The sequence below is a fragment of the Sorex araneus genome, chromosome 3, assembly GCF_027595985.1.
Source record: "Sorex araneus isolate mSorAra2 chromosome 3, mSorAra2.pri, whole genome shotgun sequence".
Taxonomy (NCBI): domain Eukaryota; kingdom Metazoa; phylum Chordata; class Mammalia; order Eulipotyphla; family Soricidae; genus Sorex; species Sorex araneus.
The window spans coordinates 73,729,276-73,867,540 of NC_073304.1; the positions used below are offsets into that span (position 1 = coordinate 73,729,276).

At 55.0% G+C, this 138,265-nt stretch overlaps 5 protein-coding genes and 1 long non-coding RNA gene across 18 annotated transcripts; 3 read left to right on the plus strand and 3 right to left on the minus strand.

The window, feature by feature from the left end:
* Positions 1 to 1,464: 1,464 nt before the first annotated feature.
* Positions 1,465 to 48,289, minus strand: LOC101557798 (dehydrogenase/reductase SDR family member 2, mitochondrial-like). Of its 6 annotated transcripts, XM_055133983.1 has the most exons (14): positions 48,212 to 48,289; positions 47,274 to 47,487; positions 45,045 to 45,187; positions 40,249 to 40,669; positions 22,165 to 22,339; positions 15,133 to 15,228; positions 10,111 to 10,292; positions 9,797 to 9,974; positions 9,085 to 9,186; positions 5,183 to 5,250; positions 4,397 to 4,448; positions 3,992 to 4,126; positions 3,662 to 3,720; positions 1,465 to 3,394 (listed from the first exon to the last, which is right to left on the minus strand). In XM_055133983.1, exons 7-14 carry the CDS (start codon positions 10,254 to 10,256, stop codon positions 3,283 to 3,285), a joined length of 852 nt encoding a protein of 283 aa, XP_054989958.1. In that variant the 5' UTR covers positions 10,257 to 10,292; positions 15,133 to 15,228; positions 22,165 to 22,339; positions 40,249 to 40,669; positions 45,045 to 45,187; positions 47,274 to 47,487; positions 48,212 to 48,289; the 3' UTR covers positions 1,465 to 3,282. The 6 variants fall into 6 exon arrangements, with proteins under 6 accessions (XP_054989958.1, XP_054989961.1, XP_054989959.1 ...); XM_055133986.1 differs by lacking the exons at positions 45,045 to 45,187; positions 47,274 to 47,487 and having other exon boundaries at positions 48,212 to 48,257; XM_055133984.1 differs by lacking the exons at positions 47,274 to 47,487; positions 48,212 to 48,289 and having other exon boundaries at positions 45,045 to 47,029.
* A 535-nt stretch (positions 48,290 to 48,824) lies between these two features.
* On the plus strand, positions 48,825 to 58,493 carry JPH4 (junctophilin 4). Its single transcript, XM_055133982.1, has 6 exons — positions 48,825 to 49,025; positions 49,547 to 50,097; positions 50,531 to 51,302; positions 54,889 to 55,007; positions 55,260 to 55,789; positions 56,883 to 58,493. Exons 2-6 carry the CDS (start codon positions 49,719 to 49,721, stop codon positions 56,964 to 56,966), a joined length of 1,884 nt encoding a protein of 627 aa, XP_054989957.1. The 5' UTR covers positions 48,825 to 49,025; positions 49,547 to 49,718; the 3' UTR covers positions 56,967 to 58,493.
* Positions 58,494 to 58,633: 140 nt separating this feature from the next.
* On the plus strand, positions 58,634 to 67,992 carry AP1G2 (adaptor related protein complex 1 subunit gamma 2). Of its 7 annotated transcripts, XM_004609461.2 has the most exons (21): positions 58,634 to 59,596; positions 59,932 to 60,056; positions 60,206 to 60,347; positions 60,851 to 60,947; positions 61,039 to 61,115; positions 61,211 to 61,306; positions 61,816 to 61,896; positions 62,003 to 62,101; positions 62,336 to 62,391; positions 62,486 to 62,599; positions 62,685 to 62,825; positions 62,910 to 62,964; positions 63,063 to 63,185; positions 64,443 to 64,532; positions 64,617 to 64,744; positions 65,288 to 65,392; positions 65,653 to 65,779; positions 65,870 to 66,005; positions 66,692 to 66,855; positions 66,962 to 67,060; positions 67,150 to 67,992. In XM_004609461.2, exons 1-21 carry the CDS (start codon positions 59,393 to 59,395, stop codon positions 67,249 to 67,251), a joined length of 2,361 nt encoding a protein of 786 aa, XP_004609518.2. In that variant the 5' UTR covers positions 58,634 to 59,392; the 3' UTR covers positions 67,252 to 67,992. The 7 variants fall into 7 exon arrangements, with proteins under 7 accessions (XP_004609518.2, XP_054989953.1, XP_054989952.1 ...); XM_055133978.1 differs by lacking the exon at positions 59,932 to 60,056 and having other exon boundaries at positions 58,634 to 58,987; positions 59,392 to 59,596; positions 64,443 to 64,744; positions 65,653 to 66,005; positions 66,692 to 67,060; XM_055133981.1 differs by having other exon boundaries at positions 59,459 to 60,347; positions 66,692 to 67,060.
* Positions 63,318 to 70,173, minus strand: THTPA (thiamine triphosphatase). Its single transcript, XM_004609679.2, has 3 exons — positions 69,147 to 70,173; positions 67,990 to 68,124; positions 63,318 to 63,706 (listed from the first exon to the last, which is right to left on the minus strand). Exons 1-2 carry the CDS (start codon positions 69,697 to 69,699, stop codon positions 67,997 to 67,999), a joined length of 681 nt encoding a protein of 226 aa, XP_004609736.1. The 5' UTR covers positions 69,700 to 70,173; the 3' UTR covers positions 63,318 to 63,706; positions 67,990 to 67,996.
* Positions 70,174 to 74,467: 4,294 nt separating this feature from the next.
* Positions 74,468 to 105,608, plus strand: ZFHX2 (zinc finger homeobox 2). Its single transcript, XM_055133975.1, has 10 exons — positions 74,468 to 74,913; positions 91,650 to 93,769; positions 94,091 to 94,608; positions 95,219 to 95,456; positions 96,820 to 96,894; positions 97,425 to 97,483; positions 98,979 to 99,179; positions 99,421 to 99,547; positions 99,680 to 103,165; positions 103,344 to 105,608. The coding sequence occupies exons 2-10, from the start codon at positions 91,699 to 91,701 to the stop codon at positions 104,318 to 104,320; spliced, it is 7,752 nt and encodes a 2,583-aa protein (XP_054989950.1). The 5' UTR covers positions 74,468 to 74,913; positions 91,650 to 91,698; the 3' UTR covers positions 104,321 to 105,608.
* Positions 105,609 to 105,954: 346 nt separating this feature from the next.
* LOC129403696 (uncharacterized) lies at positions 105,955 to 115,400 on the minus strand. Of its 2 annotated transcripts, none has more exons than XR_008629391.1 (4): positions 115,138 to 115,400; positions 113,581 to 113,728; positions 110,734 to 111,743; positions 105,955 to 110,058 (listed from the first exon to the last, which is right to left on the minus strand). It is a non-coding gene; the product is annotated as an uncharacterized LOC129403696 (long non-coding RNA). The 2 variants fall into 2 exon arrangements; XR_008629392.1 differs by lacking the exon at positions 115,138 to 115,400 and adding an exon at positions 113,926 to 114,269.
* Between the last annotated feature and the right edge of the window lie 22,865 nt (positions 115,401 to 138,265).

Here is a 138,265-nt window from a genome sequence, read left to right on the forward strand (position 1 = left end):
TTTTTTTTTCTTTTTGGGTCACACCCAGCAATGCAGAGGGGTTACTCCTGGCTCTGCACTCAGGAATTACTCCTGGCGGTGCTCAGGGGACCATACGGGATGCTGGGAATTGAACCCAGGTCAGCCGTATGCAAGGCAAACGCCCTACCCACTGTGCTATCGCTCCAGTCCCCTAGCAGCCCCTCTTCTTAATCTAAGTTTATTCCCGACATGGGAAGCATGGCTGCCAGAGGCCTGTGAAAGATAGCTGAACCAGGAAATCCTGAGTCATCAGGAAGTCTGTTTACCCACCTATACCTGGAGAGCAGTGCATGCAGATGGTCTAAGGATTCCTGCCATGCCTTCCATTAACCCTTTGGCTGCTGATCAGAGGGAAGACAATGTAGGGTAGCCAAGCCTGCTAACAGGGGGCTGCTAAACACCGTGGCATCCGTGGGTAGGCAAAACCCCTTGCCAACCACGGCTCTTTTGGAAGGAAAACACAGGCCCTGCCTCAGAGCTGCATCCTCTGGAAGCTGGAGGACAAAGGCAACTCTGAATGCTGCTTTTATGCACTTAGGTCGGCCTCCTTGAGGGGTCCAAGAAAGTAGCAAATAAGGGGGGCACAAATACATCTACACTGGTCTTGTTCATTGCTGTTTCCGCTCAAGAATAGAGGAGCTCAGACGTGTGCATACCATGTTCATCCTTGTACCTCTTTGGATCTTGGCTGTTCCACAGACAACCTTTTTAGCAACCCAGTTTTTAATTAGGTTTAATCTATCAGGTCTGAGTTCAAATGAAACCTCTACCAGCCGACACTGAATGAATGGTGCCCTGAATTCCCGTGATTCTTTGCCTGTGCATTCCCATGATGCTTTGCTTAGACATTCCCATGATGCCTTGCTCATGCATGTGCTTAACTCGATTCCTCACCTTTCCATTGAGGTCCACGTGCCACCTCACTCCCATGCCCCACCGTATTTTCCCCCCTTCTGAACCAATGAACAGAATTATATACTACAGGGGGCTGGAGCGATAGCACAGTGGGTAGGGCATTTGCCTTGCACGCGGCTGACCCAGGTTCGATTCCCAGCATCCCATATGGTCCTCTGAGCACCACCAGAGGTAATTCCTGAGTGCAGAGCCAGGAGTGACCCCTGTTCATCACTGGGTGTGACCCAAAGAGCAAAGAAATAAATAAAAAAAATTAAAAAAGAATTATATACTATAGAATGTAATTTTTAATGCTTGTTTTTTTTAATGTCTCTTTTATTATCTGTGAGCGCAGTAGAGCAGGATTTGTGCCTTCTGCTCACTTTTGTACCTTCTAGTTCCTAGAACAGTGCCTCGGAGAGGATGGCAGTCAGCAAATTTACTGAATGAATGAGTTCATTCTGTCTCCTTTATTGAAGAGTATTTTCCCACGACAATGAAGGAATTGAGGGAGGCAGCACCTTACTTATGTTCCCCAGAGTGCTTGAACCAATGCATGGCTTGTCGTAGCAGCAATACATGTGTTGAAACTGACTTAAAACTTAAAACAGATCATGATGAGGACCCAGATCTGGAAAGTCCAGAGAGGGGACACAGGTAAGAGGCTTCTATGGGACCAGAACCAGTGGTCAGGTTGGAAGCTTTATCTCAAGTTCTCTCACAAAAAATTTAGATAAGACATATGGAAGACAAGAGATAGAGTGAAGGATCCACAGCCACTGTTGCTCTGAGGGGTACTGAGCCTGAGACATGGACATGAAGAAGGTGGGTACCCCAACTATGGATCAGGACAACAGAAAGGACCTTTGTCTAGTTCTTGGCCTGCCCAAAAACTTTAGCACTGACTACTCTGTTCTGTCTAAATGAGAAGTATTCAACCCAGAGTTGGCTGCAAAATTTGGTGTGACTTTTTTTTTTCAGGTTCTCAAAGCTCACCCAGACCCCACCCCAAAATGTTAAGAACCACTCACCTTAGGCCAGAGTAGATAGTACAGACAGCTGAGTGCTTGTCTTGCACATGTCTGACCCAAGTTTGATCTCTGACATCCCATATGGTCCCCCAAGCACTGCCAGGAGTGATTCTCTGAGTGCATATCTGGGAATAAGCCCTGAGCACTGTCAGATGTGACCCAAAAATACCAACTAACATAAAACGCCAGCCTAGAGAAGCCCAGACTTCAGAATCTTCTTCCTCCTACCACTAATCCCTCAGGTCTTGTTTAGCCCCATCTCAGAGAATATAGCAGAACCTACATAAACATGGACTGCCCCTGACCTCCATGAGACAGCAGACTCGGGCAGCCACGAAGCCAGGAGGCAAGACAGACTATCCAGCTTCAGTGCTCTTGGACCCTCCCTTATGAAGAGTCTCCAGACTTAAGAATATTGAATTTATTTTAGAAAAAAGAATTTTAAGCAAGGCCAAAGCAATAGCACAGGTACAGTGAGTAGGGCATTTGCCTTATACACAGCAAAACCAGGTTCGATCCATGGCACCCCATATGCTCCCCCAAGCCTTGCAGGAGTAATCCCTGGGCACAGAGTCAAGAGTAATCCCTAAGCACCTCTTAGGTGTGACCCCAAAACAAAGAAAATGGTTAAAGCATAAGACTCTTCCTCAAGCCTACCATGGACGAGCCCTCAAGTAATCTAACAGAGGTTCAGACTCTGTCCTGACTTGGGGGGACGGGGGAGAGGAGGGGCGAACTCCCAGCAATGCTCAGAGGATCATGTGGTGTTAGGGATCCAATCTGTTTCTCTATATGCAAATGATGTGCTCCAACATTTTGGGGGAGTTACTCCTGGCTTTGTGTTCAGGGTCACTTCTGATGGTGTTTGGGAGACCATACGTGCCAGAGATTGAACTGAGGCCAGCCACATACAAGGCAGGTACCTTAGCCTCTGTGCACTCTCTCTCCTCCTGTTACTTCTTTGGTTTTAATGCAAACTCTGAACCTCACACATTCAAAACAAGTGCTCTAGCACTGAGCTACATCCCCAGTCACCCCAGACTTTTGAGCTATTTCCCTGACCCTCTAGCCCTAGGTTCTTTGGGAGACAAGGAATTAAGGAGGTCAAATCCTATGGTGCTCAGGGGCTACCTCCAGCTCTGTGTTTGCAGATGATGCTAGAGGATGTTTGGGGGAACGGTTGGCCATATGGCGTCAGGGATCAAACCCTGGCCTCCCCTATACACATCATGAGTTCAACCCCCTGAGCCACCTGTCGCCTCTGTGCCCTGAGCTGAGACTGCTAACCTAATACCCACAGCTCTGCACTTCTGCCCCCACCCCAAACCCTGCCACTTCAGAGTCGAGGGCTGCAGCCGGCCACCACGATGCTTTCGCCAGTGATGTAGCTGGCTTCTGGAGAGCACAGAAAGGACACGATCCCTGCACAGTCCTCGGGCTGCCCCATCCTGCAGGGAAGAGAACAATGCAGCGGTGTGAGCACAGGCTCGGGTTCTCTCATGGGGCTCTCAGGCCACCAGTCAGAGAGGGCTCTGTGCCATAGCATGGGAGAGGGGACAGGGTGGATTCGGTCCTGGAGGATTGTCCCCCTCCAGGGCTCTGTGGACCCGAGACTTGAGCAGAAGGAATGGCCAGTAAACAGTCTGCTCTTGAGAATGACCCAGCCATCCCTCCCTTTCATAAGCACAGACCAAGATGTATAAATTCCCTCTTGCCTCTGAATATTGTAGCATTTCTTTATCAAGTTCCATATAACAGCATCATTCTCGTATACCTGAATGAAAAGAAGCAGTGAGGGTCAGAGAGCTTATACAAAGGGTAGGGCATTTGCATTGCTCACGGCCGATCATCCCATATGATCCCATGTGACTCTCACGGCAGGGCCCCCTTTCCAGGTCTGATCAGATAGAACATGGTAGGGTCCGGAGGACAGGGTAGCATCTTCCCTGTCAGGGCACTTCTATGAAGTGCTCCCAGACCCCCACCTCACTGAGGAACATTTCCATGGAGCCCAGCAGCGAGCCTGAGACACCCCCTGTGCTCACCACTTTGCTGAAGTCAGTGTAGATCACGCCCGGAACCAGGCAATTCACTCGTATGTCCTTGTGGGCCAGCTCCAGGGCCAGGGTTTTCGTGAGACCTAGCAGAGCCGTTTTGCTGACATTGTAGACGCCCAGCTCCTGAGAGAGGGTTAGGAGATGCGAGAGTGAGGGAGTGAGGGACCCAATACCCACCTATAGAGCATCACACCTGTGCCAAGCTGCGAGCTCAGACATGTTCCCCCAACCCAGGCTGGGAGCAAATGCTAGGTCAAGGGGACCCAGCCACTGGGCTCAGCCAATGGCAGCAGGAACAGTTGTGGGGCCTCTGTCCCAGGCACTGAGCCTGGGGCTTCCCAGAACCCTTCTCCTCACGGGTTCCAACCAGGAACGCATGGAGTCCCCACTCACCATCATCGGTGTGTACGCTGAAATGGAAGAGACCAGGATGACTACGCCGCTCCTGACAAGACAGGCAGAACCCAGAGGACAGAGGGAACCAGTCACTGAGCCTGAGCAGCCATTGAGCCATGCAGTCCCCACCTCAGGAGGACAGCATCCCCACTTCCACAGCTGGGGAAACTGAGGCCTCCCCATAACGCCATCACTAAGTGGCTGAGCTGGGATCTCTAACCACCCTCTCTCACTCAGTTCCCATGCTCGGAAGCTCTGTCTGTCCTCTGCTGCCTCCCGAGGGACCCTAGGCAGGACAATGAGAAACTTTCCCTTCTCTCCAATTCCTGCAGGAGATGTCTGGCCCAAGTCCCTGACGGGAGACCCCAGGACATGTTGTCTGAGCCACCATACATGCAGGATCTAGAGCAGAGGCCGAGAAGCCGGGCACCAGGAAGGGCCTGGGCGGGGCCTCCCTTTGGGGACAGAACTGGGGCAAACCTGACTGCAGGTTATGCATCAGGGACCGTGCCCGTTCTTGGCCATGGGCTGCTGGCACAGCACGTCCTGGGCCTTCTGCTCTCGGGGCAAGGAGCTTATGCCTGGGACCAGGAACATTGCCTCTTCCTGAAGCCACTGGACTGGACATGGGTAGGTGCGCAAAGGCGACGAGAGAGGAAGGGGTGTGCAAAGACCCCAAGGAGACTTCTTGTGTCTTCCACCCTGCCCAGAAGTGCCTCCCTTCTCTTCAGACTCTCCTCCTGTGCCTCAGTCTCCCCAAGTACCACCAGTGCCCAGTCCCACCTCTTCTCCATGTGGGGCAGCAGCCGGCGCAGCAGCAGAGCTGGGGACTTCAAGTTCACATCCAGGACCTGAGATCAGAGCAAAGGAGGGTGAAGACACACCCTGCCCTAGGCCCAGTCTCATGAGACGCCGGGACTTCTACCATTTGTCCGGGAAGAGCAGGTGAGCACAGGTGGCAGAGCCCAGGAGTACCAACTCGCTAATGGGGAGCAGGCAGAGCAGTGAGGGAGGGGTGGGGGACAGGTCTGAGAGCGATGCCCAATGCCGTGAGCAGCTCAGGGGTGGGTAAGGGGAAAGCTCAGGCCTTTAAGAGAATCCAGAGTCTGGAGCAATAGCACAGCGGGTAGGGTGCTTGCCTTGAACTCAGTCGACCTGGGTTCGATTCCCAGCATTCCATATGGTCCCCCGAGCACCGCCAAGAATAATTCCTCAGTGCAGAGCCAAGAGTAAACCCTGAGCATCACTGGGTGTGACCCAAAGAGAGACAGAGAGAGAGAGAGAGAGAGAGAGAGAGAGAGAGAGAAGCCAGACTGCACTCTGATTGTGAGAGAGGAGCTAGAAGCAGAGGTCACCAGAGAAAGATCAAGGGAGAACAGGTGGGGGGAAGGCAGGTGCCTGGAGCGTGGCAGCCCCTGGAAGAATCCCTCTGTCTCTCTGAGTCTGTATCTCTTTGCTCTCTGGCCTTGAACTGACAACATTCAAGGCAAGCTCATGATGCAGCTGGATCCAACAAATCGAATTGGTGAGATGTGTGAAGACACGGAGACTCAGAGAAGTAAGTACAGAAAAGCAAGAAGAAACCAGAGTGAGATTTTGCCAACCCCCCTGCCCCCACCTGCATCTCCCACCCCAGCCCCACCCCCGTCCACAGCACTCTGTAGGGATGGAGCATGATTCTATTATTGGATCACAAAAAGTGCCCGCTGTGAGCGCTTCTGCACACTCCCGTTTCTTGCAGATGTGGCTCTGAGCTTTCCTACGGCCAACACAAAGAGGGAGACGCGACAGAGAAAGGCTGCCCTGGGAGTCAGGGCCCATGCCGACGCTGCCTGCAGCCGACACCAAGCTTTAGGCTGAGACTGGGCACTGTCTCGTAGGTCTCAAGACAGGGCATGGAGGGATTAGTGTTGGAATATTGAATGCCTGTAGCAAATCATCGTGAACTTTGTAAACCACAGTAGAGGGGAAATTTACATAGGTGGACCTTCCCTATTCCAGGTAAACTCCAAACTATGTTAACACAGACACAGGGGAGAAGGAAGAGAGGAACTGTCTTTCATTTCTGTTTAGGTGCCTCACCCCGCAGTACTCAGGGGCTAGTCCTGGCTCTGTGCTTAGGAGAGACTTCCAACAGCGCTCTGGGGACCGTTTGCGCTGCTAGGGACTCGAACCCAGCTCTCAGCTGGTGTGTCAGACAAGTGCCTTATCTCCTGGACTCTCTCCAGCCCCAGGAGAGAGGAACAGTCAAGGAACGGTGCCACTGAGCAGAGAAAGGAGCAAGGATGGGAGTCAGTCAGGACCAACACGGCACAGGGGACCCTTCACCCTGTGCCTCCACCCCACACCCACTCATTCTCTTGGATGTGGGCATGGGAGCTGCTTTCCCCAGTACAGCAGAGGCCCCTTTGGTGTCTCTGGGGGTGGGAATGACCCCCATGAAGAAGGCGTAAGGAGTAGACTCAGGCCTTCTGGTCATTTGCTGTTCAGAACACAAAGCAGCACTGGAGAGTTAGTACAGGGGTTAAGGCACTTGCCCTGCGAGGAGCCGATCTTTGGTTTGATTCCTGGCACCCCATGGGGCCTCTCAAGCCAGAAATGGCCTGTGTGCAAAGAATCGGGAGTAAGCCCTGAGCATAACCAGGCGTGTGGCAGAACCCACCCAAGTAGCAGAACAGAATCCTGAGTTCTAGGAGGTCAGTCCAGGCACTGGGTGTGTTAGGCCAGACCAAGGACCGAGAGGAAAATGAAGCCCTTCCGAGACTCAGGAGAGGGAGACCCTCCATGCTGGCAGGGCCCGTGGGCACTGGAGGAAGAGTACTCTTGGGCTGGAGTCCTGCTGGAACTCAGAGCCTGAGCAAGGCGCTGCAGAAAGAACCTGGGAAGAAACTGGGGTGGAAGAACTTGGGATGGGAGTTGGAGGACAGGTTGGGTGGATATTCTGGGGAAAGTGGAGGAAAGATTCCCCCAAGAGGTTGGAGATAATGGGGGTCTCTTGGGGAAGTGTACAAACTAGAACTCGATGAGCCAGAAGGACTACCTTAATGGCCATGATCCAGAGACACACAAAAGAATCTCTGAACCTAGCAGCTCGCTGCAGAGATTTCTCCAGACCCTAATTATCTAAATTTTTAGAATTCCAGGAGCACGTGGCTGCTCTTGAAGCCACGCTAACATAACAAGCATTCATAACAAGCAATACAAAAGAGAGTATGGGGGAGATTGTCTGCCACAGAGGCAGGGGAAGGGGTGGGATGGGGGGTATACTGGGGTCACTGGTGGTGGAAAATGTGCACTGGTGGAGAGTTGGGTGATCAATCATTGTATGACTGAAACTCAAACAGGAAAGCTTTGTAACTGTATCCCATGGTGATTAAATAAAAATAATAATAATAATAACAATTTAAAAATTAAATTAACATTCTGAATTTAAAAATTTAATGTGGAGTTCATGCCCAATTCAATCAGCTTAATCGATGGATGAATAAATAGCAGCACTCCTACATTTAAAAAAAGAGAGAGAGGATTCTCAACTGTCCTGAGAAAAAGTCGGGAGCCTCTGAACTGAAACCAGCAGGAGTGAATGAGCCAGACCTGCAGGAGACCCTGTGAGCAATGAGGTCCCTGGACTTGACAACACGTGTCCTGCAGGGCCACTGGGCTGCAACGCAGAGCCCAGGGAGGCTGCTGGGGTGTTGAGGGAGCTCAGTTTCCATCACCCCTAAGAAGAGAGGGTAGGTCAGACATGCCTTCATGGAGCCCTGGAGAGGGCAGGGAGGAGATTCCCTCTCAGTCCTTCTCCCCGTCAGAGGGACAAGGGGACAGAAGAACATGGATGTGAACAGGACAGGAGTGGAAGTGGTGGCAGGCAAGTGCTCTTCTCGGGGCAGCTGACAAGATCTTTCCTGAACCTTGTGCTCCAGGTCTCAGGCTGGCAAAGTGACCTGGCATTGGGGGAGAGTGTCTGAACCCACCGAAAACTGACTGTGGGTGCAGGCGTGGCGGGCTCGGGGGATTCGTCTTGCTGAACAGGGAAGAGCTCTGACCTGGGAAAGGGGGGGAAGAGGAGGGCGGATCGCAGCAGTAGGGATGAGACCCTCAGCCGTGAGTGTGTGTTCAAACCAGAGAATAAGCAAATACAGCTACAGACGGTCCACAAAGCCCGGGACAGGCCAGAGAGAACGGCCCGGGGGGATGGCACTGGCCCGCATGTAGCCAACCCCAGTTAAAATCCCAGCACCGCAGGTGGTTCCTAGAGCATCGCCAGGAATATCTTCCGAGCACAGAGCCAGGAAGAGGCAGAAAGATCTCCTCAGGGTGAGGCCCAAACCCCTTCTCATTCCCTTCCCCCAAACAAAGAAACCAGAGCCGTGTTTGTGCTTGACTCTCACCAAGAACAAATACTCTCTCCCGAAGCCTGACCAGTACCGGGCCCAGAACCAGCCTTCCATCAGTATTCGTAGAACCAATCACCGCACACACCCGGAAGAGAGGGGAAGGCAGGAGAGTGTTGATGCGCTGAAAAGGTCACACTAGAAGCAGGATCGGGGCAGGGAGGAGGATGGTGGCTGGCCCATGTCCTGGCCGGGTGGACAGGTCTCCAGGGGGAACGGGGCAGAGGGCTCCAGAGAATGAGACTCGTCTTAAAAACACGTCCACACCCTCAGCCGCTCCCCAGGACTCACCTTGTTCCACACCTCTTCACTGGCACCCAGAGTACTCCCGATTAGGGGGTTGACCGCTGCGTTGCACACCAGGATGTCCACAGCCCCACAGTGCTCCACGGCCTGGGAAGGGAGGGACAGGAAGAACAGTGCCTTGGGGGGGCTCAGTCCTTCCAGAATACCCCAGGAGCAAGGGTCATGGGAGCCAAGGTTGCAGGTTCCACCCGGGCCTGGGAGCAGTGGGTGACAAAGTGCCCGAGAAGCTCTGGGTGGAGGTCACAGTACTGGGGCAGGGCATCTTCACCAGCGCCCCCGTGGGTACAACTCTTTATTATTTATTTCTTTGTTTGTTTGTGTTGCCTTTTGGGTCACACTTGGCGATGCTCAGGGCTTACTACACTCAGGAATTACTCCTGGCCGTGCTCAGGGGATTCTATAGGATGCCCAGGATCGAACCCGGATCAACCCGTGCAAGGCAAACACCCTACCCACTGTACTATTGCTCCGGCCCTCAGGTACATCTCTTGAACCCCTCCCCAGTCACAGTTTTCCCAGCATGGGGTGGGGTGAAGGTCTTTTCCGAGCAGGTCATTTGTGAGGGCAGCGATTCTGCTCAGGTAGACTAGGAGCTACCATGGCCTCAGGAGGTGGCCAGCAGCCAGCCCCTGCCCCTCCGAGGACTGAACCGTGAGGGACGTTGGCAGCCTGGCCCTGTCCTGTGCCTCTCTCTCACCTTGGCCACCAGCCGCTCGCGGTCCTCGGCCTTCCCCACGTGGCACACGATGCCCGTCACACTCAGCCCTTCCCCCTGAAGTGTGGCCACCGCACGGTCCACATTTTGCTGCTTCCGACTGCTGACCACCACGTGGGCTCCATCCCGGGCTAGACGCCGAGCCATAGCCAGCCCGATCCTGCGGGGGAGAATAAGTCAGCCTCCGCCTCGAGAGGCAGCCGCTGATGTGTGTTCTGTTTCTCAGGAGGGGGCTTCCGCAGGAGCTTGGGGCCTCTGTTGTGGCAGAGCGCCCCCCCCCAAATCAGGGCACTCACCCATTGGTGGAGCCTGTGACCACAGCCACTCGATCAGCCAGAGGGCCCTTCTGGTTTCCGCAGCTGCTGTGCCTCCGTGCAGCCAGCCTTGCGCAGGTGGCAGACAGGTACCTATGGGCCCGGACCCAGGTCACTGCTCGGAGCATGGCCAGCACCTACTCTGCTTGCTGCCGAAGTCTACCCTGGAGAAAGAATCGACGTCATTGATCACTGACCAGAGGCTAATCCTCCATCTGACACAGTGGCAGCAGCAGACAAGCAGGGACTGAGGAGGTGGTCAGGGTGAATTTCAAACACCTCTCCATGAAAATTCAGTTCATAAAACAGGCAAATTAGAGTGTGAGACTTGTGGTTAGTACACAAGGGGTTTTTCCCCCCTTTCATGTCAGAAGTGTGTCGAGTCCCTACAACAGCCATTATGGATGTGGGGGTGCCATGGTACACTATGACCCCAACCCCCATCCATCCATTAACTTCCTGAGTGGGGGAGGGGGATGAGGAAGTCAAACCTCCAACCAAAAGGCACCCCAATCGTGCAATATTGTGTCTCTCTGGCCCCAATGTATACTTTTTAAATTTTTTTATTACATCACAGTGAGATACTCAGTTAGAAGGTTGTTCATGATGGAGTTCCAGTTATATAATGTTCCAACGCCCATCCGATGTATACTTTTGACATATATGATGTGTCACAAATTAAGAAGCCCAAAAAAGAAAAGCTTTTCCATTTTAAGCACTTCAGAGTTGCAAACCTGTCTCCCACTTCTCTTCTCAGAGGCCAGCTTCCCAGCATCTTCGTTACTTCCCCAGAGTCAGTCTAGAGACTCCTGTGAGGGGGCTTCCTGGGCAGAAACCCCCTTCACAGAAGGCTCCTGGGGATCAGCGGAATGGAGTGAGGAGGCAGAACTCGTGGCCCAGAGCAGAGCTGCTCTTCTTTGGGGCCTGGAGCCCTGGGGGCTCCTTCAGAGGTGTGTGACCCCTCTGGTGTGCCGGGTGTTCTTTGGGGCAGGGACAGGAAAGACAGGGCCTGGCACATGGAAGGAGAGGATTCCTCTAGGAAATTGCAGGCTACATTCTCTTATCTAACGGGGAGCAGGAGCAGAGGGTCATGGAGAGGTAGGATCACCCAGAATGTTTGAGAGAACCGGACCTGCAGTGCCTGGAGGCAGGACCTGGCAGTGACTGAGATGCACATAGCAGGCAGCATGTGTGCCCCAGAACTGGGATGGGGCTTCCCCCTTTCCTGCAGTGGCCCCAAACCAGCTCTGCTCCCAGCATGCCCCGGGAAGGGAAGGAGGCAGTGCTCTAGAGCTATGCAGGGGAGACTCAGCTATGAGAACTGGAAACCCCCCAAAAGATGCTTGTATCGTGGACCCAAATTCCCCAAATCCACTCTAAGACAAGCCCAGGGGCGCTGCCTGACCACCCACACACATACACACACACCCCACACACACTTCCTGCCATGAGATTCCCACTTGCTTGCTGGGGAGTCTTGGCCACTGCTGCTTGGAGGGTGTGGCTCGTGGTGGCTGGAGCAAGTGGTCATTGAGGGCACTCAAGAACTTAAGGGTACCTTTCCGGGGGAGGGCAGAGCCCGACTGACTGCAGAGAAGCTGTGGGCTCAGGCTGTGGGGGCCACAGACATGCCCCTGTGGGAGGCTTCAGAGTGGGATGACTATCCACAGACCCCCATCCCTTCCAGACCTTCTCTGGCCACTTCATCGCCCAGGGACTCCTGGTTACTAAGCAACCCCTGCCTTTCCTCCTGCATCTGCCCTCGTTCCTTAGCAACCCCTGCAGAACCCAGGTCTCTGGAGTTGGGGGTGTTTCCATACATGCTAAGTGAGTGGATGCTGCTTAGGGGTTGTGGAGATTCTCAAGTTAAACAGCGGCCTCGGTCAGTGGTATAATGGAGGTGATAAAGAAATGTTCTGCTTCGGGGGAATCAGCTTTGGCTTCCAGTTTAAGTCTTCTAACATGATTTTCAAAACACAGAGCATAGATTGCCTTGTATTTTTTCTTCTCCCTCCTGCCTTTTCCCTCTCTCTCTCTCTCTATCTCTCTCTCTATATATATATCCCTCCATCTCTATCTCCATTTCTCTCTCCCTCTTTCTCTCCATCTCCCTCATTTCTCCCTTCCTCTCTCCACTTCTCCCTTCTCATCCCCTCTCTCTTCCTCTCTGTCCCTATCTCTCCACCTTTCCCCTCTCCTGCCTCTTCTCTTTCTCTCCCTCTCCCTCCCTCTCTCTCTCTCTTTCTCTCTCTCTCGTCCATCTCTCCCTTCCTCTCTCTCATTCTTTCTTTCTGTCTCCATCTCTCCTTCCTGCCCCCATCCTCCCCACCCCCTTTCTCTCTACCTCTCCTTCCTCCAAGGTCATCCTTATAGTCTATTCAAGGGGATAAATGGTATCAAAGTCTGATAGTCCTTTCTTCTCTGAAGAGGATACCAGATTCCAGCATTGTTATGACCCCTGAGGAAGGTGGGGCGGGGAGGAGCATGCCAGTCTCTAGGCGCCTGCAGACACGGATCAACCCCACAGAGAACTGAGGAATCCTGTCTCCTTGGCCAGGAGGGCAGCAGGGAAAGAGGACTGTGGTTTGTCGGGACAGGACACCCCCTACTGGACGGCCCTAGTCATCGCTCCAAGAAGCTTTGAGCACAGGATGGCAGCCATCAGCCAACTCTGGCTAACTTGAGGTGTTTACCCAACAGGAGAACAGAGTTGGTTGTTGTTGTTGGGAGGGAGTAGAGGGGTTGAAACTTAGGGGTAGGTGTATTGTGAATCATAACACCCAAGAGGAGAGAGAGGGTAAAAGGGAACATGCTTGCCACAGGGGGAGTGGGGGGGAAGGGAGGGATACTGGGAACATTGGTGGTGGAGAAGGGGCACTGGTGGAGGGATGGGTACTTGATCATTGTATGGCTGAAACGTAATCACAAAAGTTTGTAAATAAGAAAGAAAGAAAGAAAGAAAGAAAGAAAGAAAGAAAGAAAGAAAGAAAGAAAGAAAGAAAGAAAGAAAGAAAGAAAGAAAGAAAGAGAGAGAGAAAGAAAGAGAGAGAGAGAGAGAAAGAAAGAAAGAAAGAAAGAAAGAAAGAAAGAAAGAAAGAAAGAAAGAAAGAAAGAAAGAGAGAGAGAGAGAGAGAGAGAAAAAGAAAGAAAGAAAGAAAGAAAGAAAGAAAGAAAGAGAAAGAAAGAAAGAAAGAAAGAAAGAAAGAAAGAAAGAAAGAAAGAAAGAAAGAAAGAAAGAAAGAAAGAAAGAAAGAAAGAAAGAAAGAAAGAGAGAGAGAAAGAAAGAAAGTTAGGGGTTTGGGATCTTCAGGGAGGGAGGTGGGTACACTGGTGGGAGGTGTGATATTGGAATTATGTTGCATGGGAAACCACTAGTAACAGTATTGCAAATCACAGAATGTCAATCAATAAAATATATAGAGGGGTAGCGGGGGAGAGCTGTGCTTAGAGCTTCTTCCTGTCTCCATACTCAAGGATCACTCCTGGGGGTTTCAGGGGACCATACGGGATACTGGGGATCAAAACAGGGTTGGCCATCTGCAAGGCAATGCCCTACCCACTGTACTAGCACTCTGGCCCTCAAAGGTCTGAAAAAGAAAGAGAAGCTTTTTCAGGAAAGTTTCCCTGCTTGAAGGAAAAGCAGCTCCGGTCTGTCCCTGGGAAAGAGTAAGGAGACTGGACAACACATCTCTCCCCTGGGCCCCTTCCCACTCCAGTCCAGTCCAGAGACTACAGCTGCCAGCCCAGGCACCTCCATGCCGGACAGAGGAAGCCAGAGTCACTCCCAGTCATGCTGGGCCTGAGATTCAGAAGCCAGACCTGACCAGTTGGTGGTCAGCCTGGTGATTCGGTGTCCCAGGGCCGAGCTAGGTGGTACATAGAGCCTTGAGGTGCCAGGGTCAAGCCCCTACCACTCCAGCTGTGCCTTCTCATTCTTTTTTTTAATATTTTTAATTTTTATTGTAATTTGTATTGTAATAGCTACAGAGGTGTTAACATTTATAGTTTTGTTATATAAAAATCACAAACCCAGGCCAGAGCGATAGCACAGCAGGTAGGGCATTTGCCTTGCATGCAGTCAACCCAGATTCTATCCCCGGCATCCCTTACGGTCCCCAAAGCATGTCCAGGAGTGATTCCTGAGTGCAGAGCCAGGAGTAACCCCTGAGCATCGCTGGGTGTGACCCCAAAGACCAATAAATAAATAAATATTTTTAAAAATCATAAACCCTTCACCACTGCCAAAATGCCCAAGTCCTTCCACTCCATCCTTACGGACTTACCCATCATTCTTCTATTCACTCTTCTCTATCCCAGAGCAAGTGTAGATCCTGTGAGCTCTGTGCGGTCTCTGAGCCTAGCACCACTCCCACAATTCCCCATTCAAGGTCCAAACATGCAGAGGGGAGACCAGCAGCATGCATCCTCCACCAACCCCCTCGGAGGCAGACAGCCTCCACTGAGGGTCAGCGAGAGAAGAGAGGAGAAAAGAAGGGGAAATCAAAACGGATTTAGGGGAATGACAGCAATGATGAAGACCAGCACGGAGAGGTCAGAGTGACTGTACAAGGAGGTAGAGAATTTGCCTTGCACATGGCCAATTGGGTTCGGTCCCCAGCACCCCCACTAGGGTCCCCTGACCCTGCCAGGACTGATCCCTGAGCACAGGGCCAAGAGTAAGCCTTGAGCACTGACAGGTGTGACCCCAAAACAATAACAACAACAACAAAAGACCAGCAGAGCAATGAGGGAAGGTGTGAACAGAAGTGACTGAGTCCCTCCAAATCCGGCTCCTGTATGGAGTTCCGAGTGAACCAGCCAAGGGTACGTGGATCCCCCAGGCTCTGGCTGCCCAAGATCTTTGTTACGAGAACTGGCGAAGAAAGAAATCTGGGGCTGCAGACAGCCGGAGCTAAGGAAGCCTCAAGAGTCACAGGCCCAAGCTGGGGGAGTTGCTGTGGGTCTCACCTGCCCTGCCAGGGCTGAGGAGCTGGACCACCTTACCTGGCTGCACTCCCGATGCTGGGCACAGGTGAGCCACCCTTCTTCGCCCTGTCTGAGGTGAGCCGGCAACAGGCTGGATTTCAGGCCCTGCTAATTCTGAAACACAAACGGCTGATTCATGGAATTTATAGTCCTTGAGCTCAGAGGAGGGGCGAATGACCTCACCTACAGTGGGGCCGAGCCTCGAGGGTAGGACAGATCTGAGCAGTGTCTCAGAATACTGTGTGTGCCCCTGGTCCAGGACCCCGTCCTGGGTGTCCTGCTGGCCCCAGACTCTCACTGCACACAGACAAACCCATCGCTCCAGAGGCCCCCAGCCACGTGCTGTGGAGGGAGAGCAGGCGGGCAGGCAAGCTACCCGTGAGTTCAGCCCGCAGGAAAGAGTCCAAAGCCACAGACCTATTCCCAGGGGTGCTAGAAAGGGGGTTCAGACCCCAGAGCAGGGGGAGAGCCCATCCCTGCTGGATCCGAGCCCTCTTGGCTCTTCACAGTACTAGACTAGAGAGCTTCCCGTTCCCCACTGCACCACGCACCCACCCACTGCTTGGCACTGCCCAGGCCCAAATCTTTGCCTAGCACCTGCCCCCCACTAGGCCAGTACTACAAACACCCAAGGAAGAGGTCCCTGTCCCAGGCAAAACTGCAGTCTAATGGGAGAATGAAACCGGTGCAGTGCTGAGCCAGTTGTCAAAACCCAAGTGGGGCGTGGGGGTGGGTGGTGATAGCTTAGGGATAAAACATTTGACTGAAAAATGCAAGTAGGCACAGAGAGATAGCATGGAAGTTAAGGTGCAGGCGTGCAGTTGACCCCAGATTGATTCCTCGCCCTCCATGTGGTCCTCACGCATCACAGGTATAGCACTGGAAGCCCCCTGGCACCAGCAAGTGTAGCCCTGAGCTTTGTCTGGGCAATCCCCTGCACAACTGCTTGATGAAGCCTCACATTCAACCACTAGCCCAGCTGGCAGAAAAATCAAAAGGTGGGTCCTGGGTCTGCTGACCACTTGGGAAACGCACCCCCAAAAATTTCAAGTAGGTTTAAAATCAGGGATAGGGATGCATTCATGAAAGGAGTGGTAAAAGCCATGTCGGGAGGCTGGAACCTCTGATTTATTCTGGAGAAATCATTCTGTCATTCTGGAGAGCAAGATGGCACTCCAGAGATCAGAATGATGTGAGAATTTGTTTTGGTTTGGTTTTAGATAGAATGATCCAGGAATTTGCTTTTAGTTAAAGGCCAGACCTGGCTGTGCTCGGGACAGAGTCCTGGTTCTGTGCTCAGGGATCACTCCAGGAAGTGTTCAGTGGATCATATGGGGTACCAGAGATAGAAAGCAAAGAAAATGCTTTCATCCCTATGCAACCTCTCCAGCCAAATCAGGATAGGGACACAGGTTGGAGCAGTCTCCGAACTTGAACAAGCTGTACCAAGTAAAAAAAAAGGAAGAGAGGGGGCCGGAGTGATAGCACAGCGGGTAGGGTGTTTGCCTTGCACGCAGCCAACCTGGGTTCGATCCCCGGCATCCCATATGGTCCCCCAAGCACTGCCAGGAGCAATTCCTGAGTTCAAAGCCAGGAGTAACCCCTGAGCATCACTAGGTGTGACCCAAAAAGCAAAAAAAAAAAAAAAAAAAAAAAGGAAGAGAAATACAGCAAAATTACCAATATGTTAGCCAACTGCCCATGGTCAGTGGGCCCAGAGGCTGGAGTGTACCCTGAATAGGTCATCCTACATCCCACCAGTGTCTGTAGCAAGAACAACACGACCCTTTTGCAACTGGAATACAGAATATGTATCCAGATCAGAGATGCACAAACTATCTCTGGTCCCAGTGGCCCCTGCCTTTCCAAGGTCACTCCCAGCTGCCACACAGTGACCACTCTTAAGGAAAGACCCCCAAGACAAGGAACCAAGACTTGAGAAAGCTTGGAAGAAAACTCTCAGCCCCTGGCCAGAGGAATAGAGTAGCAGGTAGGACACTAGCCTAGCATGCGCCTGATCTGGGTTCAGTGCCTAGCATACGGTATGGTCCCCCCACTACCGTCAGGAGTAAGCCCTGAGATGCCACCAGATGTGGCCCCAAAATCAAGAACAAAAAAGAAAAGAAAACCTCTCAGTCTCTTGAGATATCTACAGACTTCTTGCCCTGCAACAGCTAAACCTCAGTGAGCCACAACCAACAGGTATCTGCTCTCCTTCCTGATGCACAGAAACTGTGAGAGAGTGCTGGCTTCAGCAGCACATATAGTAAAATTGGAATGATACAGAGAGAAACTGTGAGATAAAGATGGTTTTAGCAGGGCTGGAGAGAGAGTAGAATGCCTGCCTTGCATGCAGAGGACTCAGTTTCAGTCTCGTGTTGGACTCACCACTTGCTTATGTGTCTTCGGTGGGGTTGGGGGGGGGGGAGGAATCAAACCTGTTGTTTCAGGAAGAAACCATGATGTTCAAATTTGAGTCCCTACTGAAAGATTTATTGCTCCTTGGGTTGATAACTGATAACGTGAGCAAGGATCTTTACTAAGGAGTTGGTGCTGCAATAGCACGAGTATGAGGAAATAACAATTTCCCCATGTCTGTGGATTAGTTCATATTGGAGGTAGAGGTAAATTCTTCTCTAGAGGAGTACAGTCTTTGGATTTACAGCAAAATCTTTCAATCTCCACATCCCAGGTGGGCCCCCCAAGCTCACCAGGAGTGATCCCTGAGTACTGAGTACAGAGCCAGGAGTAACCCTTAAGTAAGGGTGTGGCCCAAAAAAAATTTAATGGTTTTAATTTCTTATGCAGAAATAGATCACTTGTACAGGAATCTTGAAGAAAATTAGTTTAATAAAGAGACAGAGCAGGAAGTCCAAAAACATAAAAGTTTTGTTTTGTTTTGATTTTTAAATAATGGGACCAAAATCAAAATGGTGGGGCCGGAGCGATAGCACAGCGGGTAGGGCGTTTGCCTTGCACGCGGCCAACCCGGGTTCGATCCCCGGCATCCCATATCGTCCCCCAAGCACCGCCAGGAGTAATTCCTGAGTGCAAAGCCAGGATTAACCCCTGAGCATCGCTGGGTGTGACCCAAAAAGCAAAAAAAATCAAAATGGTATCACATTGATACATGGATAAAGAAACGAAAGAACCTGAGGTCCAGCCATATATTCAAACACTCTGGAGAACTGAATCTGTGCAAACAATGTCAACTCAATGAAGAGAAAAGAGAGGAACACTCATAAATGATGCTGAGACAACTCAGTAGCTCTGGGGGGGTAATGAAATTAAATTAGATCCTTGCCTTTCATACAACACACCAACCAAAATTTAAATGTATAAAAATGAAACCATAAAAATGATAATAATGACAACTTTATTCTTTTCATTTTGACAGGGGGAAAAAAACTAGATAAGCAAAGTCAGAAGAAAGTACGATGTATATAAACTTCAAGACCAGACAAAAGCAATATGTAGAGATAGAAATCAGATCGATGATTGTCTGAAAACAGTTGGTACAAAGCAATTTTCTAAGATAATAGGAATATTTTGCATCTTGATTTGCATTGGTGAATACACAGATATATGTATTTGTTAGAATTCAAGAAATATATATTTAAATTGCCCTCATTTCATTGTTTCAGTATGCCTCAATAGAAGTGTTATGGGGTTTTTTTGGGGGAGAGGGTGTGTACCATATAAATAGTACAGTGGATGGGGTGCTTTCCTTGCACTTGGCTGACCCAGGCTCAATCCCCAGCAGAACGTATGGTCCCCCAAGCACCACCAAGTATTCTGAGTACAGAGACAGGAATAACCCTTGAGCATCACCAGGTGTGGTCCAAAAAAATAAATAAATAAGAAATAGGGGCTGGAGCGATAGCACAGCGGGTAGGGCATTTGCCTTGCAAGCGGCCGACCCAGGTTCCATTCCCAGCATCCCATATGGTTCCCTGAGCACCACCAGGGGTAATTCCTGAGTGCAGAACCAGGAGTAACCCCTGAGCATCGCCGGGTGTGACCTAAAAAGAAAAAAAAAAGAAATAATAATTATACCAGGTGGAGCCTTTAGGCTCAGGTAGCTAGAAGTTAATGCAATGCATATGCTCCATCCTGTTACACTCTCTCTGGCCCCGTCCAGTCATTTCACATAGCACATCATCCCTCTCACAGAGATCAACTCCCCCCTCCCAGCCCCCACGAAAAACTTAATTGCTCTGTTGAAGCTTTGCTTATGGTAATGAACTTTTGTTTCTAGGTAACACTGTCTGTGGAAGACAATTCTTAGAAGAAAGTATTACTGGAAGCCAATCGTTGCTTTTTCTATGCTCTTTAAACAATAAATGAATGTGTGCCCTTAACATTCTAGAACATTTTCTCTTAACACATAAGCCCTGGGGCCAGAGCGATAGTGCCGTTGGTAGGGTATCTGCCCTGCATGCACCAACCCCAATTCAATCCCCAGCTCTCCATATGGCTCCCTGAGCCCCGCAAAGAGTGATCCCTGAGCACAGAACCAGGAGTCAGCCCTGAGCACAGAGCCAGGAGTCAGCCCTGAGCACGGCCAGAGATGGCCCAAATAAGAAACAACAAAGCCAAAAAAAATCTAATACATAAGACCATTTTTTTGCCATGTATCTTTCTTATATTCAAGTCTCCTTTTTGAGCTGGAAGGAATATCACAGGGGCTTGAGTGCCTGCCTTAACAGACCACTGTCAAGGTGCCCTTTGTCCTACACATGCCAAGGTCACAGGTTTGGGTGCCCTTTGTCCCGCACATACCAAGAGTTGCCCAGGCAAGAGTTCTGGCAGCACGTGTGAGTGCCGTGGCCAGGAAGCGCGTCCTCTGCACAGCCTGGAGGAGCCCTGCGGGGGCTGTAGACAGGTGCTGCAGCTACAGCTGTGTGAGCACCACAGCCTGCCGCGTGTGCAACCCTAGCTACTGCAACCATCACAAAGAAAAGCGGGGAAACCAAGTTTGTTCATTCGGGGGTGACACCCAGCAGGTCTCAGGGCTTACTCCTGGCTCTGTACCCAGGGATCACTCTTGGCAGTGCTTAGAAACATATGGAGTGCCGGGGATCAAACCGGGGTTGATGACATGCAAGGCGAGAATCCTGCCTGCTGTATTATCTTTCCAGCCCCTGATAAATATATAAATATGGACATAGATATATTCAAGCTTCTAAAGGACTCATCATTGGTCTAAGACAGGATAAAGGAGACAACAGCTGACCTACTCCGGTCGGCCCCGCCGCCACCCAGTCCAGATGTCTGAAATCTTGGCAGGATGTAGACAAAGTTCCCTCCCTGCCAAAGGCCCAGCGCTCCACTGACCTTCATCTGGCTCCTGCCACCACCACCTGCTCCACGGCTGGTCTGGGAGAGACACTGGCAGCTGATCATCCCAGCGCCAAAGCTCCTGAAGCTCACAGCAGCGTATGCGGCCATGCAATACCTCCGAACTTCACAGCTCACAGACCAGTAGTGGCACAAAAAATGAGATGTCAAAATTGCGTAGAAGCCCACCAAGCTCAACGAGTGAAAGGGATAACATAGGAGGCTCAGTAACTCCTCAGACAATGATTTTAGTCACACCATTCCAAGATATATGCTGTAATAAGCAATATGTACTGTAGCACTGTCGTAGCACTGTCGTCCTGTTGCTCATCGATTTGCTCGAGCGGGCACCAGTAGCGTCTCCATTGTAAGACTTGTTGTTACTGTTTTTGACATATTGAGTACGCCACAGGTAGCTTGCCAGGCTCTGCTGTGTGGGCAGGATACTCTCAGTAGCTTGCCAGGCTCTCCGAGAGGGATGGAGAAATCAAACCTGGGTCAGCCACGTGCAAGGCAAACGACCTTCCCACTGTACTATCACTCCAGTCCAATAAGTAATATAAAGTAAATAATTTTGGGGCTGGAGTAATAGCACAGCGGGTAGGGCATTTGCCTTGCACGTGGCCAACCTGGGTTCAATTCCCAGCATCCCATATGGTCCCCTGAGCACCGCCAGGAGTAATTCCTGAGTGCAGAGCCAGGAGTAACCCCTGTGCAACGCCAGGTATGACCCAAAAGATCGGGGGAAAAAAAGTAAATAATTTTGTGTCTGCTAAGGGAGCAAACTTGGGGGAGTGGGAAACTTGGACACTAGTGGAAGGAAGGACACACTGGCGGTGGGACTGCTGTTAGAACATTGAATACCTAATACAACTGTATTGTAAACAACTTTGTAAATCAGTGTTTAAATAAAGTTTCATACCAAAAAATAAGAGAGGGTAAAGTCGAAGACTTGCTTGGAGGGCGGGGGACGGCGTTCAGATTCGGGCCACACTCTCTAATACTCAGGGGCTATTCCTGAATCTATTCCTGACTCTGGGAGAGCTCCGAGAACCAGGGAACAGCCCAGGATCAAACTGTGGTTCAGCAACGTGCAAGGCAAATACTTTAACGCCTGTATTATCTCTCTGGTCCCCAATGACTTGCTTCTTCCTGCAACAGCTGCACCAGCCTTGGCTAACACTAATGACAAAGATGAAACTGACACATGAGTTCCCTGAGTAGCAGAGATGAGAGATAGACTGAAAAAGAAAAAGATGTAACACTGAATAAGAAACAGAAATATGATGAAACCTATACTTCCCCCAGCTATGTAGATATTAATAGTTTTTCTTATTATGTCTTATGCAACAGAACATTTTGAAGAGAATTACAGCACCAGATAAACTGCAACATCATTCCGAGACCCATCACTCAAAGTTCGGAGAAAAGGGAATGGCCTATTTGAAATGTTGCTGTGATGAGCTCCTGAGAACCTAAGAATTGTTTCTTGCAGCTTTTCGAAGGAGACACAGAAAAGTCACAGCTGCTCCCTGCAGCACACTATCATGGGCTGAGCTGAAGACATACCCACAGTGGCTGTTTTCCCCGAGTGCCTGCCCCAAAACAGGCATTCAAGAACCCTGGGCACCACCACCCTACCACAGTGACTGTCGGAGGAAGGATTTCACCATAAACCCAAAGACTGCAGTCTTCTATAGAAGTATTTACCTCTGCCTCCATTATGAACAAATCAGCAGACATGGGGAAATTCGCTGTTTCCTCATACTGGACTGTTGCAGCACCAACTCCTTATTAAAGATCTTCACTCACATCAGTACTGGGCAACAGCCCAGGAGCAGTAAAATCTCAGTGTGGACTCAGACTTGAATATCATGTTTTCTTCCTGAAAGAACAGGTTTGATTTTTTTTTTCTACCAAGGACACATAAGCAAATAGTATCACTTGGCACAAAAAAAGGCAGCAGAGTCAAGAGAGACTATTTCTTTTCGTGGGGGGGGGGTTACATCCGGCGATGCACAGGGGTTACTCCTGGCTCTGCACTCAGGAATTACCCCTGGCGGTGCTCAGGAGACCATATGGGATGCTGGGAATCAAACCCGGGCCAGCCACATGAAAGGCAAATGCCCTACCTGCTGTGCTATCACTGCAGCCCCCAGGAGAGACTATTTAGGAGAGAAGGCACTTGTCTTGCCTGCAGCTGCAAAGTCTATGACCCTGGTTTAAATCTCCAGCATCACATAGGGTACCCTCTCTGAGCACTTCCAGTTGATTCTTCTGATCACAGAGCCAGGAATAACTTTTGAGCACTGTCAGGTTTGGCCCAAACTCCCCACCCACCCCACCCCCCAAAAAATGAAAATAAGACAGCAATATCAAATTATCCAAGACCCATTATAGATTTCACTATGCACACTCAAAATTTGGGAAATAAGTCAGTATCACTTTAAGATAATTTTATGAAAGGGACCTGGGGAATGCAAGTTTGAAACTGCTTGAGACCATGAGCCCAATCCCCACTGGTCATAATATCAGAAACAACAAAAGGAAGAGGAGGGAAAACATTTTTTAATATTTTCAAAAGCTATTTTGTCATAGTTTTAGCATTATTTGTAAAGAAATGGAAGTCTACATAAAACAGCATGGCTCTATCCTAAGAAAGAATGATTATCAAATAAAAGCAAGTGTCATTTGAAATGTGAGCTGAGCTAGCTGTCTTTCTCATGTGACAGTATTTTTATTAAATAAAAGAGTAATGAATTATGATTATTCAAATTAAGATATCACTTGTATCACTTGTCATCCCGTTGATCTTCGATTTGCTTGAGCGGGCACCAGTAACGTCTCCATTTGTCCCTGTCGAGTGCTAGTGTAGCCCAATGGTATCTGCTCGCTCCAGGAACAGGATGAGCCTCAAACCGTTCATTCAGGGTTTTGACAAAGAAGTTTGACCATCTTATTGGTGGGCGGCCATGCGGTTTTTTGATGTCCCATGGAATCCAGTCATAACAGCTCTAGTCCAGCAGTCGTCTCTGAATCAAATTATGTGTCCAGCCCATCTGATTTTTGATGCTTTGGCAAATGAGACAGAGTCCCTGATTCTTGACGGTCGACGGAGGTCGGAACTCTGGATTCCTTCTCTCATTTGAGTGAAACATGATACTCCAAGCATAGCTCTTTCAATTCCTCTTTGGGAGACCCAAACAGCGTTCTCATCCTGTTACCGTAGGGCCCAGGTCTCTGAGGTGTATGTTAGTGCAGGAAGAACGGTGGAGTCGCTGTTTGTTTGTTTTTTAACCTCCACCTTCAAATTAAGATATGGTCAAGGAAAATAATTGACAATATTTGCTTTCATGTAGAAAACTTGAACTTTTCAAATAAAAGCATAAAGGTGAGGGATTCATATCTACCACCATAAATTTAACAACTTATGATAAGATTTTCCCAGTGATGGGCCTAGAACAATAGTACAGTGGGTAGGTAGGGTACTTGCCTTGCACGTGGTTGACCCAAGTGTTCAATCCCTGGCATCCTATATGGTCCCCGAACCCCACCAGGAGTGATCCCTGAGCACAGAGCTAGGATTAAATCCTGAGCACTTACTAGGCGTGAGCAAAAAAAAAATTTTTTTTCAATGATAGCACTGTTGATATTATGAAACATAATTTTGATATACACAAAAGAATGGTCAATACTAAAGGATCTGAGTGAACCAAAGGTTTCCAAATGGCCAAAGATGATGTCATATAATCATAATTGAATTTTTTAAAAATCCATTCAAAATGCAAGATGAACCAAACAAATATTAATGTAAAAGCACAAGAAATGTATTGATGTGATTTCTGATTCCCACTGTAACTACCGTTGAAGAAACTACCATTTGTCGAGTTTCACTGTGGTATCAAAGAACTTTCATAATTTTCAGTAAAAGCTAAAATACTTCTTTTTTGCAACTGCATATACATGCAAGACCAGATTTTTTTTCATGTAATTCCATCAAAATTAGTGAGTGTCTGGGGCGAGAGCGATAGTACAACAGGTAAGGCATTTGCCTTCATGTAGCTGATGTAGGTTCCCAAGCACTACCAGGAGTAATTCCTGAGTGAGGAGCCAGGGGTTACCATTAAGCACCACTGGATGTGGCCCCCAAAAGCCAAAAACAATCAGTAATTAACTTTATGCATCAAAACTATAAATGCTAACCCTATTGCAACCATGTTACCTAAACTATTATTTTTAAGATTTTAATTTAAATCTTTTCAATAAGGTGTAATAGATGATCAATTGTAAACTAAAACAAAATAAGACAAAATGGGGGAGGGGGTGAAAAAAACAGAGTCTCTAGCAGGGGGCCTGAAGATGTAAGCTTAGCAGCACAGGCTCCCCCCTGGAAACCACGAGGCCCAGAGTCTGATCCCCCCAGAACCTCTGCAATCCTGCCAGCTCCACTGTCTCTGATTCCCAGTGCTTGAAGCAATTTTCAGATTTCTAATGCATCACAAATGAAGAGTTCGAGCCTCAGCAAGCCTCTGGTCATCTGGTCATCACGAAAACAACATCAACGGAGGGAAGGGAAGAAGGTGGTAATCCAAATTTTAGAAAGCATCATGGAAATTATAGTTGGAAGGGATCGCTCTGAAAGTGGGTAAAGGATCAAACATGATCTGTATTGTAAACCATAGTGCCTGAAAGGAGAGAGAGAGAGAGAGAGAGAGAGAGAGAGAGAGAGAGAGAGAGAGAGAGAGAGAGAGAGAAGTGTCTGCCACAGAGGCAGGCTGAAGGGGTTGGTGGCAGGAGGGATACAGGGGATATTGATGGTGGGAAATGTACACTAGTGGAGTGGTGGAGGGATGGGTGTTGTAACATTGCATGACTGAAACCTGATCACAAAAGTTTTATAACTATATATCATGGTGATTTGATAAAAAATAAATAAGTTAAAATAAAAATTAAAAGCATCATGGGGCCAGAGAGGTAGTAAAGGAGTCAGAGTGCTTGCTTGCATTCAACAGAGCATGATTTGATCCCAGCACCAAATGTGGTCCTCCAAGCACTATCAGGAGTGATCAAGGAGCACAGAGCCAGGAATAAGCCCCCCACAGCCAGGTGTGGCCCCAAAACCAAAAACTAACAACAATTAATTAATGTCTGCCATAGCCATGCATGGTGAAGAGAACAACAGCAGGTTTGCTATTACCTAAGGTTTAAGACATCCACATGGGTGGGGGTTATCTTAGAACAGATCCCCTTTGAACAAGGTTATACATTTTATTTTATAGCTGCATTTTTTAATTTACCTTCATAAAGCAAGAAAATGTTAATCACATCAAAAAACAATGAGTTACTCACTAAATCCTCAGATAATGACTTAAGTAATGCCAGACTGAGATATAAAAATTATCACAAATTGGGGCTGGAGTGATAGCACAGCAGGTAGGGCGTTTGCCTTGCACGCGGCCGACCCAGGTTCGAATCCCAGCATCCCATATGGTCCCCTGAGCACGGCCAGGGGTAATTCCTGAGTGAAGAGCCAGGAGTAACCCCTGTGCATCGCCGGGTGTGACCCAAAAACCAAAAAAAAAAATCACAAATTGACTTTTATTGATCATTTTTTTGTAATTCCATTTGCATTTTTGTAGTCACAAATAATAACAAGTAAATTTGTCTGTGCCTGCTAAGGGGGCAGGCTTGGGTGTTTGGTGGAAAACTGGAAACAATGGTGGAGAGAAGGTCACACCAGTAGTGGGATTGGTGTTGGAACATTGAATGCCTGAAACAACTGTACTGTGAACAACTTTGCAGATTACAGTGTAATGATTTTCTTAAAGAGAGAGAAAATGGGAGCTGGAGCGATAGCACAGTGGGTAGGGCGTTTGCCTTGTACTGGCCGACCCAGGTTCAAATCCCAGCATCCCATATGGTCCCCTGAGCACTGCCAGGAGTAATTCCTGAGTGCAGAGCCAGGAATAACCCCTGGGCATTGCCAGGTGTGACCCAAAAAGTGAAAGAGAGAGAGAGAGAGAAAATGGGTATGTTTAATGAGAAAAAATCTTTTGAAATTTCTATTATAGTAAATTATGATGGGTACAACTAAAAAAAGCTCTTTGGAGACTCAAGATCCAACAGGAACCTGATACTGAAAAATTTGAGAACCCTGCCCTAGTTTACTACCGTCCCACTGATAGAAATTCAGATATTTGCCCAGTTTTGCCATAAGCACCACAACCAAAGGGTTCAAGACTGTAAATTATGTAATGCTATGTTCTTTACATAGTCCTTCGTGCACAGTAGAAGACAAATCTCTGCAATCAGGAAAACACTCTAGGGCTGTGGTATCCGAGTGGCTCTGAATTGTGGTAAGGGGGAAGGGCAAGTGTCAGCCCCAGGTCACACAGGAAAATTTCTGGGTTGGCCACTGTTGGGAGAAAGCGTGTGGGAAAGGAAGTAGGCTGGAGCCACTGGGACAAGACCTGCACACAGTGACACTGGCACAAACAAAAGACACTGGGGACAGGGTCTCACCCCTCTGCTTCCTCACTGACACCCCAGCTGGGTCCCAGGCCATATGTCTGCAAGTAGCCTGTGTTGGCCAAACAGAAGCTCCCTTCACTGACATGAGCCTCCCCATATGTATGTTCACCCCAGGCCCCGGCCAGAAGAAGCCCAGTTCTGGACTCCCCACACTTTCCCTCCCAACATTCCCCCTGAAAAATACAAAAATTGAAATTTGCTTTTCTGAACAATTTACTCCCCTTCCCTTCCAGTGCTGTCATGATGAGTGCTCACACACTCAGTTGTGTCCCCAGGAATCACAGGTGGCAGTGCCACCAGGATCATACTCAACGTGTGCTAGGGGGTGCTGGGAATCGAACTTGCAGCCTTGTGCCCGTAAGGCTTTGCCCCGACGCTATGCCCGGCCCAGGATCTTGCACCCTCTTCACCAACAAAGATCAGGGATGGGAATCTGCTGATGACATTGGTGCCTAAATCTCTGGGATAAGGCAAAGAAATAGTACAGGGTTTAAGGCACCTGTTTTACATTTGACTGAGCCTTATTCAGTCCTCAGCACCACATCCTGGTCTTCCAAGCACTTCCAGGGCTCAGTGGTCTCTGAACACCATTGGATTCCAAGAAGACTAAATAAATGTTTTCAAAAATTATTTAAATGTTTGGGGCTGGAGCAATAGCACAGCAGGTAGGGCATTTGCCTTGCACGTGGCCAACTCGGGTTCAATCCCCAGCATCCCATATGGTCCCCTGAGCACCGCCAGGAGTAATTCCTGAATGCAGAGCCAGTAGTAACCCCTGTGCATGGCCGGGTGTAACCCAAAAAGCAAAAAAAAAAAAAATTATTTAAATGTTTGAGGTCAAAGCATTCATAAAGTGGGTAGGACTTTTGCCTTGCACACGGCCAATCCTGGTTCAATCCCTGGCATCTCATACGGTCTCTCGAGCACTGCCAGGAGTAATTTCTGAGTATAGAGCCAGAAGTCACCCCTGAGCATCACTGGGTGTGACCCAAGAAGCCACAAATAAATAAATAATCTCTGGGCTGGAGAGACATACAGCATGTAAGGCCTTGCATGTGTTGTGCCCGAGTTTCAGATCCCCAGTAGTGGAAAGACCAAGTCCACACACAATAATGCAAAAGTAAAGGAACTTTATTACTAGTCGGAGCCAGCACTAGCCCAAGTTATGGTCCAAGTCTTATTCAACACAGTGGAGTCGTGACAAGGACCCCGACTCCAAATCACAAGAGGTTTATACAGGATTCAGCGTTAAGAAGCAATTTATATTGGGGCTGGAGCAATAGCACAGCGGGTAGGGCGTTTGTCTTGCACGCAGTCGACCCGGGTTCAATTCCCAGCATCCCATATGGTCCCCTGAGCACCGCCAGGGGTGATTCCTGAGTGCAGAGCCAGGAGTAACCTCTGTGCATTGCTGGGTGTGACCCAAAAATTAAAAAAAAAAAGAAGCAATTTATATACTGATTTATTTTTATCATTGGCCCTATTACAATGGTGATCAGCAGTTAGGCAATGGTTAGCAGTGGTTAGTTTCTAAGGAGAGTGCAGTGACCATGATTGGGCAGACCCAACTGCCCAATTCCTTATCTAGGCACATTACTCAACTGGGAGTCTGCCAGACACTGCAAGTTCTGCTCCGAGGAAACAGAAACTGAGGCCTGGTTGAGACTTAAGGTTAGCTGCAGCTTGTCACAGCTGCTCAGGAGCCTGCTTTTGGGCCTCACACACGCAGTCAACTGGGTTCAATCCCTGGCATCCCTATGGTCCCCCGAGCACCACTAGGAGTGATCCCTAAGTGCAGAGCCAGGAGTGTACCAAGATGACAGCTGGGTGTGGCCCAAAAACAAAGGAACAAAATTTTCTCTAGGACCCATGGTAGGGTCAGTGCTTCCATTTTCAGTAAAGTAATGTTGTTGTTGTTGTTGTTGTTGTTGTTGTTGTTGTTGTTGTTGCTGTCGTTGTGTTGTTCCCACCTGGTGGGACTCAGGTCTCCTGTGTTCTACGCTCAGGACTCACTCCTGGTAGTGCTTGGGGGACAATATGTAGTATTAAATATCAAACTGGGATTAGTCACATGCAAGGCAAGTACCTTACCTCTGTACTAATCTCTCTGTCCCAATTTTCACTAAGGTCTGACCTTCTTCGAGGCCTGGGTCTGCTGAAGACTTCCTTGCAGTCATTGCTGCCATCCCCAGCTGTCCCTCTTTCACCTCCCAAAAGCCCACCCAAGCAGGCTTGGTGACTAAGGAGGAGAGCCAGGGTCCCGGACAGAGTTGCCCTCAAACTCCTGCCACTCAGCTGCTCCCCGAGGGTAGTTGCTCAGAGAGCAGACCCTCACCCGCTCCCCGTTCCCGCCAACCTCCCACACACAGGAAGCTCACCTCTGGGACCTGTGCTAACTCAAGATCCATCAACCTGATGCCCCAAGGCTAAGCCCAGGCCAGGCTCCCGGAAAGGACAGATCAGCAATGGAAAGACTGCGGCCCAATGTTCCAAGGCTACATGCCCAGAAGGTTCCTGAGACTCCACCCCAAACTCTTTTTTTCCTGGATATAGTCTATCTGTCAATCTTAGATATTGACCCAACAAACAGTTGCCAAGCCATAAATGATTTTTCAAAGAACCAGTGAAGTACTCGTTTCACAAGAAGTAGAATGTGCAGAATTTCCCTGACGCTCCCTCCCCCGCTGGGTTCCCTAGCAGCCTCCCTTTCCTAGCTGAGTGGGCCCCCCCGCACTCCCCTCCCCAACCACATCACTGTATCACTGTCATCCCATTGCTCATCGATTTGCTCGGGTGGGCACCAGTAACATCTCTATTGTGAGACTTGTTGTTACTGTTGTTGGCATATCAAATACGCCACGGGTAGCTTGTCAGGTTCTGCCATGCGGGCGGGATACTCTCGGTAGCTTGCAGGCTCTCTGAGAGGGACAGAGGAATTGAACCCAGGTCGGCCGCGTGCAAGGCAAATGCCCTACCTGCTGTGCTATCGGTCCAGCCCTCCCCAGCCCCATACAAAGCACAAAACTTAACTCAGGGCGTGGGGACATGTTTGGCCTGCTGAAGTCTGGGCTTCTATCCCCAGCACCACAAGGTCCCCTGGGCATGGCCAGGAGGGACCCTTGAGAACCACACAGGGAATAGTCCCTGAGCACTGCCAACCATGACCCAAAACAAAAACTAACTCGAAATGGAGCACAGACCTAAAAGTGGAGCATAAAACTTCCAGAAGAAAGCATAAGACACCTCCCTTAGCCTGTTACTATGGTAGATGATATGAGTTGTTTTTGATAATTGAATGAGCCTTGCAGCCTTGGTTGGCCAGGATGTATTGCATATAATGTTTTCTATACATTGCTGAATTTTATTTGCTATTATTTTGTTAATGATTTTTGTGTCTATGGGGCTGAAGAGATAGTACAGTGAATAGGGCACTTGCCTTGAACACGGTCAACCCAAGTTCTATACCCAATACCCCATATGGTCCTCTGAACACGGCCAGGAGTGATTTCTGAGCACAGAGCCAGGAGTAACCCTGAGCTTTGCCAGGTGTGGCCCCAAAGTAAAAACAAACAAACAATAACAAAAAGGATTATTGTGTCTATATTCATGAGGGATATTGAACTGCTAACATTTTTTCCTTTTTTCTCTCTTGTTTGTTTGAAAGTCACACCCATTGGGTGCTCAGAGCTTACTCCGGCTATTCAAGGATCTCTCCTCTTGGGATTTAGGGGATTATATGGGGCACCAGGGATCAAACATGAGTCAACTGTGTGCAAGGCAAGTCCCTTGCCCACTGTACTATCAATCCAGCCCTAGGATTTTTCTTTTATTTTTTTCCTCTTCCGTGTTTTTGGTCTTTGGTTTTAGTATCAAGATAAAAATAGATTCATAAAACTGATTGAGAAGTGTTCTCAAAAAAAGAAATAAAAAGAGTTCAATTTAGAAAAGAAGCTAAACTATAAATATTTGCAGGTGACATGATAATATATATTAAAAACCCTAAGGCTCCACTAAAAAACAATTGGAAACAATAAATTTATATAGCACCGTGGCAGCCTGCAAATTCATATGCAAAAATTTGCTGTGTTTCTGTGAGAAAAAAATTCAGAAAAGCAAACCCTGCCACACAGGCAGCTCAAAGGACTGGAGCACACGCTTTGTAGGAAGTAGCCCTGGGCTTGGTTCCTGGCACTGCCTGGTCCCCGAAGCACTTCCAGGCATACCCCCAAAAATAAATAAAAGTAAGAAAGCCATTCCATGTATGCTCACATCAAAGAAAATTAAATACCTACGAATCAATTTAACAAAGGAAATGAAAGACTTATACAACAAAAACTTGCCTTGCACATGGCCAGCCTGAGCCTGGGGATCCCATACTGTCCCTTGAGCCCAGCCAGGAGTGTTCCCTGAGCACAGAGACAGGAGTAATCCCTGAATACCGCTGGTTGTGCCCCAGTCTCTCCCCACCCCCAAAGAATGCTAGTTTCTCTGATCAGGGTCTTTAGTGAGGAATTGGGGCATTAAACCCAACACCCTGCCTCTCAGTCCCACACCTGAGATGCTCAGGATCCCAGGGCCCCAACTTACCTCCAGATGTGGGCCAAAATCAAGAACAAAAATCAAACATAGACAGGGACGGGGGCTGGAGCAATAGCACAGTGAATAGGGCATTTGCCTTGCACGCAGCCGACCCGGGTTTGATTCCCAGCATCCCATATGGTCCCCTGAGCACAGCCAAGGGTAGTTCCTGAGTGCAGAGCCAGGAGTAACCCCTGAGCATCGCCGGATGTGACCCAAAAAGAAAAAAAATTTAATTTAATTTAATTTAAAAAGAGAGAGAGATAGACAGGGACAGAAAAGGATGGTAAAAGGAAAGGAGGGGGGCAGGAGGAGAGGGGAGGGGAGAGGAAGGAGAGGGAGAGGAGAGGAAGGGAAGGAAGAAGAGGAGGGGGATGACCCCAGCAAGCACCACAACTAATAGTGTGAGATTGCAACAAGCACCTCAACCCAGAGTGTGGACACCACAACCAGGTGTGTGTGGCCTCCACTGATCCCACAACAGCAAAGGGAAGGAGGGAAATGGTCAGAAGAACTGAATAAACACATTTCCAAAGACAGAGAGAACAGCAAAATGGGGGAGGAGGGGTGAGCTCACTGTCATTTATCAGAGAAATGCAAATCAAAAATGACAATGAGACATCACTTCACTCCTATGTGAATGGCCTGTAGCAAACAGTCAGACACAGTAAGCACTGGTGAGGGGGTGGAGAAAAGGAAGCTCTATCCACGGATGGGGTCCCTGATACTAGCACAGCCTCTGTGGAAAACGGCTTTGGTGGAGTTAGTAGGACTTTAGTTGTGGGTATGGGAACTTTCACCTAAAGAGGAGTGAAACCTCATACTTGCAGTGTTCTGAACTGATGCTATTTGTCACGTTGATTAAAGTGAGAAAGGGGCGAGAAAGATACGATAGGGTTAAGGCGCTAAGTTTGCGTGTGACCCTGGTTCTATCCTCAGCACCACATGTGATCTCCTGAGCACCGCCCAGAGTGGTCCCTGAGCATAGAGCCAAAAGTAGCCCCTGAGTTCCACAGGATACGGCCCAAAGTCCCATAATGAGAAACCCAATAATAGAGAGGTCATGTCTCCTTCCATATTTTAAGAGATTGTGCAGAATTAGCCAAATACATCCCACATGTTCCAAAGAGATGTCTCTCTCGCTCGCTCGCTCGCTCTTCTTTCTTCCTTCCTTTTTTTTTCTTATCTTTACTCCTTCCTTCTCTTCTTTCTTCCTTATCTCTTTCATTCTGAGTTTTCTCTTCACCTCACTTCCAAAGCCAGGCTTTTTATCCCACCCCCAAAACACATCAAATCCTCTCCTTCACTCCACCACTGCTATATGACTGCAGTGACTTTCTTCATTCCACTCCTGACCCATTCCTGGACCCCTTTGCTCTGCAGCTAGAATTCACCCTCACCCTTCTTTGGGAAGCCACCAACCACTCATTCCTCAGAGGTCATTCCTGGTGCTAATTGCAGTGCCAGACATCAGTCCTGGCACTCCCACTTGTGACAGGCACACTCCCTCCCACAGAGCCATCTCCCTGGCCCCAGATGTCTTTTCTTAAGCACAAATACCCTGTGTAACACCCTCCAATGGTTCACACACACTCAGAATCAAAACACAAATTCTTTCTCTGACTTGCAAAGTGCGGCCAAAGCTGCCAGGGTCTTTCAGTCATGCCCCTTTGTGCCCCCATCACCAGCCAGCCCCAGCCCTGGACCCACCAGCTCCGTCCTGCCCTGGACACTCCTCCTACAGTTTCTGGCCCCTTGCTACCCACCCAAGTGGACTTTCCCTGACTGCCCACTACAAGGCAGCCCCAGAAGTTCCTACTCCCTTCATTCACATTTGGTTTCTCGTTGCACTTTTCTCTGCTTAATCCTTTTCTCCTGTTGATTTGATTATTGCTTCCTCTATCAGAGTGAAAGCCACAGTGATCATGACAAATAATATTCTTGTAGCTCTACTTTTGTTCTAAGCACTTTCACAGGTCATTGTCATTGTAATTTTGCCAAAAATTGCACTATGACAACACAGGTTTCACAGGATAAAACTCAGGAACAGAGAGACAGGTCAACTTGCCCATGGTCACACAGCTTGTGAAGTATAAGGTGTAGATGCAAGATCAGACAGTCTGGCTGTAGAAGGGGTGCTCTTAACTGTCATGCTCTATGCCCTTGTGGGAGTAGGGCATTCCCTTTCTGCTCTGATCCACATCACCAGCCCCCAAAACAGTGCCTAATAGAGAAGGAAGCACGAACAAGAACTTGTAAAACAGATCTAAATACATCCCATGTCTGGTTTAAAAACTAAGTTTAACTTTGATCCAATTGATCTGATTCCAATCTTTAGGGTCTGCAAATTTGAAGACTACAAGGTTCAAACCTGAAATTCCTGAAATTTGCATTCTGTTTGCTCCTCAGAAATGCTCATAAAGTTCTGGGGAAAGTACATGCAGATAAGCGCAGGCACGCAGAAAGATACCAGCAGAGCATGAGAGCCAGAAAAAGGGCCTGGAGAGTTCCAGACAGGCTAGAACACTTGGCCTGGGAGGCAGAGGAAGCGCCTATGTGCTGGGTTTTGGAGAATCTGCACAGGCAGAGACAGAGGAATGAGTGTGGATGAGACCAGACGCCTTCCCTTCTCCCTCACCACCAGCCCACCTCTGAGTGGGAGCCTGGATTGCCAGAGGTATATTCTGAGATAAGAATCACTGTCACTGTCACTGTCATCCCTGTTACTCATCGATTTGCTCGAGCAGGCACCAGTAACGTCTCCATCGTGAGACTTGTTGTTACTGTTTTTGGCACATCGAATACGCCATGGGTAGCTTGCCAGGCTCCGCCGTGCAGGCAGGATACTCTTGGTAGCTCCCTGGGCTCTCCGAGAGGGTCGGAGGAATCAAACCTGGGTCGGCTACATGCAAGGCAAACGCCCAACCGCTGTGCTATCGCTCCAGCTGCCCGAGATAAGAGATAAGGATTCCTTTTTTTTTTAATGCGGGGGGGGGGGGGGGAGGGACACCCAGCAATGCTTGAGGCTTACTCCTGGCTCTGCAGTCAGGAATTACTCCTGGCAATGCTCAGGGGACCATATGGGATGCCAGGGATTGAACCTTGGTCGGCCAAGTGTGAGGCAAACACCTTATTCTCTGTACTATCTCTCCAGCCCCCTCCTTTATTTTTGTAATTGGGGTCACACATTGGACCAGAGCAATAATAGAGCAGGCAGGGCAATTGCCTTGCACACACACAATCCAGGCTCAGTTCCCAGCATGACATATTGGTCCTCAAAGCCTGCCAGGAGTGATCCCTGAGTGCAGAGCAAGAGTAACCCCTGACACTGCCAGGTACGGAAGAGAGAAAGAAAGAGAGAAAGAAAGAGAGAAAGAAAGAAAGAAAGAAAGAAAGAAAGAAAGAAAGAAAGAAAGAAAGAAAGAAAGAAAGAAAGAAAGAGAGAGAGAGAGAGAGAGAGAGAGAAAGAAAGAAAGAAAGAAAGAAAGAAAGAAAGAAAGAAAGAAAGAAAGAAAGAAAGAAAGAAAGAAAGAAAGAAAGAAAGAAAGAAAGAAAGAAAGAAAGAAAGAAAGAAAGAAAGAAAGAAAGAAAGAAAGAAAGAAAGAAAGAAAGAAAGAAAGAAAGAAAGAAAGAAAGAAAGAAAGAAAGAAAGAAAGAAAGAAAGAAAGAAAGAAAGAAAGAAAGAAAGAGAGAAAGAAAGAAAGAAAGAGAAAGGAAGAGAGAAAGAAAGAAAGAAAGAAGAGAGAAAGAAAGAAAGAAGAGAGAAAGGAAGAAAGAAGGAAAGAAAGAAGAGAGAAAGAGAAATAAAGAAAATGAGAAAGAAAAGAGAGAATGAAAGAGAAAGAGAAATAAAGAGAAAGAAAAAAGAAGGAAGATAAATGAAAGAAAGAAGAGAGAAAGAGAGAGAGGGAGAGAGAGGGGGAGGGAGAGAGAGAGAGAAAGGTGGGTCACACCTAGCAGTGCTTGGGGTTTGGGGGCCACTCTCAGTGATGCTCTCAGCTCAGCGACTAGGGAGGGTGCTGTGGAGCTCAGCCAATGGTGCTGAGGGCCAGCAGGGCCCCCAGAGCTATTCCTAGGAGTGTTCAGGGGATCAAACCCGGGCCCTTGTATGTGTTGGGCATGTGCTCCTCCTCCTCTCACCCCTGTGCCTGACCCTGGAGGGGTCTCCTGAACCCCGGCCCCTCTCCTGCAGTTCCTTTGATCCGAGCGAGCTCAGGGGCCCTTTGTGGTCCAAGGAGGACCAAAGCTCCAGGGACCCACGGCCAGTCAGTCCCCTACCGCAGAGGGAACGAAGAGACAATGTGTGATCTCAGGTGTGGACATCATGGACCTCCAACTTGGAGAGGCCAGGTTGCAGGCTTGGGGATTTGGTCAGTCTGTCCCCTGGAAGCAGGCACCCCACCTTCTTCCTGCCCTCCAGGCAGGGTCCAACCCTGGGTCCAGCCTCCAGCTCTGGGGCAGTGATGGGAAAGAGGCTCCTGGCCCAGAATGGAAGCTACAGGCCACTGGGAGCTCAAGGGCAGGGTGGGAAGGCAGCTCCGAGGACCCCTGAGCAGTCTGCCCCAACCCCCTGCACAGAAAAGATCTTTTTTATTTGTGAAAAAAAAAATTCCACTCACCCTGTGAGGTGTGACTGTGCTCACCTGAGCACTGAGTCCAGGATTACCTGGAATGAGTAACCCATCAACGGCCAACATCCAGAGAGAGACTTAAAAGCAAGCTCTCAGAAGAGAGTGATGCAGAGTCTCTTGCCCGAACGCCTGGCTGTCTTCCCTGGGGCCCCTCGGAGGGGATGGGCTCCAGCTTCCCTCCCCACCCCGAGCAGAGCTCCCAGTGGCCAAAAAGCACCGGAACCTAGCTACAGCCATGCTGGAGGCTCCTCTCTACACAGACAGGCCTCATGCATGAAGGTACCGCAGAGGAACCCAGGTGTGTGTAATCCCATCAATGGCCAATATCCAGAGAGAGACTTAAAAGCAAGCTCTCAGAAGGTATCTTTAGCCTTCTTCTCCCTCTGGGAGAAACTGGCAATCTTCTGAGAGTTTCCTGCCCACATGGGACAGCCTTGCAAGCTTCCCATGGTTATTCATATACAAAATCCAATAACAAGCTGGATCTCAATCCCCTGACCCTGAAAAGCCCCCAGTGTGACATTGTTAGGAGTGCCGAGTCGAGATAGACTTTAAGATCTCAGGGAAAGGACGAAATGAGATGTTACTGAGCCCGCCCGAGAAATCGGTGATTAACGGGACATCGTGATTGATTGATTGATTGATTGTGAGTTCTGGGTAATCAGTTCTGGATCCCAGTGGCCCACGGAGGTACCCTCACCCCTGCAGAGCCTGTGCCTAAGAGGAGAAACCGGTGGCCTAAATATGGGATGACCTCAGCCCTCCTCAGGGAACTGCCCGAGGCCCCGCCCAGTCAGATCCAGGCTGTCAGACAGAGCCATTTCCTCACTGCCAGTGCCGGAGCCTGCGGGGCTTCTCAGAGGCCTCTTTCCTGAACTGAGAGGCCTGTCAGCCTCAGAGCTCCTCAGAGCTCCACCCGTCCCCTCTGGAGTCTGGCCTAAGGAACAGCCCCCCACACACACACACCTCCTTTCTCTACCAGGGTAGAGTCACGAACTTGAACTTCCCCAGGGAAGAGGCCCATGGGCCAGGTCTGGCCTGTTTTCAGCTTCTTCCTGCTTATCCAGGTGGGCCAGGCTCCTGGTGGCGTTGGCAGGGTCCCTGCCCCCAGACCTAGGGATAGGTGCATAAAGGTGCCCAATGCAGGGAACTCCAGAGCTGCCCTAGGGGACTCCAGGGAGAGAAAGGCACAAAGTCTGTTTGGACAGTGAGCAGACATCCGCTGTGAGGTGCCTGAATCACTCACGGGCACAAGAGCCCAGGAATCTAGTGTCAGCCAAGGACAAGAATCAGAGGTCGGACCAGAGTGAGAGGACAGCGGGTAGGGTGTTTGCCTTGCACACGGCCGACCCAGGTTTGATCACTGACATCCCATATGGTCCTCCAAGCACCACCAGGAGTAATTTCTGAGTGCAAAGGCAGGAGTAACCCCTAAGCATTACCGAGCGTGACTCCCCAAAAGAAAAGCAAAATAAAATAAAAGAGAAGAAAAGAACCAGAGGGCCTGGTGTGTGGTCGGAGGTCTCCTGAGTAGGACTGGAGGCCCCTCCCACAGCTACCCTGAAAGCATCCCTCTTGTCCACAGCCTGAGGTCACCACTGACCCAATCTCTGAAGGCTGGGAACAGAGATGACTCACTTAGCCTTCGGAGATGCCTCAGCAGATGCTTGATTTCTTCAAAGATGAAATGGTGACGTTTGCTGAGGCCTGTGCCTCTGCACTGGCTACTGCTAATGGGGGTGTCTGGGCACAATATCCTACAGGGAACCCCAGGCTATACAACAGAGTCATGCCTGCCCCTACACACACACACACACACACACACACACACACACCCCACAGGGCAATACTCAGGTGAGTGAGAGTGCCCCCGCACTAAACATGAGCACAATTATTCCATAAAATAATTGAATTGCCTTTTCCTGAGGCCGATCAGCAAGTTCAGACATACTGGGGTGAGGGGTGGGGAGTAAAGCCCCCCCACACAACATGTTCAGGGCAGCTCTGGCCCAGCACAACAAGGCGCCCACCCAAGCTGAAAGGGACCCAACCGGGCTCCCGGGAGGAAGGTAGCACAAGCTGTGGCTATCACGGGCCGCAGGCAGGGCCCATGTCACTGCCCTGGGACAGGATGTCAGGAGAGCAGACGGGGAGGCAGGAAGGAGCTAGGGGCTCCAGGTCTCCTGGCGCCCGGCCTGATCACAGCACTGGGCTCCCGGCCACCCCGGGGCTGCCGAGCATCTCCTGGCATCTAGGGCAGAGAGGGTGGAGGGGGAGTGCGCACAGATTGCTGACAGGTGGTAAAGGGATTGAGGGACAGGGCCAAGCCGTCCTGGTGGGAGGAAAGCCATGCGGGTGATCAAGGTGAGTGGAGAGGGGGCCATCTAGTCCATCTCACCCAAGGGGAACTCTTTGAGAAGTCCATACAGAGGGGTATGTGCTGTCAAAACATGGGCTTGGGGCTGGAGCGATAGCACAGCGGGGAGGGCATTGGCCTTGCACGCGGCCAACCTGGGTTCGATTCCCAGCATCCCATATGGTCCTGAGTGCAGAACCAGGAGTAACCCCTAAGCATTGCTGGGTATGACCCAAAAAGCAAAAAGCAATATATATATATATATATATATATATATATATATATATATATATATATATATATGGGCTTGGGGCTGGAGTGATAGCATAGCCGGTAGGGTGTTTGCCTTGCACATGGCCAACCCAGGCTCGATTCCCAGCAACCCATATGGTCCCCCGAGCACCGCCAGGAGTAATTCCTGAGTGCATGAGCCAGGAGTAACCCCTGTGCATCGCTGGGTGTTACCCAAAAAGAAAAAAATTTAAAAACATGGACTTCCAGTTGGAGAGATAGTACAGCAGGTAGGGCACTTGCCTTGCATGTAATGGATCCCAGGTTCCATCCCCAACACTTCATTCGGTCCCCTGAGCCCTACTCAGATCACCCCTGAGGAGTGATCCCTGAACACAGACCCAGTGCTCACACCCTGAGCATTGCCATGTGTGGCCCCAAAACAACAACAATAAATCCATGTGCTTTGGTGCCTGAAGAGATAGAACAGGCAGTAAAGCACTTGCCTTGCCACCCACCAACCTTGTCACGTCCCTCAGCACCACATATCATCCCTGGAGTCACTCCTGGGAGCTAGGAATAGTCCCTGAGCAATGCTGAGTGTGGCCCCAGAGCCCCAAAACGAACAAGAAAAAAAAAAAGAAAGACAAAATAAGGCCATTAGCAACCCAGGAGTTGCTGCAAAGACAGTACCTGGGGTACCTATAGCACCCAGGGCAGTGGCTGTCAAAGGGTACTCCCTGGCCCGCTAGCGTCAGCCTCTCCCGGGAGCTTGTTAGAATCCGGGGCCTCATCCTAGACTTCCACATCACCCTCTGGGGCTCAGGGCCCGGACTCGACCCACCAGGCTCTCCAGGTGACTCTGTCACGCATTCGGGTCTGAGGACCACTACCTAACACCAGTGTGTGCGCCCTTCCCCTGGGCACACACGCTGGTCTCACCTGTAAAGGGGCCACAAAGTCACGCCTACGCCGGGGGGCTCAGGAGAGGACTGAATGAGGTGCCGCCAGCACAGTACTGAGCTCATGGCCCCTAGGAATCCCTCTCTGGGAGTCTCTTTGTATCCCCTCATCCGCAGAAGGACGTGAACCCAGAGTTCCGGGGTCGTCTCCACCCAGGCCCCTCACCCATCTGGTGGTTGGCGACACCTAGGCAGAGGGGGTCAGGGGAGAGGGGTAGAAGGGGTTCTGGGGGATGCTTCGGCGAACAGACTTGGAAGGGAAGCGGGGAGGCGATGTGCTGACTGGTGTGACCGCTGTCCTCCCACCCAGCACTGGTGCAGGGCATGCTCTGGTCTCCATGGTTACCGAGCAGCCTGGCCCAGGAGGCCTGCAAGGCAAACAGCAGGAACTGAGCCTGGTTGCCAAGTGTGGAAGGAGGCCTGGCTGAAGGGCCAGGGGAGGAAGGGGGGGCAGCTGCCGCACCCGAACCCAGCCCCCCTCCCCCCCAGCAGAAGGAGCCTCTACCTGGAAGTGAATTTCACAGGCCCCCAAGCCTCGGATGTATTCTTGGCACACGGCATTTCCAACAGTCGTTGCCATTTTCCTTCAAAGATGTCACTTTTCAGACGTTGTTTTCAATGTGGGCTATTTTGATCGGAAAGAGGCAACTGGATGTGAATCTGTCTTCAACACAAGCCGGTCCCCCATGCAGTGAGGAAGTTCTATGAGGAGTAACAGTTACAGCGCTATTGAGATAAAATTCCGCCCCAGAAAATGATGAATTTCCAGCAAACTGAAGGAAGGCAAGCATCTAGAGCTGAATCTTCTGTATCCACATCTGTATACCAATTGGAGGTTCAGCCCCGGCTTCCCAGTGGGACTCCCCCTTCAGAAACAGATGCCACCCAGGGGTGCGGGCATCACTCCATCCATACAATAGAAACCACTACTCAGAGAGAATTCGGGGGAGAAGATGCAGTTTGAGTGTAGACCCAGGATTCCAGTTTGCTTCATCCTACCTGTTTGTTTGGGTGGGGATTTGGTGGTGGTGTGGGGTGGGATTGAGGCCACACCCAGTGGTCCTCAGGGCTTACTCCTGGCTCTAAGCTCAGGGATCACTTCTGGTAGTGCCAGGGATCGAACCTGGGTTAGCCCACTCCCCAGTTTCTCCTGCCTCCACCAATTCCTCTCGGCCAGCCTGCACAGCTCTGAGAACTGTCGGGATCCTCACCCCACCTCCCACCCACACTGGCCCAAAGACTCAGAACAAACAAGGGTGAAACAGAACTCACAGGCGCCCTGCTGAGAAACCTGGCAGGGCTCCCTGACCACCACACTGCCCGTTCATTCGCCCTACCTGACACCACCCCTGGCCCCCAGGATTAGCGTCCCCTTCCTCTGATGCTCTTCAACCCCGCAGAGACCACTAGCCGCACGCAGCACGGAAGCCTCCATGTGGGAGTGGGGGCCTCAGGCACCCACGTCTAGAACCGCCCCCACAACCTGGCTCCCCAGGTGGTGAGAGTACAGCCGCGTCCCCTGCCAGGGGAAATGCAGGCTCTTTCTCTCAGCTCCACTCATGATGCAGGAAGCCTGAGTCCTTAGCCCAGCGCTCAAGACCACCATTTCCAACACCAAAGTCACCATAGGAAGAGATGGGCCCAGGAGGTAGGAGGGAATGCCAGGAGATGGTGGGCTTGGGGGTCCCGAACAACCCTCTCAGAATCTCACAAAAGCATGTCTTGCCTTGAGGGGACAAAGAGGGGAACTGAATGCTGGTGTCAGCCCCTCTGGCCCATCCTTGGGTCTCCTCCCACCCCCTCCACCCCCACCCACGGGTCTCAGGTTACAAATCTTTGCCCCCTAGAGAACTCAGCCCCGGGGGAAATGAGAAGGAAGCACAGTGCAATTCCCCGGCGCCCTCTCTCTCTGCAGCAAACCTAAGCTGGAGTGGGCAGGCGGAGAAGCACGGCTCTCTCTAGAACATTCTGGAATCAGAGTGATGCAGTATGTCCAGCCAGCAGTGGGCAGAGAGAGGAAATGCGGTGTCTGGCCGCTGGCCACCATTACCCTCTCCCACCATCCGCATCTCTGGCCCCATCCTGACCCCTGGTGGCTGCCCAGGGGATGGGCGGAAGATCGTCCCAAGCTTATCCCTGCCCTGTGGGGGCTAGGGAAGTTAGCTGGTCCCCTGAGAAAACCAAAGATGGGCTCCAGCCAGCAGGCCAGCAGGTCTCCCTGGAGTCCCTGAGAGGGCACTCTGTCAGCAGGGGCCTTTTCAGTGTGAGTCCTGCAGTTTACCAAACAAACGGATGTTAAGAAAGCACTTGGGGGGCCAAGGAAGACAGCTCAAAGGGCAGGGGTGGGGATAGAGCAGCTTCCATCCCTGGTACCATATACGGTTCCCCCCAACACCATGGAAGTGACCCACCCCACCGGCACCCAGCACCCTGGGGTCCCATAAAAAGATAAAGGTCTCTACACCTGTCAAATTGACAAAAGAGATGTTCGTATGAGTATGCATGTGTGCATGTATGTGTGTGCACGTGTGCACCATGCACGTGTATGCATGTATATGCATGTGTGCTGTGTGTGCACTGTGTTCGTGCACTGTTTGTATGTGTGTGCATATGTGCATGTGCGTGTGTGTGTATGTGTGTTTGTGTGTGTATGTGTGTGTGTGTGTGTGTGTGTGTGTGGTGCAGCTAGATGTTAGTGCAGGGAAGAGTGCAGTGCAGTACCTCACTCCCAATCAGGCACAGTTGGACAGAATATCAATGTGTGCCATTATTCTGGAATTGATTCCTACAAAACAAACCCAAAACCTTGGTGCTTCTCTCTTCTGACCCAGTAATTCACTTTTAAGAATCCAGCTTTGAGACATCAACAGACTGAAGTAACTCGGTAACCAGAATTTAAAATTAATGGAGGGCGAACAAGATTAGCTCCAGGTACTAAGTGTTGAAGTGAGTGATGGGTACATGGGTGTTTTATTGTTGTTTGTTTTGAGGCTACCCCTGGCAGTGTTCGACCTCAGCAGGACTCAGGGGGCCATGCAATGCTGGAAGTGAGCCCGGCCTCCGGCATGCAACACCGGCATCGGCTGCTGAACAATCTGGCCTACCACCATAGAAGTTCTTTATGTGACATTTTGATTTTGTCTATGCTTGAAATTTTTTGTCATAAAACATTTTAAGCATCAGAGATTCAATTTTATGTTAATTTTTAATAGCAAATGGCCTAAAAGTGCTATGTTAGGATGGCTAAATAATTATGCTTTTTTTTAAAAAAAAAAAAGTAGACTATGTAGTCATTAAAAATTCAAGAATGTTTTAATGACATAAAAATACTTGGGGTATATAGTGTAATGCAGAACTAATAGAATTTAAAATTGCATGTGCTACGTTTAATTTAATGTTAAATAAAAAGTACCTAGAAGACATGATGAGAATATACCAAAATGCTTATGCGGTGCAATTATGGTGATTTTTTTAATGTTGATATTGCACAGCATTTTCCTAATTCTACAGTAAGCATGTTTTGTTTTTACAAATGCCCCCCCCTGCAGAATATTTCATTTGTTGTAGTATGCTAAGTTGGGAGGCCGGAGAGAGAGTGGAGGGGGCAAGGTGCTCACGTTGAGTGCAGCCGGTGCCACCTGGATCCTCAGCAGCACACACGGTCCCCAAGCACATGGCCAGGAACAACCCGAGCACTAGCAGGTGTGTCCCCACCCCCCACCAAAAAAAAATCAACTATACTAATCAATCTACTAACTGGGGAGTCTGATACGCAACTCCAAGGACCGCCACGGATTAGCTGTGCAGTCTTGAGCCAATGAACTATTGGATTCCAGATTCCTCACTGGTAAAACTGATATGTCAACCTATTTCTCAGACCCCCGGTTATTGGACATATAATATACATGTCAAGCATACACCAAAGTGTGTGTGGGTGTGTGTATGCATATATGTGCAAATATATATTCATTATATATATTTATGTAATTTATATTTACATATATACATTAGATATATTTACATATATACATAAGCATCTAAGCTATAGTCAGATTCTCTCCTTTCCAGGGAATGAGGCAAAAGGCCCCCCAAATTTTTTTTATGTAGGAGTACTGCTATTTATTCAGCTATTGATTAAGCTGATTGAAGGCCTCCAAACTTATTATCTTATTATCCCATATGTTCCCCCATTTATTACAACCCCACCCTTTTTTTTTTCTGCTGTTGTTGCAATGACTGGAGATCCCTCACATGCTTGATTACAGTATTGGCCGGAGGTCCCACATTTCTTAGCTTCGAGACTTGCACACATAGCTGTCAAGGGTTGCACACCTGGCTGTGGCATATGCACAGGGTTAGCAGTGGCGCTGGCCCAAGGTCACTGGCCCAAGGGTGCTGGCACACCCTGGGCTGCAAGAGGACAGAGACTGCATGCTCTGCAGTGCCTGGGCTCACACTTGAGACCCCACACCTGCAAGGTTGGTGTTTTTGCCACTGAGAGAGAGTGGCACCCACCTGCACCTCACACTATGCAGACCTGAAGTTTCCCTCCCCTCTAAAGCACCAGTGTGGGGCTGGAGCGATAGCACAGCGGGTAGGGCATTTGCCTTGCACTTGGCAGACCTAGGTTCAATTCCCAGCATCCCATAAATAAATAAACAAACAAACAGAATAAAGCACCAGTGTGGGTCATATTGATAGATCACTGACCTCAGCCAACATAGAGAGACAGAGAAAAGTGAAGGAAATGGAGGCTTATTGGGGTGTGCCTCTGGGCGAAACTCCATGCACCTCTGATGAGGCCAGGGAAGAGCTACACCCTGGGAGAGACTAAGGGGGCGTTCAAGTTGTCTTGGGAGGGAAAAGGAGAGAAGGGAACAAAGACCAGGGGATCAGGTGTGTTTAGTCTGGCCTGTTATCACCGGGATGGGTGTGAGGAAGCATGGAATGCAGCCTGGCGGCTTCCTGTCCAGGTGGGCCAGAAGTCCTGTCTTCCGCTGCTGTGGGCAGGGTGATCTTTTATTTTTTAATTTATTTTGCTTTTCGGGTCACACCTAGCGATACACTAGGGTTACTCCTGGCTCTGCACTCAGGAATTACTCCTGGTGGTGCTCAGGGAACCATATGGGATGCTGGGGATCGAACCCAGCCAGCCGCGTGCAAGGCAAACCACCCTACCCGCTGTGCTATCACTCCAGCCCCACAGGGTGATCTTTGATTCTGGGAATGTCACTATTTCATCCATCCGCCACCATCCTGAGCAAACCTTGCACATATTATCCAGGATGTGCCGAAGCTTACCAAGCACAGAGCAGCGGCGTCAGGAATCCAATTCCAGAGCTCGGGAATGTGACCCGGGGTGAGAGCACCTCCTTTGCTTGCCTGGAGCCCACGTTTGATCTCTCACAGCCCCACGTCTCAGAGTTGCAACCGCACCTGCAACCCTGGGCACCGCAACAGTGACAACATAGGGAGGAAGGCAAGCAAGAGAGCGGGCAGAGTTGTGTCCATCTGCAAAAGACCCTCTGGGGCCTGGGCAGCTCGAGGTTAGGCTGGTTGGAAGGGCTGAGTGAACTGTGCCTGTTGAGCGCCCACCCAGATGCTGGCCCCTGGCCCCACACACAGCGCTGCTCCACTTCGTTTTCCCTTTTTTTTTTTTTTTTTTTGGCTTTTTGGGTCACACCCAGCTATGCTCAGGGGTTACTCCTGGCTCTGCACTCAGGAATTACTCCTGGCAGTGCTCAGGGGACCATACGGGATGGCAGGGATTGAACCCGGTTCAGCCACATGCAAGGCAAACGCCCTACCCGCTCACTCTGGCCCCCTCTCCTTTCTTTTTTCTTCTTTTTTTCACCACACTCGGCTGGTGCTCAGGGACCAACAGCAGCGCCGTGCTGAGGTTCCACTCAGGACAGTGGCTGCAGCTGCATGCTAGGCTAACATGCTGACCCTTGAGCTATCTCTCTGCCCTTGTGTTTAGTGGTAAAGTGAGGCCAAATCAACCAAAGAACCATAAAAGGGTCTCTGACCTCTAGGGAAGGATGACAGGACCTGTGGTGACAGACCAGAGAAAGGGCAGGCAGGCTGCCTCATTCAGGGAAATACAAGGGCCAGGGCTGTGCACCCCACAAATTCCAAAGCAGTTCTGACAGTGATCTGCAGGACTTAATCAGACTCCATGCCAGGGTTTTCTTAATTTTGGTTTATTTTAGTTTGGGGGCCATATGCAGCCCTGCTCGGGGCTTGGTCCTGACTCTATGCTCAGGGATCACTCCTTGCAAGACTCAGGGAACATTACGGAACACAGGGGATCGAACCTGAGTCAACCACATGCAACCTGGGCCACTCTCTCTCTGGTCAGTGTTTCCCAGAGTGGACGGATACCACCCCACAAGGGTGTTGGAACGTTGGGGGTGGGGAGGACCATAGTAACTTTGGAGCAATTGGGGGGCATTTTGCTTAAAGATCACTGAGTCATTTCCCTGAGAAGGGGACATTAGACCAAATGGGACCCTCTGTTGTACTCCCCAGATGCAACTTCGGTTTCAGCAGTGAGTGCCACTCTTAGCGGGGCACTCCCCCCTCCCACTGAGCTCTGCGCCTGGTCCCACAGAACAAGGCACGGGTTCCCCAGACCCACTGACTGGCTTTGCGGTCCTGGCCCCCCTTTTCCTGGGGCACCTGAGGGGACTAGTGTGACGAGACACTGCTTTTGAAGGAAGAGCTGAAGACCTTGGGGCAACAGAGCTTGTCCTGCCCAGAACTTCCTTTCTGATACGTCTCCACAAACAGCTTAGGGAGCCGCCCCAATTCCAACCCTCACAAACCTGCCTTTGCACCAGCTGCACTAAAACTGCTCGTCTGTGGTCTCCACTAGAAATCAAGATCCCTGCGGGCAGGACTATATTCCAGCTGCGTCTCTTGCAGCCTGTGGCATTCGATGCAGTGACCCAGTCATGTACGATAGAGATAAGGAGGGGCAGAAGGACCCCTCATCCTCCCACCCTCATCCCCCTGTCGCTCTTTCGGGGGACTCAGAGCTGTCCTCTTCAGCACGAAGCACTTAAATATGCTCCCTCCTCTGGAGGCTTAAAATTTGTTTCTCCTGATTTGAGCAATGGGACAGCTAACAAGGCGCTTACCTTGTACGTGGCTGAGCTGGGTTCAACGCCCAGCATTCATTTGGTTCCCTGAGCACCATCAGGAGTGACCCCTGAGCACAGAGCCAGGAGTAAGCCCTGAAGCATGGCAGGGCATGGTCCAACCACACACACACACACACACACACACACACACCAATGATTTCTCTAACCTCACCTGTCTCTTTGAAACTTTTTTTTTTTGCTTTTTGGGTCACACCTAGTGATGCTCAGGTGATGCTCAGGGGTTATTCCTGGCTCTGCACTCAGGAATTAACTCCTGGGGCAGTGCTTGGGGGACCATATGGGATGCCAGGGATCGAACCCACGTCAGCAGCGTGCAAGGCAAACACCCTACCCACTGTACTATCATTCCGACCCTCGATCTCACCTGTCTATTCAGGAAGCCACAAAGAAAGAGAAATTCCTGCTTATCCCAAACCTTGGCTTTGCTCAAGGATTCAAATGGAACTCCTAGATCTACAGAAGGTTCCCAAACACATGGAATGCTGGGAGGAATCACAGGGCCCCAGAGGTCTAAAGTTCTCATTCAAGCCCTGCCGCTTTGGTCTAGTGAGACACTGACCCCCTCGAGGCTCTGTTTTCTGGAGAGAGAGAGAGAGAGAGAGAAAATACGGTTCACTAGTTGACCATTTCCCTGCTGCCTGTCACTGGCTAGAAATTTCCTTCCTCACAAGCACAGGAGCAGGGAGGGAGCTAGAGGCAGCAGCTCAGCCCACTGAGGGGAGGACCCAGGGCTGTGTGTGCAGACAGACTCAGGCGGCCAACGGCCGGGTACAGCGTGCTCAAGGCCTACAAGCCCTGAAGGACGGGTGGAGGGTGTCCGGCCACAGTAATGGCCCACCCATTACTGTGCGTGGCTTTGACTCCCCAACCCTCAGGCACAACCCATTCCCCACTCAAAAGCAGCCTGTCCCGGGGAAGCTGGACCAAGAGGTGAGGTAGTGGGGAGAGCACTAGGGGGCATTTCGAGCTCCTTCACAAAGTGCTAGTGGGGGCGTCTCAGGGCCCCCTGCAGTGGTTCCTCAGAGAGGACAGAGACCTCTGTGCCCAGAAGCCTTGCTGCCTGCGCTGCAGGCAGGATGCGACTTCTCCCCAGGGTCTCTGGGCACCACTTCCGGCCCTGCCCCCTGGATTTGGGGGCCCATGCCAGCCCCTCCCTGTGCAGCGTCCCTCTCCCCCACCGCTGGCCTCTCCCTCCTTCAGTCTCCATATCTATTTCTCTCTGCCTCCTCCTCCTCCTCCTCCCCTGCTGCTCCCCTCCTCACCACCCCTCCCCAGTCCCAGAGAGGGGCTCCCAGCTCTCACCCCAGCACCTCTTCTTTTGTATTCTTCACTTCGCTCCCAGCCCCGCCAGCGTCTCTCCTCCCCCCACGCCGGCTCCGGCCTCCCCCAGCCTCCCCATCTTCGGCTCAGTCTCCTCCCCCTCGTTCCTCTCCCCTCCCCTCAGCCTCACCCCACTGCCTGCCTGCTTCTCTGGGTTTCATTCCATCCCGGGGGTCTCAGTACCTCTCCTGCCCCTCTCTCCTCGCCTCCTCCCTGCCGCAGGTGGAGCCCCAGACCTTCCCTGCCTGAGCCTCCCTCCCCTGCGCGCCCCCCTGTCGCCCATCACCACCCTATCTCCAGGCCCTCCTTCTCCCCAGCCTCTCCTCTGCTGGCTTCTCCCTGCCCCTTTAAATCTGCCAGGCCCTGCCTCCCCCGTGATGCTGGGATGGAGCAAACATTGATTTGTGCTGGGATGGAATCAGAATTTTGATTTTTCTCCTCCTCTCCCCACCATAAGCAGGGGGGGAAAAATAAAATAAAAATACCCCCTCTTGATAGCCCCCCTCCCTTCCCATCCAGCTCCTAGCTCCTCTTCTCTCTCCATCCAAGGCAGATTTTTTTTTCCCCTACACTATTCTCATCTCCCCGCCCCCCCCTCCACCACCACCGCCTGCTCTTCAGCTGGGGAGAAGGGACTCTTCTGCGGCTCCCCCGCTCCCCCACCTTCGCTGGCTCCCGGGCTCGGAGCCGTCTCTCCGGAAGGGGAGGGGGCTCGGCGCGCCCGGGCGAGGTGGGAGTGCAGGTACCCCGCCATGGATGCGGTGCTCCGGAGGCTGCCTGAACCCCAGCCCACATGGTGAGTAACCTGCCCTCCCTCACCCCGTCCGCCCATCCCCACCCTCGCCTCTCCCGGGAGGAGCTCCCCCCATCCCAGCCTTCCCCCCACCAAACCCTCTGCCCGCCGTGCGCCGACCTCTCCCACCCCACCCCCCTATTTTCAACCCTTCTTGCACCCGGGCAGCTGGGGCGGTGGGTGGCCTACGGCTCTGCCCAGCGCCTCTCAGGACCACCCTTCCCCCTCCCTCCCCCTCCGCCCTCCTCCCCAAAAAAACACCCTGCCACCCCACACTCCTTGGGTCCTAGGTGGGAGAAGTGGGACTCCCGCTGGAGGCTGGGACCCCAGAACCTGGGAGGGGCCCTTTACCAGAAGGGAGAGGGAGCCCTGGAGCCTCCCAAGCTTTGGGGATGCTGGACCAGGCGCTGCCTAAAGGGGGGGCGGGGGGGCGGTGCTGATGCCCCGGAGCCACCGGGCCAGGGAGCTGCGGGCAAAGAGGAGGGGCCTCGCCCGCCACTTCCCCCCCCCCTCTTTCTCCGCAGCCACTCAGGATGAGGGTCCGGCCCTGCCAGCCCGCGCTGGGGCCCCCCCGCCCGGCCGCGGTCTAACTGCCCCCGCCCCCAGGCCTCGCCCGGCTCGCAGGCCCCCAGCCGGCTCTCCCGCCCCAGGATGCGCTGAGCCGCCGGGGGGGCTGAGGCCGCGCCAACTACATGCATGTCCCCCGGGGGCAAGTTCGACTTTGACGACGGGGGCTGCTACGTGGGGGGCTGGGAGGCGGGGCGGGCACATGGCTACGGCGTGTGCACCGGGCCCGGCGCCCAGGGCGAGTACAGCGGCTGCTGGGCGCACGGCTTCGAGTCGCTGGGCGTCTTCTCGGGGCCCGGCGGACACAGCTACCAGGGCCACTGGCAGCAGGGCAAGCGCGAAGGGCTGGGCGTGGAGCGCAAGAGCCGCTGGACGTACCGCGGCGAGTGGCTGGGCGGGCTGAAGGGGCGCAGCGGCGTGTGGGAGAGCGTGTCCGGCCTGCGCTACGCCGGGCTCTGGAAGGACGGCTTCCAGGACGGCTACGGCACCGAGACCTACTCCGACGGAGGTGCGCGGCCCGGCCCCCTGCTGCCCGCCTGCTGCCCAGAGCCCGTCCGCGCGCTCCGCCCGCCACCGCGCGCGCCCCCGCGTGCGGCTGTCCCGGGCCCGCGTGTCCCCCCCCCCGCCCCGCCGCCCGCCTCCCTGTCTGAGCCGCCTGCCCCCCTCCCGCCCCCCGCGTGCTGTCGCCCGACCGTCCCCGACGCCCCATCCCTGCCCCCGTCTGCCTGCACCGCCCGAAGCCACCTGTCTCCCGCTGCCCGTGCCCGTCCCTGTCCTTCCCCCCACACACGCCCCCCAGCCTGCCCTGTGGCCCCCAGCTCCCTTCCCGGCCCTCCGCACGAGCCGGACGCTAGGCGTGCCAGGGCGGGGGGCGCGGAGGCGCGGGCGCCCGCAGGTGCCGCAGGTGCTAACCCGGCTGTCCCGCTCCCGCCCGTCCGCAGGCACCTACCAGGGCCAGTGGCAGGCCGGGAAGCGCCACGGCTACGGGGTGCGCCAGAGCGTGCCCTACCACCAGGCGGCGCTGCTGCGCTCGCCCCGCCGCACCTCCCTGGACTCGGGCCACAGCGACCCCCCGACGCCGCCGCCGCCCCTGCCGCTGCCCGGCGAGGAGGGAGGCAGCCCGGCCTCGGGCTCGCGCGGCGGCTTCGTGCTGGCCGGCCCGGGGGACGCCGACGGCGCGGCGTCCCGCAAGCGCGCCCCGGCCGCCGGCGGCTTCTTCCGCCGCTCGCTGCTGCTGAGCGGGCTCCGGGCCGGCGGGCGCCGCAGCTCCCTGGGCAGCAAGCGCGGCTCCCTGCGCAGCGAGGTGAGCAGCGACGTGGGCAGCACCGGGCCGCCGGGCTCCGAGGCCAGCGGGCCCCCCGCGCCCGCGCCGCCCGCGCTCATCGAGGGCTCGGCCACCGAGGTGTACGCGGGCGAATGGCGCGCCGACCGGCGCAGCGGCTTCGGCGTGAGCCAGCGCTCCAACGGGCTGCGCTACGAGGGCGAGTGGCTGGGCAACCGGCGCCACGGCTACGGCCGCACCACCCGGCCCGACGGCTCGCGCGAGGAGGGCAAGTACAAGCGCAACCGCCTGGTGCACGGCGGCCGCGTGCGCAGCCTCCTGCCGCTCGCCCTGCGGCGCGGCAAAGTCAAGGAGAAGGTGGACCGCGCCGTGGAGGGCGCGCGCCGCGCCGTCAGCGCCGCCCGCCAGCGCCAGGAGATCGCCGCGGCCAGGTGGGCACCGGCGGCGCGTGGCGGGGGGGGGGGGGGGGCGGGGGCGCGGTGGCGGCGGGCCCGGGGCCTGGCAGCCGGAGCCTCCGGGAGAGCGGTGTTTCCGGAGGCTACAGGTGGAGGGAGGTGGGTGTGACTCTATGTGTGTGCGTGCGGGACTGTTTGCGGGGAGCCCGGGGAACACCAGCCTGTTTCTGGGGCTCCGTGATTGTGTGTGGGAGTAGCCCGGGGTGCTGCCTTTGCAGCCCCAGAAACCTCTTTCTTGCAAGAAATGGGCCTTGTCTTTCTTTGTGTTGTTGTTGTTGTTGTTGTTGTTTGATGGTGGGGCGGGGGCACACCCAGCCATGCTCAAGGCTTACTCTGGGTTCTGCGCTCAGGGATCACTCCTGGCAGGGCTTGGGGGACCATATGGGGTGCTGTGAATCAGAAGCATGAAAGGCAAGTGTTCTGCCCACTGTACTATCACTCTGGTTCCAGGGCCTAGTTTTGTTCTTCTCCCGGGTCTTGGGTTAGGAACTGCAGCACCCCACCCGCTTTGTGGCAGAGATAGGACTGGCCCTATCTGTCCCTGTCCCTGCCCACCCACTGCCTGATGGCCTTTCAGCAGTGGGCCTTGCAGGTTCAGTGTGGGCAGCTGACCTCTGCACCTAGGAATGAGAGCCCCTCTTGTCTTTGCCTCCCTTTATCCGTGGATGAAGGTTGGAAGGGCGGGGCCTGGCTGTAAATGAGATTTATTTTATTTCTGCAAATCAGATTACAGTTGCATGCACAGGAACCTTAGTATCTAAAGCAGCACTGTCCAGCAGGAACATGATGTAAGCCAGATACATAGTTTAGAATCTTCCAGTAGCCCTATGAAAAAAATTAAACTAGATGAAACGGATTTGAACATATTTTTATTGAGACCAACATAGCCACAGTATCATTTCAACGTACCATCAATATAGAGTAATGAGATCTTTAACATTCCTTTTCCCCGGGTCTTTGAAATAGAGTTATGAATTTTCACTTGCAATACCCCATTTTAATTCGGCCTAGCCACATTTCGGGTGCTTAATAGCGACATATGTCTTGTGACTGCTAGATTGGCTAGCACAGATCTAAAAAAACCAAAATTCATTTGTAATGAAATTCAGTCAGTCCTGGTTTATGCAACTCACACAGTTGAATTTTTTATATTAATCTTTTGAGGAGGGGGACAGCGCAGCATATACATTAATCTTTTGAAGAGGGGGAGAGAAGGGTTTTGTTCAAATTTAAGGAGCCAGAGAGACAATATGGGGATTATGGCATATGCCTTGCATACAGCCAACTCTGATTCTATCTCAGCACCAGATGGTCCCCTGAGCATCACTGAGAATGGCCCTCGAGGGCCCACCCCCCCAGCAGTGCTTGGGTGACCCGACGGTTCTCGGAACCACAGAGCCCGAGCAGCATTGCATCCTTGGACCCTCACACTAAACCTCTGATCCAGCTGGCCAAGAATTGCCAGGAGGGAGCCCTGGACCTCCTAAGCACCCTTGGCTGATGCCCCAATATATTTTTATTTTTACTTTTTGGGTCACACCCAGCGATGCACAGGGGTTACTCCTGGCTCTGCACTCAGGAATTACCCCCTGGTGGTGCCCAGGGGACCATATGGGATGTTGAGAGTCGAACCTGGATCAGCCGAGTGCAAGGCAAACACCCTACCTGCTGTGCTATCGCTCCAGCCCCAACCCCAATATTTTTTTAAACAAATTGATCTGAGATTGCTTCAGAGAGTCAGAGGATAAGATGTCCTAATGGCTGGAATGAGTTAGTAGACTGAGGGGCAGTGAGAGAGAGAGAGAGTGTGACATCCACAGTAGGTGCCAGAGCCCAAGCTGTCTTTCTGAAGATATACTTGAGTGCCTCAGTGGTTAGCATCTGGGGCCTTAAACCAGAGAAGGGGGCGGGCTGAGCACCAGGGAGAGCTGAGCACTTCAGGCTAGGTAGGGAACAGGCATGTGCTAGAAGAACTGATCTCAGTAGCTAGAGGAGAAGGCAGTGGGAGGAGGCTGCGTGGTCTCCCCAGCAACAGGCCTGGCAGCCCTGATTGGCTGCTGGCTGCCATGGAAACAGCAGCGCCTCAGCAGCAGGTGCCTTTGCCAGGTAGCCTGGGCCTGGCCTGCTGCCTGGGCACAACAGGCCAGGCCTGCTGCTAGGGCTCGGCCGCTGCCTCCGTGCTGCAAGCACGGGCACTGGTCAGCACTCCTGTTTCTGGGAGCCAGTAGAACTCAGTGCTGCCCGAGACCCTGACCCTCATCTCCTGCCCTCTACCCGGGTATCAGCTCCATCTCATACAGTCTGAGAGCCCAGAGGCAGAACAGAGCCTCTGTGTCCCGCACAGATCCCCTACCCATCCCTGACCCCAGCAGCTTAGAGAAGAAGAAAATGACTTCTTTTTTCTTTTTGGTTTTTGGGGCACACCTGGCTCTGCACTCAGGGATCTCTCCGGGCCGTGCTCCGGGGACCCTATGGGATGCTGGGGATTGGACCCGGTTCTGCGGCCTGCAAGCCCTACCCACTGCACTATCGCTCAGGTCCCCAGAAACTGAATCTTGCCCCCCACCACAAGGACTGTACAAAAGGTGGGCTAAGACCCAAGTTAAACAGCTCCTTGCCCATCCTCAGACATCTTCCAGGCAGGCCTGAGCCAGAGGGAGGCAAGGGCTCCCGACCTCTGCTCCAGTGAGGCTTCCAGCAGCTCTGACCAGAGGACCTGCAGGATGAACAGGGAGAGGACGGGCAGGGGGAAACAGAGCATCATTTGACATCGTGGGTGGGGGGGAGGGAGGGAGGGAGAGCAGACCGCCCCACCACGGGGGCAGGGCTGCTCGTGCCATGCACAGGATGGCAGGACCCGAGGGTCATGGAGGGCGAGTGAGAGCTTCTCCAGAACGTCTCACCCGAGGCCAGAAAGCACGCAGAGAGTGGGAATGTGCCTCACAGTAGAAAGGATGCAGGACCAAGGGGAGGAGGCCAGCGTGACGGCAGAAGGGGCTGGAAGGGCCAGGTGTGGCACTCCAGGTCAGGACTAGATGATAAGGGCTTGGGGGGGACAGACTCCTGACCCAGGGAGGTGGCAGGCAGGCCCAGGAGGTGGCCAGTGAGGGGGTGTCTCTGACTCTCCGAGCTGCTCAGACGGGAGGATGGAGATACAGGGCAATGCTGCTGCGAGCGGTGCCCCCGCCCCCCAGGGGGCTGGCGTGCGGGAGGAGGTGTGCACAGCAGGTGTGACTTGCCTGCCAGGAGCAGGGAGGTGCTAAGAGCAGAGCAGGAGGGCACCGGGAGGGGCACAGGGCAGCAGTGGAGGCCCGGGGCCTTGGCCCCACAGCTCCACCCCCCCCAGGAAGTGTTACTACGGGATGGAGCCCACAGAGGTGCCACCGGGCTGGCGGAGCAGGAGGGGCTGAGGACAGCCCGGGGAGCCACCGAGGGGTGGGCCGGGGCAGGGGAGGGTTCCTGAGCTGAGCTCCGAGGTAGAGCAGAGGGTGAGGCGGGGACCTGGACTCCCTGGACACGGGGCTCCCCCTGAGAAGTCACCCCTCCTCCCGGAACCCGACAGGGCGGCGGACGCCCTTCTCAAGGCCGTGGCGGCCAGCAGCGTGGCGGAGAAGGCCGTGGAGGCAGCGCGGATGGCCAAGCTGATAGCGCAGGACCTGCAGCCCATGTTAGAGGTGCCAGGTGAGGAGGCAGGGGCGGTCCCGGGGACAGACGCCCAGCGGTGAATGGGGGCTGCAGGAGAAGGGCGGGCCTGGGGGCCGGTCATCTGGGGGGAAGAAGCGGGCGTTGATGAAGCAGGAGCATGAGGATGAAGGGTGGGATTCTGCCATGAGATGCACCTGGGGAGGCGAATCCCGGAGGGTCCCGGGCCGCAGCGGCTCGTACGAGCCGAGGCCGCCCAGGCCCCCTGATTCCCGCCTCTCCCCGCCCCAGGCCGCAGACCCAGGCAGGACTCGGAAGGTTCCGACACAGAGCCCTTGGATGAAGACAGCCCCGGGGTGTACGAGAACGGACTGACCCCGTCAGAGGGCTCCCCCGAACTGCCCAGCAGTCCCACCTCCGCCCGCCAACCCTGGCGACCCCCTGCCTGCCGGAGCCCACTGCCTCCTGGACGGGACCACCGAGGTCCCTTCTCCAGCCCCAAAGCTTGGCCTGAGGAGTGGGGGGGGCTCGGGGAACAGGCAGAGGAACTCGCTGGCTACGAGGCCGAGGACGAGGCGGGCATGCAGGGGCCCAGGGGCGGCTCCCCACTCCTGGGAGGCTGCAGTGACAGTTCCGGAAGTCTCCGTGAGGAGGAGGGGGAAGACGAGGAGCCCCTGTCCATGCTGAGAGCCCCGGGGAGCTTGGAGCCCAACCGCCTGACCACAGCGGTACTGCGGGGACCGTCCCTGAGGGGCCCCGACGCCGGGTGCCTGATGGAAGAGCAGGAGGAGCCAGTTGCCACCGAGAGGCCTGCCCAGCCGGTGAGACCCTTCCCCTGCCTCCTTCCACTGTGCACCCTCCGACTCTCCTCCTGTCTGCTCCCTCCGCTCCTCCCAGCCCTGCCCAGAGGGCCTGTGCTGGAGCCTTGGCCTTATTCTCTGCCTGCGACCATAGCCCACCTCAAAAGCAGAGAGAGCAGGGCCTGAGACGCGGCTCAAAGGGGCTGAAGCATAAGCTTTGCATGCGGGAGACCTGGGTTCGATTCTCCCGTGCTGCATGATCCGCTGAGCACTGTCCGGAGAGAACAGCACTCAAGCCTTGTGCTGGAAGTACCCCTGAAGCACCTCTCGGTGCGGCCCAGAAACTGAAATGAGACATAAGATGAAAGAGAGGAGGACCAGAAACCAACCTAGAGATGGTTGTGTCCAACTCCCTAGCTTGCTAGCTGGGGGAACTGAGGCCCAGTGCTGAAAGTAACTTTGCCCCGGGTTACAGACTAGTAATTAACCAGAACATCTTTCCCTGTTCTCCTTCCATATCATTTCCAGCTCCCAGTTTCCTACTCCACCCCCGCCCCCACCTCCACACTTTCTCTCTTTGGTGCCCAGAAATAAAAAGGGAAAAGCGTGTTCCCTCCCTACCCTGATCTCCCTCCCTCTCCTGGGAAGAAGGGAAATAGGAAAGAAGGCAGAAAACCAGGAGGGGCGGGGCTTCCCCAGAACCCTCTGCTCTGATTGGACCCCAGGCCTCCTCCGGTCTCCTAGCAACCACATCCTCATCTCTTTCTCCCTCTGCTTTACCGCAGTACTGGCTGCTGCTGCCAACGTCTGCTCCCAAGGCTAGGCACCTTCTGCCTGGGCCACGTGACATGCTGGTGGGAGGGAAGAGGAGGGAGGAGGGAGGGAGGGCCTGTTCCGACTTGAGGGAGCCAGAAGAGAAGGTGGAGCCGTGCCTGGGAGATGACAGGGGTTTTGCAATCTAGAATACAGGTTGGCAGTCAGTGCCCCCGCTCTGAGTCTGAGGAGAGGTGTCTGGGGTCCTTTACAGCGTTGCCACCTCAGACAGGGCAGGAAGGTGGGAGCTGTCCTGGACATGACTGTCAGGGACTGAGCCTGCATTTTCCCTTCTCTCTAGGGAGCTGCCAACCCTCTGGTGGTGGGCGCCGTGGCCCTCCTGGACCTCAGCCTGGCATTCCTGTTCTCCCAGCTCCTCACCTGAGGCTCCTTCTTGGCCTAGTGCCGGCTTCGATCGCGGCCTCCGGGCTCCTCGGCCTGCCTTTTCTCCTTCCCCTCCTGTTCATTTTTTTTCTCCTTTCTTTCTCTTCTCCCTCTCCCTTTCTTTTCTGCCCGACCCCCCCCCTTTTCTTTCTGTCTCTTGCTTTTTCTTTCTCTTCTCCTTTCAGACCCTCTCATTTATTCTGGACCCCCATCTCTGTCTCCCTCCCTCCCCTGCCTTCTCTCTCTCTAGATTGTTTACATATGAAGGGCTTTTCTTGCTCAGAGTTGCTCTCTTCTCTGAGATATACAAATCTAAGTCAGACCATTGCCCCTTGCCCTCCCTGCCTTTTCTTTAGACCTGAATTTTGAGGAGGGTGGGGGTTTGGTGTCCTGATGAGCGAAGAGAAGGAAGACAGTGGAGTAGGAGTGACTAAATATTGGGCAAGGCACTGGCTGAGCTACTGCGGCTTCTGTGGCCCAGTGGCCCTCTGACACCTCCTGGAAAAGCCCTCAAAGATGCAGCCTCCATTTCTGACGTTGGCGGAGCCTTGGTCTTGCCTCCAAGCCCTACCCTAGGCTCTCGTCTCACCTGACCCTTGGTCTTTGAAGGGGATAAGAGAATGGAGAGGAAAGGGCTCCCTGGCATCTCTTCCTGAGCCACAGCACCCCTGTCCAACCCCCGGCTGGTGTGTGTTATGTCAAGAGCGATCGATGCATAAAGGAGAGGAATGGTCCAAAGCAGCTGAGTCCGCCTCCCTCCTCCTCTCCCCACAATGTTTATTTGATTGGTCTGGACTCACTTGTGGCCTTTGATTAAATTTCTAAGGGGCCTGAAGAAGAATTCAATTTCTACTGCAGGAGGTTGAGAGGCGCTCGAGCAAGGGCCCCGGTCCCAGCCCAGGCAGCTGTGGCGGGGTGGGGTGGGGGTGCCCATCCTGGGGAATGGAACCAGATGAGAAAGCAGGGAGTCACAGGCACAGAGGCCGAGGGGCTCAGTAGGCGGTGGGTCGCATCCCCCCGGTTGGAAGCGTGTGGTGGATGGGAACACAAGAGAAGGAAGGGGTCACAGGAAGCCAATCTCCCCACTTTCCAGGCAGGGCAGAGGTGGGATCCGGGCCGGGGTGAGAGCTGGTGAAGAACCCTGAGGACGCTGTGGCTGACCCTGGTACTCACTTTTCCCCTGGGGACAGGAAGCCCTAGGAAAAGGGGCCAGTGGGGGTCCCTGGGGGATCCTTCCCTCCCCTGCATGAGGCAGAGGCAAGCTGCCTGCCCCCCTTCTCCTCCAAGGAATGGCTTGCCTGGGAATGCCCACCACACACCCTCTTCTTTTTTTCTAGTCAAACTCTTTTTACTCCTTGGCCTGCCTCCCTCCTTCCTCTCCTCTCAACCTTTACTTCTGATTTCTATTTCATGGAATTTGGGATTGAAGTTCAACTACAACAGTGCCGCCAACACCAAGTCTTGCAGGAAAAAAAAAAAAAGAAATTTAACAAAAAAAATATATTAATAAAAAAGTTCAAAAAAGGGGGGGGAATTGTCATCTCCTTTGGGTGTGTGATGGCTTCACACCCAACTCTCTGCAGTTCTGGTGGTGAGAATGTACCTAAAGCACTCTCGGTGAACCGCGGGCCTGTGACCGGCTGTCTCCATCACTCCCTGTAATTTAGGATTTTCCCTCCATTTAAAACAAAACAAAAAAACACACCCTACAACCAAGGTCCGGAGAATGGGGAATCAAGCAGGGGCTGGAGTGCTAGTACAGCGGGTAGGGCTCTTGCCTTGCATGCAGCCAACTCAGGTTCGATCCTCGGCATCCCATATGGTTCCCTGAGCACCACTAGGAGTAATTCCTGAGTGCTCAGCCTAGAGTAACCCCTGACCATCCCTGGGTGTGGCCACCAAAAAAAAAAAAAGAAAAAAAAAGCTGCACCAGGGAGGCGTGGTCTAGAGGGGGCGGGGTCAGGTAGGCCTCGCCCCGTCCTGCACCAGGAAGCTCTGGGGGGAGAGGACGAGAGGAGGCAGGTGAGGTCAGCGCAGACCGTCTGGCGTGGGGAAACTAAGGCTGCATGTGACCTGGGAAGGCATCCCGTGGAGGAAGGCACGCAGGGCTCCGGGAGGGAAGGGATGACAGAAGTGGGATGGGAAACCAGGTGGGGCGGAGGGCTTGGGGAGGCCAGGAGGGATCCCGGCGCATGCGCGGGCGGGGGCGGGGCGCGGCGCGGCGCATGCGTGGTGGCGAGCTGTTCGGGCTTGGGGGGCTCGAGGGGGGTTTCCCGACGCACGTGGGCAAAGGGTAAAGGTAGCTCCCGGACCCGCAGGGTCTGGGCACGAGGACAGGACTGGGGAAAAAAGGTCCGGCTGTTCCTGGCCACGGAGGGTTAACGCCCTTCCTGTCCCCGGGCTCTGCACCCCCCACCCCTCCCCAGGATGGTGGGGCTTTCGCTGAAGCTTCAAGACCTGATCGAAGAGATTCGCGGGGCCAAGACCCAGGCCCAGGAACGGGAGGTGATCCAGAAGGAGTGCGCCCACATCCGGGCCTCCTTCCGTGATGGGGACCCTCTGCACAGGCACCGCCAGCTGGCCAAACTGCTCTACGTCCACATGCTGGGCTACCCTGCCCACTTTGGACAGGTACTGGGCTGGGCCTCCGAGACGCACACACTGCACACTGCACACGCCCCAGTTTGCGGAGAGGAACCAATGGGCAAGGTCTCGGACCTGCCCGCTTCACCTGCTGTGCCCCTGTTTTTCTGATTACAACTTTCTTTCTGTACCTTCAGCACACGCCTCACAGCCCCTTCCCTGATTGGTCCTGAACTGGACCCCACCGTGGGCTTTCAGCACGTTGTCTCTCTTCCCCCATCCTGTCAACTCTGCTGTCTCTCAGGGAGGGTGATCAGCTGGTGTGGAAGATAGAAAGGGGGTGTTGAGTGCCTGCAGTTTGACCCCTGCCCCCTTCCCTGTAGATGGAGTGCCTGAAACTGATCGCCTCCCCCAGATTCACAGACAAGAGGGTGGGATACCTGGGGGCCATGCTTCTGCTGGATGAGAGGCAGGATGCCCACCTGCTCATTACCAACAGCATCAAGAAGTGAGAGGGTTCTGGGAAGCACTTGGAATCAGGGAGATGGGAGAGGGGGACATGGAAATCCAAGGGGGCTGCCTACTGGAGCCGCCGGGCTCGCCCCTAGTTCACAGGTTTGACCAACTGTCATCCCACCCCCCACACACACTCTGCAGTGACCTGAGCCAGGGGGTGCCTGCCGTCCAGGGCCTGGCCCTGTGCACCCTGAGCACCATGGGCTCTGCTGAGATGTGCCGGGACCTGGCCGGCGAGGTGGAGAAACTGCTCCAGCTGCCCAGTCCCTATGTGCGCAAGAAGGTGAGACCGTGGGGTTCTAGGTGCTGCCCCTGAGGAAACTGGCCCCTGTTTGTCAAAGGGTAGAAGTGGAGGGGCGCGCGGGGGGGATGGGGTCAGAGTGGCAGTACAGCGGGTCGAGCGTTTGTCTTCCATATGGCTGACTTGGGTTCGAAATCCGGCTCCACATATGGTTCCCTAAGCCCTGCCAGGAGTGATCCCTGAGCACAGAGCCAGAAGTAAACCCTGAGCACCACCCAGTGTGGCTCAGAAACTACCAAAAAAAAAAAAAAAAGGCGGGGGGGGGGGGGCAGAGAGAGATAGTACAGTGGGTAGGGCACTTGCTTTGCTTTGATCCCCCAAACCCCATGATGTGGCCCACCAGGAGTAATTCCTGTGCTCAGAGTTAGGAGTAACGGCTGAGCATTGCCAGGTGTGGCACAAAAACAAAGAGAAAAGGGTTAGAAGTGGGACGGGGTGTCCATCTGGGAGCATGGCCGCCCTTTCTCAGCCCGTGACCCCTGCAGGCCATCCTGACAGCGGTACACATGATCCGGAAGGTGCCCGATCTCTCCACCATCTTCCTCCCCCCCTGTGCCAAACTGCTTCACGAGCGCCACCACGGTAAGGCCCGGGGCTCCACTCTGACTGGACAGCGGTGCCCACCCCAAGGTGCCGGGTGGTGACCGTCCTCGCTTCCCCACCCCGACCCCAGGCATCCTACTGGGCACCGTCACGCTGATCACCGAGCTCTGTGAGCGAAGCCCGGCGGCCCTCAAGCACTTCCGGAAGGTGGGCTGCCTGGTGGGGGGGGCGGGGGGGTCACACAGGGCCGCCGCTTGTGGGGTGTTTGGGAGTGCCCGGGTAAGGCTCTGTCCTCTCTGTAGGTGGTGCCCCACCTGGTGCAGATCCTCCGGACTCTGAGCACGACGGGCTTCTCGTCGGAGCACAGCATAGCGGGAGTCAGCGACCCTTTCCTGCAGGTGGGCAGCCCCGTCCCTGCTGTGGAGGACACTGGCTCAGGGCAGGCCCAGGGCACCTGAGACCCATGCAGGGAGGGAGGACGCCTGAGGAGGAGAGCAGCCTGCAGGGTAGGTCAGGGGTCACGAGGCGGGTCTGCCTGTGCCTTACATGCAGGAGCCTGGGCTCCGTCCCTGGCACCGTCCAGCTGTGCTCAGGGCTTGGTCTTGGCTTTGTGCTCAGCGATCACTGCTGGTGGGGCTCAGGGGGCCACATGGCATGCACCAAGCTGTGCACTGTCCCTGAGCACCACCATGGGTGGCCCCAAGAGTGTGCGTTCCCCCACCACCACCCCCAAGTCCCTGGCCTCACAGAGCTCTGATCCTCTCCCAGGCTCCAAAGGCACTGAGGAGAAGGGGGGCAGGAGAGCTCTCAGGATGCCCTCCCCGATCCCACTTCTTCTCCTGCTCTGAACCCCCCTCTGAGCCCCCTCTGAACCCCCTCTGAACTCCAACCTGCAACCCAACTGCAGGTCCAGATCCTGCGTCTGCTTCGGATTCTGGGCCGGAACCATGAGGAGAGCAGTGAGGCCATGAATGACCTCCTGGCCCAGGTGGGGCCCGGGCATCAGATTAGATGGCTGGGGGGGGGAGATGGGGGGGTGGGGGAAGGGGTGACGAGATGGAGCCCGTCAAACTGCTTCCTCACCGTCCGCTCAGGTGGCCACCAACACCGACACCAGCCGGAACGCGGGCAATGCCGTCCTGTTTGAGACGGTGCTGACCATCATGGACATCCACTCTGCAGCCGGCCTGAGGGTAGGGCCCTGCCCGCCAAGGTTCAGCAGCCTCACAGGCTCTGGCATCTGGGGGGTTACGGGCCACAGCCAGTGCCAGAGACAGAAGCCGGGAATGCCATGTGCAGAGCACGCATGCCGGCGCTCCAGGCCACGTCCCTGGCCCCCGGCAAGGCCAGGTCTCGGGGGTCTCCTGCCCGCCCGGGTCTCCCGGGTACAGCCCTCCTGATCTCCAGGCCCTGCCCGCCTCCCATAGGTTCTAGCTGTCAACATTCTCGGCCGCTTCCTGCTCAACAATGACAAGAACATTAGGTACAGCCCTAGGGGGTCCTCCGCCCTCTCCGTGGGCCCAAGTTGGGGGGCACTGGCTGCCACATGACGGACGTGGCCTGTCCACTCTGGCCAGGTACGTGGCGCTGACATCCCTGCTCCGGCTGGTGCAGACCGACCACAGCGCCGTGCAGCGGCACCGGCCCACAGTGGTCGAGTGTCTGAGGGAACCGGACGCCTCCCTCGGCCGGTGAGCGGCCCCGAGGACACGGCCAGGCGGGAGGAAGCGGGAATGGGCCCCGGGCCCCCAACCCTGACCCGCCCTCCTCCGCCAGGCGGGCCCTGGAGCTGAGCCTGGCTCTGGTGAACAGCTCCAACGTGCGGGCCATGACGCAGGAGCTGCAGCACTTCCTCGAGACCTGCCCCCCGGAGCTGCGGGCCGACTGCGCCTCGGGCATCCTGCTGGCGGCCGAGAGGTGAGCTGGCTGGACCCCAGGAGCAGGCGGCCGGAGTCGGGAGGGCCACTGCGAGCACTGAGTGAGGAGCCCACCATCCCCTAGGTTTGCCCCGACAAAGCGGTGGCACATAGACACCATCCTGCGTGTGCTGACCACGGTGAGCAGGGGCCGGGCTGGGCGCTCAGTGCAGCACGCCCTGCCTGGGCTGGGAGCCGGGCCGCCCCCGTGCTAAGTTGGCCGCATCCGCCCCGCCAGGCTGGCGCCTATGTCCGGGACGATGCCGTGGCCAACCTGACCCAGCTGATTGGGGGCGCCCAGGAGCTACATGCCTACTCAGTTCGTCGCCTCTACAGTGCTCTGGCTGAGGACATCTCCCAAGTACGGTGTCCCCCACCCCAGCTCAGTGCTGCCTAAGCTTCCTGCCTGCTCCTCCCCTCCACCTGCCTCCCAGGTGCTCCTCTCGAGGGCACGGCAGTTTACTTAGAGGAAGAGATGCTCAGGGACACCGTCTCATTTCTGTTTTGTTTATTTTGTGGGTGTGGTGCCAGGGATCCAGTCCAGGGTGTCGGGCCCTGCAGGCCCAGCTCTCTCGCACCGAGCCGCTTCTGTCCTCACGGGAAACAGAACATTTGGGCGTCTGTCCCGACTGCTGTGGTGCCGTGGACTGTATAGCCACAGAGGGCCCGTGGGCTTTTCATTCTGTTCCACCTGCTTGGCTCCTGATGTGGCCTATCTGCTGAGCTATCCAGAGGCCTCAGTGCTCGGGAGCTAACGTAGCACTGCTCTCAGGGCTGGAGATGTAATACAGCGGGGATGGTGCTCGCCTGCACCCGCAGCAGTCCTCTGAGTTCCATCCCTGGCACCACGTCTGGTCCCCTGAGTCCTGCGTGGAGTGGTCCCTGTGTGTAGAGACAGGAGTAAGCCCTGAGCATCACCAGGCGTGGCCGCCACCTGACATCCCTTCCCCAAAAAGATAACAGCTCTCTACATGTTTTAAGTTTTATTGCTCCCTCGAATGCTGCGTGAGTTCACAGATGCCAGCCAATAACTGCTGTCCCCTAAACATATGAAGTACATTCAAGAGAGGGTCAAGACTTCAGGAGAGGGTCCCTGGGGGCCAGGTAGATGGTACGAGGGTTAGGTGCTTGCCTTGCGTACGGCTGACTCCGGTTCAGATCCTGAGCACCTCTGGCCTGGACCCCTGAGCAGCGCCTGTGTCGCCCCAAACCAGCACCAACTCATTAACAGAGAGAGGGACCCTTTCTTTTCCCGTCCCCACTAGGTAACTAACATCCTAGCATCCCTCCTGCTCAGGCCATGTCGTTCTGGTGCTTGGCCACCAGGGGGCAGAGGACTCCAGCAGGTCAGCCAGACTGTCTTCCCACCCTAATGCCTTTGCCGAGTGAGGAGACGCTGGCATAAGCCTAACTTGTGTGTGTGTGTGTGTGTGTGTGTGTGTGTGTGTGTGTGTGTGTGTGTGTGTGTGTGTGTGTGTGTGTGTGTGTATTTGGGGGCACGGAGAGGAGGGGAATGGCCCCGCAGTGCCAGGGATCAGACCCAGAGCCTTGCACGTGTCAGGCATGTACCGCTTGAGCCTGGGCCCCCCCACCCAGCACATTTCTGACCCTCACACAGCAGCCGCTGGTGCAGGTGGCAGCCTGGTGCATTGGCGAGTACGGAGACCTCCTGCTGGCCGGGAGCTGCGAGGAGACCGAGCCCCTTCAGGTGAGACCACCACGGGGGAGAGGGCATGCTGTGGCGGGGGGGAACAGGCTGGCCCCCCGGCTCCGACCTGTGCCCACCCTGCAGGTGGAGGAGGAGGAGGTGCTGTCGCTGCTAGAGAGGGTGCTGCAGTCCCACCTGTCCCTGCCGGCCACCCGTGGGTACGCCCTCACCGCCCTCATGAAGCTCAGCACCCGCTTCAGCGGGGACATCAAGTAAGAGGGGAGGGGCCGGAGCCATGGCACAGTGGGGAGGGCGTCTGCCTGGTACGCAGCCTGGCTGAACTCGGTCCTCAGCACCCCCGTATGGTCCCCTAGCCCCACCAGTGGTGATCACTGAGCACAGAGCCAGGAGTAAGCCCTGAGCACAGCTGGGTATGGGCCCCCCCCAAAAGAAAGAAGAGGAGGGGCTGGAGTGATAGCACAGCGGGAAGGGTGTTTGTCTTGCACACGGCCAGCCCGGGTTCAATTCCCAGCATCCCATATGGTCCCCTGAGCACCGCCAGGGGTAATTCCTGAGTGCAGAGCCAGGAGTGTCCCCTGTGCATCGCCAGGTGTGACCCCAAAAAAAAGAAAGACGAGGAAGAGACCCTTCACCTACCCAAGACCCTTTCCGTGGCCCCTCCCATGAGAGGTGGCCGTCACTGCGACCCCCAGTCCTTTGGTCCTTCCTGTTAGCAAGTGGCGCTCATCCCTTCTGCCCCATGCCGCCGTCGGGGAACGGCTCTGACTGGCCCCTCCACGCCACCCTGTGTCCAGCCGCATCCGCCAGGTGGTGTCCATCTATGGGAGCTGCCTGGACGTGGAGCTGCAGCAGCGGGCCGTGGAGTATAACGCGCTCTTCCGGAAGTACGACCACATGAGGTGCGACCACAGCCCGCCCGCTCTCCCGGGCCCCTCTGTGGACAGCAGGGTCTGGGCTCCCCAACCCCCCAGGCTTCCTGGAGCTCAGCTGGCCTCCTAGACTCCCTGCTGAGGGAATCAGGCATGTCTGACCCATGTGCCCCCACCCCCTGCTTTGCGTTACACACACACACACACCACCTGGCACATCTGACCCATGTGCCCAGGGCACACACTCATAGCCTTGCCACTGCGCACGAGGGTGCCTTCCAACCTCACAGGGCTGCCATCCTGGAGAAGATGCCACTTGTGGAGCGAGGTGGCCCCCAAGCTGATGAGGAAGACAGGGAGGGCCAGAAGGAAGAGGCCCAGGCTGCAGACGCTGCCCCTCCCCCTGCTGAGCCCCCGGTGAGGAGACGGGGGACAAGGGAGGTGCCCAGCATGAGGCACACGGGTCAGGTTCTGTTCCCCAGGCCTGACTCTCTGCCCTGTCGCCAGGCCTCGAATCTCTTGGATCTCTTAGATCTCCTGGATGGTCCTCCTGGGGAGGGCCCCCCGCCACCCCCGCTGGCCCCCTCCTCAGAGGGCACCCTGATTCACCTCCTGGACCTCCCCTGCGTGCCTCCATCCCCGCGTAAGCCTCAGGAAAGGGAGGTGTCTGGGGGGGCCATGGTGTGGCACCCTCTGCCCTGCTCTGTGCCCACCATGTCCCCGGAAGGGCAGGTGGGGCCTGCTTCCAGCTCACCTCCTGTTTCCACTGCCTGACCCCCTCACCCCCACCCCCTTAGGGTGCCTCAGACCGATCACCATAAAACAGTTCTTGTCCTGGCAGAGGAGAGGGAGCGGGCCACACCTGAGGGTGCCAAGGCCACTCCTGGCCATGCTTGGGGGACCGTGTTCGGGGCCAGATTTTCTTTCCCCCCAGTCCCTGCTGCAGCCCCACGCAGAGCTCACAGCACCTTAACCTTTGCACTTAACCTTCATCTCTCCAGCCCTTCAGTGGGATGTTCTTTTCCTAGCACATCCAGTGACCGGCTCAGCGTCACCCACCAGGTCTCAGTGCAGGTGTCAGACGCCTTCCCTGGCGCTTCCCTTCCTGCAGAGACCATTTCCTCAGAGCACCTGTCCCCGAGTCTCTCCCTTGTTGCCTAGTTCATTGTTTCTCTTTCCCTACTAGCCTGATCTCCAGCAGGGATCTCTGCTTGTCCACGGGGTCCCCTGGGCAGTGTCCGTCCCCAGTAGGGTGTCTGGCCTAACTCCTGTCGGGCGCGGGAGCGAGCGCACGGCCCCCCACCCATTGTCTCTCTCTCCCTGCCCCAGCTCCCATCCCGGATCTCAGAGCCTTTGAACGTGACGGGCTGCGGCTGGACCTCTCTTTCCTGCGCCCCCCGGAGACCCCTGCTCTGCTCTTGATCACCGTCACGGCTACCAACACCTCGGAGGGTGACGTCACCCACTTCATCTGCCAGGCCGCCGTGCCCAAGGTTTGTAGAAGACCAGTGCTCAGAGAGGTGTTCTGGGCCCTATATGGGGGGCGGGTAAGGGTGCGAGGGGCCGGTCTCGCCCTGCCCAACCGGACTCCTGTGTCAGAGCTTCCAGCTGCAGCTGCAGGCCCCCAGTGGGGACACCGTCCCAGCTCAGGGTGGCCCTCCTGTAACCCAGCTCCTCAGAATCCTCAACCCCGACAAGGTGAGCGCCGGGGACGGCACCCCACCCCCACCCTCACCCCCCAGCTGGCGAGGCGCCAACAGCCCCGACGTCCACCCTCGTGTTCCTAGGCCCCCCTGCGGCTCAAGCTGCGCCTCACCTACGACCACCTGGGCCAGTCTGTGCAGGAGATCTTCGAGGTGAACAACCTGCCCCTGGCAACCTGGCAGTAACTCAGGCGCCTGTTCCGAGGGAGTCCAGCAGGGGGCGCCTGGGTCCTGCGCTTGCCTCTGCAGGCGCTGCGGGGCCTTCCCCCTACCGCCCCCCAATTGATAACACCCAATAAAGCCTGATGGGGGAGCCGTATAGGGGTACTCTGGAGGGAGAAGTCGTCTGTGAGTAACATCCAGGGAAGAGCCTCTTAGACACACGCGTGTTCCTCCGAGCCTTAGGAACGGGACGGCCCGACCCACTCTGGGTGAGATCCGGCCCCTCGGGTTTCTAGGCCCCTAACAGGGATCCCCCAGCCTCCGCCCCAGCCCGCTGCTATTCCCTGCATCCCAAGGTAGGGAAATCCCCGCTGCCTCCCCTCCTCTCTAACTCAGCTGTAAGGCGGTTTAGGAGCCGCTGGCAGAATCAATGGCATCGACCAAGGGAGGGGGGTGGCAAGGGATTTTCCTGTGCTTAACTACTGATCACGGCTAAGTGGAAATCCTATAAACACGAGCGGAAATCAATGGAGGCTGCTTAGCGGCCAGGGGAGAGGGGCGGCCCACAGATTGCATCTGACGGATGGGGGAAGAGGAGGCAGCCAGGGCGAGGGCTCCAGGAAAGAGAGGCGAGGCTGAGGGCCCCCGGCCGGAGCGCCAGGAGTCTGGGCTGGGGAAGCCCGGCAGGAGGCAGGCTGAGCCGGGGCGACCCAGAAGTCTCTTTGCTGGTGGGAAGCAACACCCCAGCCTCAGCCCGCTGACCAGCCCGCTACTGGGCTTCCTGAGGCTTCTTGGTCTGTGAGGTGGAGGCCTCAAGCAGGTGTAGGTAGTCCTGAGGCCGGAAGCGCTGGAGATACACGATCAGTTTGGCAGGTGCCTTCTCCTGTGTGGGCACACCTACAGGCAAAAAGGAGCATGAGGAAAACTCGGCAGAGCTGCCGCCCGCCCCAGCCAGGACCCCTGATGGCTTCACTGGGCTGGGGGGGAGCGGGCCCGAACGGGTACTGCCGGCTGGTGGAAGGGGCTGGGCTGCCCGGCCGAGCCTCCAGCACAGAGACACGGAAACGGTGAAGAGGCGCTTGGGCGCCGGCAGACAGAAGGGGCCTCAACAGGGACTTCGTTTCGGTTATTGCTCCTGTCGCAAGATTAAAGCCTTCTCGGAGCCGACCAGAGCTCATTAGCTTGGTAATGAAGCACACGCAGAGATGCATGCCAAGAGAAAACCGGGGCTGCAGGAAGAGGAGGGAAGCCGCTCGTCTGGAATTCCACAGGACGCCAGCCTCTGTGGCGTGCGGCCACCGCGGGCTGGTGTCGCCGTCGGTGGCTGGCAGCGTGCTGAGCACAGAGCGGGGAATACAGCTCTGCCGGCGTGCCGAGATGAGAACACATCCCAGCACTGCAGGCCGGTGGGGGGCACGCAAGCCAAGCCCGGATTTCTCTGCATCAACAAGGGAGCCGGCTCCTGCCCCACAGTGCTCATGGCCTCTCGCTGAAAGCCAACAGGACAAATAGAGGATCTGGGCAGCCATTCACCAAGATGTTAGGAGGAGGAAGGGGGGACAAGGGTGGAGAGTGTGTGCACTGGGCAGGGCACCTGCCTTGTGAATGGCTGGCCAGCGGCCAAGCAGGTTTGACCCCCCCTACAAGAGTGATCCTTGAGCACTGCTCCGCGTGGCTCAAAAAGTAAGGGCGAGAACTGACCAGGAGACCTGAAGTGATCGGGGGGCAGGAAAGATGAATCGCTGGGGTCCCACAGGGGAAAAGGCTGGAAGGCAGGTGAGCGAGCCTCTCTGGAGGGAAGCGGGACTGGGGAGCCCTACCAAAATGCCAGCTGGGTCCTGGGTCCCCTAGGGAACGGCTGGAGAGGGGCCTGTGTGCGAGTCCCGTCCTGAGCGGGAGGGGGCCGCCCTGGGCCTCACCAAGCATGCTGCTGAGGCGGAGGATCTCCTCGAGGGCGGCGGGGACCTCGGCCTCCTCGCGCACCAGCGCCTCGATCTCCCCGACCGCGTAGCCGAAGTCGGCCGTGTCCAGGTCCACCCGGAGCGGCGCGCCCGCGCGGGGCCCCGGCAGGGCCAGCTTCCAGGCACTGCGCTGGGTCACGAAGCTGGCCACCTCCTGCAGCCGCAGGGGGCCCAGCACCGCGTCCACCCCCGCCGGGGCCGGGGCCGGGGCCTCGGCGCCCAGCAGCTCACAGAGCCGGGCCACGATTGCGGGCTCGGCCGTGACCTCCACGTACTGGGTGTGGGGGCCCGCGAGGCCGGCCGCCCCGGGACACTTGAACTCCCAGCCGCTGCCCTGGCGAAGGCGCAGCCAGTGGTCGGCCCGCATGAGGCTCAGCGCCGGGGTGTCGTAGTAGCTGTCCCGGAAGGTGAGCTGGTGCTCCAGGCTGCCCCCCAACTCCCGCAGCCGCTGCTCGGTGCCAGGCCCCGGCACAAACTTCCGCTCCACTTCGATCATGCCCTCCTGGGCCATGCTAAGCTGCACTCAGTCAGCACACACTTGGCTCAGCTCCCGGGGGTGGGTGGAGGGAGGCAGGGTAGCGGACCCCCGCGGGGCCCAGGCCCGGCCCGGGCTGCTGCAGCGGCCGAGAGTCTGCAAAAGGCCTGCAGGGAGCGCCTCGCCCCGCGCCGGCCGCCCACCTCGACCCAAAGGGCCGCCCCGGACGCGGCGCGCGGGAGGGCACGCCTGTCCGGTCCGGGCGGGCCCGGCGCTCACCTGCAGGCCCCTGGCTCTCCCTCTCGCGGGACCTGCGCGCCGCGGAGGGCGCCCACGCCGCGCCCGCGGGGGATGCCGGGAGCGGCCATGTTAGGGCGGACCCGGGACCCACAGGCCCGGTGGCCGCCCACCAGGGCCGGCCGCGACCACGGCGGTGGCAACCTCGCGCTCGGCTGCTCGCCGTCCCCGACCCCCGCCGGCCGCTGGGTGGGGGTTCACGCGGTTCCAGGCCTCGGGCTGAGCCCCGCGCCCGCGTGGCCCGGTGCACGATGGGAGTTGTAGTTCCAGCGGGAGCCGGTGCTTTCACACCGCCCGCCCTCCCCCGCCCTCCCTCCCTCCTTCCTCCTGGCCGTCGCTATAGTGACGGGAAAGCTGTGATTAGTGTCAGCCAGCGGGACTCTAACCTGTAAAGTTGCGCAGGGGCGGCGGATGTAAGGATCTGAGGCTCCTTGGTCCTATTTCCAACCCCCACGCTGCACAGACAGCTGGGCCTGGAATACAGGCCGCTCACACTTTCCGGAAGATCGCACACTTATATTACAGTCACCCACAGTGCTGGCCTCTGGCAATGGGCCTAGGAAAAGAATAACTTACAAGGTCTGGAGAGATAGTACAGAGGGTGAGGGGTGGTAAGGCGATGCCTAAATCCCAGCTGATCACCCCCACCACCACATATCACACACACACACACACACACACACACACACACACACACACACACACACACACACACATACACACTCCCAGCACAGCCAGGAGTGATGATCCTTGAGCACAGCTGAGCGTGGCTCCAAATAAACAAAAGAAAAAGAGAGAGTCTGATAGACTGGAGCACATGCTTTGATTTCTAGCACAGCAGGCTTCCCTGAGCATTGCTGGAGCATCTAGAAGGGAGTAACCCCTAGGCACCACCAGGCATGGCCCAGAAACTAAAGGTGTAACGGACCTTTTCACAAACCGTGAAGTCTCAGAGGGGTTAATACGGCCTACCATGAGGGGCTGGAGCCATAGTATAGCGGATAGGGCATTTGCCCTGCAAGTGGTCAACCCGGGCTTGATTCCCAGCATCCCATTACGGTCCCTTGAGCACCGCCAGGGGTAATTCCTGAGTGCAGAACCAGGAGTAACCCTTGTTTATCGCCAGGTGTGACCCAAAAAGAGAAAAAAAAAAAGGTTCTGCCATGACTGTTTAGGGTAAGGGCTGATGGGGAATTTTCTGTTTGAAGGAGAAAGTAATAGTCTGAGTGGAAAGCTAAAGATCTGAGGGGTTTTCAGCAGAAGCCATGGAATAGCCGTGTAAATAGGAGACAAGGGCCAGGCCAGAAAAGTCCTGCAGGGCCAGACTGGACAGGTTGGGTTTGGGTTTGGTTTGGAGGCCACATCTGACTCTTCGCAGGTGTTAATCCAAATTTGGTATTATGGGGAACTATTTGCTTCTGGGGGTGGAAGCAAAACATATTCTCTGGTCCTTTTTTTATTGAATCACTGTGAGATAGTCTCTGGTCCTTTGAGGACACTTGGACCCTATTGTTTCCATTTGGAAGCCACACCCGGAAATGCTGAAGGGCTGCTCCCTACACAGTGTAGTGTTAGGGGCCAGTATGGTGTCATGATGGAACCCAGGATTCCTACGTAAGTCTAGGCCCTTTGGGCTATTTCCCTGTGCCCCTAAGGGGGTTGGTTTGTTACTGAGTTTCCAATTTTCCAATGACCACTGATAGTCCCTGTCAGAGTACTTATGTTCATTTAAAACATTCGGGCCAGACAGACCAATAGCACTGTGGGTAGGGCATTGCTCTTGCATGCAGCTGACCTAGCTTCAATCCCTGGCACCCCGTGTGCGTGGTCTCTAAGCTCACCTGGAGTGATCCCTGAGTGCAGAGCCGGGAGTAAACCCTGAGCACAACGAACAAACAAAAATACAGATCTCTAGCTAGAGAGAAGTGGAAAGGTTAAGGTATTTGCTTGCCTTGCATGTGGCCAACCCTGGTTCGAATCCCAGGCCCCATGTATGGTCCCTCAGGCATCACCAGGGGTCACTCCTGAGCATGGCCAGGTATAGAACCCCAAATCCCAAACCAAACAAAATGTAGATCTTCTGACTGGAGAGCTGGTCCCAGGGTTAAGGCACTCGCCTTCCAAGCAGCAGACCTCATGTCTATTCCCTATATCCTATATATGGCTCCCTGAGCACTACCAGGAGTGACCTCTGAGCACAGTCATGGGGAGCCCTGGAGCATACCTGGAGTGGCCCAGAAACCAAAGAGTGAAACAAAACCAAACTGGGGTCAGAGCAATGGTACAGCAGGTAGGGCCCTTGCGTAAACAAGGCTGACCTGGGTTCGATCTCCATTGACAAATACAGTCCGGAGGCACAGCTGGAGTGGCCAAGCCAGGTTTTATCTCCTACACTCTATGGTGCCAAGAATGATTCCTGAGCACAGAGCAGGAGTCAGTCTTTTTTTCCCTTGAATCTATTTTTATTGAATCACTGTAAGATAGACCCTTACGAAGCTGTCCATGATTAAGTTTCAGTCATACAGTGTTCCAGCATCCACCCCACCACCAGTGCACATTTCTCAGCACCAGTGTCCCCAGGTTCCCTCCCGTCAACCCCCAGCCCCCATGCTGCCTGCCTCTCTGGCAGGTGCCTTTCTTCTCTCTCTCCCTCTCCCTCCCTCTCCCTCTTTCCTCTCCCTCTCTCCTCTCTCTCTCCCTCTCCCTCTCCTCTCTCTCTCTCTCTCTCTCTCTCTCTCTCTCTCTCTCTCTCTCTCTCTCTCTCTCTCTCTCTCTCTCTCTCTCTCTCTCTCTCTCTCTCTCTCTCTCTCTCTCTCTCTCTCTCTCCCGCCTTTTGGGCTTTGTGGTTTGCAATACAGATACTGAAAGGTTGTCAGGAACATCCCTTTACCTACTTTTAACACACAGTTCTTGTCCAGTGTGATCATTTCCAGCCATTATTGTCATACTGCTCCCTTCTCTATCTTACCTGCCCTATCCCCCCACACACTTGTGATTGGTTCTAACCACTGACCAGTCCTCCTAGCCCTCCAAGAGTCAATCTTGAACACCGCCAGGTGTGGCACAAAAACAAATTATGTGGGTAAGAGGCAGACTCATTGTAGCTCTGGGACTACCCCTGGTTCTGCAGTGGGGATCAGTTCCAGCCATGCTCAGGGGACCATCCTGTGTCAGGGACCAAACCCCGGGCTCCAGACCCTTGGGTTCTCCCTCTTCACTGGTCCCCAGCTTCACTTTTCTCTGTTTGACCTTGTTTTTGTTGTTGTTGTTGCTTAGTTTTGTATCGGGCCATACCCAGCAGTGCTCAGGGATCACTCCTGGCAGGCTTGGGGTACCATATGGAGTGCCAGGGACGGAACCTGGGTCGGTAGTGTGCAAGGCTAACTCCTTACCCACTGTGTTATCACTTCCACCCGTGTTTGACCTTGGGAAGTCATCACTTGGCCCTAAACCCGTTTTATCATTGGTGGTGTGAAGATTCATTCAGACTCACAGAATCTTCCACTGTTCTTCTTCCTTACCTGTCCCCATACACACACACACACACACACACACACACACACCCCTGCCTGCGTCACCTTCTCAGTCTCTCTCCAGAGAACTAGAAGGGAGCTAGTATGTCACAGCTGCCTTTGGCAAGCCGAATCCTGGTGGTGTAACTTGACTGGCCCTGACCACCGGCCCTGTTTTTCTGGGCGGTGAAATGGCAGTCACTGTGAGGATCGAATTAGGTGATGTTTGGGAAAGTGCTGCAACTGGAACTGGGCACTCCGGACGTCTTTGCCGGTCTGCTTACGAGCACACACACAGAGCTGGCTGTGAGCCGCCAAGGGTGAGGTCTGGGCGCCCAGGGTCCTCCCCTCAGCCAACCGGGGGACTAGACTCACTGCTGTGCAAAGCGAAGGTCCTAGTAACCAACCCGGAGGGAGAGGACCTGGAATTGAGGAGTGGGGGAGAAAAAGAGAGGCCTTGGGCAGTCGGCAGAAACCAGGACTTGCTGTAAAGCAGTTTGTTTTTTCCTTTTTGGGTCACACCTGGCAATGCACAGGGGTTACTCCTGGCGGTGCTCAGGGGACCAAATGGGATGCTGGGAATCGAACCCGGGTGGACCGCATGCAAGGCAAACGCCCTACCCGCTGTGCTATTGCTCCAGCCCCTGTAAAGCAGTTTTAAAAGGAAAAACGCATGTGGGCAGGAGGAAGAGGAGAGAGAGAGAACAAGAGACAGACAGACACAGAGACACAGAGAGAGAGAGAGAGAGATTAAAGGCTTCCAGCCCCGCAGGCACCAGCCACAGAGCTGGCGTCGGGGACAAGCAGGTGGCCCGGCCGCAACCCCCGCTCGGCTTCGGGTTCCCACCCACTGCTTGACGCGGCCCAGCCGACGCCCGCTGCCGGCGCGCGGGGCGGGGGCGGGGCGGGACTACAAGTCCCGGCATGCACCGCGGCGGGCGGGCCGCTGCACCTGCTCAGTGGGGCCGCCCCGGGCGCCTGGGTATTGATTATTCCATTGTGTGGGACGCCTCGGCTCCAGCCAGTGAATGAGGCGGAGGCGTGAGGGCGAGGAGGAGGAGGAGGAGGAGGAGGAGGAGGAGGAGGGTGAGGAGGAGGAGGAGGAGGAGGAGGCAGGGAGCGAGCGAGTGCCCAGGGTGAATCAATGGAAACCCCCTCACGAAGCCGGGAAAGCACTTCAGCCGCAGCCAAATAGCATTGATTATTTTCCTTCACTTCCCTCGCCGCCGCGAATTTATTTATTTATTTATTTTTTTCCCATCTCCGTCCCCGACGCCCGGGAGTGAGCGCTGGAGGGAGGGAGGAGGAGGAGGAGGAGGGGAAAAAAAAAAAAGGAATCAACACATCGGAGAAGTCCCTTGCAAGAGCCGCCCCCTCCCCTCCCCGCCTAGCGCTGCGCGGCGGCCGCGGTTCGACTCCCGTCCCTGCTTCCAGCTGAGGTGTAAGTGCATCGATTTCCGATGCTGCTGGGTTGGGTTGTGTTTTTTTTTTTTTCCCTCTCCTCTCCCTCTCTCCTCTTCCCTTCCTTGCTCTTGAGAAGCGGGAGCCAGAGGGGAGCGGAGGCGCTCGGCGAGGGCCCCGGCAGGGGCTGGGGGAGGGGGGACGGGCGCCGGGACGGCCCGGCCGAGAGCCCGGAGGCAGCGGGGGCGGGGGGTGCACGCCGGGCGGGGCGTGGGGGGACAGGGGTGCAGGGTGCGGGGAGAGACGGGGCCGGGGCAGGCACCCGGGCTGCACCCCGCGTCAGCCCGGCGCACGGCGGGGAGCAGCAGCCTGGACGGGTGGCGCCGAGCCCGGGCGGGGAGCCGAGGACCCCGGAGGGCCGGGCGGGCCGGAGGGACGCAGGGGTGCGGAGCTGTCAGCCCAGAGGCGCCGGGGCCTGGGCAGCCCCCCTGGCCGCGGCCGGCGGGCGGCTGATGGATGGAGGGGGCCGGAGCGCTCGCGGGTGTGCGGGGGGCGGCGAGGGGAGGTCGACACCCGTCCGCTCCGTCTTCGTTTTGGCCTGAAGTTGAGCTTTCTGCCCTTTTTTGGCCCCCACCTCCCCGCTTCCATCCCTTCTCTGGAAAGGAAGGAGCAGGTGAGGGGAGGCCACTGCTTCTTGCAAAGGTGGAATCTTGGTTCCCCCAACTCCCCGGCGAGCGCCCCTCTCTGCCCCTCTCTGCCGAGCCCTGGTGGTGGCTGAGTCCTGGACCATGCGTCTGGCCGTGGCGCCCACCCCCGTTCCCCGCTGCTCTCTGCCCAGGTGTCCCGGCTAGCCTCTGGGTTTTGCCGTTTTTTCTGCCTTCCCTTCTCCCCACCCATCGATCCCGGACTCTCCGCATGCGATGCTGCTTCCTGTTTGAGTGATCCTCTCGGTGTGTGTCCCTGTCACTGCGTGTCATGCCTTACTTAGCCTCCCGGCTCCTCTGCCCGTCCTGGCCTTGCCCCGGCCACTCTGGAGCCCGCTACTCCATCATGCGTGTGGGCCTCGAGGGCCAGCAACCCACAGGAGCCCTGAATGGAGGAGATGGGACTCCCCAAGGAAGGACTCCTAGGGACCTTCCCAGCACAGCCCGCCGGCACAGCCTCCTCTGCCACCTTTGCCCAGGAAGCTTTACAACTTCCTAGCATTGTTGATGCTGCCCCCATGCCATGTGCCCACCTAGGACTTCGCCTCTGGTCCCCTCTGTGCCACCTGCCTCTCCAGGAGCTTGCTGACCACGACCCTCTTCCTTGCTGGCTGGATTTGCTCTCACTCCTCACTCTACCATTGTATATGGTTTTTGTCTTGCTCCTTCCCACCTCGTCCCTTCTTCTTGTGGCCTCTCATGTGTATTCTCCACCTTTGTTCCCACCCTCTGCCCTCTTCCTTCCATTTTCTCCTTGGTCACCTTTTATCACTTACCCTCTGAACCCAGCATTCTCTCCCCCCCACCCCCGAAGCAGAAGGTGCCAGAAAGCAAGGGACCACCAGGGGAGGTGGGAGTATGGCTTGTGAAAGCACATAAACAGGCCAAGAAATCAATTTAATGGGCTTCCAGGGGCATATAACCCCTTCAGCAGTCAGGGCCATTATGTCTGTTAACTGTCAACTTTGATTTTGTAAGGGGGCATTTCACTAGGACTCTGAGCTCCCCGCCTGCTTAGTCCCCTGCTCATCCTTCAGTGGCTTGGTTTTTTTGTTTTCTTCCCCCCCCCCCCAGCATCCCACCCTGACTTGCTGGTGCCTCTTCTTCCTGAGCTCCTGCTATTTCGATTCAGTATGATTCTTTGCAGTTTCCATTTCTATAAGAGATACTGTCTTCTGCAGGGGCCAGGGTCCTTCTGCCTAAAGAATGGTAAAGGTACATAGGGCGAGTTTACCTTGTGTTAAGCCCATCACTGTTTTTTTCTCCCCCTCCCCTTAGCTCTCGAGAGCTTGGCAGGGTAAAAGGAAGAGGTAGATAGGAGCAGAAGATGGAAGATTTACAGTCGCAGAAAAGCAGTGGAGGCCGCGTGCCATAAAAGCATGGGGCAGAGAAATGCATGATGCGAGAAATGTGCAAAAGGGAACGGAGGAAAATCCATGCAGAATGGGGGGCAGGGAGGAACTGAGGTGTGATTAATGAAAAATTGGGAGAGTGACAGGAAACCCAAATTCCTCGCCACCCAGAAGGAAAGCGGGAGAGAAAAGATAGCATATTCCTGAAGAGGAGGGGGGGGGCTGAGCAATATGAAATGAATACAATAGTGAAGTGGGGGGAAGGGAGGAACCGAAGAATACGATGAGGTGGGAAAAGAGTGTGGTACAAAGAAGGGACGTGGAAGGCAGCCCGAGGAGTGCTGAAGCAGATCAGAGCTGCACAGAGCTGGTAGGGGGAAAAGAGGGGAGGATGAGGAATCAAAGGGAACAAATGCCTCTAGTGTGAGAAGGACACAGCAGGACCGATGCAAAGAGAGCACTGCAGGAGGGGCGATTTGGGGGGGAAAAAAAAGAGGCAGAGCAGAAATACCATGGGGCGAAGCCCCCAAAAGAGAGCTGCCAGAGGAGAGGGCAAGTGCCAGAGATGTGTGGTGAGGCGAGAGGGGTGCGTGCCTGCTTGCATCCCTGCCGTTGGCCAGATCACTCACTCCCCACCAAAGGCCTTTGCATTTCATTCCCAAGCCAGGGAGATGAAAAAGTAGAATTCCCATTTACTTGAGCTGACAGGAACTTGAATCTTTCTAGCCCCCTGAGAACCCAAGACCTCAAGCCTCTGATGTCATAAATTGCTGGTGTTGCCTTGGCAACCTGACAAGGTTCCTCCCTCCATGATGTCAGAGCAGCTGGTGTTACCTTGAGACTTAGAGAGGATCAACTAGGTGCCTTGCCTGGGAGCTGTGCGCAAAAGGGGCGGGGAAAGCGGAAGGGGGTGGGGGGGGGCTAAGTCAAACCTCTTGGATTGGGGGGGTGTCTGGCCTCCCTGGAGCTAGTTCCAAATGCAGTCTTGTTTGGGGGTGCCTGGGATGCATTAGAACCTGCCAGAGTGAGTGGGGACCGTGGGGGATCAGGGACCCAGAGGGCCAGAGGAGAGGGTTATAAGATGGGCCAAGCAGGGAGAGAACTGGAAATGGCAGTTCCAGCCTGTGAAAGGAGCCCCTTTGTGAGCAGGGAGGAGAGTTCCTGAAAAATGTAAGATGAGCCTCGCCTGCCTCAGGTTTAAGAACGGAGGCTGAAGCTGGAAATGCAGAATAGGGACGGGGAGCCCTGTAAGGTGTCAGTGGGTGGGGGGTTAGAGACAAGGGGAGGGTTCTGAAATGCCAGAGGGCACTGTGGAATTTGGCCTGGAGGAAGGAGGGAAAAAGAATCTGTGACACTCCCACCCAAGGGCTAGTCAGGAGGGGGCGGGGGAGCAGGGCTGAGTGGAGTTTCCCATGGTTTCTGGGCGGACAGCAGAGCGTCTGGGCCACAGAAGATGTTGAATCAGGACCTACTGGCCAGTATTTGGCCAGTATCTGGCCAGTAGGTAACTGACTTGCGAGGAAGGAAACGGGGAGAGTGGCCCATCGTCCTCTCTGCACCCCTGGCAGGCCCCGGTCTGCATACATGAGACATCAGGAGTAGAGGGTCGGGCTTGAGGGGTGAGTGGGACTGCAGTGAGGTGGAGGGGAGACGGCTGGTTTAGGGGCACACGCCATGGGCTGGTGTGCGCATTGTCGTAAAGAGAACCGGGAGGAAAGAAAGCATGAATGAAGAGTCTGGGAACCCGGGAGGAAGATGCGGAGGAGGGGAGGGAAGGGAGGTGGTTTCCAGAAAAGGTTGAGAATTGTTTCCAAAGACTGAGTGGAGTCGGGCGGATTTGAATTGGAAGTAACACCCACACTCCGCTCAGCTCCACCCCATTCCCAACTCAGGAAGTCCCCCGGGTGGGGGCAGGTAGGTCCCCTGCGTGCAGATGCAGACCCTGCAAAGAAGGGAGTCCTGATTCTACCCGGCCCCTCCTCAGCACCACCCCCGGTCCAGGCAGGAACAGAGTGAGGCTTTGCCGCCCCCCCTGCCCCCCCAACCCGTGGGCGTTGGGCTGTGAGGCTGGAGGCAGGAGCTGGAAGAAAGGAGACCTGGGTGGGGGGGATGGTCTGGATTCCCGGCTGCCTGCTGCTGAATGAGCCCCGAGTAGACGGAGAGAGAAAACGGGGTGTCAGGTGGGGTCCTGACAGCTCTGACATGGGCAGCGAGGGAGGGTGGTGGGTCTCGATGTACAGGAGCCTTAGAGGTCAGAGTCACCGCTCAGGGCTTCTGGGTCGGTCCTGTGTCTACTCCCCCCCCCCAGTTTGAAGACCCCTGAGGCTTGAGGAATGGAGGGAAGACCTGGGAGGGGGCCTGGGCACGGGAGGAGGCTGGGGGGGGAGAAGAAGGGGCTGCGGTGAGGCAGTGGCCGCCCGCCTGCACTGTCAGCCGTGCCTTGGACTTGGGCAGCCCATATTTCGCAGCCGGCGACAGGCTGTCGACACGGCGGTCCTTTACCTCACCGTTAGAAACTCATTTCATTGATTTTTCCATCTTTCTTCTCTGGCTTCTCAGTCATCCCACCACTCACTTTCCCGGAGCCCCTGGCCTCGCCGGGGAACCCCCCCGGGAGCCCCCTGCCCCCACCCCGCCCCTCCATCATGAGCCGGGGAGACAGGGAAGGTTTAGAGGTGTCTTTCGGGACACTGAGGTAATCCGATTGTCTGGCAGGGACCCCCTCAGGTAGAAGCGAGTCCGGGAACCAGGGCCTCGGCATCCAGTTGTTCAGGGTGCCCAGGGATGAGGCGATAAGGCGAGATCTGTCACCAAGCTTTACTGCTGGCATGTGGACTTGGGGGAAGGGAGCTTTCTCGAACTCCTCCCCAGACATTTCTGCAAGCCTCAGAACTCGTATTTTATTTTCTTCTTATTAGGGGGGTGGGGAGTGACGGCCACACCTGATGGTGCTCTGGGCCTGCTTCTGGCTCTGACTTTGGGTGGTGCTCAAGGGACCATGTGCAACGACCAGAATTCTCACCAGCTAGGGTCATCCGGCTGCAAGGCTAGTACAAATACTTAATTATTTGGGGGGGGGGGTTTGGGGACCACATATAGCTTCCAGTGGCCTTCTGGGGGTTACTCCTGGCTCTGTGTTCAGGGATCACTCCTGACGGGGGCGGGTGGGGGAGAATGGGGGGCGGGGACCCTATGGGGTGCTGGGGTCCATGGCCGCATGCAAGGTTAGTGCCCTACCCGTTTTACTATTTCTCCAACCCTCCACATTACTTAAAGTAATGAGAGAACAGGACCATCTGTGGTGGGCAAGGCCAGGATGTGGAATGACATCATAGCTGAGGTCCCAGCCCTGAATTCTCAGCAGGGCCTGCCATGTGATTGGCATTGCCCGAGAGCCTGGGCAGCTCACCCTAGAAGGCTTGGGAGCACAGCCCAAAGGAGGGGGTCTCTGAGCAGGTTGTGGGGGGGGCGGGCCGCACTAGGATGCTGCAGAAATTCATACTTCCCGTGCAGATATCTCCCGGGAGCGGCCTCCAGCCACAGCCAGCTGCCCTCCGCCTCCCCCTTGGGGACTGGGATTGGGCTAAAGGTCAATTGTCAATTGCCAGTCATTTGGCTTCTCCGAAAAGGAGGGCAGAGAGGGTGGGGCAGGAGTATTAGGACTCAATTTCCCTGAGGAAGTGAGGGGGTAAACACCATTTCTATTCTCCAATGTCTTATTCCTGGTGTGATCTGGCCCAGACCCTCTGGATCTGTCTTTATTCTGCCTTGGCTGGGGAAGCCCCCTGTCGAGGTACTTGGGGGGTGGGGGGCTGTCTGCGGCTCAACACAGCTAGAGTCTGGGGGCGTCTGAGTCTAGATTCTCCTTCATCCCTTGACACATGGTCCGGTACCCTGTGTTCGTAGTCCTCTGCGTGCGGCCATCCCCAGGTTCTGTCTCGGGGCCTGCTGGGGCCCCAAGGCCTGCTTCCTGCCGGGGCCTTCCTGCCTTTACATACCAGGGTTTCCCTAACTCCTCGTGCGTGCTTCCAGGCGAGGTGTGCACCAGGGAATAAGAAAGCAGTTCAGGGTGCACGAGGCAGAGGGGTGGGGGTGCCATCAGGCTGAGTTGGACTTAAGGCAAAGGGAGTCAGGTTAAAAAAATAAAAAAAAAATCAAACCCTGTGACTTGAAACTGGGGGAGAGCCAGCATAGAGACTACAGTTCAGATGAAAAAAAAAGGAGGCAGGCAGGTGACCGCCAGGATGGAGAAGTGGAAACCAGGGAGCTTGACCTCTGCCTGGCAATGGAGGCAGCGGAGGAAGAGGAGGAGGGAGAGGGGAGGCCAAGGGGTGCTGCAGGGGCTGGGCAGGGACAGGCCGCCACCTTCCCGTCTGTCCCAGTGTGTCCCAAGTTCAAGCCTTGCTGGCTTTGACCCTTGTGGGAGGTACTGAAGTGGCAAATTAACGCCGATAATGAAGTCACTGCTCCTTGTTTGTCTTTGCTGGTTTCCCCTTGAGATTTGTCCTCTGGCCAGGCAGGACAGCAGCGTGGGAGGGGGGTGGGGCAGGGCGCCGAGCCACAGACACGTGGAGGACCAACGGACCGGACTGGACCGGTAGAGGAAAGGGGCCGGAGGAGGAGGAGAGGCCAGGGAGGAAGGAGAACAATGGGGCGCAGGAGAGGAAAACCTGGCGGGAGCAGCCAAGCCCAAGGGAGCCAGAGGTGGCATGGGAAATGGCGAGCCTGAGGCCAGAACGTGGCCGGGGGCCCTGGGGCGGGGCCTCATCTCCATCTCTAATGGCTGTGAAATGAGGTTAGCTCCATTAGAGGCAGCGAGAGTGTAACGAGATCACACTCATTAGGGCTGGGCCATCCCAGTAATTACCACCACCCCAAACACGCCCGCGCCTGTCGGCCACCAAGCACAAACAGGCCCGCACAGAGACGGGTGTGGTGTGGGGGGGACCTGGGGAGCCCCCCCTCACCCCAGAACCCCATGCCCCAGGAGGCGAGGGGACAAGGCTGATCCCAGGCAGGCCCCGAGCCACACACACCATCAAAAGGCAATCGATGCGACACATCCGCCCCAGCCCAGGAAATAAGGCACGTGGATGGATAATGACGCTTTCTTTCCATTTATTGATCACATGCAAAGTGCCGGTTTCAATAATGCTCAATAATGCTCAGCTCAGTGGACACCGTTCCAGGAGGAACCGTTCCCCCATGGTATACAGGAAGAAACGGGGGCCTTAAACAGTGCACCCCCGTTAAGGGGAGATTGGAGGTGGCATTTAATTCCAGGTCTGTCTGGCACCACATGCGGTGTTTTTCCATACCATACTAGCTTGTCTGATGGGGCCCATATGCTATTATGGATATGCGTGTGTAGCCTTTCAACTCAGAGACAGTATCACAAATTATAACATAACCTCAGGTAACTCAGCCTTCTAATCTGTGAGCTTGCACAGTCCGAGCCACGCAGAGGGAATGGCTTGGACACTGCATTGCCCGCGGGGACTGTAGCGCCCCCTGGAGCCCGAAGGCAGTGGTCCTGTTTGGACACGTCTTCCGCTAACTGGGACAGAGGGCTTCAGGTTTTCCAAGAGGGGCTTCACAGGGTGTGTGCCCAAGGCCACATGAATGGAGGCAGAGTGACACGCATTCAGATGCATCCCAGCGAGGCAGCAATGTGTGAGGCCCTCGGTTTGATTCCTGGCACATTGCACCCCACTCCCCCTTTCCCTCCTTCCCTCCCCCCACCCCCCCAGAATGCTAGAATAAGCATTCTAGCCAGAGTTCCAAAACATAAATGAAAACCAAGGGCAGAGGCGTTGCAGTCAGGCTACCTGGGCCCAACCTCAGCACTCCTTTCCAAGTGTGAGACGCTCAACTTACCTGTCTGAGTCCACCCTCCCCATTTGTAAAATAGGGCAGAATGGCTGGACCATTTCATTAGCTTGGTGCAGGATTAGTGACGTGCTGCTTTCTGGGGGCTTAGCCTGGTGCAGGGAAACAAACCACTTTGTGGGGTTGGTTTTATTATGATCGGTTATATTTCTATGATGTCATTGAGATTTGTCATTCTTTTTTTTGTTTCTGTTTTGGGGCCACACCCAGCTAGGCTCAGGCTTTATCTCTGGCTCTGTGCTCAGAGATCACTTCTGGCAGGCTGGGGGTGGGGATGGGGGCGGGGTGGGGGGGACCCTATGGGGTGCCAGGGATCAAATTTGGTTGTCTGTGTGCAAAGCGAGTGCCCTACCCGCTCCACTGTCACTCTGGCCTCCATCAATTGGGTTTTTTACTCAAAGAACCAGAAGGCTTGATTTAAATATGTCCTTTCTCCCACGTAATTGTGGAGTGGCTGGGAGTGATGCCTGCCGAGCTCAGGGCCACCAGTGGTCTTCAGAATTGGGGGGATCCTGAGTCTGAGTCGCAGGGCCCTAGTCTCTGTGCCTCTTACAGAAGAGGCATCTGGGCCGGCTCTGTGGGGATCTGCGCCCGAGTCCCCGCAGCCCCACGCTGCTGGCCTCGAGTCGGGGACCAAGGGGGCTCCCACTCTTCTCCGGATTGCCCCCGTGGCACGTGGCAGCCAAACCACACAGACGTGCATGGAACTCTGCTCTGTGGGGTGGCCAGAGTGCCTGCCTCCCTGCTGTCACAGCCCGTCTTCCTGTCAGCCTCTGTTCTCCCCCCTCCCCTCTCCCTGTATGCCTGCCGGCGGCGTCTCACCCCTTCCCCACACTGACGCAGGCCATGGTCTGGTGCCATGGATGCACGGAGTCGAAGGCCTGATGAGGTTCCTCTGTGCACGCGCAGACCGGAGGGCTGGCATCCCCCTTCCCCTTCTCTCGGTCCCTTTCTCCACTCCGTGCCTTGGGTCTCTGTCTCTCCGTGCTGGGGGTCACACCCAGGTCCTCACACCCACCAGTCTGAGCACTATTGCACCATGACCTCCCCAGCCACATCTCTTTCCTTATTCTCTATTATTCTATTTTCTTTCTTTTTAAACATTTTTTTTTCTATTTTTCTCCCTCCATCTCTCCCTGCCTTCTGCACACCTGGTAACATTTAAAGATGTTGTATTTGGGGGGGGGGGTTGAGGTGGGGGCCACACCGGTGATGCTCAGGGGTTACTCCTGGCTCTGCTTTCAGGGATCACTCCTGGAAGTGCTTTGAGGGACCATAGGAATTCCGGGGGTGGAACCCCAACTAACCGCATGCAGGGCAAGTGCCCTACCCGCTGTATTACCACTCCGGCCCTGAAAGATGTTATATTTGTTGTAATAGTGTTTATAGGGATTCATAGTATTTCTCTGGACAAAAATAGGCACTCCCCAAATGCGTGTGGGGGTGGGCGGGGACGCAGGTCTAGGAGATGAAGAATTGAAATGGAGGGTGGGCTGGGAGATGGTACTGGATGCACTGACCTCCAGCAGGGCTGGGGGTGGCTCTGGTGTGACCTGTGACTCCCCTGGCCAGAGTGGCTCCTCTGGGCCCTGGGAGTGGCCCTCAGGCCTCTTGAGCACTGCATAGGAGGTCTAAAAAATAAAAAGAAGATGGGACTTGAGATGGGGTCAGGGTCCAGCAATAGAGCACATGTGTGAGGCAAGCCCTGAATCGCAAAATTGGGGTGGGGTGGGACTACATACCTTCATGCTTGGGACCCACCCGTGGCCCTGCTCCAGTGTCGCTCCGGGTAGTGCTCAGGGGACCATATTATGCAGCGTTGAAGATTGAATTTGGATTGGCTGAGTGTAGGGCCAGACCTTTGACCCCCTGTTTTTCAAATCTCTCATATCCCCCCCCCCAACAAATGTTTAACAGTGGATTGGAGGGAGGCAGAGAGATAACTCAAAGGACAGCTTGTGTGTCGCAGCCTGGGTTCAATCCCCAACAATGGAGCGTTTCAATCCAGCTACTAAGCTGCTTCCCTACCCAGATCCAGTGTGAGCTTGGGCAGGACCCCCAAGGCCTGCTCTGGGACAGTGGGTTGCCTCTCAGCCCAGCAGACAAGAGGGGCCAGTGGGGAGTGAGCCTACTGCTGGATAGAATATTCCAGAACAGGCCCTGAGCCCACAGAGGGCAGAAGAGAGGGGGTCTGTCTGAGTCACGAGGGCCAGGGGGCCAGGGGAGTGACTCAGTGGTTGACACTTGCATGCATGCAGGAGCCCAGGTTCAATCCCTAGCACTGAGCACAGAGCCAGGAGTAGTCCCCGGCACAGCCAGGAGTGCCAGCCCCAACAAAAAACAAGCCGGAGTGATAGTACAGCCGGGAGGGTGCAGCTGACCCAGGTGTGATCCCAGGCACTCCATATGATCCCCGAGCCTACCGGGAGTGATCCCTTAAAACAGAGCCAGGAGTAAACCCTGAGCATCACTGGGTGCGGCCCCCAAACAACACCACAAAAACCACCCAAACTAAGAATGAACTTTGCTGGATGTCCCCATGCACTCTGCACACTACCTGCTCTGGTCCTCAACTTCTGGGCGAGGAAGGGCTCATATTCCCAGTTCCCCGAATAAGGAAATCGAAGTCACCCTTCCAGGCTCACAGGGTCCTGATGGGAAGCTCAGTGCTCCTGCCTAGTGTGCCAGAGGCCCTGAGTTTGATCCCTGTCTCTGGCCCCTGCACCATTGGGTGTGGCCCTGTATCACTGTCACTGTATCACTGTCATCCCATTGTTCATCGATTTGCTCAAGCGAGCACCAATAACATCTCCATTCGTCCCAGCCCTGAGATTTAGCAGCCTCTCCTTACTCATCTTTCCCAATGATTGGAGGCTCTTTCAGGGTCAGGGGAATGAGACCTGTTTTTAAAAAAAAAAAAAACAAAACAAAACTAAAGCTTTTTTAGGAAGAGTTTATTTCGGGAGGTAATTTTGCTTTCAGAGTTGACAGAGCAACAGGTTGAGACCAAGGGGGAGGCATCAGAGCAGTGAGTGTGGGAGAGAGCAGTGCCTTGGGCAGGAAGTTCAGAAAGGAAAGAGAGAAGCTCTTTCCTTTCTGAGCCCGGTCTGGGTGCGGGGGAAAGAGGATGGAACAATTGGGAAATCAAAAGACAAAAAGGCTTGGAAGGCTCTGAATGTGGAATTAATTGTACGCAAATTTTAAGCAAATGTGTTGGTGCCTTTGCTGGGGAAAGTCTTTGCTGGGAGGGAGGGGGATGCTTAGAGAGCGAGGGGGTGGGTGGGGGCATAAGAGGACTCTGCTTTTTGTTGCCTTAGGGAGCGGAGCCTGGCGGTGCCCATCTGCCCCTCAGGCTGCCATTCTGTGGTGCTGTTCCCTCCTCAGCCGCTAGGGAACCGTAGTCGTTCTCCTCTGCTCCCATATTCACAGAAGGCGCGAGGGGATGCTACCTCTGGGGTGCCCCTCCCCAGCCCTGTCCTCGTGCTCACCAGCGTCTCCTTCCTCAGTCTTCTCTTGGGCTCCGGTGCTCCCCGGTCCTGAGTCTGGCTCTGTGCTCCCTGCCTCCCTGGCTCTTGTAGTCTTTTCTTTCCTTCTTGTTGGTCACACCCGGCAGTACGCAGGGCAGCGCTCTGCCCTCAGGGGTCACTCCTGGCAGGGCTCATAGAGGGGACCGTAGAGGATGCCAGGGATAGAACCTAGGTTGACCGTGCTGAGGCTCCCCTGCAGCCATTTCAGCACTCTGCAGCTTCCCTGGCGCCTCTCTGCCTCCCTCCCTCAGGGCAGCTGGCTCCCACTGCTGGCTCTCGGGACTCTACTCGGTGCCCAGGGCCTGGGGCGCCTTTCTGCCCCCTCCAGAGCAAGCGTGCAGTTGTCCGGTTAGGTTTGCGGGTATTGAGCTTTGGGAGTGGAACCTCAACTCTTTCTTTTCTGTTCTTTAGTCCTCTTCTCTTCACTTCACTTTGCTTTACTTTGCTTCATTGTTTTTTGCAGCAGACCCAGCGGTGTTCAGAACTCACTCCTGGTTCTGTGCTCAGAGAGAACTCCTGGTGGGCTGGGGGTTGGGGGGGGAATGTGGGTGTGGACCCTACGGGATACCGGGGATCAACCCCAGATTGGCCGCATGCAAGACCAGCTCCCTCTCTCCCCGGCCCCCACTGCTGCACTTTCCCTGCTCACTCTGAGCGGTAATCTGAGAACCATCCGGGTCTGGGAGGAGGCCACCACCCAGGACAGACCCCTACAGCCCCTCGCCTCCCCGCCGTGCAGCGGGGAGGGGGGGAAGGGGCAGCTGCGGAAACCGAGGCCCATTCTGGAGCCCTGGGGTCCTCTCAGGGGAGGGCGACACCCTCGGGTCTCCCCACCCCCCTCCCCTCCCCCTCCGTGGCAGCCGCCGTGTAATTTAAAGCTCTCCCTGTCGCCTCTAATGCGATCCTCTCGTTTTATTGACTCTCTCCGCCGTCTGTGGCGCGCCTCCACATCAATCTCCGCTCTAATCACACGGCCGCCACGGCCCGCTCCTGGGGGGCCCCTGCCCTCACCCCGAACTGTGTCTTTCCTAGAGACAAACCTGCCCCCACCCGAACGACCCTTTTCCCTCCTGGCCAGCAGGAATGCCAGGGCCTGGTGAGGTGTGTGTGTGTGGGGGTGGGGGTGGGGGGCCTTCCTAGGAGCTGCCCTCCGGGAAGGCCAGGCCCAGGGGAGTCGTGACGGGGGTCTGAGGGCGCTGGGGGCTGGCAGGGCTGGGAGGGCCACGTTCAGGCCCGTCATTCGTTTCTTCTGCTTCCAGGAGGGGTGAAAAAACGGGAGTTCAAGGTAGGAAGGGCGAAAGAACTCCGAGAGGGAAGGAGGAAGCGAAGACTGAGGAGGGAGGGAGATGGAAGGACGGGAACGGGGCGGGGTGGGGGGGGAGGCGGAATCATTGCTGCCGTTAAAGGTTGGTAATAAATAGTGGGGTGATGGGAGAGGCGCGGAGAAGAAAGGAGGCAGGACTGCCGTGGCAGCGTGAGGGGGCGGGGCGGGGGGAGGCCCTGAGCAGAGATAAATTTGCAATTGAAATTCCTTCCTGAGGAGGAGGAGGAGGAGGAGGAGGAGGAGGAGGAGGAGGAGGAGGGGAGGGGCAGGTTGGGAGGTGGGGAGATTTGCAATTTTAAGCAGCTGCAGACCTGCCCTGGGCCCACACTCTGGGGCGTGCCCACCGCTGGCCCCAGGGTGAAGCGCCTTGGCTTGGTTCCCTGCCAGCAACCTGCTGTGTCTCCCCCCACCCCACCCACCCCTCACTGCCACTTCCGGGAGCCTCTCGGAGCAAGGCACCAGCCTTTCTGGCCTCCTTGGGGTCTGAGCGTGGGCCTGCTGGCAGAGAGCCCTGCCTGGGGCAGCTCTCAGGGGGCACTGGAGGGGCCCCTGGGGGCACTCATGGTGGGGGTGACTATGGTCTGTCTGACTCCACCGGCTAGCCTCCCTAGCCCCCCAAGTCTTTCCCCCCCACCCGCATCATTGGAGACTCCTCTCCACTGGTTTCCTTGACTTCCCTTTGCCCCCCCACCCCACCCTGTGGGCCAGGTGCTAATTTGCATTTTCATTATCATACCAGCCTAGCCCCACACCAAGCTCCTTTAATGACTCCAACTTCACGCCTGGCTAGTGCCCCCCCCGCCCCCCCCCCCCCGCCAGGAACAAGGGAAATGGGAACCGGGGCCAGATCTAGGGCCCACTCCAAATCTAGGAGCTGGCCCGAGACAGGTGAGGACGTCCACCGCGTGCCTTCCCTGAGGACTCGCCTCAATGACCTGCTGCTGCTAAGAACGGAAGAGGACGGGGCACAGGGGCCGGGGGAGGGTGTGGCACGGGGAGCTCTGGGAATTCTGGTGAGTCTGAGGGGAAGAGCCACATCAAAAGGTTGGGCACAGGGCCGCAGCGAAAGTACAGCGGGGAGGGCATTTGCCTTGCATGCGGCCGACCCAGGTTTGATCCCGGGCATCCCATAGGGTCTCCCGAGCACCACCAGGAGTAATTCCTGAGTGCAGAGCCAGAAGTAACCCCTGAGCATCGCCAGGTGTGACCCCAAAAGCAGGAAGAACAAAAAAAAAGGTTGGGCGCAGCCTTGAAGATTTGTTGCTTCTGGTCAGCTCCAAGGGACCCCAGAATCCCGATTTCTTGGCTCTGGAGGCGCATTTTGCTTGACTGAGGGCAAGTCTGGAGGAGACCATCCAGGTCGCACAGCTTTGGGGTACAGCTCCGAGGGTTCCCCACTCCCACTCCCACGCCCCAGTACCTTTCCTAGTTTTACCGCCTTGTGTGACTCTCAGCAGCTCATTCATCCTGTTTCCTGGCTGCCTCCTGAGTAAAATAAGAGGGTTGTGAGAATAAATGAGATAGTTGCTACGAAGCACTTAGCATTGAGCCAGGATATTATTGCTGTTATTATTTTTTTAATCTCTGTGGGGAGAAGGCAGCTAGTCACATGCGAGCTATTGTCTTTCTGAGGCGGGGTGTGACCAGAGTTGCCTCTGGGGCTCAGAGGACTTCAGGGGCCCCACAGGCCAATGAAGTTCTGTAGGTTTATCTCCGATTGGAGGACCTGGACTTAGGGAAACTAATTTGTCTTCACTCTCGGGGAACCTCAGACTTTCCCCCGGCATTCATTCGCTCAGCTGCCAGGCGTTACTCCTGAGGAGGTGTCTTTCTCAGCTGTATCTCTAGAGCAAGAAATAGGGTGGAGTTTGGGCAGTGGTGGAACTCACCTTCTGGAAGGGACAAATAATGGAGAAATATCTCTGGGGAAAGGAAGCTTGAGGCCATTTTGACTTCTGTAGCGAGGGAAGGAATAGCCGGGAGAGAAGGCAGCATGGGCAGGTGGCCAGGTGGGAGTGAGCGCAGTGTGGAGGGGGAGAGGCGGTGGGAGCGGTCAGCCCGCTGGGCAGAGAGAGGAGGTGAGCCCAGCAGCAGAGCGGACCAGCCCTTTATGAAGACTTTGGATTTTAATTACTGTGCAGTGAGAAATCATTGAATTTTTTTTTCCTTTTTGGGTCACACCTGGTGATGCTCAAGGGTTACTCCTGGTGGTGCTCTGGGAACCATATGGGATGCCAGGAATTGAACCTGGGTCAGCCATGTGCAAGGTGAACACCCTCCCCGCTGTACTATTGCTCCTGCCCAATCATTGATGAGGTGTTTTTTTTTTTTTTTTTTTTTTTGCTTTTTGGGTCACACCCAGCGATGCACAGGGGTTACTCCTGGCTCTGCACTCAGGAATTACCCCTGACGGTGCTCAGGGGCCCATATGGGATGCTGGGATTCGAACCTGGGTTGGGCGCATGCAAGGCAAACGCCCTACCCACTGTACTCTATCACTCCAGCCCCTCATTGATGAGTTTTAAGCAGAATGTAGTCACTGTCACTGTCACTATCATCCTGTTGCTCATTGATTTGCTCGAGCAGGCACCAGCAACGTCTCTCATTGTGAGACTTGTTGTTACTGTTTTTGGCATATCGAATAAGCCACGGGTAGCTTGCCAGGCTCTGCCTTGCAGGCGAGATACTCTCGTAGCTCGCCGGGCTCTCTGAGAGGGGCCGAGGAATTGAACCCAGGTCGGCAGTGTGCAAGGGAAACGCCCTACCCGCTGTGTTATCGCTCGAGCCCAAGCAGAATGTAGTACAACTTTTTTATTTGGGGGGCTTGGGGCCACACCCGGCTGTGCTTAGGGCTTATTCCTGAGCCTGTGCTCAGGGGACCATGAACTAGAAGCTAGGTGACTTTCTTCTTCCTTCTTTCCTTCCTTCCTTCCTTCCTTCCTGCCTTCCTTCCTTCCTTCCTTCCTCTTTGTTGATTTTGGTTTTGGGGGGCCACACTCAGCAGTGCTCAGGGCTTATTCCTGACTTTGAGCTCAGGGGTCACTCCTGGTGGCCTCAGGGAACCATATGGGGTTCCAGGAATCGAAGCGCAAGGCAAGTGCTCTACCCACTGTACTATCTTCCCACCTGCATACTTGTGGGTTACTGTGACCCAGGAAAGACTGTTCTGGCTTTTGGGCTTCAGCAGTGTGGAAGGGGAAGCCCAGGGACTCCTGGACCCTTTCAGAAGTGAGACACTAATGGCCTGAGGGCCAGGCCAGGGCAAGCTGAAAGGAAGATGGAGGCAGGCCCTGGCTCCTTTGAGCACTGGGTGGTCGTGCTGTGGTCTAAGGTTCGACCTTGAACAACTGGGCAAGTACCACATTTTTGTTGTTTTGTCTTGGGTCACACCTGGCAGTGCTCAGGGCTTACTCCTGTCTCTGCACTCAGAAATTGCACTCCTGGTGGGGCTCAGAGGATTATACAGGATGCGGGGGGTGTGGAACCCCAGTCAGCCTTGAGAAAGGCAAGTGCCCTCCCCACTGTACTCTCTTCAGGTCTGGCACATTTTTTGGGGGGAGTCACACCCGGTGATGCTCAGGGGTTACTCCTGGCTTTGCACTCAGGAATCACTCCTGGCAGTGCTCAAGAAACCATATGGGATGGTTTCTGGGATGGTTATGGGATGGTTTCAGTGCTCAAGAAACCATATGGGATGGTTTCTGGGAGTTGAACCCGGGTAGGTCACGTGCAAGGCAAAGGCCCTACCCGCTGTGCTATTGCTCCAGCCCCCTGGTAGCACTTTGAGAGGGAAGATGGGGAGGACCAAATTCCTGAGGAAACAGTGCTGGCCGGGGAGGTGCTTGGTTTGACCCCTGTGGCACAGTAGGGTATTGGCAACTTGGCGCCGGCAAATGTGTATCTGCGAGTGGAGCTGGGTCCGGGCCCCTGGCCTCATCTCCCTGTTCCTCACAGCCACTCTCTCCATGTCCCCCCTGCAGGGTCCTGGCTGTCACGCTGAAATGAACCCCCAGCTCTCCTCCGTCTGCCATGGCCACCCTTAACTCATCCTCCGCCGCCAGCACCGCCCCCTCCCCTGGGCACAATGCCCCGACTCCGCCTCCGGACACCTCCTCCCCCAGCTCCCCCCCTGACCCTATCACCAAAGATGATCCCGCCGCCGCCACCACCACCGCTCCAGAGAGCATGAGACCCTCAGAGCCGGGGGCACGGCCCCTGGAGTCGGGCTGTGGCCTCGTCCCACCAAAGGAGATTGGGGAGCCCCAAGAAGAGGCGGGTGGTGGTGGCTTCCCACCAAAGGAGCTGGGGGCACACGAGGACAGGCCGCAGGAGGAGGGGGACGCAGGCCTCGCCCCCCTGCCCCTGAGCAACCACTTAGTCTTCACCGCCACCGGCGAGGCCTGCCTGGTGGCCCAGCCACCCCCGCCGGGCAGCCACCAACTCCTGTTACCAAAGGGCTTTCCCCGGGGGGAGGTGGGCAGCGAGGAAGAGCCCGGCCCCCCTCTTCTTGCCCACCCGCCCCCCACACACCTCACTGCCCTTCATATTCAACATGGCTTTGACCCAATGCAAGGCTTTAGCTCTTCTGACCAAATTCTGTCCCACGATACCTCAGCGCCATCTCCGGCCGCCTGTGAGGGGAGGGACGGAGCCTTCTGGAGCTACCAGCTGGCTCCCGACCCACCCGGAGATCCCAAAGACGGCCCCACAGGCTGCATGGAGGGGGACCCCCGCGCGCTCTTCTGGCTCTGCCTCCTGTGCCGCCTGGGGTTCAGCGGGCCCCGGGCCTTCGTGGGTCACACCCAGTCTCACGGGGTGCGGCTGAGTCCGGCTCAGCACCAGGCCCTGCGGGGCCACCCGGCCGTGCTGCAGGGCGGGGGCGAGGGCTGCAGGGCCCTCCTCAGCTTCCTGGAACCAAAACGGCCTGCTCAGCCCGCTTTAGAGGCCCCCCTCGAGGGCAGCGGCGGAGATGCAGCAGAGCCCCCCGGGGAGGTGAATGTAGCCCAGAGCCAGGACGGTGCCCCCGAGGCCCCCAGCCACCCCGGGGAAGAAGTCCTGGCCCTCAGCCCCCGCTCCCCAGCCCCAGCCCCCTGGGGCCCCAGCCCCCCCCAAGCCAAAGAATCACCAACGGCAACGGGCGAGGCAGGGCCAGATTGGTTTCCCGAGGGGCACGACGAGGAGGGAGGGCTGTGCCCCCCACTCAACCAAAGCTCACCCGCCTCCAAGGAGGGGGCCGCCCTCCCCGCTGCCGCCGTGGGCTCCCCCGAAGAGCCTGGCGACCCACCCCCGTCCTACCGCAGCCTCGCCGACGACTACGCCCCGGCCCCGGCGACCTTCCAGGGCCTCAGCCTGTCCAGCCACATGTCCCTGCTGCACTCCCGCAACTCCTGCAAGACCCTCAAGTGTCCCAAGTGCAACTGGCACTACAAGTACCAGCAGACGCTGGACGTGCACATGCGGGAGAAGCACCCTGAGAGCAACAGCCACTGCAGCTACTGCAGCGCGGGGGGCGCCCACCCCCGCCTGGCCCGCGGCGAGAGCTACAACTGCGGCTACAAGCCCTACCGCTGCGACGTGTGCAACTACTCCACCACCACCAAGGGCAACCTCAGCATCCACATGCAGTCTGACAAGCACCTGGCCAACCTGCAGGGCTACCCGGCCGGCCCCGGCGGCCAGGGCAGCCCCCCGGAGGCCGCCCTGCCGCCTGCCGCCGCTGCTGCCGCAGCCGACAAGGAGCCCAAGGCCAAGTCTTCGTGGCAGTGCAAGGTGTGCAGCTACGAGACCAACATCTCCCGCAACCTGCGCATCCACATGACCTCCGAGAAGCACATGCAGAACGTGCTCCTGCTGCACCAGGGGCTGCCTCTCGGGCTGCCGCCAGGGCTGGTGGGGCCCGGGCCCCCGCCCCCAGCAGGGACAGCCCCCGCCACCCCACCAGATCTCTTCCAGTACTTCGGTCCACAGGCCCTGGGGCCACCTCAGGCCCCCCTGCCCGGCCCGGGGCTGAGGCCGGACAAGCCCCTGGAAGCCCAGCTGCTCCTCAACGGCTACCACCACCTGGGAGGGCCTGCCCGCAAGTTCCCTGCAGCGCCGCCGGGTAAGCGAGTGCCCTGGTCCTCGGTTACCCCAGTGCCTTTGCGCTGTCCCCCTCCCCCTACCTCCGCCTCCCAGGCTGCTGCCCATGATCCACACCGTCCCCTTCCTCAGGCCACTCACTCATCTGTTTTGCTTTGGTTTCTGGGTCACACCTGGCGGTGCCCAGGGCTGACTCCGGGCTCGGCACTCAGGGATCACTCCTAGTCTCTTTGGGGGAACCCTACGGGGTGCCAGGGATCCAGCCTGAGAGTGCGCAAGGCAGATCCCACACACACTCTACTGTCATTTCTGCCTGCCCTCACTCCCGGTCTCTGTCCCCCAGCCCCCGGCAGCCTCTCCCCGGACGCCCACCTGCCTCCAAGCCAGCTCCTGGGCTCCCTGGCCGACGGCCTGCCCACCTCGCCACCCCCTGAGGATGCCAGCACTCTGAAGGTGTTCCGCTGCCTGGTGTGCCAAGCCTTCAGCACGGACAGCCTGGAGCTGCTGCTGTACCACTGCAGCGTGGGCCGCAGCCTGCCCGAGGCCGAGTGGAAGGAGGTGGCCGGGGACACCCACCGCTGTAAGCTCTGCTGCTATGGCACCCAGCTCAAGGCCAACTTCCAGCTGCACCTCAAGACCGACAAACACGCCCAGAAGTACCAGCTGGCAGCCCACCTCAGGGAGGGGGGCGGGGCCATGGGCACTCCCACGCCAGCACCCCTGGGAGAGGGGGCTCCATACGGGTCCATCCCACCCCTGCACCTGCGCTGCAACATCTGTGACTTTGAGTCCAACAGCAAGGAGAAGATGCAGCTGCACGCCCGCGGGGCGGCCCACGAGGAGAACAGCCAGGTGTACAAGGTGAGGGGCAGGTGTACAAAGCAAGGGGTGCAGGGGTACAAGGCGAGGGGCAGGTGTGCAAGGTGTGGGGCAGGTATACAAGGTGAGGGACAGTGTATAAGGCGAGGGGCAGGTGTGTAAGGTGTGGGGCAGGTATACAAGGTGAGGGGCAGACATACAAGGTAAGGGGTGCAGGTGTTCAAGGTGAGGGGTGCAAGATGTGGGGCAGGTGTGCAAGGTGAGGGGGGTAGGGCAGGGCAGGGTTGGGGCAGAGGGTGCCTCCCTGGTGATGGTGTTGGAGATCCAGAGAGAATGCAGTCACCCACTCCAGGGAGACAGACACGAGGGCGCTCTGGGCAAACTGAATCCAGTCCTTTATTCCGCTTTTCTGTGTGTGGCCAGAGGGAGGGTTCCCATAACCAGAAGTCCAAGAGGACAATCCAGATTCCACCCCCCCTATCCTCAGGAGTCTGGGATGGGGCGCAAAAGCAGGACCCCTCAGGCAGTCATCGGAAGGGGTGTGGAGGGCAGGTGCTACTAGCTCCGGCCCCTCGTGGGCTGGGGTGGCGGGGGCGTCAGGAGGCGGCCCCTTCCTTCAGACCTCAGCAGCCCCCTCCCTGCGCGCTTCCAGTTTCTGCAGGAGATGGAGGGGGCGGCGGCCGAGCCCGGGCTCTTCCGCTGCCTGCTGTGCGCCTGGGAGGCGCCGTCGCGCCTGGCCGTCCTGCACCACCTGCGCGCGCCCGCGCACCGCGACGCCCAGGCCCAGCGGCGGCTGCAGCTGCTCCAGAGCGGCCCCGCGGCGGCCGAGGACGGGCTCTCGGGCCTGCACAGCATCCTGAGCTTCAGCCACGGGCCGCTGCCCACTGCGGGTGAGCCAGTGCAGCCAGTGCCGGGGGCGGACGCAGGAGGGGGCGGGGCGGCCCGGGGAGGTGCACCCCGAACACTGCCTTGGGATGGAGCGGAGAAAGGGGTGATGCCGCAGGCTTTCAAAGGCCATTTGGGGGGTGGTGTCTGAGAGCTGTCGTGGGAGGAGGCTTGGGAAGGGCCGTGGGCTGGCCGCAGGAGCCGGTCAGGAAAGAGAGAGGTATAGAAGAAAGTGCCACGCCCTGCCCGCTGGCCCTGGGCACGGGAAGAGGCGGGGCTGGAGCGCAGTCTCGGGGGAGCGCGCAGCTTCTTCCTGTCTTTCAGGGGGTCTTCAGGGGGAGCGCTGAGCTTGGGGGGCCCCTCCTGCAGCCCAGGTTCTCCCGGCAGACCTGAAACAGCCCCTGGGCACTGCTGGTCCCGGAAGTGCAGGGAGCAGCGTCCATACCGGGCAGTCAGAGAAGGGCATGGGCACTCCGGCTTGGCACAGGGGCCAGCGGTGGGCGCGGGTGAGGGCAGGGGAGCCGGCCCGGAAACAGGCAGCATTGACTGGTGCTAATTGAATTGCCAATACGCAGGCTGCAGCTAAGTGCCGGAGGGGCCCAGATCAATAGCTAACGATCCCAGCGCAGGGCTGAATGGAGTTAAGGAACTTTAACACTTTAATTAGGCCGCCACCGAAAATAAATTCCAACACATCTGTCAATTCTTCCTTGAGTGGTAATCTCCTCTCCCGGCCAGGCCTGCAGCCTCCCGCACCCCACCCCACTTCACTCAGCCTTCCCAGGGGCCCCCCCTTCCTCTTCACCTCTGGGGGTCCCCACTCCTTGGGGTTTCTATTGTCTACAGATGGCTTGTCCCCCCCCTCCCCCCACCGCCTTTTATTTATTTATTTTTTTGGGGGTCACATCCTGTGACACTCCGGGGTGACTCAGGTTCTGCACTCAGGCATCACTCCTGGCAGTGCTCAGGAGACCATATGCAATGCGGGGGATCGAACCCGAGTCAGCTGCGTGTAAGGCGAGCACCCTTCCTGCTGTACTAGCGCGCCGGCCCCCTCCCCCCTGCTGTGGTGTTGGGGATCGAACCCAGGCCTCACAGACGCAGGCCACATCCCCTGTCCTCATCATTTTTATTTCTTGCGGTACCGGGGACCGAACCCCAGGGCCTCACGCGTGCCAGGAGAGAGGTTTACCCCAGAGCCACGTGCCGAGTGACAGGTCTGTACGCAGCCTCTGTCGCAGTGAGCGCGTCCCTGCTCTGCGTCTGTCTTTGGAGGCTTTTTTGTTTTCTACCTGTTGAGTCATCGTAGCTGCTCTGCTTCCTCTCCTCCCCCGCCCCATCAGCTGAGTCTCTCCTCCCCCTCCGCAGGGAAGGCTCCCGGCACTCCCTTGGCAGAGCCCCCCATCCCAGAGAGAGACACCCAGAACAAGACAGAACCATCGGGTGAGTAGCCCATTTGTCTTCCACCCTTGCCCTGCCACCCTCAGCACTGGCCTGTGCTGAAATGCCAAAGGGACCTTTGGCAGTCCAGATGTCCCCATCAAGAATTCCTGAGTGGCAGGAGCCAAACTGAGGGGGTACGGGCACCTGGGGGGAGGGGGCTGGTGCCGTGCAATGTTAGGTGCATTTTTTTTCTTTTTGGGTCACACCCCACTAGTGCTCAGGGGTTACTCCTGGCTCTGCCCTCAGCAATCACTCCTGGCCATGAGGTGGGGGGAACCATACAGGATGCCGGGGATCAAACCCGGGTCAGCCATATGCCAGGCAAACACTCTCCCTGCTGTAGTATCGCTCCGGCCCCAGCCTGGCCAGCAGTCTGCTGAGCCAGCCCTGCCCGCTCCCCTCCTACGTAGGCTCGAGGCCCAGGCTGTGCTTGGCCGCCTCTCTCCCACCCTGCACCTCAGGGCCCAGGCCCAACCCCCTGATGGCTGCGGGCCAGCCACACCAACTTCCTCCTCTCCCTTCCCCTTCAGCTCCTGAAGACGCGGAGGAGAAGAGCGGGCCTGTGGGAGACAGCACCAGCCAGACCACGGTCAGAACTGGGGGATCGGGAACAACTGTGGGGGCTGGGGCGAGGAGGGGGCGTCTGGTTTTGTTTTGTCCACTCAGGCTCTGAGGGTGGAAATTCTAGTCACGGAGCATTCCCGAGACTTCAGGCCGCAGCTCTACCTGGTTTGCTGGGCTCCGAGCCCTGCCAGAAGCCCATGGACCCGGGCCCAGGCTCAGCCTCGTGCCCCACCCCCCACCCCGGGGTCCAGACATGGGGTCCAGAGGGGAGCAGGGGGCTGAGGGTCTGAGGAAGGCAACCAAGACTCGTGCCGCCGCCCTGCCCCTGATGACCAGCTACTACCCTGCCCTGGCACCTTCCCCCCCAGGGTCACCCTCCCCAGAGACCTGCAGCTGTGCCAGGCGCCGGGACCCAGGCCACTGCCCAACCTCGGCGGGACCCAGGAGGGTTGGTTGTGAGCTGGGATCCCAGCCTGTGGTCCCAAGGGGCCTACACAGCACACAGCTCCCCAAGCTGGCCTCGTGGCCGCCATGCCACTGGTGCCACCCTCTAAAGGCCCCTTAGCTCCAGGAGTGGCCTCTGCCCTCCATGCCCTGATGCCCTGCCCAGGCCTCTCCCAGGGGGAACCTCCCACGCCCCTCTCTGTTGGCCATCCCTGCCCTGACATGCCGGCACAGAGACAGCGGGCAGGAGAGGCCCTGAGTCGGGCACCCCAGCGCCTCCGGCTGTGTGGCCCTGCCCGGCTCATCAGGGGACATGGCGGAGATCTCTCTCTCTCTTTTTTTTTTTTTTTGCTTTTGGGTCACACCCGGCAATGCACAGGGGTTACTCCTGGCTTGGCACTCAGGAATTACTCCTGGCAGTGCTCAGGGGACCATATGGGATACTGGTTTTTGAACCTGGGTTGGCCGCGTGCAAGGCAAAAGCCCTACCCGCTGTGCTATCGCTCCAGCCCCCGAGATCTCTTTTCTTACCCACCCTGCCTGCCAGGGTCTTCTCCATCCCTCTGACATCTGCCCTCCCCAGCCCTGCTCGATGCCTCTGCAGGTCCCTCCCCTGGCCTCCTCCTGACACAGCCTCCCTGCTCCCTTAGTGGCTCAGCCGCTGCTATTATCCCTTCCTTTTGTTGCGGGCTGGGGAGGTTCCACCCTTCAGGTAAACAAACCACAGCACCCCATCCCACCCCCCCGCCCGCCACCCCCAGTGGGCCAGCCAAGCTGGCCATCGTGGAGGTGCTGGGCTTGGGGGACGCCCCAGCAGAGGCAGGCCCTGCTTGGTGCTGGCAGCTGGAAGCAGAGTGAGGTGTGGACAGAGGCCGGTGGGCAGTGCCCGCCTCGGTCTCGGTCCCCAGGAAATGAGGGGCGGGGGGGAATCAGTTTTCCACCCTGGAGTGGGTGTCTCCCTGTCAGGCCCACACGCACCCTGGACCTGGGCATGGGGGTCAGGGTGGTGTCACATCGGTGTGACAGTGGGGTCTGCAGGCCCTGATGCCTCGGCTGCTGTCCCTGTGTGTCCCCAGGTGTACTGCTGCCCCTACTGCAGCTTCCTGAGCCCGGAGTGCAAGCAGGTGAGGGCTCACGCCCTGTCCCAGCACGCGGTGCCACCCCGGTACAGGTGCCCGCTGTGCCAGGAGCAGCTGGTGGGCCGGCCTGCCCTGCACTTCCACCTCAGCCACCTGCACAACGTGGTGCCCGAGTGTGTGGAGAAGCTGCTGCTGGTGGTGAGTGTGGCCGGCACCTGGCCAGGTGGACGAGGAAGGGGGACTGAAGGGGGCGGGGGGGCCCAGGAGCGTGGGAGGAAGCAGCCCCTATGCAGCAGCTCCCCCGGGAGGCTGGGCACTGCTCCCCAGGATCCCCAGGGCTGCTGGAGCCGAGTGCTGGGGCTGGGCTCGGGCTGGGCCCAGGGCCAGGTGCATCGGCGTGGCCGGGGCGAGGCTGCCATGTGGGCTCCTTCCCTTCCAGGCCACGACTGTAGAGATGACCTTCTCGACCAAAGTGCTGCCCGCGCCCAGCACAAGCCCCCAGGGGGAGGGCCCAGAGCCCCCAGCTCCAGCGCTAGAACCCGGGTCCAGCAGAGACCAGGCCACAGGTAAGGACGGGGTGGCGCTGGGAATCCTCCCAGGAGGGTAGGGAAGGGGTGTGTAAACACACCCACGGCCTGGCGTTTGGGGGGCAGAGGGGCCGCACTCCTCTCTCACTGCCTCCCCTTTCTGTCCCCTAGAAGGCCCTCACCTCACCCCGGAAGCCAGTCCCGGGGCTCTTCCTGAGCCTCCCCCACCCGCAGCCGAGGCCCCAGACAAGCCCGCAGGGAGCCCGGAGCGGCCCCCTTCTCCAGCCCCCTCGCCAGCACCCCGGCCAGAAGCCCCAGCCGAGGAACCGGTCCCAGCACCACCTGCTGCTGAGGAGGAAGAGGGCCCTGCTGGAGAGCCCCGCCCTGCAGAGCCCGCCCCCCCGGACACCCGCCACCCCCTAACCTACCGGAAGACCACCAATTTCGCCCTGGACAAGTTTTTGGACCCCGCTCGGCCCTACAAGTGCACGGTGTGCAAGGAGTCCTTCACGCAGAAGAACATCCTGCTGGTGCACTACAACTCCGTCTCCCACCTGCACAAGATGAAGAAGGCTGCCGTGGACCCCGCCGGCCCAGCCCGGGGAGAGGCCGCGCCCACCACCGCCACGGCCGCCTCCGACAAGCCCTTTAAGTGCACGGTGTGCCGGGTCTCCTACAACCAGAGCTCCACCCTGGAGATCCACATGCGCTCCGTGCTGCACCAGACGCGCTCCCGGGGGGCCAGGCCCGACCCCAAGGCCGACGGGCTGGAGCGTGGCCCCGAAGATGCCAAGGAAGGCGAGATGGAGGGAGAAGTGGGCCTCGAGAAGAGGGGCCCCGACCCAGGGGGCTTCGCGTCCGGCTTGCCCTTCCTGTCCCCACCTCCCCCGCCCTTGGACATGCACCGGTTCCCGGCCCCTCTCTTTGCGCCCCCGGTGCTGCCCCCCTTCCCACTGGTGCCCGAGTCCCTGCTGAAGCTCCAGCAGCAGCAGCTGCTCCTGCCCTTCTACCTCCACGACCTCAAGGTGACGCCCAAGCTGGCCCTGGCGGGACCCGCACCCCTGCTGTCCCTGCCGCCCGCCGCCCCGCCGCCACCCCCAGCCCCCAAGTCTGAGCTGGCCGAGCGGGAGTGGGAGCGGCCCCCCGTGGCAGAAGAGGGGAACGAGGCAGGGCCCGCTTCGCCCCCCAACCCAGCGCCCAACGAGGCGGCCCGCACTGCAGCCAAGGCGCTTCTGGAAAACTTCGGGTTTGAGTTGGTGATTCAGTACAACGAAGGGAAGCAGGCCGCACCCCCTCCCCCGACCCCACCGCCCCCAGAGGCCCTGGGCAGCGGCAGCGACAAGCTGGCCTGCGGAGCCTGTGGGAAGCTCTTCTCCAACATGCTCATCCTCAAGACGCACGAGGAGCACGTGCACCGCCGCTTCCTGCCCTTCGAGGCCCTGAGCCGGTACGCAGCCCAGTTCCGGAAGAGCTACGACAGCCTGTACCCACCCCCGGCCGAACCCCCCAGGCCTCCCGAGGGCCCACTGGAGTCGCCCGCCCCCCAGCTGGGCCCACCCTTCCTGGTGGCTGAGTCCGACGCCGGGGGCGCCCGGCCCCCCGAGGAGCGTGGCCGAGCTGGACGCTGGCCCCCTGAGGAAGAGGATGGTGCCAGGGGCAGCCTCGCCCCGCTCCTGCCCGCCGGCCGCCGCTTCTCCAGAACCAAGTTCACCGAGTTCCAGACCCAGGCCCTGCAGTCGTTCTTCGAGACCAGCGCCTACCCCAAGGACGGAGAGGTGGAGCGCCTGGCCGGGCTGCTGGGCCTGGCCAGCCGGGTGGTGGTCGTGTGGTTCCAGAACGCCCGCCAGAAGGCGCGCAAACACGCCAGCGAGGTGGGGCCCGCGCCCCCGGGAGGCGGCCCCGGGGGGTCATCGGGCTGCCGGCGCTGTCACGCCTCCTTCTCCTGCGTCTTCGAGCTGGTGCGGCACCTCAAGAAATGCTATGACGACCAGCCCCCAGAAGAGGAGGAGGAAGAGGCCGAGCGAGGGGACGAGGAGGAAGAGGTAGAAGAGGAAGACGCCGACGAGGAGCAGGGCCCGGAGCCCGCGCCAGGGCCCGAGGGCCCGTCCCCGGAACCTCTGGACAGGGAAGAGCCAAACCAGGCGGAGGCCGCAAAGCCGGGCAGCAAAGAGCCCGAAGGCCGGGTCGCTGCCTCGCCGGCCCCCACGCACGCCTGTGACCAGTGCGCCGCGGCGTTCCCCAGCCACGACCTCCTGGCCGCTCACCGCCGACTTCACTTCCTGCCCGTGGTGCCGCCCGGCGCGGCTCCCCACCTCCTAGACCTGCCCCTGCTGGTGTTTGGGGAGCGCAACCCCCTGGGGGCGGGCGCCCCCACGGTGCCGGGGCCACCCCTCAAGCGGAAGCACGAGGACGGCAGCCTGTCCCCCACGGGCAGTGAGGTGGGGGGCGGCGGGGAGGGCGAGCCGCCCCGGGACAAGCGTCTGCGCACCACCATCCTGCCGGAGCAGCTGGAGATCCTGTACCGCTGGTACATGCAGGACTCCAACCCCACCCGCAAGATGCTTGACTGCATCTCCGAGGAGGTGGGGCTCAAGAAGCGCGTGGTGCAGGTCTGGTTCCAGAACACCCGGGCCCGGGAGCGCAAAGGCCAGTTCCGGGGCACCCCGGGGGGCGTGCCCAACCCGGCAGCCAAGCCTCCCGGGCCCCCTGCCCCGGGCCCCGCCCCCTTCCCCAAGTTCAACCTCCTGTTGGGCAAGGTGGAAGAGGGGCCGGGCAGGGAAGTCCCAAAGAGGGAAGCCCCCGTTTTTCCCTACCCCCCGGTCAATTCAGCCGCTGCCCCCCTGGCCTTCCTGCCGCCTGCAAAAGAGCCCAGCGCCCCCACACCGGAGCCCCCTGCACCTGTACCTCTCCCGCCCGCCCCAACCCCCGGCGAGGACGAGGGCCCGGAGGAGCCCTCCAAAGCGTCCCCCGAGAGCGAGGCCTGCAGCCCCTGTGCCGGAGACCTCAGCGATTCCTCGGCTTCCAGCCTGGCCGAGCCCGAGTCCCCGGGGGCGGCGGGGGCGAGTGGGGGAGGGGGCGGGGGGGCAGGGGCCCCCGATGGCCTGGGGCAGCGGCGCTACCGGACCCAGATGAGCAGCCTGCAGCTGAAGATCATGAAGGCCTGCTACGAGGCCTACCGCACTCCCACCATGCAGGAGTGCGAAGTGCTGGGCGAGGAGATCGGGCTGCCCAAGAGAGTCATCCAGGTGTGGTTCCAGAACGCCCGCGCCAAGGAGAAGAAGGCCAAGCTGCAGGGGGCCGCCGCAGGTGGGGGCGGCGTGGGCGAGGGCCCCCTGGGAGCCCAGCGGGCCGACTGCCCCTACTGCGACGTCAAGTACGACTTCTACGTGTCCTGCCGGGGCCACCTCTTCTCCCGCCAGCACCTGGCCAAGCTCAAGGAGGCCGTGCGCGCCCAGCTGAAGAACGAAAGCAAGTGCTATGACTTGGCCCCGGCCCCCGAGGCCCCTCCGGCTCCCAAGGCCCCACCCGCTGCCGCAGCCGCGCCTGCCTCGCTGCCGCTGGGGACTTCCCCAGCCCTGCCTCGCCTGGCCCCTGTCCTCTTGTCGGGTCCAGCTCTGGCCCAGCCCCCACTGGGCAGCTTAGCTCCTTTCAGTTCAGGTGAGTGGGCGGGGGGAAGGAGGGGGTGTCCTCCAGGCCCTCAGGCCTTTGCTTGGCGCCCCTGGGAGAGGGGACCAGCCGGCAGGGGTGGAGGTGGGAGAGGAAGGGGTGCAGCGGGGAGGAAGGGAGCCGGGCCAGCAGGCGGCTTCACCCTGCCTCCCTCTTTTTATCTCTCCAGGCCCCGCAGCCTCCTCAGGCCTCCTGGGCCTTGCCACCTCGGTCCTGCCCGCCACCACCGTGGTCCAGACTGGCCCAGGTTGTCCCTTACCTCAGAGACCCGGGCCCGATCCGGCCAACACCTCCACAACAGGCCCCCCCGACCCTGCCCCGGGCCCACCCGCTGAGCCCTCTGGGGACACGGGCTCTGCTGAGCGGAAGCCGGTGGCAGCCCCCGCCAACGCCTCGGCTGACGCCCTCAAGAACCTCAAAGCGTTGAAGGCCACTGTCCCCGCCCTGTTGGGGGGCCAGTTCCTGCCCTTCCCCCTGCCCCCTGCGGGAGGGGCCACCCCACCAGCCGTCTTCGGCCCCCAGTTGCAGGGGGCCTACTTCCAGCAGCTCTATGGCATGAAGAAGGGGCTGTTTCCCATGAACCCCGTGATACCTCAGACCCTCATCGGACTGCTCCCCAACACTCTCCTCCAGCCTCTGCCCCAGGCCCCCGAGCCCACCGCCACGGCACCCCCCAAGCCCTCTGAACTGCCCGCCCCGGGGGAGGGGGAGGCCGGGGAAGCCGATGAGCTGCTGGCGGGCAGCGCGGGCATCTCCACCGTCGACGTGACCCACCGCTACCTGTGCCGCCAGTGCAAGATGGCGTTTGACGGGGAGGCGCCGGCCGCTGCCCACCAGAGATCCTTCTGCTTCTTTGGGCGGGGCTCCGGGGGGCCCATGCCCGCCCCCCTGCGGGTGCCCGTCTGCACCTACCACTGCCTGGCGTGTGAGGTGCTGCTGAGCGGCCGCGAGGCCCTGGCCTCCCACCTGCGCTCCTCGGCCCACAGGCGCAAGGCGGCCCCGGCCCCAGGAGGCCCCCCCATCACCGTCACCAACGCCGCCACGGCCGCCACGGCTGCTGTGGCTTTTGCCAAAGAGGAAGCAAGATTACCTCACACGGACTCCAACCCAAAAACTACTACTACCTCTACACTTCTAGCTTTATAAACAGATAAACCAAGATGTGGGGAGCTGCAGGAGGGGCGGGCTCAGGGCTCCCTCCCTGACTCTGACAGGGGCTGGGTGGGGGTCCAGACCCCTCCCCTCGACCCTCGGCTCCACCCACCTCACCCTCCGTGGGCTTCACACACACCCCACCTCCAGCAGCGTCCTGCCTCCTCCTCCCTCCCCCCCACCACCCCAGACACGTCTTCCTCATGACTCCCTGCCCAGGCGCCCTCTCGTGCCCCTGCCACCCATTCAGGGCCACCCTGCCCTGGTGCCCAAACTCCTCTTGATTGCATTCCCCACCACCCCTTTACCCGCTGAATTCCCAGTCACCCCCAGCTCCTACACACAGACACACAGACACCTGTTATCCCATGCTGTTCCGCTGACAGAGAAAACACCAAAAAAAAATTATATATATATATATAATAATGAGAGAGAAAAGAAAGGAAAAGAGAAAACCCAAGCAAGACAGAGAAGAGGGGAGGAAACGTGCATCAACACTTCCCTTTCTCCTTCCATGCCCTTGTCCAGAGCGCCATACCGCTCAAACTTGACAGATACCCAAACTGGCTCCCAAGGTGGGGGCCTGGGATGGGCCAGGAGCCCATGGAACTCAAACCAAACTGGAGGTTGGCGCCGGGGAGATAGCTCCCCACTCCTTCCCAAGCCCCTTCCTGCCAGGGAGCTCCTGCGGCCGGCCCGGACTCTAGGGGAAGCCGCTGACAACCCCCACCCTGCTCCCTGGGAACTGCAGTAACTTATTCTCAAAGGCTTTAAACAGAGATCCTCTCAGCAGCCGTGGGCCTGCCCCTCGTCCCAGCCCTGCCATGTGGGGGGTCCAGCCCCCGGGACCGGCACTGCCCACCAACAGCAAATCCAAAGTTCTTAAAAAAAAAATACAAAAAAAAAAATCCTGAAACACACACACAACCAAAAACCAAACAAAACAAATACAAGAGCGAGAGAGCAAGTGAGCGCGGGCGCGTGCACATTCGCACAGGAGAGATGGAGAGACCAGATGGAATGAACTAAAGAAAAACTTGGAATATACAAAAAAAAAAAAAAAAACCACCTGAAAACTCCCATCCAACAAGTGGTCATTTCCTGTTTGTGTCACTTTCTTCCCTGTCTGTGAGGGTCTCTGACTGCCTCCTCTTTGGAGGATGGGCTGGGGCAGTGATAGAGCCTGAAAGAGCAGCTGCCCTGCTCTCCCAGGAAAGGAGGAAATGCTTTTAGTATTGACCAGGACAGGTGGCACCCACTCCCAGCGGAATCAGAAAAGTCCACACCAGACCTGAGAGAGAGAGTGCAGGGGTGAAGGTGCTTGCCTTGCACATGGCAGATCTGTGTTCAGTGTCCGGCATCATATATGGTCCCCCAAATACCACCAGGAGTGATCCCTGAGTGCAGAGCCAGGAGTAAGCATCGCTGGGTGCAACCTGAAGACCAAAATAAATAAATGAGCTAGAGGAGCGTTCACCTGGCTTCAGTGAGCCTCAGAGAGTTGAGTGTCGCAACACAAGAACCCAACTAAAGTGGCACCAGAGAAGAAGCAGGTGCTTCATTTGGGTAGACACTGCCCCGCCCTTCCAGCATTCCCCCCCCACACACACACCATACACACACACACACACACACACACACACACACACACACACGCAGGTCTTGCCAGCCCCTGGGTTTATACTTCCCAGAGGTGGTCACAGACCAAGTCAATACTGTGATGGAAACTTAATGCACAGATGAAAAAACTGGGGTCCCTAGTCCCCCTGACATGATTCTCATGTCCTGTCCCAGTCATTTGGAAATTCCTGCTTGAAGGGCCGGAGCGATAGCACAGTGGCCAGGGCATTTGTCTTGCACGCAGCCAACCTGGGTTCTATCCCTAGTACCTCATAGGGCTCCCTGAGCTCACCAGGAGTGATCCCTGAGCACAGAGTCAGGAGTAAGCTCTGAGCACCGCTGGGTGTGGCTCCAAAACAAAATCAAAACTCCAGCTGGAACAAATCAGGGGCGGGGTGGAACTAGTTTTCCTGATAATGCCCAAAAAGCAGGGTGGGTGGTTTGAGGGGCACGATCCATCTCTGAGCGTTTCCCTAAAGATACTTTTCTCTCGCCTTTTGAAATTCTGCTTATAGAACAGCATAGCAGCATGGGTAGGAGGAAAGAAACTTTTTCACTCTGCTTTCTGGGAACGTAAGGCCTAGACAGGTTGAAAACAAACTAGGAGGAAAGGAGGAAATGTTTTTGAGAAGCCTCGGCCCACCGTCCAAGCAAGGGAGCATTGGAGGTGACGGGCCACAAGCTTGGGGGAGAGACATAGTGGGGCAGGTCGGCTTTAGGCTAAATCCAAACAAGTTCCTCAGGCATCTCCCCTCTCCTTGTCTCCCTAGCATTTCAACAACCTCCCCAATACCCTGGTCTGCGCAGAGCACGTCCATTCTGGTAACAGGACTGACATCAAGTAATTGCCCTGCCCTGGTCCCCCATAGTGTGGGGACCCAAGGAGCCAGCTGACTGCTGGCACGTGGGCATGCTTCTCGAGGGGCATTGTTCCACATCCCCGGTGTAAGCTTGGCTCCCTACAGCCCTTTTCTCAGACTGGAAGTCCTGCGTGGGTGGGTGGGGATTAGACTCTGCTCCTGAAGAAACACAGGGGGCCAGCAAAACACATCCCTGACCCCAGTGCTGAAGATGAAGGCCAAGTCTCCGGGTGCCACTGCATTGTTTCTCCTGTGGCATCACTGACCCAGAGCAAGGGTTGCCAGATGCCTGGCACGTTCCCTGTTTGCTATTGGTAGACCTTTCAGTGAGCCGTTATTAATGCTCTTAGACTAGGTCCAGGATGTTTAGGACATACATAATAGGTCCTAAAGCTTCCGGATTCTGGTCGTACTTCCTGCCAGGGTCAGCACAGAGGTGAGGGATGGAAATGATCTTGCTCTAAATCCCTGTTTCTCAAAAGTGGGTGATAATGATGGGGGATGGAGAGACAGTACCGTGGATTCAATCCCTGGCACTGCATATGGTCCCCTTAACCCCACCAGGAGTAATCCTTGAGCTCAGGAGTAAACCCTGGGCACCACAGGGTATGGCTCCAAAATAAAGTAAATAAAAAGTGGGTGATAATCCCCAGGGTGGGGCAAGGGGGCCCTCAAGGTGTTGGAACAATTGAGGAAAGCAGTAGTAGTCCCATGTACAACAGCAGGAGAGTAGGACTTTGTTTGTTTAAAAAAATAGAGGAGGGGGGGCTGGAGTGATAGCACAGCGGGTAGGACGATTGCCTTGCACACGGCTGACCCAGGTTCGATTCCCAGCATCCCACATGGTACCCTGAGCACCGCCAGGAGTGATTCCTGAGTGCAAAACTAGGAAGTAACCCCTGTGCATCGCCAGGTGTGACCCAAAAAGAAAAAAAAAAAAGAAACCAAAGTTTGTGGGAAAACTAAAGTCTGTGGGAACAAAGAAAATCCGAAGGATTAGCCAGAGAGAGAGGGCACTTGCCTTGCATGCCGCCAATCCTGCAACCCCTGAGCACCACCCAGGAGAAATCCCTGAATAGAGAGACAAGAATAATTGTGGAACACAACCAGGTGTGACACCCAAATCCTCCACACAGACACACCCCAAAACATGATAGGGGCCAGAAAGATAGTAAGGCATTTGCCTTGCATCCCATTTGATCCCTTGCACCACACATGATCCCCTGAGCACCACCAGGACTAAGTGTGGCTCAAAAGCAAAAACAAACAAACATACAGACAAACAAACAAAACCTGAAGTACTAGTGGCCAAATGGGGTGGTGTTTAGCAATAGAAGCACAAAAAAATAACCCAGCCTTTCCCCGGCCCTCCAGCTCCTGGAGGTACTTTTGAAAGCACATACAAGAACCAAGAGAGTCGGGCTAGCGGCTGGAGCTATAGTACAGTGGGTAGGGCACCTGCCTTGCATGCAGCCAACCCAAGTTCGATCCCCAGCATCCCATGGTGGTCGCCTGAGCCTGCCAGGAGTGATTCCTGAGTGCAGAGCCTGGAATAAGCACTGAGCACTGCTGGGTGTGGCCCAAACATCCCTAAAAAATAGTGGGGCTGGTGAAACAGGACAAGGGTTAAGGAGCTTGCCTTGTGTCCTGCTGATCCTGGTTCAAATCCAGGTCCACATATGATCTCCTGAGCAACACCACCAGGAATCAGTCCTGAGCACAGAGCCAGGAATAGTCTCTGAGGACTTCTGGGTGCTCACCACTACCCCCCTCAAACACAAGACAAAACAAAACAAGAAAGTGGGGCCAACGAGATGGCTTGACACACTGAAGGGCGTACCTAGCATGCAAAGACACAGAGTACAGTCGCCAGAACTGAATTGTTCCCTGAGTATTGCTGGACAGCTCTCAGTGGCCCTGGAGACCCCTAGCACCGGGCCAGGTATGACTAAGAGTGGCCCCTGGGCCTTCTGAGCATTGCTTGGGAGACCCCTGGAAATAAGTAAATACATGAAAGAATGAAGAATTCCAACTCTTCCAGAAATGCTTGATTCCTTTCATTTGTGCATTGATGACATTCAGGGCTTGGGGACCACTTATTAGAGAGCTAGTGTAGGGGTCAAGCACCTAAATTCGATCCTTGGCCCCGAACACTAGAGGGTGTAGTCATGGATGTCCCTGGTTCTTTGGCATTGCCGGGTCCTAGCATTGAACTGTCCAGCACAATTGGTCAGATATCATCAACAATATTCCCGGACCTCTTGAGCACTATTTAGGAGCACTCCTCCCCCCAACACACACTCAGTCAATCACCCATCATTCTAGACATGCACATGTCTGTGCATAGTTGTACATCAGAGAACCACAGACACACAGTCAGAAACAGCAGCAAAGTCAGACGGAGAGAGCTAAGCGGAGATGCTCAAATGCCAGCACCATGAGAACATGGGCATGACCCAACCATGACCTAACACTCGCCATACGTGTAGAAACATCCCCACTACATGCGGCTTTCCTTCACACTTCTAGGAGATGCTTCTCATTGCTCAGGGAAACGCGAACCACAGTGGCAGGGCCCCCCTGTATTGAACCTGAATCCATGGAAAATAGACCTGAAAGGAGCTCTGGGGTGTGACAAGAGGGTGCAGAAGACAGATGAGAAATTTGGGGAAACCAGGAAAACTCATAAAAGCTGGAGGACCCTGGCCTGGGCCCCATGTTAGACAGGGACCCAGCCCCAGGATCTAGGAGCCAGGGGGCCGCCATGCATCCTCCTTCCTGGAGGACCCCCAAGACCAACGAAGTCCTCAGGAACACGAGAAAGGCTAGAGCCAGCCCGCAGGCCCAGGGGATCCCAGCACAGATGCCTTGTCCAAAGGTGACATGAAAATAACATTTTGAAGATCAGAATTGGGGCCCGTCAGATTGGGGGAAAGCTGAGACAGTCTCAGGAGAGTCTCACGAGGAGACTGCCCTTCACGGGGAGGACAGAGCATTCGGCGAGGACTCGCCTGGAGGAACGGTGGACACGGGGAAGATGTCTGGGATTTCTTGCCGCTCCCCAAGCATAGAGGGAAGGAAGTTAGGGAGGAAGCAGGTAGACTTTAGATGGGGCAGAAAGAGAAAGGGGAGGGGCGGAGAGTACAGCGAGTGAGGCACTTGCCTTACGTGCAGCCCACCTGGGTTCACCTGGTCCCCGAGCCTTGCCAGAAGTGATCCCTGAGCACTGCCAGGTGTGGCTCACCCCAATATCTATAAAATTAATAGTAATATATATTATAATAATATAACATTATATCATTAAATATATAATTATGATATTATGTTATTAAAATAATGGTCACTGTCATCCCATTGCTCATCGATTTGTTCGAGCGGGCACCAGTAACATCTCTCACTGATATTATTTTAATAATAAAATATGGTATATTTCAATAATGTAATATCAACTATATTATATCATTATAATAAATATATTATTAATATGGGCTGGAGCTATAGCACAGCGGGTAGGGCATTTTTGCCTTTCACGTGGCCGACCCCGGTTTGATTCCTCCTTCCCGTTCCTCTCGGAGAGCCCAGCAAGCTACCGAGAGTATCCTACCCGCACGGCAGAGCCTGGCAAGCTCCCTGTGGCGTATTTGATATGCCAAAAACAGTAACAACAAGTCTCACAATGGAGACGTTACTGGTGCCCACTCAAGCAAATCAGTGAGCAATGGGATGACAGTGATACAGTGATATCAACAATATATGTTAAGAGAAAATAAAGAGAAGAGGGAAGTGTCCACAGCCCAGCCAAGCGCATGCGGGCTCGCTCAGTGGTGGTGGTCCTGCGCTGGAGCAGGTGGCAGCAGGACCCCTACAGTTGCTCCTGGCACCCAGCCCTACATGAGCCTCCTCTTTTGGGCTTGTAGAACGACCTACCCAAGTTCATTCTGGAGAGTTCCATCATGACTGAGTGCCGCCACAGCTGGACCCATGCTTGGCCACCTCCCGGCACCCAGGCCGGCCTCCAGGAAGAGGCGCCACAGGGACCCTTCCCTCGGGGAGCCACAGAATCCACAGCCACGGCGCGACCACAGAAAGCAGCTCCCAGCCTCCAGCTCTCAGTGCCGAGGCCTCACGCGCTACAGGAACTGGGAGCGAAAGGAAGGACTTCGGAAAAGTACCCAGAGGGTTCTTCTGTAACGGCCACTGCCAGGGAGACACAGTTTTCTAACAAATCATATCTGCCAGACTGGACTGCCTCTCTGCTGCCCCCACCTAACACACACACTCACACACTCACACACTCTTGTATAATCACATACAGAGTCACACAGATACAATTTCACACAACACACACACACACACACACTGAGTCACACACTCTTATACATACAATCATACATTCACACCCAGAGTTATACAATCTCACACACACTCCCATACACAGTCCCACACACTGAGTCACACAATCATATACACAATCTCACACACACTCACAGTTACACTCACACACTCAACTCACAATTTCACACATGCTTTCACAAATCACACATTCAGATACACACAATCTTACACACATGATCACACGCACTAAGTCAAACACTCTTAAACACACAATCATATACACAATTGCACCCAGAGACTCATCTGCTCATGCAATCTCACACACGCTCACACACACAGTCACATTCTCATACATACATGCTCTCACACACTCATACTCATGATTTCACACCCGCTCTCACATAGTCGCACACTCTCATACACACAATCGCACACACACGCACACACATACTCATGCAGGACAGCACAAGGACATGAGGATGACTGGGAGGAAGCACGTGGCTACCTACAAGGTACCTGCTATCTAGGACAACTGTGTTTCTCTGAGTTCCACCCAACCGCATCTCGGTCACGAGAATATTTGTTTAAAACACAGTCCGGGCCTGAGAGAGAGAAGACGGGGGTTAAGGCGCTTGCTTGCCTTGCATGCAGCAGACACCAGTTCGATCCCCACTATCACATGGTTTCCCAAACACCTCCAGTAAAGACCTCCAGACACAGAGCCAAGAGTAACCCCTGAACACCACCAGGTGTGGCCCAAGTCCCCTTCCAAAGGAAAAAAAACCATAAAATATACACTCCTCAGACCAACTGAATCAGAAACCGCCTCCATGGTTCCAGCTCTCTGGAATGGGAGACCCACTGGTCAGACCGCTCAGCCCCGCCCACATCTCTGACCACCCCAACTCCCTATCACCCAGGGTCCAAGGAAGCAAAACCAGAGGCCACCACCAGGGGCGAGCATCACCCCAGACTGTCTTCTTTGTTACCCCCACATCAGCCCTGCTTCCAGCCTTTTGGAAATTGATGTCTTCTGCTGTGTTGACGTCCTTGCACAGGACTGTGTTGACGTCCTCGAACAGGAGAAAAGACACAAACACCGCCCATTCACGCCCCCCCGCTGTGAGCCGCCCAGCCTCCTGGGGCCAGGCCGGCTGCTTTCCCTGCTGCTGAAGTGGGTCCAAACTCCTCCATCCCTGCAGGGCTCGGTCTGTCCCCGCCTCCGGGCAGGTCTGATCACCCCTCAGGAGCGATCAGGTATCCTCTGACCTCACCCAGAGCCCAGTGACTGTCCAGGTCACTGATCTCCGACCACAGATGCCTCAGAAAAGCCCAGCATGCTCAGGCTTCTTCCAGGGCAAAGCCCGAGACGAGAAGGCCGATGGCCCTGCCTCTGGAGGAAACCCCGCCCGCGCCTACCAGAGGCTCTACCAGATTCTCTTTCTACCCGGGGTTGCGGCCGAGGCCCCACCTCTGATCCAGGTGGGCACCGAAAGATAAGGAAATCTGCCAGCTGCAGTGCCGGTGCCCTTGAAAAGCTCCTCAACACAACACTTCCCGGAGAGGTCTTTGGAGAAGGACAAGTTGGCGGTACCGTGGCCCTCCTCACGCCTGCCTCTCTCTAGGCCTAAAGCATGGCCCCTTCCTTCAGGCACTCGCTGAACATGGGCCTCCATGCTCCTTAAGAAGGGGCCAGCTCCTGGCAGCTGCACGCAGCCAGGCGCAAGGCTCAGAGGCCACTCTCCGGCCCACTCAAGGCGCCAGCATCTCTTCCTCTTCCTCCTTCCCAGAAGCTTCTGGCACCTTCTTTGTGACCACAGAGCAGGTTGGTCTCTCTGACTCCCTGTTCCGACATCTTTCCTAGCCCTGATCCCCAGGCCGGGGCTTTGGGTGCGACTCTTGCCCGCACCCTGGTCCCACTCTGCTCCAACCCCTCTGAGCTGCTGCTCAAAAACTCCCAGGCGGTGTCCCCTAGGTCCCTTTTAGGGGCAGGGAGGCTGGGTGGGAGGGTGTCTTGCTGGCCTGGCCTGCCATGCTGCTCCCGGGCACAGTGCCCCACCCACACCGGGCACCCCCAGCGCGCCGCCGCCAAGTGGCGGTCGTGAGCGGTTCTGGCGGCGCTGAGTTTGCCGCAGTGCCAGGCTCTGAGACCCTGATCACGAGACAGTGCGGCGCTGCCAAGCGTGGCGGCCTCTAGCTGGTTGGGTGCCAAGCGGTAGGACCCAGGTGGTGGAAGGGATGAAGGAGGGCTGGAGTGGCCGTGGGGGGTGGGGCAGGGGGGGAGGGAGAGCACCCAGGAGGGAAATCAGACACCGCACTTGTTAGAGTGCAGAGTCCGAGCGGGGTCTCCAGGAAGGGGCCCTTCTCATCCAGACCCCGGCCCCACAGCAGCCCCCCGCCCCCGCCCGCCCACCCACGCCCGCGTGGCAGTGTACAGACCCGGCGGAGGAGCTGCATCTTCACGGGGCCTGGCGGGACGCCAGGTGGGGCGCCCGTGCTCCAGCCTCTTCCTTGGGGTCTTGGCAATGGCGTCCTTCCTCCTTTGTGTCCTTAAGCCTCTGGCCCGTCTCTGCTCCATTCCCCAGGCCTAAGGAGGAAGGGGAAGGAGGCCCAGGCAGAAAAAAGTCTCTTCTCCTCTTCTCCCCACCAACTCTCTCTCTCTCTCTCTCTCTCTCTCTCTCTCTCTCTCTCTCTCTCTCTCACACACACACACACACACACACACACACACACACACACACGCACACACACACACACACACACGCACACACACACGCCCCTCACCTCTTCCCTTCTCAATCCTGGCACAACAAAACGATGCTCTTCGCCACACTGGCAAGAGTCCCTGCCGCCCTCCCCCGTTCTGCACAATGCCAGCGCCCGTGCCAGGTCCCTGTCATGCCAGGGCCCCCTTGGGGCTGACAAAGGGCCAGGCTGGCACCCGCCTGCTATCCCTGGGGAGCAGGCACGGCCCCTCCTTGGCACCGAGACGCTCCTGGCACTGGCCCGGCTACTCTTCCCGCCACTTGACCACCCTCGACTGGAAGAGGACCAAGACCTCTGCGAGCACCGCTCCTCCTCCAGCGGGCCAACCACCCCGGCGCCTCATCCCTGCCCTCCTCACTGCCTCTCGGGGGTCCCTGCGCCCCGCCCCCACCCCCGCCCCCAGGGCACCAGCCTGCTGGTGTGATGCCCGGGGCCCCCCTCCCAAGCCTGCCTCCTACGGCAGCACGACTCCCGCCGAGGCCCCTCCTCGCCGCCGCCTCTCCTGGCTCCATGGGCACCGGGGGGCCAGCTGCAGTGCCAGCCTGCAGGCACCAGGAAGCCCCTCCCGCAGCCCCGACGCCCTGCGCAGGCCCCCAACCTCTCTCCCCTCCTTCCACACCATGCCTCCGTCCTGCTGGTTGGACACTAGATTGGCAACCGCAGCACCAACCCCCACCCGTGCCCAGGAGGCTCCCAGCGCGCGCTTATGTGTGCGTGTACATGCGCACAGACACACACAGACACACACAGACGCGCACGCACGGCCCTGCGAGTGCCAGGCAGCGGTGGCAGAGGCTCAGCGAGGCTCCGTGCCTGGTCTACCGAGGAGCAGCCGATCCAGCACCCGGTCCAGCCCTGCTCGGGGATGGGCGGGTGGAGGGTGGCGGAGGCAGACGATGGCCTTAGGTTGGCAGCCGATGGCGCTGGGAGAATGGAGGGAACAGCTGCTCGTGGCCCAGCCTCCCTCCCTCCCCTCCGAGATCAGTGCCAAGCTGGGGGGAGGGGCGGGGGAGGGGTGGCATGGGGAGGCTGGCAGGCGCGGGGGGGCGGGGGGGCCGGCTTTGGCTGCCGCCTCTCCACTCTGCCATCTGTCTCGCTTCTCTCCCCACCCCCTTTCTCTCTCTCTCTCTCTCCTTCATCCAAAGCAAAAACACGAAGAGGAAAACAAGGTCCTCATCCTGCACCCTCCCACCCACCTTGGCCAGACCCCCTCTCCTCCCCTCGACTCACCACACCACACCACCACCAGCCATCTGCGTTCTCCTCGTGGGCTCGCTCCCCTTCTTGCCTTCGCCCGCACACCCCAACGGGTGCGATGTTCTCAAAAAATAGACACGTGAATATTTTTAAAAGCAACTTAAAAGGGAAGGAGGAAAAAAAAAACTATTTTCTTTGAGCATGTCCTGTCCTTCGGTGCCAATATTCATGGCAGGCAGAGGGAGGGGCCCCTGTCCTCAGCTGGTGCCCATGTCTCCATGCCAGGAGGAGGGGAGGCTGGGGGGTGGGTGGGTACGGGCGAGCTCTCTTCTCTCTGCGCCCGTGATGCTTTTCTTTTCTTTTTTTTTTTTCCCTCCTCTTCCACTTCCGGAGCAGATTCAAATAGATCTAGAGCCTCCCCCCCACCCCGCCCACCCCCACCCCCCGGTTCCCAGGGCCCCCTTGCCCTTCTCTCCCCGCTTTGGATTTCCCTCCTCGAGCACCCCTTCCTCTCTGTGCGTATGCGTGCGCGGAGTGCTCGCCTCCATGGCGGTGGGCACGGTGCCAGCCACCGCACAGCCATCTGCGATGCCTTCTGCACCCTCCACGATTTCTCTCCGCCACCTCCAGCCCCCGGGTGCCCTGCACCCAGCTCTCCACCTCCCTCCACCCCCGGTCCCCAATCATTAATTAGCTACTGAATTAATTAAATTGTGAATGCTAATTAACATTCCTACAGGGCAAGCTGCCAGGCTGGGGGGTGCCGAGGGGGTGTGAAGAAGAGACGGTGTAAGAGAGGGGACGGGGAGGGGGTGTCTGCCAAGAAGTACAGGGGGTGGGGGGAGATGGAAAGAAACTCAAATGGACCTGGGGGAAAGAGGGGAGGTAATGACACAAGAGGTTGGAAAGTGGGGCGTGTGCCCCAGTGCCAGGGAGCGCCATCCAATCACAGCAGCTGATTCCCCCCATGCAGCCCGGCCCAGGCTGGGGCAGAGGATATGCCTAGAATTGTGGGGAGAGGCCCGGGGGTCTCCACAGCCCCCAGCCCCCGACGGCCAGCAGGACCTCGAGCCCAGGGCACCGAGAGTAGGCTCTGCCTGAGGTCTCCCCTGGAATGGGATGGGGCTGTTCCATTAGCAGGAGATGTGGGGCCCCATCCTGACGATGCACGATGGACGCCAGGGCGCTGCCTGCCAGGATCCCCCGGAAGCCCGTGACCTAAGTGTGTCCAGGGAGCAGCACAGGGAGACTGGCCCATCGCCAGGGCCAAGGCCTGGAAGGAAGGGGCCGAGACTAATTCCGAGTCGGCGGCCTTTTGCAAAAGGGGCCCCGCTCCCCCGCCTGGTGCATGGATCCACGGTACTCGGGAAACACTGTAGGACCCGTCCCCAGGAGAGCTGAGCCTCCGTGAAGAGGTTCAGGGCCCTGCGTTCTGGCCGAAACACCAAACCGAACCTGCCGGGAATGTCTGACCCATTGACTCGCGAGTTTGTCAGGCCACACGGAAGCCTCAAGTGGAAATGTTCCAATTCAAGGATCAGGGAGGCCCAGAAGCAGTAGGAAGAACCGTGTCAGGTGATGGGGCTGGCTCTGTTCTGGAAGCTGGCAGCGGGTAGCGCTTCCGGTCCTCTGATGCCCTGTGCCGAGGGGCTGGGCTGCCCAACACCATGAGGGAAGGTCCCAGCCAGTCTGCAGGCAGTGCTGCAGAACCAGGGGCCTTCAGGGCCGAAAAGAGATCTTCGGAACTCGAAGTCTAATCCCTTTATTTTTAGGAGACGAAACAAGTTTGGAGTGGTGAAGTGTGTGTATTTTTTTAAATTTCTGATATTGTTTTAATTTGGGGGTCACACCTGGCAGTGCTCAAAGCATACTCCTGGCTCTGTGCTCAGGGATTACTCACTCCCCGTTGGGCTCCAGGGACCATATGGGATGCTGGGACACAAACCGGGTCGATCTCGTGCAAGGCCAGTGCTTTGCCCTGTGTATCTCTGCAGCTCTAAGGTAAAGTGTTCCATCTGGGCCGGCAGCACTGTCACTAGCGCCAGGCCTTCCTGGCGTCTGGTCTCGCTCTGACTCTTTGCTCTCCAAACTCCAGCCCGAGACAGGCACGAGCTCTCGGCACAGTGCCTTGGAAGAGCCTCATGCATCCTCTCCTGCCCACTCTGCTGGGGTTTGGTCTGTCCTCTCTGCCCCCGGCCTTCATCCTACCCGCAGAGCCCCTGGCACCATCCCGGGGCTGGAGAGTCTATTCTGCAATCCTGTGGGTGCGGGGACCAATGCGGGAGCTGGTGTTTTACAAAATCACCCCAAGTATTCCCGATATTCGATTCAAACCCTTCAGTCTCTGAGCTGGAGAGAGAGCACGGCGGGTAAGGACTTGCCTTGCATACAGCCAATCCAGGTTCGAGCCCTAGAGGCTGGGTGCAGCCTCCAAACTAAACCAAAACCCCCCCCAAACCCCCCCCCCCAAATACCCAACACCTTTCGTCTCAGTCACCTCTGCCATCCTCTTCCTAGGGTGTCCCCTAGAAATCACACCAAAGCAAAGCCCCATGGCCCTGGGCTCCTCTGGCCATATCCCCAACGAGTTTCTGCTCCTTCCTCATCCCAGTGGACACAGTCCCAGTCCCCGAGGTGACTTGACCTCTCCACAGGGCTCCCAGAGCACAGACTCTTGTCAGCTTGAGGGGACACAAGACAGCATGGGAGAGACCACAGCAAGGTCACAGCTCCCCAAAGGGCTGTGGGATCCCCAGCTGCCCCCGAGGACGGCATCACATCCAGCTGGCTTGCAGGGCGCTGGAGAACAGCAATGACCGCTGGAGGTGATTTGGAGCTCTGCTCAAAGCCGGAGAACACAACAGTGAAGCGTCTTTGCTTGTCGGGTCCTAGGGCTGCTGCCAGTCCCACTTCACACACGGCTTCCCGGCACGCAGACCCCCTCCGCTCCCCAGTGCCCCCAAACGGGCCGTACTTTTCACAGCCCCGCTTACCCCACTGCTTTGTATGTGTGTGTGCCTGTGTGAGCACACTCAGCAGTGCTCAGAAGCTCGTCCTGTCACTGTGCTCTGGAGTAACCGCTGGCGGTGCTTGGGGGACTGTGCGTGGGGCTGGAGACTCAGACTGGAGTCAGTGAGATGCAAGGCACGTGCCTTAACCCCCCGTACTATCTCTCCAGCCCTCATGGGGTTTTCTTGGTTGGTTTGTTGTTGTTGTTGTTGTTCAAATTTAGAAAGTCTTTGCTAAGATTAAACATCAAGAGGTCAGAGCTGATAGCACAGTGGGTGGGGCATTTGCCTTGCACGCAGCCCACCTAGGTGCAATCCTCAGTATCCCATATGGTCCCCCCAAGCAGCACCAGGAGTAATTTCTGAGCATAGAGCCAGGAGTAACCTGGTGTGACCCCAAAAGGAAAGAAAATTTTTAAAGGTTAAACATCAATTTATGTAAACAACACAAACTTCACATTATTCTAAATATCTTAAAAATCTAGGACTAGAAGATAACTTTCATTATACATGTTGGTTAAGTGTTTAGATGATTTCAGGAATGGTCAAAAACAGCTCAATGTAACGAAAATACTAGACTATAGTGCAGAATAACGGTTTTTGGTTTTGCTTTTTTTTTTTTTCACTCACACCCTGGAGTGCTCGGGGGCCACTCCTGGCTTACTGCTTTGGGGTTGCTTCTGGGGTGCCTACGTGTTGTGGGGATGAACAGGGATCTGCCGTGTGAAGGCGAACACCTGAGCCCCAGTCCTGTCTCTCGGGGTATTTTTCTCACAGACAGCACTGCAGGGCTGCACCGTTGCCCAGTCAGCCCCCTCAGTGCTCGCTGGAGGGGCTAGTGTCCAGCCTCCAGGGGCCTGGACCCCCGCTCCAATAGCATTCCTCCGCCACCTGCTTTGTCTCTCCCATAGCCAGGCCCGGAGCTGAGGCCCTCCTGAGCTGCCACAGAAAGGATGATTATCCTATCATCGAATCACAGGGCCAAGCCTGGCCGGCTCCCCGCAGCCGTGGCGGCAGCAGAAGCCAGCCACAAACTCAATCTGGAGAAGCTGCGCACTGTCTTGTGGAACCATCGCTCTGTCTGACAGCCTCTCGCTAGCAGCAGCCACCAGGGGAGCTGGGGAGGGTCGGCCCCTGGGAGTGGGGAGGAGAGGCAGAGGGGAAAGCCAAAAGGAAAGCTCGAGGGGACAGAGGGGTGCCCGGTGCCCCCACTTCCATAGCACCCCCAATGCTAACTAGTCTCCTCTTCCCCTGAGTCAGGGGCCCTGGGGAGCCCCTCCCTTCCAAACCGAAGGAGCCACAAAGATCCGCACACGTGGATCAGCCGGCCTGGTCGGGGTCGTCAGACTCACTGCATTTCCCCTCGAAAGCAGGACTGTCTGAGATGCCTGCCAGTGCCCTCCTGGCCTAACTCTGCAGCGTGGCAGGACTGGCACCTGCCTTTTAGGCCCTGGGCACTAAAAGGGAGTGTGCTAGAAAAAATAATCTGAGGGCCAGAGCTATATACATTGCGGAGGACACTTGCCTTTCGTGTGGCTGATCTGGGTTCCATCCCTGGCACCCCCGCCAAGAGTGACCCCTGAGTGCGGAGCCGAGAGCAAGTCCTGAGCATGATGGGTGTGGCCCTGAAACCAAAAAGAAAGAAATAACCTAAAACCTCGAGCCCCAGGGGAAGGACACGTGGGGCCTTGGCGCCAGCCGTTCTGCAGGCCGCCCTGCACACAGCGTTGTACTGATCACCCTCTTTCACACTCTGCGATGGACTAATTTTTAGCAGGCTGTTTAGTTTCTTTCTTTTTTCTTTTCCTTTCTTTGTCCCTTTTTTGGCTTTTTGGGTATGCCCAGAGATGCTCAGGAGCTTCTCCTGGCTCTGCACTCAGGAATTACTCCTGGCGGTGCTAGGGGACCGTATGGGATGCCAGGGATGAACCTGGGTTGGCCGCGCGCAAGGCAAATGCCCTACCCTCAGTGCTATCACTCAGGCCCCAGTGGGCTGTTTAGAGTTTCTACTTCTCCCCTCTGGCATAAGGGGGGGAAATGTCCAAGGGGAGGGACAGCTGCTTCGTGTGTGAATGAATCCCAGCCACACAGCACACCGTGCGCCTGACACACAGGAAGAGCTCAAGAACCGTGTGCGCTGAACAAAGATGGGATTAAAAAGTCCAGGTTCCAACCAGACCTAGCAGATCATTTCTACCATCCAAGGAACGGGAGGGCAGGGGAGACAGGCCATCATTTCAGTGACTGTCTGCCTCCATGTCCCCGCTTCCATTCCACCATGCAGAAACACATCAGCCACAAAAAATCTGATGAATTTTGAGGGTTTCTGCAGAACCCCAAGCACCCTTCCAACTTGCATGTAATGAGGTTGCTTCTCCCTCCTCCACAGATTTCCGTTCTCTGCTACAGGTGATCCCAGACTGGAAACACCAACCTCACAAAACTAGAAAGCCACCATTCTCCAACTCTGTCAACTAAGAATCACCTCGGGAAGCTGGAGTGGTAGTACGATGGGTATGGCATTTGCCTTGCATGCGGCCAACCCCAGTTCCATCCCTGGCACCCCATATGGTCCCCTGAGACACATCAGGAGTGATCCCTGAGCACAGAGCCAGGAGTAAACCCTGAGAACCAGCAGGTGTGGCCCATAAAGAGAAGATAAAAGATCACCCAGGGACACCGTGCAAAGGTTAAGGAGCTGGCCTAGCCTGTGGCTGTGGTCACAGCGCTGGCTCAAACCTGCATATGGTTTCCCAAGTACCAAGTGTGGCCACCCCCAAAACAAACACACAGAAAGAAGGAAAGAAAGAAAGAAAGAAAGAAAGAAAGAAAGAAAGAAAGAAAGAAAGAAAGAAAGAAAGAAAGAAAGAAAGAAAGAAAGAAAGAAAGAAAGAAAGGGGAACAACGGGAAGGAAGGAAGGAAGGAAGGAAGGAAGGAAGGAAGGAAGGAAGGAAGGAAGGAAGGAAGGAAGGAAGGAAGGAAGGAAGGAAGGAAGGAAGGAAGGAAGGAAGGAAGGAAGGAAGGAAGGGAAAAAGGATCCAAGGATTCCCCACACACACACATTTGTTCATAATGCCTGTTTCCAGGTCTACTTCCGTGATGTTTCAGCAATCACTCAGCATCACTTCAATCACTTCAACACTCAGCACTTCCCAAGGGGCTCTAGTAAGAGGAATTGTTTGGTCCCTACCTCAAGGAACCTGGCTGACTTGAAGGAACCTGATTTTCAGCCCTTTTGAGTCCGCCTTGCTCCAGTGTGTGATTTGCCAGGATTAGGACCAGAAAAGCAGGTTTGGTTTGCCATTTTCTTTTCCACCACAGGAGCAAAAATAACTGACACAAACTTGGAGAAACATGAAAAGAAACCAAGGAAGTGTAGGAAAACAGTAAATAGGAGTGAAGTCCATGAAGCCCACCTTGTGCGCATGGCTGTAGCCCACTAACTTGACTCTTTACCCTACAATGTTGAATGTTTAAGATTCTCGTCTTGAGGCTGGAGGCATAGTATGGGGGCAAGGTGCTTATTTCACATGCAACTAATTTCTGTGTTCCTCTTATGGGGGACACTTTTGCCGATACCAACAATGCTCAGGGGGTACTGAGCATTGTTGAGTGTAATTCCTACACTCAGGAATTACTCTTGGCGGTGCTCAGGCGACTATATGGAGTGCTGGGAATTGAACCCAGGTCAGCTGAGTGCAAAGTGATTACCCTACTATTGTACTATCACAAAGATCCTAAGTCATGAGTGACCCCTGGCAGTGCTAGGGACCTGATGCATGCCAGGGATTCAAACCAGGGCTGTGACTGAAACCACTACGTGCAAGGCGAGTGTCTGAATTCCTATATTATCTTTCCAACCCACTTGCTTACTTTAGGTTTTGGGTTTGGGTTTGGGTTTTGTGGGCTTTTATTTTTTGTTTGTTTATTGCTGTTAGTTTTGGTTTTGGGATTCACCCAGCAGTGCTAGGGGCTACTCCTGGCTTGGGGACCACGTGGTGTCAGGGATCAAACCAGGCCTCCTACACGCAAAGCATGCACTCAGTGTGTTCAGTTATCTCTCTGGACCCTAGACATACTTACTTTTTACTGTTTACTTTCCAAAATGAGGTATTTATTTCTTTATTTGGTCGTGGGACCACACTGCAATAAGCTCAGGGCTTACTTCTGGCTCTGAGCTCAGGGATGACTTCTGGTGGTGCTCAGGAATTGGAACCAGGTAGGCCACAAGCAAGGCAAGGGCTGCCTACTCTATTAGCTCTTCAGCCCCTGACCTCAAAATTCTGAAATCTACGATTTTTTTCTTTTTGGGTCACGCCTGGCGATGCACAGGGGTCACTCCTGGCTCTGCACTCAGGAATTATCCCTGGCTGTGCTCAGGGGACCATATGGGATGCTGGGAATCGAACCCGGGTTGGCCACGTGCAAGGCAAATGCCCTACCTGCTGTGCTTTTGCTCCAGCCCTTAAACCTACGATCTTAAACCTAGAAAGGTCACCCAGAAAATCAGCTTTGAGGCCAAGATTAGAACCCAGAACTGCTGAGCCTTAGTCCAGAGTGTTGTTATCTACAGTCCACAAAAGCCTCGAACTTAAAAATAAGGCACAAACCTGAAATGTGAATATGCAATGATTATAAACAAACCTTATTTACAATCACTCTAAGAACTGTTTCTAGGCAAGCTGGGTTCTCAGAACTCCCTTGGTTTCCAGCACAACAGCTCAGACCAACTCTAAGAGCAAAGGGACCCAAGAGTCCTATTTTTTTTCTTTTTTTCTTTTGCCACATCCAGAAGTGCTCAGGGATTTTTCCTGGCTCTGCATTCAGGGATTACTCCTGGAGGGGCTCAGGGGACCACGTGAGGTGACAGGGATTGAACCCAGGTCGACTGTGTGCAAGGCAAGTGGTCCACCCACCATAATATAGCTCCAGTCCCTAAAAAAGTATTTTTAGATGAAGTAACTGAGGCTGAGAAGTGCCAAACGAGTGGCTGATGTTGCTTTGGGCTGATCTTACTGTTTCAGAGAAAGATCTTTTGTCAGAAGTCACCTTCTTCATGATGACCCTAGTTTATTTATTTTTCACTTTTTTTACTTTTTGGGTCACATCCAGCAATGCTCAGGGATTACTTCTGGCTCTGCACTCAGGAATTACTCCTGGCAGTGCTCGGGAAACCATATGGGCAGTGCTCGGGAAACCACAGGGATCAAACTTGAGTCAGCTGCGTGCAAGGTAAATGCCCTCCAAACTGCTCTGGCCCCAATGATGACCCTATTTTAATTTTTCCTTATTCCCAAAATACATACCCCAATCCCTTTGCTTTCTTTTTTCTTTTTCTTTCTTTTTTTTTTAATTTTATTGAATCACCATGAGATAATTACAAACCTTCATGTTTGGGTTACAATCTCACAATGATCAAACACCCATCCCTCCACCAGTGCACATTCCTCACCACCAATATCCCAGGTGTACCCCCCCTTTCCCACCCTCCCCCTGCCTCTAAGGCAGACAATATTCCCCATACTCTCTCTCTACTTTTGGGCATTATGGCTTGCAACACAGACACTGAGAGGTCATCATGTTTGGTCCATTATCTACTTTTGGCATGCATCTCCCATCCTGACTGGCTCCTCCAGCCATCATTTTCTTATTGATTCCTTCTCTATTCCATCTGCCTTCTCCCCTCCGCTCATGAAGCAGGCTTCCAGCTATGGGGCAATCCCCCTGGCCCTTGTATCTACCGTCCTTGGGTGTCAGCCTCATGTGATGCTACCCTACACTCCACAAATGAGTGCAGTCCCTCTATATCTGTCCCTCTCTTTCTGACTCATTTCACTTAGCATGATACTCTCCATGTTTCAGCGTATGTGCTTAGAGATGGCTTACCTACCTGAACATTGACTTCAGGAGTTTCGGAAACAGAGGAGAGGTTGGCCCAGAGTAAGGAGTAATCTTTGAGCATCACCAGGTATGCCCTCCCCCCAAAAAAACAATATAAACTTTTAAAATTTGGGGGCCAGATCCAGTGCTGCTCAGGAGTTACTCCTGGCTCTATGTTTGAGAGTCACTCCCAGCAATGCTTGGTGGAACCATATGGTGCCAGGAATCGAACTTGGACCTCCGGCACCCAGTCCATTGGCATCTCTGGGGTCCTGGGAATACTTCAGGACCTGCCTGGCATCAGGAGGCTGGATGCCCTGGAGGAGGTATTTTTGTGCATGAGCACACAACACTGGAAAATATGCTTTAGAAGTTTCCCTATATGCATAATGAAAATATTTGTTTGGGGGCCACGTGTGGTCAGTCTTCAGGGGCTACTCCTGCCTGGTTAAGTGCTTAGGGGAAGCATGAAGTGCTAGAACCCAGGCCTCCTCATGGAAAGAACATGCCTATCCTGTTAAGCGTCAGTGCCCCCTGTTCTATATATTAAGGAGGGAGGGAGTAAATAGTGTTCCTTCTTCAAACCGGCCAACTCCGTGGATTCACCCAGCTGCTAAGTGGCTGCAGTGGGGACAGAACCCAGGTCTGACTCAAGACTCAGGCTACTTTGCTCTGCCCCATGTGGCTCGCACTAAAGATAGAGGCAGTTCATGTTCTACAACAGGACGGGCCCAACTAATGATGCATTTTGCATTTAGGTCTTGGAGCAATAGCACAGTGGCTGATCCGGGCTCGATTCCTCCATCCCTCTCAGAGAGCCCTCTGCAGAGCCTGGCAAGCTACCCGTGGCATATTCAACATCCCAAGAACAGTTAACAACAAGTCTCACAATGGAGACGTCACTGGTGCCCGCTCAAGCAAATTGATGAACAACGGGACAACAGTGCTACAGTGCTCCTTCCAAAGACCCCAAAACTCCAGGCATACGGAAGAGCTGAGGGAGTTTTAGTTCTCCAAGTGACGCAACTCTTCATTTCATCAAGGCTTTCAGAAAGAATTTTCCCTTTGTTGACACATCCTAGTCAATCAACTAATATTTATGAAGGGCTTTGCTAAGTCCATAGCTCCAAGCAAGCTGCTGCAAAGCACCAATTTAAATTAAAAAGAAAAAAGACATAATTAGCGGTAACCCAATTCTCCCCCAAAAAGTTGTTTTAATAGTAATTAATGAACCGCTTATCCTTCCCTCCTTCTAGCTATTGATTTACAGACCCAGTGCCAGAGGAGAAGACTGAACAGAAGCACGTGAAGACTGCCCTGACCTCTAGAAGTGCCTCAACAACGCTATCTCAGTTTCTGCCCCACCAAGAAAACTCCTCTTAGACCGGGCTGTACTTGTTCTGGCATAAACTCCTCTCGAGTTCTCCTGCCATACTTCCTGCAGCATTCCACCTTCCTCAGCCTACCACGCGACTCTGAGTCTGCAGGCAGCGTGCAAGCGCCCTCCTGCATCTTCCTGGCTAGCCTGGAGCCCTGTCATGCCCCCAGCACTGCCTAAATGGGGCCACTCAGTTGCTCGTACACAGCGTTGTCAACACAGGACCCACTCCAGAGCACACAGGGGCTGGACACGACTCTCTGAACACGCCCACTTCCCTTCTGAGCTCTGTGACTTCCTGTCTAAGAGGGATGTTACATCTATCCTCTACCCTGTGGTGTGTGATGCACAAAGCAGTGCTCAGGAAGAGTTAGCCAACGTTGCCTGTCGAAGACATCCTGTGGCCCCAATGACTCTCTGCTCATGGTCAGTCCTTCAGGGCCTGTGCAGATAGGTACGCTGCTCTCACTTACCTAGGTTGAGGCGTTCTGCCACCTGGGAAGGAAGGCATGATCCATCAGATGAATTAGGAGTGATTAGCTCTTTCATTTACTGTCTCCCAAGGAAAATACCGCCTTTGGGGACTGGGAGCAACAAAAGAGAAGATAGAACCCAGGGATACAGGTGAAGGCCCAGAGTACTGGGAGCCACAGTGAGGGGCCTCCAGGTTCCCTGCTGCTGAGATCGGGCTCAGGGAAGCTCAGAAGGGGGAGCTGGGGATGGAGTGATAGCACAGCAGGTAGGGTGTTTGCCTTGCACGCGGCCGACCCGGGTTCGATCCCCGGCATCCCATATGGTCCCCCGAGCACCACCAGGAGTAATGCCTGAGTGCATGAGCCAGGAGTAACCCCTGTGCATTGCTGGGTGTGACCCAAAAAGAAGAAAAAAAAAGGGAGCAGCTGAGTCCCGCCCACTTCATCCACACAGGTAGAGAATTTAGCAGTCAGGGAAGGAATCATCCCTACAGATGCTTCTGTGTTTTTTGTTTTTTTTTTTTTGGCCGGGGGATCATATGGGAGGCTGGGCATTTCCATAACCCCGGAAATGCCCAGGGGTTACTCCTGTCTCTACACTCAGGAATTGCTCCTGCTGGTGCTCAGGGGACCATATGGGAGGCTGGGGATGGAACCTCGGTCGGCCACATGCAGAGCCTATGTGCTATACCATCTCACCAGCCCCATACTTGAGTCTTTTTGCTGAGGTCAGACCTCAGTGGTGAATCTTCCCGTTTCACCTCCTCCACCCCTCTTCCTCCTTTGGATTGCAGAGAAATCCCAAATGCCAATGAGTGATGTTCTTCTCCCACAGCTTCTGGTTAGAAGGAAACAGAGTTGGCCAATAGGTCCTGACAGAAGGAGGCTCAGCCATCTGGGAGTTTGGCCCAACTCGAGCCTACAAGTACAGTAGAAAATCAGGGGAGGGTGAGCATACACTGAAAGCACATTCCTCACCGTTCATAGTCAGAATGGGATCTAGGATCACAAAGCAGGTCAATAAGTCCCTACCTCTCTAGGGTTCCTGTCTTCGAAGGACAAAGAAAAACATATGGGGAGGAGGATGGGTGCAGAGACAGTGGTATGTTATTTTCCTCTTTAAAATAAAGAACAGAGGGGCTGGAGCGATAGTACAGTGGTTAGGGCATTTGCTTTGCATGCGGCTGACCCGGGTTTGATCCCTAGCATCCCATATGGTCCCTCGAGCACTGCCAGAAGTAATTCCTGAGTACAGAGCCAGCAGTAATCCCTGGTGTGACCCAAAAAGCAAAAAATAAAAAAAGAACAGATGGGACTACATCAAATGACAGAGTTTCTGCATGGCCAAGAAAACATAGGCTAAAACTAAAAGACTAACTGTATGGGTGAAAATATTTGCATTCAACACATCAGATAAAGGGTTGATATCCAGGATATATAAAGGACTCACAAAGGTCAACAAAAAAAAAATCCAAAAATTCCATCAGAAAGTGGAAATTTAAAAAGTTGAAGTGGGATTTCTCTGAGGAAGACCAACAGATGGCTAATAGGCCCATGAAAATATGCTCATTATCACTTAATATTTGGGAAATCCAAATCAAAATGACCATGAGATGTCATCTTATACCAGTGAGAAACGCAGATATCAAAAACACTGGAACTGGGGCTGGAGCAATAACACAGCTGGTAGGGCATTTGCCTTGCACGAGGTCAACCCGGGTTCGATTCCCAGCATCCCATATGGTCCCCTGAGCACCGCCAAGGGTAATTCCTGAGTGCAGAGCCAGAAGTGACCCCTGTGCATCACCAGGTGTGACCCAAAAAGCAAGCTAACAAACAAACAAACAAACAAAAAAACACTGGAACAATCTGTGTTGTTCCATTCACTGCTAGTGGGAATGTTGCCTGGTTTGACCTTTATGGAAAACAATATGGAGATACCTCAGTAAACTAAAAATTGAGCTGCCATATCACCAACAATTCCACTTATGGGCAGCTACCCCCAGGACACAAAAATATTCATTCAGAAAGACATCTGCACACCATTATTCATTGCACATTTGGGGCTGGATCACCACCCCCCTGGCAGGCCAACAACGAACAAAGGAAGGAACAGGGGCTACAGGCTGGCTGGTAATCAGTGGCCATTTTAGTCAAGTCTCACAGGATTAGGCATAGAGAAATCATGAATGTTTGGGGTTAGCAATTACCTATAGGTGTGTTTGAACATAATCATAAACAATGAGCAGATGTAAAGCCCTTCCTTTAGGGAAGTTCTTCTAGGAGATTCACCCAAGGACGGAATCTCATCTAGGGGCTCAGCACTCTAGATCCCTACCAGGTGATCTGCCCAAGGGCAGAATTCCATTTAAGGGCGTATTGCTTTTTCTTTCCTTTGCTAGTAATCCATGTAAATAATCATCATAACTTTACCTCTTAGTAATATTTCTAGCCATTTTGTATGAACACAGTAAGAGGTATATTAAGCTTAAACGGTGACTCTTCCTGGGAACATCTTGATATATATCCCAGACTACAGACCTCAGGCCAGGTTAGTCTTTTCCAACCCCAACAGGGTTCTTACTTAGTCACTTCTTTTTGGGTCATGTCAGAGTTTGTTCCATGGTCAGGCTCTTAACTTATTATGCTTTTTTTTTTTTTTTTTTTTTTTTTGCTTTTTGGGTCATACCCAGCGATGCATAGGGGTTACCCCCTTCAGCCCCCTTATTTTGCTTCTTATGGCACTTAGCCTGTCCTTTTATTTCTTTCTTTTTTTTTTTTTTTTACTTTTTAGGTCACACCCGGCGATGCACAGGGGTCACTCCTGGCTCATGTACTCAGGAATTACCCCTGGCGGTGCTCAGAAGACCATATGGGATGCTGGGACTCGAACCCGGGTCGGCCGCAAGCAAGGCAAACGCCCTACCCGCTGTGCTATCACTCCAGCTCCATAGCCTGTCCCTTTTCGATGCCAGGGTAGCTTACACTTGCCCTGGATCCATCCTTGTCCCTCGGAAAGACCCCCATTTTGGGACTTTAGGAACTAAGGGCAACTGAGGCTTAAGTCAAGTAAATATGATGGATGCCTTGGAGTAAATATTATTTGGAGCCAATTAGCTCCCATGTTACAGAAGTATAGCATTAACTGTCTTCCTGAATCTATACAAAAAGGACACTGCTCTAAAATACACTATGCAAAGGACAAAGGAAAAAGAAAAGCAACCCAGAGCCCTCAGAAGAATTTAATCTTACAGGTTTCAAAGTCTGACTTGGGGATATTAGTTAGGGGAAGAAGAGCACAAAGGAGAGGTTAAAGATAAACACAGAGGATTGGGAGTGCCTGATGGAATTGGATGTGCCTTGGGAGCACTGTGGTGGGTGTAATTCAATAAACCTAAGTTCCCTATGGGAAGAGCAAGGACAACCCAATGTTAAACCTAAAATGCTTACAACTGTAACCCAACAGTTCTTGTCCTCATGTTGTGATCTGCTATTGGTTACATAGGCAGGAAGTAGTTTAGTTTTTTCCAGATCTGCTGAGTACATGAAGCCATACACCATTCATTCATGTAATTACTAACTTATTTTGGGGTTTTGGGCCACACCTAGAAGTACTCAGGGCTGATTCCTGGCTCTGTGCTCAGGGACCATATATGATGTCAGGATTAGAACAAGTCAGTCACGTGCAAGGAAGCATTATAACCCCAAGCCATGTGCCATTAAAGGACATTGACCCACCCCACCCCACCCCACCACCACCTCTGGGGCCCTTTTCTACACAAATGCTTTGGAATTTCTTTTCTTTCTTTTTTTTTTTTTTCCTTTTGGGTCAGACCCAGCGATGCTCAGGGCTCACTCCTGGCTCTGCACTCAGCAATTCCTCCTGGTGGTGCTGGGGGAACCATAAGGGATGCTGGGGATCGAACCCTAGTCAGTTGTGTGTAAGGCAAACGTTCCGGCCCCAACTTTTGGAATTTCTTGAGTGGATGCTTGCTATAGGTTTTTTCGTTTGTTTCTTGGCCCACACCTGGCAGTGCTCAGGAAGTATTCCTGCTGGGCTCTGGGGACGAACCCAGGTCTGTCGTTTCCAAGGCAAGCACTTTACCTGCCGTGCTATCACTGCAGCACCGCTCCCACCCCAGCCCCGCTTACATATAGGTTTTAGCTCTTGTGGCATCAAGATCTGAGAGCTGAATTGTCCAGCTAGCATTTTCTAGGGCTACAGAGGCAAAGACTCCAAATGATTCAACTGTCCTAGTTCCTGAGGGCTGGCAGGTCCCTAGCCACCCTCTCCCTCCACACAGCCACTTTCCCGTTAGTACGTGGAGGCAAACCAAGGAAAGCCGTAGGGAGAGGTAGAGAAAGAAGGCTCCCGAGGGCCACTCATCTCCTGAGCTTTCCTCTAAGAATTAAGATAACAAAACTTGTTTATGTAGCAATTGCTCTTTCTTCATATCAATTATTTTTTTTTAGTTTGTCTTGGGGGGCCACACCCAGCCGAGCTCAGGGCTTCCTCCTCAATCTGCACTCAGGGGTCACTCAAGCTCCCCACCGAATGACGGTCCATTCTTTTTTTTTTTTTTGAAGTAAAACAGATTTTATTTGGAGGTCTTTGAAGGGGACAGGGGAGAGAAAGTGGGAGAGTGGAGAGTAACTCGCTCAAGAGAGAGCTCAGGCTTTTCCAAGGGCAGAGAGAGAACTCCTCCATGCATCCTAGCATTAGCCTTGGAAACATGAAAGTACACAGCTTAAGAGGGACGATGCGGAAGACATCTGTGCTCGGGCACCACACGGGCTCGGCCATGTGGGCACAAGCAGCACATGGGCTCGGGCAGCATAGGCACTGATGGTCCATTCTTTAGCAGCTTCCTCTCAAGGCCTGATCCACACATCCCAAACAGATGATAAATGGGGAGAAAGAACAGCTACTGCACAAAGTGCTGCCACAGAAGATAAGCAGTTTATTTGTATAAAGTAGCACTGGGTCAGTCAACTGGCCTCTCCCTGTCAGAAGGTGCCACTGAGACCAGGAGGTGTGTGCCGAAACAGACTGGTGTGTACAAAGGGGAAATTCAGACAGGCAGGAGGATGTCTCAGAAAAGATACCAGACGTAGACAATTAGATTCTTCTTTAAAAAAAGCCTATGTGTCTCAGAGAACTGGCTGAGGACAGAGGTCACAAATAATAAGGGAAAAGTTACCCTAGAGTTTAATCAAAAGAGATCTGTCAATATTTGGCTTGGTCTGCAAGAGACCATCTAGAAGAAGCAATTAACATAAAGCAAATTCTGAGGAAGAGCGCAGTGTGTCTGGGGCTGGCAAAGGGCTGATTGGCACTCATGTCCGCCAGGCGGAAGAGCACCACTGGGTGAGCTGTTGGGAAGCGACCTTGGTCTCCACTGACTGACATTAAAACGTCTATCCAGAAACTCTCTCTGAAGGTATTGATGGGAAAAATAATTCAACAATCTTTACACCCGCAGTGTTTGTAATAATTCCCATCATTTGGGAAATGGTTATATAAACTATAGACATTATGTAACAGTTTAAAAATTGTGGAAGATTTTTGGGTAGTGACATGGAAAGATTTTCAAGATATGTTGGGCCTGGCGGGTGGTACGGTAGGTAGGGCACTTGTTTTGCATGTGGCCGAGCTGAGTTGAACCCCCAGCATCCCACATGGTCTCCTGAGCTCTGCCAGGAGTAATTCCTGAGTGCAGAGCCAGGAGTAACCCCTGAATATCGCCGGGTGTGACCCAAAACCAAACAAATAAATTAAAATGTAGACTTTTTAAAAAGTAAGATACAAACCCTATGAATAAATGTTCCCATTTATAGAAAAAATGTAAAACATTTGCAAAAACCATCAATTTTGTTTTGTTTTTTGTTTGCTTCTTGGGTCACACCTGGCGATGCACAGGGGTTACTCCTGGCTCATGCACTCAGGAATTACTCCTGGCGGTGCTTGGGGGACCATATGGGATGCTGAGAATCGAACTTGGGTCAGCCACATGCAAGGCAAATGCCCTACCCGCTGTGCTATCGCTCCAGCCCCCGTCAATTTTTGTTTTGGGGCCACACGTGGCAATGCTCCAGGGTTATGCACTTGCCTGCACCCAGCTCTTTAAGTCATCTCCAATAGCCCTGTTTTTAAAAATTGTGTTTTTTGTTAGTGTTTTGGGGCCACACCTGGCGGTGTTCAGGGCTTACTCTTATCTCTGCACTCAGGAGCACTCCTGAGTGATCACTCCTGGCAGGACTCTGGGGATTCTATGTGGTGCTGGGGATCAAAACCGGCCAGCTGTGTGCAAGGCAAGTGCCATATCCACTATACGTCAAGGCTTCTTGAAATCTGTTTTTTGAAATGTACTCAGGGATGGTGAGTAAGGGCCAAAAATCCCCCCTAAACGCAAAACAAAACTAGAACACAAAGGCCATCTTTATATACAAAAAAAAAAAAGATGTTTAAAGTATATTTTTAGTGAAAAACAAAACAAAAGCTGGACAACCCAACAGATACTGTAAAATCTGATGATGGGGTAGCGGAATGCACATTAGCCTGGAGGAATGGCCTGAGTGAAAATCCACACTCTGCCTCTTAGTGGTTTTGCTGTTGTTCTTGTTATCTGGCCACACAAAGTGATGCACTAGGTCAGCTGTGTCCTCTTTCCAAAGCCTTGGTTTAAGAATTACCTAGCAGGTCCAGAGAGCTAATACAGCGGGTAGGGCACTTGCCTTGCGCACAGCAAACTGGGTTTCAATTTCCGACATTCCATCTGGTTCCCTGAGCCCCCCTCCTGCCGCCCTCGAGTGATCCCTGAGCACAGAGCCAGGAGTAAGTCCTGAGCACCACTCTGTGTGGCCCAAATAACAAAAACAGCAAAAGAAAGAAATTTACCGAGCTTCTGGTCTAAGTGAGAGTGTACAAAGTACTTCCCATAGAGCAAGGCAGAGAGAAGCACTCAATAAATGGTAGCCATTATTTATATCAGCAATAAATTTGGTATCAAAACTTAGATCTCTGAGATCATTTCAAAGAGAATCTTTATGGCACTTGATTATGATTTAGTCTTTACATTAAGCATTATTATTTTTTTAATGACTCATTCTGAGCTTTAATCATTAAATTTCAGTGCTGGAAAAGATCCCAGGCGCTCATCTAACTTGGTAGTTCCCAAATCTGGCTGTAGAGAATTGGCTCAATGGATAAAAAAGACATTCTAAGGCTTCACTACAGATGGACTGAGATTTTTTTTTCTTTTTGGGTCACACCTGGTGATGCTCAGAGGTTACACCTGGCTCATGCACTCAGGAATTACTCCTGGTGGTGCTCGAGAGACCATCTGAGATGCTGGGAATTGAACCCGGGTTGGCCGTGTGCAAGGCAAATGCCCTACCTGCTGTGCTATCACTCCAGCCCCGGAGTGATAGTGAGATTTTTCTGGGAGGTAAGAAATTATTCCTAAGATTTACAAACCCTCTATATCTACATTTATATTTCTGCATGCCCAAAACATGTCTGGGAAGTGCAACTATTCTGTATCGAGATATGCATGTTTATCAGAGAAGGAAAAAATTAACTCAGAAACATTTAAATATCTAACAATAAAACACTGTTTTATAAATAATGATATTTCAAACCACATACCCTACCCATACTCCAATATTACTGCATGACATTTGATAGGGTTTTAAGTAGGAGACACTCAATCTTAGAGGGAAATATACATTTTTTACAGATATATATATATCATATATATGCATATATATATATATATATAAAGCACACAAGGCTCAACCTTTAACATGTTAGTGATCTCTTACAGAAGGGATTAATGGCCCCTGGGTGAAATACAACAATCTTCACACTCTTTCCTCTAAGGATATTTTTTTGTAGCATTTTCAGCGGTTTTTCATAACAAACAATACAAAATATATTATTTCGGTTCTGCTCTGGGACAGGGATTGGGGTTCGGTTTGGAAATATCCGAAATATGGTGGTGGGTAGGTGTAATGGTGGTGGGATTAGTGTTTGAATATTAAATTTAATGAAATATTGTGAACTACGTAATAAAATTTTAGAAAATTAAATAAATTATGATATTTTGGGGGAGAGGCACACCCAGAGGTGCTCAGGGCTTACTGCTGGCTCTGCACTCAGGAATCGCCCCTAGTGGGTTTCGAGGACTATGTGCAGGGCCAGGGATTAGACCCTGATGGGCTGAGTTCAGAGGAAGCACCCTTCCCACTGTACTATCTCTTGGGCCTGCATCTCAATTTTTGTTTTTGGTCCATACTAGGTGGTACTCTGATTCTATACTCAGGGATCACACATGGAGGTCTTAGGGGGACTAAGTGGAGTTCCAGGGTCCAAATCTGGGTCAGCCACGCACAGGCAAGTGCGCTGCCTGTTGTACTATGTCTCCAGCCACAAGTCTGTCACCTTTTCTCTGTCTTCATTGCCTCTCATCAACACTGGCTCTCAACAACTGTCCTTAAAACCTATTCAGTGATCCACCTTACTCATCACAAATTACCTAAATTAGGCTGGAGAGGGGCTGGAGCAATAGCACAGCGGTAGGGAGTTCGCCTTTGATGCGGCCGGCCCGTGTTCAATTCCTCTGCCCCTCTCAGAGAGCCTGGCAAGCTACAGAGAGTATCGTGCCCACACGGCAGAGCCTGGCAAGCTACCCAAGGCGTATTGAATATGCCAAAAACAATAACAGATAAGTCTCACAATTGAGAGACGTTACTGGTGCCCACTTGAAAAAAATCGATGAGCAATGGGATGACAGTGACAGTGACAGTGACAGTGACAGGCTGGAGAGAGTACAGGGGGTAAGACGCTTGCTGCTTGCACTGCATTGATGCGATCTGAGTGTGATCCCTAGCATCACATATGGTCCACTGAGCATCACTGGCAGTGATCCCTGAGCACAAAGTCAGAAGTCAGACTGGACCAGGGTCGGCTGTGTGCAAGTTAAGTGCCTTACCAGTTATATGATCTCTCTGGCCCCTCTCTGTCATAATTTTTTCTAACTTAAAAAAATTATTTATTTATTTATTTATTTTTGCTTTTTGGCTCACACCCGGCATTGCACAGGGGGTTACTCCTGGCTCATGCACTCAGGAATTATTCCTTGTGGTGCTCGGGGGATCATATGGGATGCTGGGAATCAAACCCAGGTTGGCCGCAGGCAAGGCAAACGCCCTACCCTCTGTGCTATTGCTCCAGCACCCCTACAACTGAAAAAAATTTAAGGGGCTGGAGAGATAGTATGTGGCTGACACTAGTTCCATCCCTGGCATTGCATATGATCCCCTGAACCCTGCCAGGAATGATCCTTGGACACAGAGCCAGGAGTAAACCCTGAGCACCATAAGGTATGTCCCCCAAACAAAGACAAAAAAAAATTAGTATTTAAAAGACAAATATTGGGGCTGGAAAGACGGTACAGTATGCTGGGCACTCACCTTGCATGTGGTCAGCCAAGGTTCGATCCCTGAACCCTGAATTCCCCCAGGAGTGATCCCTGAGCACTGCCAGGTGTTGCCCCGCCCCCATTTAAAAAATAAATAAGTAAAAGACAAATATTTTGTACAACTAAGACTTTCATGGACTCTAAAGTAGGTAGATATTACACCTTGATTTCTTTGGCTGCATGTTCATCAACACTTTTGATAGGTGTGAATATGTGCAGTTTTAAGCCAGTACTTTTTATAACTACTCTGCAGACCCAAGTTTCTGCCCTCATAGAGCTTCTGTATCTGTGGACAGACAGGTAAGACCCAGACTGCAAAGAGAAAGAAATCAATCCAGGTACAGTGCCGCCAGTAGGTCAGCCTTACCTGCGAGGCGAGTGCATCAGCAGCCTGATGGTGCTTTTAGGCTTCCTGACACCCCAAAATTGCCACTGTGCCTTTGGTCAGATGCCCAACAAATTGGGATCAAGTTTACCAAGAAATTAAATGGCCAAAAGTTAGGTATGTGGGAGCCATGCCCACAAATCACTTCCAGTTCATCTAGACAAGCTCATTTATTGGCCTTATTTCAGAGACCCACAGATAATCTTGAAAGAGTTCAAAAGCTGCAGTTAATCTCAGACTTGCACATGGCTGAACAGATTGGGGTAAATCGGAGGAGGGCAGGTTGGCTTGGTGACCCCCCACAAGAAGAGCCCCAGCAGCCACATGCTTCCATAATCTAAAATCGCTACCATATCCCTGGTATGATTCTACCGTCTCAGGACAGCCCTCACCAAGATATAATCTGCTGAAAATTCGGGTATGCGGGTTTTGTGACTGAAATCTCCAGGCTTTCTCAGGATCAGGATGGGCTACCTCCCCACACCTCCCTGTACTTTTGAAAGCCTCAGCAGTCATATCCACACCCCAAATCAGCCACCCAATTGAAAAGCTATTCCAGCCTTGCCATCCTGATAAAAATGCCAGATGCCCTGAACAAACACCATGACCTCTTGGCACCTGTATTGCAAACCATAATGCACAAAAGGAAAAGGAGAGAGAGAGCAAGAAGGAAAGTGTCTCCCATAGAAGGAGCCTGGGGGAAGGGGATGGGCTGTTGGAGGATGGCGGTGGGGAAACAGGGGACATTGGTGGTGGAAAATGTACACTGGTGAAGGGATGGATGCTGGATCACTGTATGACTGAAACCCAATTATGAACAGCTTTGTAATGGTCTATCTCACGGATATCCAATTAAAAAAAATTTTTTTAAAGTAATGTGGAGCTCATGCCCAATTCAACCAGCTTAATCAAAGGCTGAATAAATTGCAGTATTAGGAATACTAATACATAAAAAAAAAATCAATCCAGAGTGAAAATACAAAAGCAGCCCAGAAGTAAATGGTAGCTAGAGGGGCTCATACATATTTGCACATAGAAGCTCAGACTGAGTCACTGAATTTTATTATAAACATTAAACTTTTCCTAAAATGAAATGTAAAAAACTCCCCAGAAATAGTGCTTCTATCTCATTTCCTGTTTGAGGACCTAATCCTACTGCTTGCTGCATCTGGCAGAGAGTAAGTACTTAATAAAGGTTTCTTAAATCGTGATACATTTAATAAGTCATTCTCCCCTCATGCCAGAACCTAAGATCTCACAAGCGTAGAAGTGTTATACGCAGAGCCGCATCCCTGGCCCTGGGTGAATGGCTGTGAGCTGCCCCCACCAGGTTCTGCCACCCTCCAGGCCTCCTACCTGGCTCCAGCTCTTGCTGGGAACCTAGCGCTTGTTTATCACTGTCCTGGTGGGTACCATCAGCTTTGTAAAGCATCACAAGCTGTCCCTGCCTTTTGGGGGTGGGGGGGGGGCAGGATGGGCTTTGGCAGCGATCCCAGTGGAATCCTGAGGGCTGCTAACCCTTATCAATTCACGCCACTCCTGCCTCCATGATCAGGTCTAGTGGCGCTCTGGTCTGACTGCTTGGGCCGTGAGAGGCCACACTAGCCATCAGGCACTTCCCTCTCCGACATCATCTTTCCGCATGGGCTACTAGTACTCTAACCCTCCAGGGAAGAAGAGGTGGGGGCGGGGAGCCACATGCCGGGCAAGCACCTTAATCCCTGTACTATCTCTCTGGCCCCCAAAAAATCTCGTTGAAAGAGAAGGTTCATCTCTAAAAAGTCAGCTGGATCGGAGAGCGCAAACTCAGTCCACCCCGGATACAAGTAGGAAAGGGAACAGAGACTGGAGCCTGCAATTTCTGGATTCTCACAGCTTATAAACTTAAGAATTGATATGGGACGTTGGGGGGAACATGCTGGGGCAATAGTGCAGTGGGTAGGTCACTGGCCTTGCACACACAGTCAACCCGGGTTCCATCCCCAGCACCAGCATACGGTCCCCCGAGCACTGCCAGGAGGAATCCCTGTGCTCATATACCTGAGTAAACCCTAGGTTCCACTGGGTGCCCCCCAAAACACAAATAAAAGAATGTTTGACTTTTTAGAAAAGAGCTTTCAAAGTTCATGACCTTCCGTGGCTTTGGGCAAATTCCTCATTCAAGACAGGTGCCAGTGGCCCTCCCACTGGTCCTTCATAGCCTCCCAGTGCCGGAAGGAGAGAGTTCCTCACTGCTAACCTAAAGCGCTCCTATTAAAATCGAGATTTACTCCTTTAGAAGACACTCATTCAAGGCAGAAAATGAGCATCTCTCGTGAGCACCCTCACCATCGTGATTTCCCAGGTTATTCATGCATGCAAGCTATAGCTCTACCTCTAACCCTTAGCGTCTCAAGGCACTCTCACCAGCTCCCCTGCTCCTGATTCTAACTATTTTCCTTTTCAATAGGTTGGGACCACTCTCTCCAGGATGTCCCTCCTTTCTTTCACACTCCACTCTTCCCATTCTTTGCCCATCTTGTCCTTATCAACCCTTTACACCCCTCTCCCTCCT

Excerpts from the sequence above, each read along its gene's own strand:
- LOC101557798 (XM_055133983.1), bottom strand. The coding sequence starts at position 10,256 with ATGCTCCGAGCAGTGACCTGGGTCCGGGCCCATAGGTACCTGTCTGCC. Across the intron at positions 4,127-4,396 it reads CAGCGTACACACCGATGATG|GAGCTGGGCGTCTACAATGT; the intron begins GTGAGTGGGGAC and ends ACCCTCTCTCAG. Across the intron at positions 3,395-3,661 it reads AAATGCTACAATATTCAGAG|GATGGGGCAGCCCGAGGACT; the intron begins GCAAGAGGGAAT and ends TCTTCCCTGCAG.
- JPH4 (XM_055133982.1), top strand. The coding sequence starts at position 49,719 with ATGTCCCCCGGGGGCAAGTTCGACTTTGACGACGGGGGCTGCTACGTG. Across the intron at positions 50,098-50,530 it reads CGAGACCTACTCCGACGGAG|GCACCTACCAGGGCCAGTGG; the intron begins GTGCGCGGCCCG and ends GCCCGTCCGCAG. Across the intron at positions 55,790-56,882 it reads CCGAGAGGCCTGCCCAGCCG|GGAGCTGCCAACCCTCTGGT; the intron begins GTGAGACCCTTC and ends CCTTCTCTCTAG.
- AP1G2 (XM_055133976.1), top strand. The coding sequence starts at position 60,093 with ATGGGAGAGGGGGACATGGAAATCCAAGGGGGCTGCCTACTGGAGCCG. Across the intron at positions 60,348-60,850 it reads GTCCCTATGTGCGCAAGAAG|GCCATCCTGACAGCGGTACA; the intron begins GTGAGACCGTGG and ends TGACCCCTGCAG. Across the intron at positions 60,948-61,038 it reads GCTTCACGAGCGCCACCACG|GCATCCTACTGGGCACCGTC; the intron begins GTAAGGCCCGGG and ends CCCCGACCCCAG.
- THTPA (XM_004609679.2), bottom strand. The coding sequence starts at position 69,699 with ATGGCCCAGGAGGGCATGATCGAAGTGGAGCGGAAGTTTGTGCCGGGG. Across the intron at positions 68,125-69,146 it reads CCGCCTCAGCAGCATGCTTG|GTGTGCCCACACAGGAGAAG; the intron begins GTGAGGCCCAGG and ends TTTTGCCTGTAG.
- ZFHX2 (XM_055133975.1), top strand. The coding sequence starts at position 91,699 with ATGGCCACCCTTAACTCATCCTCCGCCGCCAGCACCGCCCCCTCCCCT. Across the intron at positions 93,770-94,090 it reads GTTCCCTGCAGCGCCGCCGG|CCCCCGGCAGCCTCTCCCCG; the intron begins GTAAGCGAGTGC and ends TCTGTCCCCCAG. Across the intron at positions 95,457-96,819 it reads CGGGCCGCTGCCCACTGCGG|GGAAGGCTCCCGGCACTCCC; the intron begins GTGAGCCAGTGC and ends CCCCCTCCGCAG.